The 142,693-nt window shown below is 34.8% G+C and overlaps 7 protein-coding genes and 3 long non-coding RNA genes across 11 annotated transcripts; 8 read left to right on the top strand and 2 right to left on the bottom strand.

Moving 5' to 3' along the window:
• Window positions 1–13,445: 13,445 nt before the first annotated feature.
• LOC115959666 lies at window positions 13,446–16,295 on the bottom strand. Its single transcript, XR_004084952.1, has 4 exons — window positions 16,211–16,295; window positions 15,976–16,019; window positions 14,749–14,808; window positions 13,446–13,597 (listed from the first exon to the last, which is right to left on the bottom strand). It is a non-coding gene; the product is annotated as an uncharacterized LOC115959666 (long non-coding RNA).
• Window positions 16,296–38,826: 22,531 nt separating this feature from the next.
• LOC115961858 (receptor-like protein 7) lies at window positions 38,827–41,641 on the top strand. The gene is made up of 3 exons (XM_031080766.1): window positions 38,827–39,955; window positions 40,045–41,542; window positions 41,599–41,641. The coding sequence occupies exons 1-3, from the start codon at window positions 38,827–38,829 to the stop codon at window positions 41,639–41,641; spliced, it is 2,670 nt and encodes an 889-aa protein (XP_030936626.1).
• Window positions 41,642–43,603: 1,962 nt separating this feature from the next.
• LOC115961857 lies at window positions 43,604–54,674 on the top strand. Its single transcript, XM_031080765.1, has 5 exons — window positions 43,604–43,822; window positions 44,057–44,145; window positions 46,867–48,025; window positions 49,614–49,668; window positions 54,258–54,674. The coding sequence occupies exons 3-5, from the start codon at window positions 46,974–46,976 to the stop codon at window positions 54,672–54,674; spliced, it is 1,524 nt and encodes a 507-aa protein (XP_030936625.1). The 5' UTR covers window positions 43,604–43,822; window positions 44,057–44,145; window positions 46,867–46,973.
• Window positions 54,675–66,535: 11,861 nt separating this feature from the next.
• On the top strand, window positions 66,536–69,259 carry LOC115959887. Its single transcript, XR_004085040.1, has 6 exons — window positions 66,536–66,762; window positions 67,316–67,416; window positions 68,023–68,042; window positions 68,152–68,268; window positions 68,863–68,928; window positions 69,029–69,259. It is a non-coding gene; the product is annotated as an uncharacterized LOC115959887 (long non-coding RNA).
• Window positions 69,260–70,138: 879 nt separating this feature from the next.
• LOC115959886 lies at window positions 70,139–73,789 on the top strand. The gene is made up of 7 exons (XR_004085039.1): window positions 70,139–70,409; window positions 71,136–71,260; window positions 71,823–71,872; window positions 71,967–72,423; window positions 72,578–72,658; window positions 72,892–72,954; window positions 73,481–73,789. It is a non-coding gene; the product is annotated as an uncharacterized LOC115959886 (long non-coding RNA).
• Window positions 73,790–78,810: 5,021 nt separating this feature from the next.
• On the top strand, window positions 78,811–80,513 carry LOC115961856 (abasic site processing protein YMR114C-like). The gene is made up of 4 exons (XM_031080764.1): window positions 78,811–78,960; window positions 79,551–79,636; window positions 79,938–80,050; window positions 80,355–80,513. The coding sequence occupies exons 1-4, from the start codon at window positions 78,811–78,813 to the stop codon at window positions 80,498–80,500; spliced, it is 495 nt and encodes a 164-aa protein (XP_030936624.1). The 3' UTR covers window positions 80,501–80,513.
• A 15,008-nt stretch (window positions 80,514–95,521) lies between these two features.
• LOC115962249 (receptor-like protein 7) lies at window positions 95,522–96,617 on the top strand. Its single transcript, XM_031081153.1, has one exon. It carries the CDS (start codon window positions 95,563–95,565, stop codon window positions 96,559–96,561), a length of 999 nt encoding a protein of 332 aa, XP_030937013.1. The 5' UTR covers window positions 95,522–95,562; the 3' UTR covers window positions 96,562–96,617.
• A 495-nt stretch (window positions 96,618–97,112) lies between these two features.
• LOC115961855 (receptor-like protein 33) lies at window positions 97,113–98,561 on the top strand. Its single transcript, XM_031080763.1, has one exon. It carries the CDS (start codon window positions 97,113–97,115, stop codon window positions 98,559–98,561), a length of 1,449 nt encoding a protein of 482 aa, XP_030936623.1.
• On the top strand, window positions 98,561–120,041 carry LOC115962248 (AUGMIN subunit 6-like). Of its 2 annotated transcripts, XM_031081151.1 has the most exons (28): window positions 98,561–98,993; window positions 99,160–99,190; window positions 99,274–99,348; window positions 101,587–101,643; window positions 102,214–102,316; window positions 102,923–103,168; window positions 105,490–105,601; window positions 105,723–106,486; window positions 106,584–106,674; window positions 106,846–107,240; window positions 107,507–108,349; window positions 108,450–108,537; window positions 109,782–109,847; window positions 110,887–111,031; window positions 111,120–111,338; window positions 111,828–111,992; window positions 112,101–113,146; window positions 113,618–113,701; window positions 113,797–113,889; window positions 114,352–114,566; window positions 114,717–114,773; window positions 115,416–115,566; window positions 116,187–116,312; window positions 116,434–116,590; window positions 117,322–117,382; window positions 117,464–117,785; window positions 118,620–118,745; window positions 119,361–120,041. In XM_031081151.1, exons 18-27 carry the CDS (start codon window positions 113,630–113,632, stop codon window positions 118,698–118,700), a joined length of 1,335 nt encoding a protein of 444 aa, XP_030937011.1. In that variant the 5' UTR covers window positions 98,561–98,993; window positions 99,160–99,190; window positions 99,274–99,348; window positions 101,587–101,643; window positions 102,214–102,316; window positions 102,923–103,168; window positions 105,490–105,601; window positions 105,723–106,486; window positions 106,584–106,674; window positions 106,846–107,240; window positions 107,507–108,349; window positions 108,450–108,537; window positions 109,782–109,847; window positions 110,887–111,031; window positions 111,120–111,338; window positions 111,828–111,992; window positions 112,101–113,146; window positions 113,618–113,629; the 3' UTR covers window positions 118,701–118,745; window positions 119,361–120,041. The 2 variants fall into 2 exon arrangements, with proteins under 2 accessions (XP_030937011.1, XP_030937012.1); XM_031081152.1 differs by lacking the exons at window positions 118,620–118,745; window positions 119,361–120,041 and adding an exon at window positions 118,030–118,518 and having other exon boundaries at window positions 114,417–114,566.
• Window positions 120,042–131,385: 11,344 nt separating this feature from the next.
• On the bottom strand, window positions 131,386–135,802 carry LOC115959056 (ylmG homolog protein 1-2, chloroplastic-like). The gene is made up of 2 exons (XM_031077354.1): window positions 135,069–135,802; window positions 131,386–131,750 (listed from the first exon to the last, which is right to left on the bottom strand). The coding sequence occupies exon 1, from the start codon at window positions 135,709–135,711 to the stop codon at window positions 135,106–135,108; it is 606 nt and encodes a 201-aa protein (XP_030933214.1). The 5' UTR covers window positions 135,712–135,802; the 3' UTR covers window positions 131,386–131,750; window positions 135,069–135,105.
• Window positions 135,803–142,693: the final 6,891 nt, after the last annotated feature.

Below are 142,693 nucleotides of genomic sequence, written 5' to 3'. Positions count from 1 at the left end.
CTTTGTAGTGTTGATTATTGCCAGCTTGCTTGACTGAAAATATAGCTCCAAGTTTAGCTTCAGCATCCATGAAAATAAAACAATTCCCCACGGAATTCAATGGCCGACATTGACGCCCATTGGAAAATGCCTTTATACTTCAATTTTATAACATATCATGCATTCTCACATGCTAGTGCTTTCCATATCACATGTTGGTATTTAGATTTTTATACATTTGTACATATCATTCCCACATTGTATTGTACATGTATATTTAAGTGAATTTGGTAATGTAAATTCAAACATTTTTCTGAAAAGCCAAATTGTCAATTATAAGTTTTATTTTTTTAAAGAATTAAAATTGAGGATTAATCAAAACATGGTACTATCTTCGGATAGGCGTGTGGGGTGCCTAACACTTTTCCCCTCACGTAACGTAACTCCTGAGTTCATGTCTTTGGTTCAAGACCAGTGGTAGCTCCATGATTATTTTCTAGGGAAGTCAATAAGAAACATTAATTATACAAAATCTATAATAAAAGAGAACTTGAATATATAAACATAAAAAAAAAATTATAAAAAAAAAAAAAACTCAAATACATGAAGTTTTACAATTGCCTTCTACAAGGTTTTATTTTTTGAAATTGTTGAATGATATCTTCATTATCAACCCTATGAGTTATATTTCTTTCAATGTACATAGCCAAGTAATCATTTATCCACTGATCTCTTATTTGATTGATTTATTCCAATTTTTTAAAGATATAAGTGGTTTTTTCTAAGGTTTAAGATTAACGAATTTCTACCTTTATTGTTGGTTTGTTATAGCATTCACATCAAAAGTGCAAAAATAGCTAAAATACTATTTTAGCACCAAACACACTGAAAAACTCACTACATCATATGTACCAAACTTATAATTTTTTAACACTTAGAAATAGTAAACTGCCAGAGAACTGCCATCTTTGGTAGTTTACTATAGCTAGATGGTAAACACACAAAAAAAAAATGTTATTTAAATGAAAATTAGAGAGAGAGTCGTAAGCTAAACCCATGCTGACAAATAACCAACCCGCAATGAAAATGGAAGGTATAGTAATGCTAAGAGACTTGAGTGGTAAAAGAAAGAAAAAAGAAAAAAAAATTTAAATGAAGTGGTAAAAGAATAAAATATTTGATGTTAGGTATATTGTAAAGTGAGATGTTAAAATAAATAAAGTAGCTTTTTAAGTTGCTAAAAGCTAAAATTTTTAGCACTTTTGATGTGAATGCTCCTATTAAGATTTTTTTCTATTTAAAAAAACCAAGATATTGTAAAGATGGTCATATTCAAAGCTTATTTCAACCGAGTTTTAAAAAAAAATTCAAAATCACGGTGCTCAAAATTTTATTTTAGGAGGTCAAAACAAAAGGAAAAAAAAAAAAATATATATATATATATATATATATATATTTATATATATATGTTGGCCAATTCAAGGGGTTCTTTTGAACCCACTAGGTTTCAAGGGGAGCCACCCATGTTCAAGATATTTGCCTTACCCTTTAGCTTAGGAAACCTTAGGGATATCCTTAATTAATTAGGCATAAATGGATTAGACATAAGTGATCAATTACACCTAAGAAACCAATGGTTGGTGGTGACTTTAATAAAATGGAAAGATAAAAATGTACTCACTAAAAACACACATGTACACTCAAGTGTCCACACATGTACACCAGCATTTTTTGTAGTGCACACACATTTCATGACGTGTCTCACCAAACGAACTCCACTCCCATTAACAAAAACAATTGGGGGGTCGAAAAGTTTATCACTCGAAAGAAGTAACCTTTGAATATGCTGGAGTTCCTCAAGGATCCAAGACGGTAAGATTTTTTTTTTTTTTTTTTTGAGCGAAAGACAGTAAGATTAAAATGAATAAAATTACCATCTCCTAATAGTTTAAGATTTGAAGACAATTGGTAATTTAACATAGTATTAAAACATGAGGTCATAAATTCAATCTCATGTTACCATCTCACCTCCTATTTAAATTTCATACAAAACCTCAATATTCCTATAATCACTATAAAATTTATTTGGTCCACGGTCCACTAAATGAATGTGATTGCAGTCTTTGTCCATTACTAAAACAAAGAACAAGAGAAGATATTATAGAAATTGAGCAGAAATGTACATGTAAATATTATTCACTAAAGTATTTAGGAGTGCCCTTATCTTTTTCAAGGCCAATCCGCCAATGATTATCTACTACTAGTTTCAGCACAAGGAAAGTGTTTCGCTTTTTGTTGGCAATTCAAATGATTTTTTTCCCCTCCTTTTATGTCATTCCTACTTAGGGTCCGTATGGATACAGTTGAAAACTGAAAACTGAAAACTAAAAATATTGTAGCAAAATAATTTTTAATTGTGTGAATAGTACCGTGAGATCCATTTTTAATGAAAAAGTTACTAAAAAGTGAAGTTTGTGAGTTTTGTGAACAGTAGACGGGACCCACTGATGTGCTGAAAAGTCAAATATTACGGCTACTGTTCATGAACAGTGCATGAATAGTAGTCATAACAGTGAAATTTGTCTCTTGAAACGTGTGCCAAAAAAAAAAAAGAGTAAAATGCTGGAAACGCAGATGTGGGTAGAAATAATTTCTACCCAAACGCACACTTTTAACTTCTTGGAAAGTTGAAAGACGTGAAACTGTTTGATTCGAGTGAAAACTTAGGGTCTGTTTGGTAAGGTAGTTCAAATAACAGTACGTTGAAGATGAATTTATCTACTTTAATAAAGGATCTTTTTCAAATGTGTAATATTTCGTTTCGTTGTTGTAGACCATACGTTTGAAATTGGGTACCTACAAAAAATTTTCTCCTTTCCTTTTACAGTTATTTATTGTAAAAAAGAAAAAGATGTACACTAAATTATTCACTTCTTATCTCCTTGTTTAAGATATTCACAACCTTTTGCTCATAATAAATTATAATAGCTTTCCCTACCAACAAAAGCAATCATTTAACAAATCAAAGAGTTAAAAAAAAGACTCCTACTTACCAAAAGGTGAAGACTTTATAGTCTGAATACAAATTTCAGCCTTCCACCAAATACATGTTTACTTTTAGGCCCACCAAATTTTGGCCCACTTTACTTTTTCGTCAATTACCCAATAATTTAGGTTCTATTTTTCCATTCCTTTTTTTTTGGGTCATGATTCCTCAATTTGGGCTTATTATTATTTTTATTTAAGGAACTCTGGGATTATAATTTATCAAGACCACATTGCTCTTTTTTTTTTAGCATTATCTCATAAAGTTATGGTAAACATAATAAACTCATAAATTTAAGGGGACGGCATCCTCTAGTTTTCAGTATATTTTTAAAAAAATTTCTTTTCTTTTTAATTAAAAAAAGACTAGTGTTATTATTATTATTATTGAATTTAGGCCCACTTTACATTTTGCACAAAATTTTCCCATCCTTTTAAAATTAAAAAAAAAAAAAAATCCCAATTCCTCTTTCATATATTTATGAAGACCACATTTCTTTTATTACATTTGAACCTACAAAAGAAATTGTATACATAATTTAATTTTTGTTTTTAGCTAACCATTAAGCCTGGACCTTCGACAATAGATTGGAAATATAATTACTAGGGATGGCAATTTTGCCCCACCCCGCTTAACCTGTCCCTCCCCGCTTCGCCCCGTGCAGGTTTTCCCCGCCCTGCAAAGGTGGTGGGGCCGGGATGGGGCAAGATTTTAACCCCGCACTACAAGGCGGGGCAGAGATGAGTTTAGACTTTTTAGACCCACCCCCACCCTGCCCCTCCTCGTCCCCGCCCCGCCCCACCTCGCCACACGTTGCTAAGGGTTATAATTGTAAATTTTTCATACCATAAAAACCTACTATTTAAACAAACATATCAATATTAGTTTATTTTATTCTACTTAATGTGGTTCTCTGCTTTTATTTTGTTTTGTGTTATACTATGAAGTTTTTATTTTGTGATTGTCTTGTTAAACACTTGGATATATAATTCAATTTTTTCTAAAAATTGATTTGATTTGATGGGATAAATTTAGTTGTAATTTCAAGTATATTTTTATTAATGAAATAGGTTTCATTAAAAAAATTGTACTAATTGTAAGGCAAATTAACATAAAGTAGAGTTTTGCGGGGTGGGGCGGGGCTTCGCAGGGCCCCAAGGGGCAGGGATGGGGTGAGAAAGTTTTCCCCGTCATGCAGGGCGGGACAGGGCGAGGTTAGGGCAAAACAAAACCATGTGGGACGGGGACAAAGACCCTATCCTTCAGCCCCGCTCCGCCTCATTGCCATCCCTAATAATTACTACCAACTTTCCATGTAATACATTCGAGATGTGCATGCCCATTGGCCATTGCCTTGGCATAATAAGAATTGATGTTCTGTGATATATTGGCTAGACGCGATGAGGTTATTTGGTTTGCTAGCGTGACAATGGCATTGTTGAGGTTATATTCATTATATAGTTTTTATAGGCGACTAAGAACATTCATATCCAGGTTTTTATAAAAGTACTAACATTATACACGTGCAATGCACAACTTAATCAAAATTCATATGTAAATAATTTTTTAATTAATTTACTTAAAATAAAGAATAAAAATAACTAAATATTTTATTTTTAAATTATATAATGAATGCATTTTGTGTGAGACTAAGGTATCATAAAATACATACATACATACATAAAGAACCTTGATCATCCTGCACCATCCTTCATATTTGATGATTCTTTGGGTCCCAAACATCCTCATAAATTATCATCTCATCATATTACACATAAAAGAATTTGCTCCATGACATTTCATGATTTTAACAAATGTGTTTTAAAAAATAACCATTTTGTTAATACATGGCAGGAAAAGCAAATAACTTTTTATACTAGCCCCACTAGTAAGTGGAAAATGGCATCTTCAAGCAGAAAAGGAAAAGCCCCTGTTCAGGGAATTCCTCCTCAAAACATGTACCCCACAGCGGTTACATATTCTAGTAGTTTTATGGCCATTACTCTTCATGAAGTTAAAAACAAGGCCTTGCAATTTAGCAATGGAGTGTATACAGATCTCCCACCCTCCATTAAATTCATCCTTGATAACCTTCAGAGAGCTTTCACCTAAAACTACTACAGCCTTTTCCAAAAAACCCTTAAGGCGCTAGAATTACACCTAGTCGAGCTTGAGGCAGGAAATGCAATTCTCACTAGTCAACTCTTTGGCAAAGAGGATGTCCATTCAAGGGATAAAATGACTATTATGGGCACTAATTATGCTAGGTTAAGTCTTAAGACTCAAAACCTGCTTAGAAGTGCTGTTGCCAACTTGCCTTCTGATATACAAACACGTATATTTAGAAGTAAGGCAATGACTGAATCATGCGACCAATGGTTCAAACATTTTGGAATTATGGTCACCACTCATTTCCCGGTTTTAGGCGAAGAAGCGGATGTCATTGAAACTGACTTCATCCGAGCAACCTGGAATGAATACTTTGGAAGCAGCCACAGGGTTTATGAAAAGCAGCATCCTTTCCCTGGTCTAATAGTCAACTATGAAGACGGGGCTGATGATGAAGACAGAGACCCAAGCTGGCTTTCAAGAATGTTTGAATATGGTTTCCTTAGACTCATCAAATTAACGAACCATGTTCAGATCAGCCAATTCCCTCAGATAATCCAACAGGTTGTAGAAAAAATCAAAAGTCTTTTTGTATCCATCAGATGCTGGAGTACTCTCCCACAATGGGACGGTAACAATTGGATGGCTGTTCAGCCTGCCCACCACCTTGTACTCATTAATGGGTACACCCACAATGGCCCTTGGTATGATGGTGATTCCTACCTTTCTTATACAGACCCTTTTGCCCTCGTAGAATGTTGGAAAAACTACTTCAACAATGAACTTTGAGATGTCACTGGAGAACTATGGGAAAATTACCATTTTGTAGGAAATACTGGCAGAATTACAGTATTCACCACTAGGCCATACTCAGAAGCCTTCACCACCCAAAGGCTTGACTATACAGATCCTCCCCAGTACACGGCTCAGAAAGCAGACTATGAACCTCTCCTCTATTGTGGGTTTTGTAATCTGTTTGACAGGTACCACGAACATGACCATAACGATGGTCCTCCTGCTGTTGATCCATATGAAGGTGTTCCCTCTGGTTATGATACAGATTGAAATTATCTTCAGAAATGGCTCCCCGGACGTTCCAGAACAGCTCCAGGACCCCAGTAGAGCTCATAAACCACCTTTGCAAATCCGGTTACTATTCCATGAACAGTACCCGCACCAGCAAAGTTGCTGACAAAGCACTATTCACTGCACAGTCTAGAACACTATGCAGAGTTACTATTTCAGAAAAGCAAGGGGACAAAACACTGTTCATAAACAGTGACCAGTTACTGTTCACTCAACAGTGCCCTGACAGAATCATTGAAGTTACTATTGCTTTCGGCTGAAAAGATATTCACCTGAAGGTAAAAGCATTTCACCTTCTGTGATTTCAGCAGTCTCCTGATCTGATCCAAGGCTCCCTCCAGCTATAAAAGGGACCCTTCCCTTCAGTCTTCAGCAGGCTAAAATTTGGCTTAGGCTAAAAACACTTAGACCTCCTTCCTTCAGAGCTTTTACTTGGTACTCAGAAATACTTTGTAATCAGCATGGCTCTCTTCTCTTCCCCTCTCCCAGTTTACACTTGTACTAGAACTACACTTGTAACCTATTTAAGCTTCCGCCCCCAGTGCCCTCTGAACGGCACCCCTTTGTTGTAGCTTACCCCCATTTGGTATCAGAGCCATTTGAGCTCGATCGTAAGTGTTTGTAAGTTACTGTAATTATTTTGATTTTCAATCAAGTTGGCCGGTTATACCGCCATAGTTATCCATTATTTTGTGGCTATACATTACTTTGAAGTATGTTATCTTTAACAAACATTATTTTGTTTTACATCTATTTTCTGATAGCACTTCCACTCCCATATGTTGCATTCTTCATCTACTATTTCATCTTAGTCAGTATTTACTGTTCTTTCTTTTGGTGGTAGGCTGAGCCTCCCGTTCATTCAAACTGTTTATTATCTTGTGATTACCTGTTTAAGCTAATCCTTTGCTTCCCAGTTATCTTCTTTTTCCATTCTTTGTTTCTTTCCCACAATTTGTTGCAGATGTGTACTATGCTAAGTCCTGTATCAGAATGTTATCCAGTAAGTCTAGGAGTAAGCCCGGTTTTGTGTTCATTTGCTACCCAGTAAGTCTAGAGTACCGAGGTTGAGTGTGAACCCGCTTCAAACAGTAAAAGTCCCGTGTGAGTCGTTAGCCAGGTGGGCGTTAGGCGTTGAGGGTATGAGCGATAGGGTTCGTATACACTTAGTATTAGGGAAAAGCGGCGGTCAGTAGTAGCAGAAAACACAGAAGGCGTCCGAGCGGCGGTAAGTTGGTAACTAGTTACAGAAGGCGTCCATACACTCCCTGTTTCAGATCTAAGGTTAGATCCAGAAATTGGAGGATAAAGGTAGTCTAGGTTGTAATTGATTTCTTAGGCTTTTAATCCAGAATGATAAATAGGATGTTTAGAAGGAGTGACTCTTCCACTTCCATTAGATCCAGCAGTACAACACTCCCTGAGATTCCACAAGAAGATAGAACAATCAACTCAGAGTCGTACCAGCTTTCAGATCTAGATCAGAAGTTAGGAGATTGGAACATACCCAAAGTTCCCACAACCTAAGTCTATAAGTCTTCGTCATGGTCCTTGAAAAAGTCTTTCAGAACGGACTACCATGTTAGGACTATAGAACAAGTCTACAGCATCAACAAGGAGTATGAAACATGCTACTTGTTATCCCCTGCAGCCGTGAAAGCTCACAGGGAAAATGGTCATAGATTCCTCCACATAGGACTTGTCCAAGTTGGAGTAAAACCATTGATCAGAGAAGGTTTGAACAACTCGATCCTTATGGCCCTTAGGGATACTCGTCTTATCAGATTTAATGACAGTCTCCTAGGAACCATAGAATCCAGTTTGAGTAACGGTCTAGTTCACTTCGACTGTTTCCCAAACCTCACAGTTGCACTTGACGACCCTCACATCTTGAAGGTCCTCACCCTCAACATTAAAACCCATGGAACCCTTGTGTTACATGGCACCAGACAGCTTGCTCTTATATACAGAGTGTATTATAAGTGCATGAGGACGAACATGTCCATCCAAGCTTTAGATAAGAGAAAGGCAGGTGAAACCACTCTTATCCAAACCTCAGATGTTAGATCCACAGTTCAGGTACCCAAAACCCTAAAATGGTCTGAGATCACATTTCCAGCACAATGGACTTTAGAGAATGAAAATTATCCTCTACAGATCCAAAACCCTGTAATAAACCCAGATCTAGATGTTGTCCAGCAGTTAGCCGATGGAACGGTTAGACTTAGCTTTGATCAGTCTAGGTTCAGGTCACCTTTAGAGTATGATGAACCCATGCCCAGATCCTTGTTAGATCTGCACCAGGAAACATACCAAGAACCAAGGTCTAGATCCGTAGATCTACGCCAACCCTTTAGACAGCCAACTATCCTTTTGAAAGATAGACCTGCATCCCAGTGTAGTTCGTCTAGAACACGAGCTCCTTTTCCTACATCTAGAAGAGACTTAGGCGCACAGTTTCAAGGTGTTAAAGACCATTCCCAGGTTAGTACCCCTTGTTACACGGCCAAGCAAGACTCAGTTGCTGATCAAGAAGAAGACAACAACAGTCAGGACAGTCTTAAACCTCCGTCACCATCAGGATCTGATTTTAAAAATCCTATTCAGCAAGAACCTGAATATGACCATCAGCTCCTAATGTTGACAAAAGAGTTCATCCCTGATATGGATATGCTCGAAAAGGAATTTAATTCTGAAGAGAACAGAGTTAAAAGAGAAGCCTATAGAGCCAACCATACCAAGGAACAAAAGATTGAAATTTTGGAAAATTGGAAGTTATTCATGAAAGAGGTAAAAGCTGATTATCCTTTCTTTGAATATTTTGAAAAACACTTCCAATGGCATAAAAAGAACTGTGTCATTTCCAAAACCAACTGGAAGTTACTCCCCAAAAAGGATGCCCCAAGCTCTAGCAAACCAGAAATTGTTAGGTCTAGCCATCCTCCTCAGGAAGCCATCCTTTTTAACCAACGTGGTACCGATGTTATTGCCTCTCCTTTCAAATGTGCTACAACCCCAGAAGAAAAGGTTGTCAGAAAAGTAATAGAGCAAAACAACTATACCAACCAATGTTTAGGAGTCATAGGAAAACAGCTTGATAGGATAGAAGATAGGATTGACAACAAGGTTCTCCTTCAACCAGGAAATCCTACCAAACCAGGCCCAACTCTAGAAAAGCCTTTAGTCAAGCTCCCAACAACCAGACAAGCTAGCCTCAAACTTAAGGACCAAACAGCCTTACGAATAGTGGCTCAAAAGCTTGATGATCTTGTGAAGAGGGAACTAATCACCCCTTCACCAGAACATACCACAACCAGTAGGGACCCCAGACTTGAATCTCGGGTTGAAACTTTACATGCCCATACAGCGTCAAACAGTTCTAGCAGAATCTCCTCAGAAACTGAAAAGGAGATAGAACACATAGAAGACCAATTTCAAGGATTACAGGTGAATAGGCTTTACCAACCTAGGGTAACCCCAACTAGCCTAACCAAGAATTGGTATCCCAGACCAACACCACCTGACCTCCAATTTGAGGAAAGAATCATGCAATTCACAGTGTCCAGTGGTAAACTCTATGAATGGAACATAGATGGTTTATCTGAGCAAGAAATCCAAAACAAAATCCAGCATATAACCATGGTAGCTAATAACTATCTAAATGATGGTATTCCAAATACTGAGGTTGTAGAGCTCATTGTTTTAGGATTCACTGGGAAGTTGTTACATTGGTGGAACAACTGTATGACAGCAGCTTCTAAGGAAGATATTAAACATGCTGTTCAAAAGGATGAGGATGAGAACCCTATCTTTGACGAACGCATAGGAAGAGGTATCCCTGATGGAGTCAATACCCTGATCTATACGATCATGAAACACTTCATAGGCAAACCCAGCAATATCACATCTAGGATTTACGACCAGTTAAGTAACCTTAGATGCAAAAACCTTGGAGAATACCGATGGTACGAAGATGTGTTCACCACTCGCGTCATGCACAGAAGCGATTGTAACTCTCCATTTTGGAAGGAGAAGTTTATCAATGGCTTACCCACACTATTTGGACAGAAGGTAAAAGAAACTCTTGCCAGCTCCCTAGGTGTCATAGACTATGATAACCTAACCTATGGAGACATTTCTAGCACAATCCGAAATGAAGGAATGAAGATGTGTAGAGATCTCAAAATCCAGAGTCAAGCCAACAAGAGCAAAGCCAAGTACGAAATAGGAAATTTCTGTACCCAATATGGCTTACCTTCAATCCTCCCTAAAAGGAAATCCAAACACAGAGGCGAAGAACCCTCTGAAAAACTTCATAGGAAGAAAACTGCCTCCAAACATTATAGAAAACAAAAGTTCAATACTGATGAGTTCTATAAAAAGGGTAGATCCAACTCCACAAGAAAATTCATACCTAAATCATCAGGAACATGCTTTAAGTGTGGGAAGAAAGGTCATTTCCAAAAAGAGTGTAAAGCTAAGGCCAAAACCCTTATTAATACCATCATCAGTGACCAAACCAATAAGGATGAAATCTTCAAACTCTTAGAACTCGATCACCCAAGTAGTGATTCCAGTGACCAAGAGAAACGTCAGTTATTTAGGACATCTTCTGAAACCTCTAGAGTATCTTCTAGTTCCTCTAGCGACACAGACGAAATCCTAGCCTGTCAGGATAGTTGTTGTAGAAACAAAACTGTCCATGTTCTTTCTAAGCAAGAAGAACTTCTCCTAGATCTCATAGAACAGATCAAGGACCCAGAAGAGAAATCTCAAAGACTTAGTGACTTCCACAAAACCCTAGTCAAAGAAGCCAGTACATCCAAGCCTAGGATTCAGGAACCTAAAGTTGACTTGGACAAAATCTACAATAGGTTTACTAAATCCAAGAAAGAGATAACTGTCCAAGATCTCCAGAAAGAGATTAAGGATAACAAAGCAGAAATGAGAAACCTTAAGCAAGAGTTAACCATCCTTAGGGTTGATCATGGTCTCATGGACTTAAGAGTCAAAAATCTAGAGTTTACTTCACAGCAAGGCAATGGGGAAGGAACCTCATTACAAAACCCTTCTGATGAAGATACAGTTAACCCTACTGCAGATATGGAATCAGAACCATCCAATGGATCGTTCTTACAAACCATCAGCAGGATTAACTTCCAGAAATGGCATTCCAAAGTCAGGATTGTCATAAGCAAAGACTTTGAATTTGAGGTTATAGCCCTAATAGATTCGGGTGCTGATCTCAACTGCATTCAAGAAGGAATCATCCCCTCTAAATACTTCCAGAAAACCAAAGAACGGTTAACTTCCGCAAGTGGAGGAAAAATGCAGATTGAATTCAAAATTCCAAAAGCACATGTATGCCAAGACAATGCGTGTTTCAAAACCACCTTTGTTCTTGTCAAGAATATGACAGATAGGGTCATCTTAGGAAACCCATTTAAGTGGAAACCTCAATTCAATAATTAAGAACAATCTACATTACTAAACATTTAAAAATTTGAAGTAAAGAGTGACTCACATGAGAATTTAATTTTTGTCTTTGAAAGCATAGAAAAAGACACTGAAACTTGAGTGAGTTTCACCCTACCTAGTTTAAGTCCTGTGCATTGCACGCTACATGTGTGTGTATATGCATGAAAATAAATCTGAAAATAAAAAAGATGGTGTAGTCTTACCCCTATCTAGCTAATTCTTGTTATAATCCCTTTATTTTGCGGGGAGAGAGAGAAACGCTTCTTTTGAAAGAAGGAAAAAAAAAAAAAAAAAAGTCAACGTATAATATATAATAGCTAAGATATTAATATTTGGAAGCGGTATCTCATACTGATTAGTATTTCAATTGTGGGTGTTGGTAGTTAGAAGTTAGCGCATGGTAGTTAATAATTCGAAAATTACTTTGATGTATGGGAAAATAAAGGTGGATCTCGAGCCAGACGTTGTCATTAGTGTCACACTGCAGAACAACTAGAAAATTACTTTAAAATTTTTTTAAACCAATCCCTTAAAAAAGTTTTAGTAGAGTTTAAATCACGTTAATAAAAAGTTAACTTTCTATTCAATATTTTTAAAAAAAAATTACGTTAATAAAAAGTTACTTATAAAATTAGTAAACGTTTCTTAGGTTTATCTATTTAGTTTTGTTGCCAAATTTATATAAACTCTTTTGTTTTATTTTATTTCTTTTTTTCGAAGGATATAACACAACCAAAAACCTATAAACAACAATTTAAATTTAATATAAAGAATATAATCAAACTTATTCATAATTTAAAATTAAGAAATTAACCCGAATCATAAATTAATATATTAATGTAGAAAAAGAACAAAGAATAAACCTATTTGTTTTCTCTATCATTTTGAGAGATGAAAGTGTGAGTATGTAATTAAAACCTGAACCAATTATTGTAGAAGAGAACAAATGAATACAAAAGTTTAGTATTATGAATTGGGTTAAAACTCATGTGAGAATTTTTTATTAATTTTTTTGAAGTTAAAGAAAAATAGCTTAAACAAAATGAAAAAATAATAATGAAGAAAGAATACTACAAGAAATTTGATCTTTAGCGATAGCATATAGTCATCGCTAATGCTTTAAATATCGTCGCTAATTATATTGGCGACGAAAAATGTTGTCGCTAACTTTTGTTAAACGAAAATGGTAACAAAAAAGCTTTTTAGTGATGATATTAAAGTCGTTGCAAATACAATACTATTAACGACGACAAAGTCGTCGCTAATAGTGACAATTGTCATCATAAATAACTCGATAACCCAAGGCGAAATGTCATCACTACTAGCTCATTAGTAGTGACGAATTTTTTTGTCGTCGCTAGTAGATTATTATTAACGATGACATTTTTGTTGTCACTAATATGTCATTACTAGCGACGACGCTTACTGTCGTCACTGATAATGATATATAAGTGATCACAAACATGTCATCACTAAAAATTGCATATTAGCAATGATATTGTTTGTCATCACTAATGATATGATAAAATATTAGCGATGACATTGTCGTCGCTAATAATATTTTACATTTTTTTCTTTAAAATTTACATTCTGAATTTTACATGGGTACCTGTTGGGAAATAACAAAACACAATCCTATGCACATAATGAGAAATAATAAACCACAATTCCTCACATCACAGATACTCATAGAAGCATAACAACTACTCAATCAATAACTACTAATAAGGAAAAACAATACCCAAGTTCAATATCATATACATAATTTAAATTCAAATCTATTGTCTCAAATACGAATCAAATAATAACACATTTTTCAAGAAGATATACAACCAAGCTTGCAATGAAATGTATCTCCCCTCAACATCATCAGTAGCCCAAGGCATGCAACATTTTAACCTGAAATAAAAAATATATATATACTAATGTAAAAATCAACTAAAGTAGATGACAAAAATGTGTACAAAATACTTTTAACATCCAAGTAAAACTTTAACATTTTTATTTTTCAAAAATACCATAGATGAGAAGATATGAAAGCTTTATGTATTTAAAAAAACTTAACCTGTATCAAAACTCAACTTAATCTTTATCCCCAAGATCTCCAATAGATTCATCATTGCTAGATATATCTTTTTCCTAATTTGAGCTTGAAACATCATTATTACTATATATTACTTCTTCATGGTTGGAGTTTGTATCCCATTCCTCATTAGACAAGTCATCATTGATGAACATACTTTCATCAAGTTGTACATATACATCATCAACAACTATTAAGGCCCTAAATCTGTTGCTGGCACATCATCTCTATGTAACAAATTTTTTCATCATTTTCTTGTGGAAAAAAATGACAACAACTAATATATGTTGACAGAGAAAAATATTGTAAAGAAATTAAAGTAAAAGAATTTAAAGCAAATAAAAAATCATTAAAACATACAAAATATCACATATCTAAAAAAAACATATCATGAATTTAAATGAAGACACAAACAGATGTTAATTAAACAAAAAATAAATAGAAAAAATAAGTCTAATTCTTTCTTCTACTTCCCAAACCAAAAAGACAGCAGTCTAGCATCATAAGAGAATCTTTCTTTTGGAGAATAATAGAAAGGCAATAGACATGTTGAGTCCCAATATCCCAGAGAGAGAGAGAGAGAGAGAGAGAGAGAGAGAGAGAGAGAGAGAGAGAGAGAGAGAGAGAGAGAGAGAGAGAGAGAGAGAGAGAGAGAGAGAGAGAGAGAGAGAGAATTAATGTTTTTTCCCTACAATGTACAATACACAATTCATTATACAATTTATTGTTCATAGTATGCTACAAAAAAAGTGTAATAAATTATTACATGAGTTAGATATGTTTGAAAAAGCAATAAATAATATAAAATTAGATTCTATACCATATTTTTATCCATAAATGGAGAAATTGACAAGAAGCTCAAAGTAATTCTCCATTAGTTCTATGCTACAAAAAAAGTGTAATAAATTATTACATGAGTTAGATATGTTTGAAAAAGCAATAAATAATATAAAATTAGATTCTATACCATATTTTTATCCATAAATGGAGAAATTGACAAGAAGCTCAAAGTAATTCTCCATTAGTTCTATACACTCATACTAAAAAAGATGGAAATTTTGTGAGAGATGAATGACATAGGAAGTGGTTACATTTAGAACTTAAGAGTCAAAGAATAAAACTAATCCACTTTTTTCCAGTGATCTGTGTTTTTTATTTGCTCCCCCCCAAGATATAAGAAATTAAACTACTTCTCTCATCCCCTTGGTACATTTTGGCCACAAAGGAAATTATTGAAATACTCTAATGGAAGTGGTTTACAGTTTTAACGAAGATATACAGATATAGTTAAATGCATGTCTTTTTAGCCTATGAATTCACTTTATTTGTCACTTCAACAGCCTATTGAACTACATCAAATTTAAACATTATTCTAATAGCATATTGAGTAGATTAGCATTAAAGAAAGAGCAATGTTAGAATCACAACTTATTGTCAAATTTTTGTCACAACTCGCCACGAGTTGTGAGTTGTGGTAGTGTGGCCTCACAAATTTTTTCCTACCACATACAACTTGCCATTTGATAAATTGTGGCAAAATTTTTGCAATAAATTGTGGTACTAGAATTTTTCTTTAAAGAACTAGCTGATAAATATTGTGAATTCACTATGGTTATCACTTCAACAACCTACAGCGCCACCATCAAATTTAAACATTATACTATTAGCATATTTAGTAGATCAATATTAAAGAACTAGTTGGTGAATACTGTGAACATGATAATTAAATAAAACATGTAGCATTACCAACTAATAGACACTTACACTTGGAAATTGAATAAATCCATTATGTAATGTGCAGTACACAAATAGTTTTTTTTTTTTTTTTGAAAGCAAACAATTTTTTTGAAAACAAACAATTAATTGTTTCAGTATGGCATTTGGTGCACATAAAAAAACATATAAGTTCAAGTAAACTATATCCTTTAAGAATTTCTTAAGTATTGAGAATCTATTTCAATATATCCTAATTACGAAAATAATATTAAAAAATCAAAAATAAAAAACTATTCAATTTCCATTAGATGTTTAACCTTACTTAAAAGAATCAATGAAAACATATTATGTTGCAACTATGTTTTAACTTTTAAGGGGTTCCGAATCTTAGCAAAAAGAAATGCAGTACCTATAGCTACAGTTTATCATATTACATATTTATTAATTTAATGACAAAAATAGAGAACAAAAGTCATACCTAGGGCCCACTTGTAGGACTTGGAGCAGACCTTAGTATCAAATCTGTAAAAAATTGAAAAACAAATCAACTTAATGAACTAATAAACCCAAAGAAGAAGCAAAGAAAGAAAAAATACAAACCAACTTAATAAACATGAAGAAGTAAAGAAGAAAGAAAGAATTTACATATTTATTAATTTATCATATTATATATCTATTAATTTAATGACAAAAATAAAGAAGAAAAGTCATACCTAGGGTCTAGGGCCAACTAGTAGGACTTCCAGCAAACCTTAATATCAAATTGGTGAAAAATTGAAAAGAAAAACTTGATAAACGTGAAGAAGAATTAAAGAGGAAAGAAAAACTGAAAAGCAAACAAAAGAGATAAGAGTGGTTGAGAAAACAACCAAGTGACTGAGAAAAATATGGGGATGATGCACTTCAGATCCGTTACGTTAGCTTTTTTTTTTCTTTTTTTTTTAAACTACATCTCATGAGTTATTTTGACAGAAACTATATAATAATGCTAGTGATACAAACTATTTTATAAAAAAATTTACAAACTGCTAATGTGGTAAGTGATTATTGGTAAATAAAAAAGTGATATTAATGGCGGGTCTAGATGAAAACCAATAAAAAATTAGCAAAATCAACATTTTGTAAAAATATTATAAAATAGTTTATGACTGTAGCATTACTCAAAACTATATCTATTGTGGCATTCGTTTGTCATAATAGGCCATTTATTATGAAAGATTTACATTGCCTTCGTAGAAACACAATATTGTGACAACTATTATGCTTCATCACAATAATTTTTTTTTTTTTTTTTTTGCTAATAAATTTTATTGGCGGGGATATAATAATTTGTGAATTGAAAAATTTTATTATTTTGGCTCATATATCATGTATTATCACTTCTGGGCTTAATCAATTTGAATATGTATGTTATAAATATATGTTCATTTGATTTATTTAGTTAGTTTTTCTAAATATTACTACATAGTTGATGATTAAATTGGTTATTAGTTGAATATATTATGATTTTATAATGAATACCATTCATATATGTATGTCCATAATTTTATTTATTAAGTTTTTGTGTATCTTACGATACATAATATAGGTACACAACACATTTTCATCACACGTCATACATAGATTTTAGAATCTAACTGTTGGATTTGAAAAGTGTAATGAAATGTTAATTCTGGTGAATTATAGTTACAATCAAATGGTTAGATTTAGAGAAAGGCGTGGTCAAAGTTTAGTTAAAGTTGGTCAAGTTCGGTCAAACTTAATGGATGGCCTCGAGACCACTGGACTTGGTGAAATTCATATTCAAATCTTGGTTATTGGGATTGAAGAGTATGGTGACATATTGGTGTTGATGAAATTTGAGACCAATTAAACAGTCAGATTGAGAGAACATAGCCATATAGGCACACAACACATGTCCATAATACACCATACTTAGATTTGAAATCCAACCATTGGATTTGAAGAGTGCGATGAAAGTTTAATTTCTGTAAATTATGGTCACAATCAAACGGTTGGATTTAGGGAAAGATGCGGTCAAAGTTTAGTTAAAGTTGGTCAAACCCAGCCAAACTTAATAAATAGTCCCGAGATCACTGGACTTGGTGAAATTCATATTCAAATCTGAATCATTGGATTGAAGAGTATGGTAACATATTGGGGTTGGTGAAATTTGAGACCAATTGAATGGTCAGATTGAGATAACACAGTCGTACAGGTACACAACACATGTCCATCACAACCATACATAGATTTGAAATATAACCATTGGATTTGAAGAGTGTAATAAAAGGTTAATTTTTGTGAATTATGGTCACAATCAAATGGTTGGATTTAGAGAAAGGTGCGTTCAAAGTTTAGTTAAAGTTGGTCAAATCTAGTCAAACTTAATAGATGGTCCCGAGACGACTGGACTTGATAAAATTCAAATTCAAATCTTGATCATTGAGATAGAAGAGTATGGTGACACATTAGTGTTGGTGAAATTTAAGACCAAATGGATGGTCAGATTGAGAGAACATAGTCATACAGGTACATAACATATGTCCATCACACGTCATACTTAGATTTGAAATCTAACCATCTGATTTGAAGAGTGTAATAAAAGGTTAATTCTCATAAATTATGGTCACAATCAAATGGTTAGATTTAGAGAAAGGCACGGTCAAAGTTTAGTTAATGTTAGTCAAATCCGGTCAAACTTAATAGATGTTCCTAAGACCACTAGACTTGGTGAAATTCATTTTCAAATCTCGATCATTGGGATTGAAGAGTATGGTGACATATTGGTGTTGGTGAAATTTAAGATCAATTGGATGGTCAGATTGAGAGAACATAGCCATACAAGTACACAATACATGTCCATCACGCATCATACTTAGATTTGAAATCTAACCGTTGGATTTAAAGAGTGTGATGAAAGGTTAATTTTCATAAATTATGGTCGCAATCAAACGGTTGGATTTAGAGAAGGGCGCGGTCAAAGTTTAGTAAAAGTTGGTCAAACCCGGTCAAACTTAATAGATGGTCCTGAGACCACTGGACTTGGTGAAATTAGGTTCATGTGAAGGTTTTCAATGGATTATTGGGTATTGGAATTGTTGATAGAAAATGTCATTGAAGAAATAATTTTGAAATATGATGAACATCATGTTAACATTGACTTAGGTAAAGTTGATTAAGCAAAATGAAGAAAAAATTTATTATTTTGGTTCATATATCATGTATTATCACTTCTGATTTTAATTAATTTGAATATGTATGTTATAAATATATTTTAATTTGATTTATTCAGTTACTTTTGGTAAATATTATTGCATAACTAATGATTGAATTGGTTATTAGTTGAATATATTATGAATTTATAAATTCATAATATTTATAATGAATTTATTAGTTTGGTAAATATTGACTAATACCTTTCTTATGACATATGATACAGAAAAATAAAAAATTGATTCACGATATGATTTACATTTTGATAATTATGGGTATTAGTCAATATTTTGAATGGAATCAGAACCTTCTCGATTTTTGTTATTTTATTGATTTTGAGTTTCAAATGGGTAACATTATGGTTTGAGAGTATTCTGAAGCAACAAGCCCTCCCTTCTCTCTCTCTCTCTCTCTCTCTCTCAATGAATTTGAGAGTTTTAAATTACTTTATAGGTTTCAAGGTTATTTTGATCATTATTTAAGTTTGGGGGTATTTTGGTTATTTTGACAAGGCTAATGGTATTTTAATCATTTCAAATATACTAAAGGAATTTATGTCATTTTAAATATTTTAAGAGGCATTGGGAGGGTTTGATAAATAAAAAATATATCAAAATTATTTTAGCCACATATTAGTGACGAAAATCATTGTCTTCATCAAAAGATCCCGTATAGCGACGACCTGATTCATTGCTAATATATAATCTACTTCCCTCCAATAATTCCCACCACTTTTTGATAGTGAAAATTTTTCCCTCCATTATATTTTGGTAGATATATTTGTGACAACATGTTGTGTCGTTGCTGAAAGGTGATTATCAGAGATGACAAATTATATCGTCGCTAATAACCTTCTAATAGCGACGACCAATGTGTCATCGCTAATAAATAAAGTATATATATAATATATTTACTATATATTTTTGGCCACATCTCTGCGACAATACACAAGGTCGTCACTAAAGATGATTATTAGTGACAATAGATGTTGTCATTAAAATAAACCTTATTTTAGTGACGTAAATGTCATCGCTACAAAATTTATTGTTGTTACTAAAAGTTTCCCTCTATTTTCCAAAAGTAAATAAAATTCCCTCCATGGCGTTAGCAACGACTTATTAGCGACTACCTTTGTGTCATCACTACTATGCACTTATTAGCGATGACCATATATTATCGATACTAATGTGTGCCTAATAGTAACGATTTTTTGGTCGTCGCTAAAACATTGGTCGCAAAAGACCAAAATTCTTGTAGTACCTGTGTTGTCATGGGATTTAGGCATTCACATATTGGAGTAAACTTCACTTCAAAAAGGATATATATATATATATATATATATATATATATATATGTATGTATATATAGAGGTAGAGTTTCATTTGATATAGATTTTAAATCCTATTGGAATTAAGATTTCTAATAAATTTGTTTATTGCTATCTCATAAATCCCATAAAAAGTAGAATAAAAAAAGGTCATATGAATAAAAAGAAAAAGGAAAACCTTTTTTTTTTTAATGGAAAAAAGGAAACCTATTTTTATATATAACCAAAAAAAAAAAAAATTTAGAAGAACCAACGTTTATTATAATAAATACTTTTTTTTTTTTTTTTTTTTTTTTTTTTTTTTCAGAAAAAAGGGAAGGTGTTTACTTTAAACTCAAATGCTTATTACCTTATTTACAATTTTTTTTAACTTTATCCTAGAACATTTTTGGTAAATCGGTATGAACAAAAACTTTTATCTTTTGTTTTTTCAATAATGTTGTTGTTTTTTTTCTTATGACTCTAATATAATTTATTTAATAATAAAAAGATAATTTTTTTAATAATGAAAAGATTAGATAAAGAATTTGGATTGTAATCAAATTGAGACTTTTATCAACTTAGAAATTATAAGAGAAAAAGATAAGAACAAAAAAAAAATCTAAAAAAATTTATTATCAAGTGTCCACAACATGTTAAAATGAAATACGTCATAAACCCATTTCCTTAAACTTCCTTAAAATTTTAATTAAACATTAAATTAAAACAGCTTAGAGTTGGCTTTGATTTGGTATTGTAGACTTGTAGTAGGAAGTAGAATTTTAATCGTATAACTTTTATGATATGGAGCTTTAACCAAAACGTTTCTTAATATTTTGATAATTATAATATTTATTTAAGTAATGCTGATGTGTAAAATTGTGCAAAGGTCAACCAAAAGTCAAAGGCTTTGATTATATATATATATATATATATATATATATATATATATTTTATGTAAGGTTGAATTTAATCAACCATTTTATTGGCTTTATTCCGTGCCAAATTTGCTTGTATTTCAGTATTTTGTAACCCTGTATTTAGGTGGGTTTGTTGTAAGGGTAGTGAGTGAGATAAAGTGAAGTTTGCTCAAGAGTGTGCAAGAAAACAGAGACTCGCGGCTTGGCCTCGCGAGTGACTCGCGGCTGTAAGCCGCCAGACGCAGCACACGTGCTAAGCATGCCAGAAGGTGAACAGTCATGCTAGCTGGAGCACTACAGGACAACTGGCCATACGGTTATCTCGCGACTCAGTCAAGTCGCGAGGTCAAGCCGCGAGCCACCCCTGTTTTGTAAATCCTGACGTTTCACATTCCTCTCTCACTCCAGTATAAATACCCCTTTTACCCACAAATGTAAGAGGGCTTCCAGAGAGAATTTTAAGAGAGAAACCCTAAAGAAAAACAAGATTGATTCACCCACAATCTATACATTAGAGTCTCTTCAAATTCCTCAACTCTCTTCCTTTCCATTGTCAAATCCTTGAGAGGTATTTTACCAAACCCTGTTTTCACCATATTCATCACTGTGAGAGGGCTGTTTGGATTTCTGGGAAGCAGTTAAGAAGGAACCAATCTTCATTGGTTGATGCTACGGTCTAGTAGCGGAATCCGGGAAGTTAGAAAAGAAAAAGGTTCGGCGCAACCTCGTTGGAGCAAGAAGCTTGGAGGGCTTAGGTGCACTGGATAGATTAAGCTTGGAGGGTCTATCGCTGTCCATGTATCCCAACTATATTTTCTAGTGGATTGTTTATCGCTTGGAGGGCAGCGGAGAGGTTTTACGCCGAGGGCTTCAGTTTCCTCTTTGATAACACATTACGTGTTGTCTTTGTGTTTGCATCTTCCTTTCCTTTTATCTTTGCCTTTTTTATCTGCTGTGGGTTGTGATTTTAATTTGGCTTAGATAGTTTTTCCAATTCCATATTATAGCTTATGTTAATTTTCCGCACACTAGTTGTTTGACATAATGCTTGAATTGGTTAAGTTGTAATTTGGGGGTCTAAACGTTCAAGAGTGTTTATACACATATTTGAACTTTCAATTGGTATCAGAGCGGGTACACTTGTTGTGGTTTTATTACCTAAGTGTGATCCTAGACCCCTGTGTTGTGGTAGCTGTCATGGAAAATACCATGCTGAATTGTAGCTTAAGTGTTTGTGAAAATGACTCTATGCATATGTCTGAAGGGTGTTTTACTAATGATCTTGTAGAGTTGTTAAAAACTAAGAAACATGCTAGGATATTTGTTCACATGCTGGAATATTTTGAAAATCAGAATCATGTCTTACACAGTAGCATATCTGAATCTAAATCATTGATTAAGAAATATAAAAGAAAGAATAGAATGTTGTGTGAGATGATTGAGAGTCTGAAAATGAAAAGTCAATCTGAAAGAAGCTTGAAAACTGATAATGAGTTTTTGTTTGAAGGTCAAGAATGTTTGTCTCATGTGAGCTTATTTGTGCATACCTCATTGAAGGTTTTTAATGCATGTTTGTGGTATCTTGACAGTGGGTGTTCTCGCCATATGACAGGGGATAAGTCACTGTTTAAGACACTCAAAGAAAAGGTTGGTGACTATGTGACCTTTGGTGATGGAAGTCATGCTCAAGTCCTAGGTAAAGGAACCATTGAGATATCTGGATTACCGCTGTTGAAAGATGTGTTATACATAAAAAGGCTGAAGGCAAATCTGCTGAGCATCACTCAAATTTATGATGATGATTTCCTGGTACAATTCTCTAAGAAGGGATGCTTGATCATCAATGAAGATGGGATTCAGGTTTTGGAGGGAAATCGGACTACAGATAACTGTTATGGAATAGTTCCTACGACACCCATTTCATGTAGAAGTGCTCGTGTGGATATGTTGGAGCTGTGGCATCACAGATTTGGGCATGCCAATTTCAAACAAGTAGCTAAAGTGTCCAAACTTGAAGCTGTTGAGGGACTTCCTAAGTTTGGAAAGGTGAAGAAGACCGTTTGTGGTGCATGCCAAATGGGAAAGCAAATAAAGGCAAGTCATCACAAGGTGAATGTGATTGCTACTTCTCGGTGTTTGGAGTTACTTCATGTTGATCTAATGGGGCCTACCAGAACTGAAAACCTAGGGGGGAAGAGATACATTATGGTCATTGTGGATGATTACTCAAGATACACTTGGGTTGAATTCCTTAGAGAAAAATCAGAAGCATGTGAGAGGTTGGAGATTCTGTGCAAGAAACTACAAAACGAAAAAGGGGTCCCTATTGCCAAAATTAGAAGTGATCATGGGAGGGAATTTGAGAATGCAAGATTCGAGTCTTTCTGTGAAAAGAATGGAATCAAAAGAGAATTTTCAGCCCCTAGAACTCCACAACAAAATGGAGTGGTAGAGAGGAAAAATCAGGTGATTCAGGAAATGGCAAGAGTCATGTTGCTTAACAAGCAAATACCTCAACAATTTTGGGGAGAAGCTGTCAACACCTCGTGTCACATTGGCAATAGAATATTTTTCCGAGTAGGAACAAAGAAGACCGCCTATGAGATTTGGAATGGAAAGAAGCCTAGAGTGAAGTATTTCCAGGTGTTTGGAAGTAAATGCTATATCCTAAATGATCGGGAGAATCTTGGGAAATTTGATGCGAGAAGTGATGATGGTATTTTTCTTGGGTACTCTACTTCAAGTCGAGCGTATAGAGTTTTTAACAAGAGAACTAAGACAGTGATGGAGTCCATCAATGTCAAGATTGATGATGCCTTATCTAAGATGGAGATGATTGATGATGGAGAAGGGCCGAGCACCAAAGAGCCCGATGTTGAGGTCGAAGCTCTTGATATAGAAGGTGAAGAACCTACACCAGAAGAAGAATCGACTCCCATCAACCCAAGAATGGAAATGAGATCGATGTCTAGAACATCTAGTCCTCTTACTCCTTCGGAAGTTCATCCTCCTATCTCTCGAAGTGATGAAGTCTTCACATCAAAGAAGCCATCTTCAAGAGTAATTAAGAACCATCCGGAAAGCAACATCATAGGGTCTCTAGATGAAGGTCTTCGCCTCAGAAAAGGAAATATTCTGTTAGCCAATCATGTAACATATCACTGCTATCTTGCGCAGTTTGAACCAAAAAGGGTAGAAGATGCCCTTTAAGATAAGAATTTGGTTGAGTCAATGCATGAAGAGCTGAATCAGTTTGTGAGAAATGATGTGTGGGAACTTGCTCCAAGGCCTGAAAACGTTCATGTCATAGGCACAAAATGGATTTTCAAAAACAAAACTGATGAAGATGGAGAGATAATTCGAAACAAATCTTGGTTAGTAGCTCAAGGATACACTCAAGTAGAAGGAGTAGACTTTGATGAATCCTTCGCTCCTGTGGCAAGACTCGAATCCATTCGAATTCTCATGTCCATTGCATGCACTATGAACTTCAAACTCTATCAAATGGATGTAAAGTGTGCATTTCTGAATGGATATCTAAATGAAGAAGTGTTTGTTGAGCAACCAAAAGGATTTGAGGATCCTCACTTTCCAGATCATGTATTGAGACTGAAGAAAGCCCTTTATGGCTTAAAACAAGCGCCTAGAGCCTGGTATGATCGGCTTACACATTACCTTCTAGATAGAGGATTCAAAAGGGGGTATGCAGACCGAACTCTGTTTGTCAAAAATGATGAAGATTATCTCCTTGTGGCACAAGTTTATGTTGATGACATAGTGTTTGGGGCAACCATTGAAGATCGTGTTATTGAATTTTCTGAGGAGATGAAGAAGGAATTTAAGATGAGTATGGTGGGGGAACTCACATTTTTCTTGAGTCTTCAAGTCAAACAACAGAAGGAGGGTATTTTTGTTTCACAAGAGAAGTATGCTAGAAACATTGTCAAGAAGTTTGGACTAGACTCCAAAAAACATGCCTCCACTCCCATGAGCTCATCTACTAAACTGAATGTTGATTCTTCTGGAGTAGAAGTAAATCCTACCTTATATAGGAGTATCATTGGGAGTTTACTCTATCTTACAGCCAGTAGACCGGACATTGCATTCAGTGTTGGTGTTTGTGCCAGATACCAAGCTAATCCGAAGGAATCTCACTTGACTGCTGTTAAGCGAATCATTCGATATGTGAATGGTACTTTAAACTATGGTCTGTGGTATTCAAAAGACTCAAATGCTTGTCTTGTCGGGTATTCAGATGCTGACTGGGCTGGTAGTGTAGACGATCGGAAAAGTACTTCAGGCGGCTGTTTCTACCTTGGTAACAATCTTGTCTCGTGGATGAGCAAGAAACAAAATTCCGTGTCTCTATCTACTGCTGAAGCAGAATACATCGCCGCTGGAAGTTGCTGCACTCAGCTTCTTTGGATGAAGAAATTATTTCATGATTATGGAATTCCTCAAGAGACGATGTGTGTCTTCTATGACAACACCAGTGCCATCAATCTTTCCAAGAATCCTGTCCAACATTCAAAATCTAAACACATAGAGATACGTTATCATTTCATTCGGGATCTGGTAGAAGAAAGAGTTGTGTGTCTTGAGTTCATACACACCGACAATCAAAAGGCGGACATCTTCACCAAGCCTCTCGATGGTCCACGGTTTGAATCACTCCGTAAGACCATTGGTGTTGGTACAATTTCTTGACTCTCTTGTGTGATGTGTGCTTCACATATTTATAATATGATAAGCTTGTTTGTGTTAGGGCACACACTACTTTATTAGCTCTTTGTGCAGCATGATTATTGATTGTTTGTCTATTTGTGCATATTGTTACTTCTTTTTATCTTTGATCAATCTTTTTCTTCTTTTATGTCAAAAATCCAAAAATCACATAAAAAATTAGAAAATCAAAAGTTTGATTGACATTGTTGAGCTTCTGTCTCAAAACTTGTTTTGCCTTGTACCTTTGTGCTAATGGTTTTGTGCATTTTCGAGCATTGCTTGTTTCTTTGCACTAATATCACTGTGGGGGAAATCTTGAAATCTATGTGATTGTTGTAAATAGATCTTCAAACTTGTCATGAATGATTAGTGAATGGTTTTGATGATCTTAAGACATGCATAGACTTGTGTCTATATATCTTCCCACTCTTTATTTTTGTTTTTGCTAAAAAGAGCTCACCAAATGTAAATCTCCAAATAAAAAGAGATATTGAGCTGCAAAAACCTGTCGCACACTCTAGTATTCGACTAGGAAAAAGGGTAAGCGACCTAAAATTAAAGTGATTGTTTATTCAAAAAACCAAAGGCTAGTTCATTAAAGTGAAATATCAAATATCACTCTCACAATGAGAGGTGATTGTCTCAAAAGATCAAAATGATCAAATGTTATGATTGAAAGTGGAGTCAAATGTAAAGCTCCAAGATATGTTATCAAGTTTTGTGGGAGGTCATATATACATATTTCTATAATTGAGATAGAGCACATGATCTAGTGCTAATTGTGTATGCCTTTGTTGAATTGATCATTGAAACTTTACATTAGACTAAGGACTATCTCATTGTTGATATCCACACACAACACATAAGTTTATGTTCAATAAATGTCATAATCATTTGTGTGATTGTACTTGATGAAATGTGTTTTCACATGCTCAATCTTTGTTAATTCAAGCACAAAAATATTTTTGAGTGTTTTAGGTGTTTTTGGAAAGTATTTTGTTAGAAAAATCTGAAAATTTCAAAAATCCAGTTTTGCCCTGTTTTGGTGACTTAGTCGCGGGTAAGTCAAGTCGCGAGCCTCAGTCGCGTCTTCGCGAGTCATTTTTGGCGACTTGTTCGCGAGTGGAAGGTCCAGTCGCGAGGGTTACTCAGAGATTTTGGCGGCTCAGATCACGACTCCCTCGCGGGTAGACCTTCCAGTCGTGAAAAACACTTAGAAAAATTTTTCAATCTTTTGTCCTTGAGTGTTTTGGCGGCTTGAACTGGCGACTTTGTGGCGACTCACTTCAGTCGCGAAAAACGCGTGTTTGGCAAAAATAGGGGCAGTTTTTAAATTTTTTTTAGTTTTCCCTCGATCTTTTTATGACTGTTCATTATCTCTCTCAACTGCTCTTACCTATTCACACCGTGCCTCCATTTTCGATCTCCATTGTTGCTTCTTTTCAGTTCAAAATCCTCAAGTAACAGGTATGGGTTTTCTGTCTTGAACTCTATTTTACTTGTTTTTGTGTTTTTCCCTCTGGATTATTCGCATTTGTTTGTGATTTTGAGATGGGTTTTTAGCTCGGCTATTACTCTTTGTCCATGCTTAGCTTGTGGAAGTTTTTGTTTCAGTTTTGAGTTTTATTAAATTGTTGGTTTTGTTCTTCATCATGTGCTTAGCTAGGGTTTGTTATTTGTTGGTTTCTCATCTTGCCTGATCCGTTGTTGATGTGTTGATTCAAAATGTTCCTATGTTGACTATGTGTTTTTCTAAGTTGATTGTGTGGTTTTAATCTGACCCACTCTACTGTGTAGCTACATTTGGGCCATTTTTGTCCCTCATTGCTATTTTCTGGTCATTTTCATCTAGCTATTAGAGTTTCTTCATTATCCCTAAATTACCATTAACCCACTGCTAATAATGTCTATTGGATTGTGTTCTGTCATTTCCTCTATTCATGATTCAGACTAGACATGTCACCATTCAAGAAAGCAGCTGTGAAAGGAGGCAGTTCCAAAGGGAAGGAACACGTCATTGATGTTGATGATTAGCCACCTCAAACAAAAGAGACTCGTTCTTCATCAAAGAGATTCGATCCCAACAAGTTCAGATCCTATGCAGCCTATCAGTCTCATAAGAATTATTTCCAAAATGCTACACCATTACTAGAAAGAACTGTGGATCAATCATCACTTCATGACACTGACATTCCGAAATGGTTTGCTCACAAGGACTGGAATTACCTTTTCTCTGATCTGGATGACGCGTATGAAGATTTGGTAAAGGAATTTTATGCCAACGCGATTGTGGAAGAAGATGAACTTAAGTGCTGGGTTAGGAAAAAGAGCTTTTCAGTCTTTCCTGCATATCTGGCAGAAATCCTTCACATCAACAGACCAATATTCCGACACTCACCGGTTTATGATGATCTTTGTCCTGATGAGGAGCTTCTCAAAGAAAGTCTTGGACAAGACTTGGAGTTCTCACCCAATGGAAAATCCATCAGTGTTTCCTCTCTTCCTCCAAAATTGAGAGTGCTTACAATTGTGATGTTTCACAATTTGTACCCTTTATCAAGCACTGGGTATATGAACCTCGGACGTGCTTTGTTTCTTCATGATCTAATCTCTGATGTAGAAATTGACATTTGTGCTCATATCTTTCATGTTTTGCGCAAAACGGTTCTACGAACTGAGTCCCGAACGTGCATTCCTTTATGCTGTCTCATTTCAAGGATCTTGAAGCTCAAGGGAATTTATCCAACGGCAGATGAATCTCCTCTCTCGAAACCGAGTCCAATCAACATGCGTACATTCAATGCAAGCATTGGACATAGTCGGAAGAGAGCCAAACCAGAAACTTTCGCATCTCACAGTGGCTCTCATTTCAGCACTCTCTCCCTTGATGAAAAGCTTGATCACATTGTATCCTCTGTACACGAGTTGAATACAAAGATGTCTGGTCTCACATCTACTCTACACCATCACAGAACTCGATGGGATATGAAGTTTACTTCACTTCAAACTCAATTGGATCAAATTCAGAGAAGGCTAGAAGAGGATGTATAGCCTATTCCATGACAAAAAGGGGGAGTGATAGGCCTGATCAGAGGGGGAGGATATTACCTAAGGGGGAGTGTTTTTGCATTCTTCTTCAGTTTAAGTTGTTATATTTTATTCAGTTTAAGTTGATATATTGTGTTTTGTACCTGTTTTGTACCCATGTGCTTATGTAAACTTTTAGGGTTAATGTTTTATGCATATTCTGTAGGCTTTATGGTTTGTACCTTGCTTAATGCAGCCTTTTATGCTATGTTGAAATCAGTACTTCTATCTAAATGTCTTGCATTTTGATTTATGTACTGTCACTCTTGTGCCCTTGTAGGATTGTTTCTAGATGCATATACTTAGTGTATTATGCATTGGTTGAGTGTTGAGCATACAAGTATCTTGCTTTGCTCTTGTTAACTTGTATGTTCATGTGTTCATTCCAAGTGTGAATGAGTACTGTGATCACTACCTTGTGGTGTTCACTTGGTTGATCAAGCCATGATTTGATTTTTCACTTCATCTTTGCTTGATCACCTTTAGCTTGTTTCATATGCATTTCATGCTTTTCTGCATACAATGATTATGGTGTATTGTTGTGTTTCAGGAGTTTCATGTTCTTATGATTCAAGTGCTTCACAGCTTCTAGAGTTAGGTGTGAGTGAGTTTTGTTCAACTGTTCCCAACTCACATGTTAAGTCTAGAGTCTGTTTTAGGGTTTTGTCACGGAATAGCCAAAGGGGGAGATTGTAAGGTTGAATTTAATCAACCATTTTATTGGCTTTATTCCGTGCCAAATTTGCTTGTATTTCAGCATTTTGTAACCCTGTATTTAGGTGGGTTTGTTGTAAGGGTAGTGAGTGAGATAGAGTGAAGTTTGCTCAAGAATGTGCAAGAAAATAGAGACTCACGGCTTGGCCTCGCGGGTGACTCGCGGCTGCAAGCCGCCAGACGCAGCACACGTGCCAAGCATGCCAGAAGGTGAACAGTCATGCTAGCTGGAGCACTACAGGACAACTGGCCATACGGTTATCTTGCGACTAGATCTCGCAACTCAGTCAAGTCGCGAGGTCAAGCTGCGAGCCACCCCTGTTTTGTAAATCCTGACATTTCACATTCCTCTCTCACTTCAGTATAAATACCTCTTTTACCCACAAATGTAAGAGGGCTTCCAGAGAGAATTTTAAGAGAGAAACCCTAAAAAAAAACAAGATTGATTCACCCACAATCTATACATTAGAGTCTCTTCAAATTCCTCAACTCTCTTCCTCTCCATTATCAAATCCTTGAGAGGTATTTTACCAAACCCTGTTCTCATCATATTCATCACTGTGAGAGGGCTATTTGGATTTCTGGGAAGCAGTTAGGAAGGAACCAATCTTCATTGGTTGATGCTACGGTCTAGTAGCGGAATCCGGGAAGCTAGAAAAGAAAAAGGTTCGGCACAACCTCGTTGGAGCAAGAAGCTTGGAGGGCTTAGGTGCACTGGGTAGATTAGGCTTGGAGGGTCTATTGCTGTCCATGTATCCCAACTATATTTTCTAGTAGATTGTTTACCGCTTGGAGGGCGGCGGAGAGGTTTTATGCCGAGGGCTTCGATTTCCTCTTCGATAACACATCGCGTGTTGTCTTTGTGTTTGCATCTTCCTTCCCTTTTATCTTTGCCTTTTTTATCTGCTGTGGGTTGTGATTTTAATTTGGCTTAGATAGTTTTTCCAATTCCATATTATAGCTTATGTTAATTTTCCGCACACTAGTTGTTTGACATAATGCTTGAATTGGTTAAGTTGTAATTTGGGGGTCTAAACGTTCAAGGGTGTTTATACACATATTTGAACTTTCATTTTACAACTTAAAAGACTATTCTATTTATTTTACCAACTCATTTAATAATACACCTTATATCACATTTTCTATACTGCCATACCACCAATTAAAATAATATATATAGAGAGAAAAGGCAAAATGATAGAGAAGAGAGGGAGAGTGAGTGAGAAGTTAATAAAAAAATGGAATTTAAGTTTACAAACATGAACAATAATTTCTAAAAGTACCAGCTTACTGTAGTTAGATTACAAATTTTTTTTTTTACAAATAGCAATTTGGGTTGCTTGGTTCTTTTTTTTTTTTTTTTGGCGGGGGGGGGGGGGTTGATGGTTAAAGTAGCAATTTGGGAGGGGAGGTTAAAATATTGTGATTATTTTGCAAATTTCTGTGCACTAGAGTGCTACATTTAATAGGTATCATAACTTAGGGATTTCCTTAATTAATTAGGCATAAAATGGATTAGTCATAAGTGACCAACTACATCTAATAAACCAATGGTTGGTGACGACTCTAATAAAATAGAAAGATAAAAATTGACTCACTAAAAACACACACCTACACTTAAGTGTCCACACACGTACACCAGCGTTTTTTGTAGTGCACACACATTTAACAACGTGTCTCGCCAAACAAACTCCACTCCCATAACAAAAACAGTTGTGGGTCAAAAAGTTTGTCACTTGAAAGAACTTTTGAATATGCTGGAGTTCCTCAAGGATCCAAAGCACTAAGATTAAAATGAATAAAATTACCATCTCCTAATAGTTTAAGTTTTGAATAAAATTGATAATTTAACATGGCATTAGAACATGAGGTCATAAATTCAATCCCATGTCACCACCTCACCTCCCATTTAAATTTCATAAAAAACTTTAATATTCCTATAATCACTATAAAATTTATCTGGTTCGGCACAATGAAAGTGTTTTGCTTTTTGTTGGCAATTCAAATAATTTTTCCCCCTCATTCCCACTTAACTACTTGGAAAGTTGAAAGACACGTATAATTGTTTGATCCGAGCGGTAACTTTTTTTTTTTTTTTTCTTTTGGAGAAACAAACACATACACACAAGGGAGAAGGAAAGAGGTTATAACACAAAGGCAGACCACAACTCAACTCAAAAGTCATGGTAACTTTTAAGAGATGGTGAGACAAGTTATACTACACACAACACACTCTCTTAAGTAATGTGAGACAATTATCCATTCTTTTTTTTTTCGAGAAACAAACACACACACACACAGGGAAGAGGGAAAGGGCTCTACTTTAATAAATGATCTTTTTAAAAATGCATGTGTAATATTTCCTTGTTGTAGACCATAAGTTTTACCCAAAAAAATTGGGTACCTGCGAAGCATTTTCTCCTTTCCTTTTACAATGTAAAACGAATCACTCAGAACTTTTTAGGTGCTTTCTTACCTACCATTACTATTACCATTTCAACTCATCTTTCTTTTCTTCTTGTCTCCTTGTTAAGATATTCACAACCTTTTGCTTTCGCTCATAGATTATAATAGCTTTCCCTACCAACAAAAAGCAATCTTTTAACAAATCAAAGAGTTAAAAAAAGGATTCCCACTTACCAAGAAGTAAAGACTTTGTAGTCTGAAAGCAAATTTCGGCCTTCCACCAAATAGGCCTTTACTTTTAGGCCCACCAAATTTAGGCCCACTTTACTTTTTAGTCAATTGCCCAAAAATTTAGGTACAATTTTTCCATGACTTTTTTTTTTGGTCACGATTCCTCCTTCTGGGCTTATTATTATTTTTATTTAAGGAACTTATAATTTATCAAGACCCATTGCTCTCTCTCTCTCTCTCTCTTTTAGCATTATCTCATAAATTTATGGTAAACATAATAAACTCATAAAGTTAAGGGGACGGTATCCTCTAGTTTTTAGTATATTTTTACAATTTTTTCTTTTCTTTTTAATTTAATAAAACCGGTGTTATTATTATTATTATTATTTTTTATTTAGGCCCAATTTACATTTTGCACAAAAATTTTCCTTCCTTTTTTTTTTTTTTTTTAATGTCACAATTCCTCCTTCATATATTTATGAAGAACACATTTCTTTTTTTTCTTTTTTTCTTTTTGATAAGAACACATTTCTTTTATTGCATTTGAACCTATAAAAGATATTGTATACATAATTTAATTTTTGTTTTTAGTAGTACCTGTAACCTTTAAGCATGGACCTTCAACAGTAGATTGGAAATTTAATCTGTCAACTTTCCATGTGATACGTTCAAGATGTGCATGCCCATTAGCCATTGCCTTGGCATAACATGTCAAGAATTGATGTTCTTTGATATATTGGCTAGATGCAATATATATGTATATATATATATATATATACATACTAATATAAGGATTCTCCTGTTTCATTTTCAATTTTCAGCGTACCAAAATACCTTCACTCAAATTCTTAACTCTCTAAAATACTCCTATCTTGTAGATAAATAATTTTAAATTTAAAAACAAAAACCAATTAAAAGAGTAATTTACTATTTTTTAAAAAGTTCCTAAGTTTTAGGCTTTCAAGCATTTATCAACTCTCAATAACAAAAATATCCTAAAAATTAGGACACTATCTTTATTTCACTTTTAAACATTATTTCGCTAAACACAAAATAAAAAATACAAAAGAGTCTCATTGCATGCGTGTGATGAGTCTAGTGTGTGTGTACATATATATTGATGGGAAGACGAGGTTATTTGGTTTGCTGGCGTGACAGTGGCATTGTTGAGCTTGTATTCATTATATAGTTTTTATAGGTGACTAGAGCATTCATATCCAAGTGTTTATAAAAGTATTTATTTTACAACTCAAAAGACTATTTTATCTATTTTACCAATTCTCTTAATAATACACCTTATGTCACATTTTCTACATTTCCATACCACCTATTAAAATAATATATAGAGTGAGAAGAGGCAATTTCGGTTGAGAGAGAGAGAGAGAGAGAGAGAGAGAGAGAGAAGTTTACAAGCATGAACAATAATTTCTAAAAGTACCACCTTACTGTAGCTAGATTGCAAATGTTTTTACAAATAGCAATCTGGGTAATGCTTGGTATTGGGGGGTTTGATGGTTAAAGTTAGGGGTGTCAATGTTCGACCCAACCCACGAACACGACACGAACCCGACATGGGTTTTTGCGGGTTAGGGTTGGCCCTTAGCGGGTTTAGGTCATAAATAGGTCGACTTGAAAGCGACACGATAAAAAACGGATCATAAGCAAGTCAACCCACATAACCCATAATAGACACATTTGACACGTCAATTTATTTGTGTCAACCCGAAATGACTCATTTAACACAACCCGTTTAACTCATATAACAAATAAATATTTATTTTATTTTAGATTTGTCAAACACCTTTTATATCCAACCTATATTTTAAAATTAAAAAGAAAAGTAAATAATTACAAAAACTTACGAGGTATATAATTGGAAATTGAAACTTTACAAATCCTAGATCCTAAACCCTACAAACCCTAAATCTCTAAACCTTCTTATATTTTTGTAAAGAACTTATTTCTAGATGGATGTTATATGTTTGTTGAATTATATTATTTTGAATGTGGGTTGAAGACTTGAAGTGTATACACTACTTTTGGGATGTAAAAAAAAATTATTTCTAGATAGATGATGTATTTAATATTAAGAAAGTTAAAATGGGTTGTGTCACATTTGTGTCAACTCAACACGATTTGTTTATTAAGCATGTCAAGTGGGTTAGATTAGGTCAACCTGCCTTATTAATAGGTCGGGTTAAGGTTGAAGAATCATAACACGATTATTAAATGAGTTGGGTTCGGGTTAAGTCATTTAGTTGAATAGCCCTACCTTGACACAACACGAACCCAACATATTAACTCGAATTGACACCCCTGGTTAAAGTAGCAATTTGGGGAGGGGCACCACCAATGCTAATTCTCTAATGCTCTAAGGTGAGGCCCATGATTAAAATTGCAATGTAAAACAAATCACTCAGAACCTTTTAGATGCTTTATTTGCATGTGTTGACTTAACTCATTTCCTTTTTCATATACCTCATTGTCAAGTACACGGTTATGTAAACAACCATGTGGATACTATTCAACGTCAGCTACTGTAACACCCCATAATTTTGATACCAATTAAATTATTATACGTAAATTTTTAAAGGAGGCCTATAATTAAATGAAATAAATTAATATTGGGCCCAAGGTATTAAAAATATGATAAATACTATGGAATATGAAGCCCAAGTGAGGTGACATAGTACATATATGGGCCTTGAAAACCCTATCATTTTTCCTCTTAGGTCACACATGTTTTTCTGATGGGATTTCTTTTTACTTCAGCCGACTATTGAATTCTGCCTTTCTTCATTGTGGCGTTGAGTTGAGTTGGAGTCTTCAGGTATGATGTTTCTCATGCTCAAGATTTAGGAAGTTTGAATAGTCAAATAGCTTGCAATTGATATGAACCTAGACTATCATTATTCTAATAGAAAAAAGGGTTCCTATAATTGTATTATATTGGATAAAAATTTGGTCAATATGTCAGGAAGGAACACAGACGTGAGATTGAGCCAAATAGAGTAATATGTTTGGACTTGGTCACCATGTTAAAGTGAAAAGAATGCTTATGATATTGGATTTACACTTAGCCACAATTGTTGACCGGTTGTTATTGCATTCACACTAAGCCATTGACCGGTTATTATGCATTCACACTAAGCCACAATTGTTGACTGGTTATTTTGCATTCACACTAGTTCAACGTGTAGTAGATTTTGGGTCCTTGGAGTGATGATTTCAATATTATAATAGCAATTGTTTATATTGCTGCAGTGATCTAGTAGTCCTAAGTCCAACATTGAGGCTGAAAAACTAAGAATACTAAATACATTCTGACCGTTTGCCATGCTTTTCACGTATTGCCATGCTACCTCATGTATTGCCATGCTATGCCTTACTAAGCATGGTCCAAGCTTTGATTGATTATGTAGCTTTTACTTTGGTTTAATATATATATGTAATATTAAGGTCAATAGATGCCTAGCGGCATCAAGAGAGCATTCTAGCACTAAATTGATGGATAGATTAAAGCAATCTCGCGTGGCCTTCAATGTTAAGTTGAATATATATAGTTATATATATAATGGTTAGAGTCAATGGACATCCAGTGGCATCAAGAGGGAATGCTAAGCAACAAATTAAGACAATACGTGGCTTCCAATAGTAAATTTGATAGTTAAGTGAATAAATGGAAGATTTTGGATATATTAATATTGTTTAGGATAAACCGTTTAAGTGTGAAAATAAATTTGAAGTGGGAAATTTGTGTATTGATGAACCTATTTTTGGTGTTGCTAGGTTCTAATTCTACTGAATTGTTGTGATTCAAGGGAGGTTGATTTCTTTTATTTTTGCAACTAAGAGGTAAGTGGTGTTTACTAATTTTGGGGGTTTTCCCAAACCTTGTTGGTTATTAAACTATTATATATAAGAGATATATTGTTATTCTTTACATATAAATGGATATTTAATAATTTCTTGATGTGTACATTAATTATTCGTTTTATGAAAAACTTGTGGGACAACCTAAATTTATTTAAATTTGTATGCGCGATATATCCTTATATTTTTTAGAATTATGATTGGATTATTTTTGTGAGCATATTGAATGGATTATTTATGTGAGTATTTTGTATATGTTTTGAAAACCTATGGCAAGTCGTGATTAGAAGCTCAGTATGGTATTTAGTCCTTAGCAAGGGACAATCATGCTGCAGCTAGTTCTTAGCAAGGGACGGTCCCAAAAGGGGACAGTGCACATTTGATAGCTCCTTAGCAAGGGAGCATACTGTTCAGGATCCAAAAGGAAGCTCCTTAGCAAGGGAGTGTACCTTTAGGTTCCAAAGGAGCCATCCTTAAGAAATGGGATGAAAGGAGGTTCCAGTCCCAAAAATGGGACAGCACAACCCTGTCAACAGGGCGTAAACGTTGACCACGAGAAAAGCCTAGGAAATTGTTTATGTGATGGTATCAATATATATATTATGATGGCTCACAATATAAAGATATTATTCTTTTACATGAAATAGTTGATGACAAAATATTGATGAGTTACAAGTTGTGAATTTGTTGAAAGAGTTATTTATTTGAAAGGTTTGTTCCCACACCCCAATGTTAGTAAATTCCACTTATTGAGTTATCTCACCTCCCTTTATTTCCCATTACAGATACATTAGGTGGATTACTAGAGTAGAGATTCTTGGGAGACAGAAGTTACAAACTATTTTTGTGGAATTGAGGATTTTATTATTATTTTATGGCATTAAACTTTGTATTGGAGAATTATTTTGAGGATATTTTGTATTTGGTCAATTAGAGCTCTGACTTTTGTAATCAGATTCAAGGTTGCTAGTTTCTTTTATTTAATATTTTTGTGGATTATTCAGATTAAATAAACTTTTATTGCCTATGATTTTGGGGCGTTACAGCTGCTGTTAGCACATGGAACTCAAGCCTTTTGGGCTTGGGTTTCTTCATTGAACTTGAGTCTAAGAGACTCGAAACACTAATTTCCTTAATAGTTTTAGAAACTTGCCAACTAACGTAATTGTTAAAAAAATGGTGTAAATTGCAAAAAATCCTTTCTTACCAACTAGGAAATACTATTTCTATTTCAACTCATCTTTCTTTCCTTCTTATCTCCTTGTTAAGATATTCAGAACCTTTTGCTCATAGATTATAATAGCTTTCCCTACCAACAAAGAACAATCATTTAACAAATCAGAAAAAAAAAAAAAAAAAAAAAAAAAAACGAACTCCCACTTACCAAAAGGTAAAGATAAGACTTTAGGGAGGAGAAAAAGAAATGGTGCGAGTTTGTAATCAAACTTTATAGTATGAACACAAATTTCGCCCTCCCGCCAAATACACGTTTACTTTTAGGCCCACCAAATTTAGGCCCACTTTTTAGTCAATTGCCCAAAAATTAAGGTACAACTTTTCCATGCCTTTTTTTGGGTCACGATTCCCCATTCTGGGCTTATTATTTTTTTATTAGAGGAACTCTTGGCTTATCATTTATCAAGACCAAGTTGCCTTCTTTTAAATATATATATATATTTTTTATATAGCATTATCTCATAAATTTATGGTAAACATAATAAACTCATAAATTTAAGGGGACAGTATCCTCTAGTTTTTCAATATTTTTTAAAAAATCTTTTTTTTTAGAGAGTTTCTACATATGGCGTCCACTCCTGATAATAGCTCTTTATCAGCAGATCAAGACACCAATCAGTTTTTGGTGTAGGCGGGGATTGAATCTCAGATATCTTATACAACCATCAGAAACTTTACTAGTTGAGCTAACTGGAACCCACAAAAAGCTGTTCTTTTTAATTTAATAAAACTAGTGTTATTATTATTATTATTTTAATTTAGGCCCACTTTACATTTGAACCTATGAAAGAAATTGAATAAAATGTCACAATTCCTCTTTTATATATATATATATATATATATATATATATATATTTATCAAGACCATATTTCTTTTATTGCATTTGAACCTATGAAAGAACTTGTATAAATAATTTAATTTTTGTTTTTAGCAATATCTGTAACCATTAAGCCTGGACCTTCAACAATGGATGGCAAATTTAATTTCTGTCAACTTTCTATGTGATACGTTTGAGATGTGCATGCCCATTGGTCATTGCCCTGACATAACAAGAATTGAGGTTATTTAGCCACACTGCTACAATAATTTTAAATGTAACAACCTAATGTAGCAATTTGCTAAAAAATTTTAGCAATAGCAACCCAGATGTTGCTTCAATTTTGGTAATTGGGGAGTAAAATAACTTATTTGGAGTTTTGCCCAACTTAATGCTAATACTCTAAGGTGAGGCCCCTGATTTATAGCTTTTCGTAAATTTTAACTAATGAATGATTTTTGAAAATACCCCAATTTTAGTGAATGAGAATATTTTATCAAATTCAATTCTATGATCAAGACCACGTACAACACATGGTTGAATAATAAATTTGCAATATTGTTGTAGTTTTCATAACTCAAGGACTTTGAATGACTTAGAAAAGGAAAATTGAAAGAAAGGTAGAAGACTTTTTTTTAGCAAAAAAAGGTAAAGGACTTTGACTGACTTGGCAGCATATATACATATATAAATATATGTTCATCAATTCCATTCCCATCCCACCTTCCCTTAATGATAAGTGATAACATCAGAAATATTTTTTGTATTTAGCTTTGTTATTATAGGCAGGGTATCAAATGGGGTGTTTAACATGGCAGTATCAAGTCTTGTGTCTACTTTCCTTTCTCTTCTTGCATGCTCCATCGTCTTTTTCTTCTTCCTTGTCTTCAAACTCACAATGTTCTGCTCTACTCCAATTTAATAACTCTTTTTCTATCGATAGTTCCCTTTTTCCTCCTCCTAATAATATTTATCCTCATCTCCCTTTATGTTATACATCTTATCCAAAGACAGCCTCTTGGAAGGAGGATAAGCATTGTTGCAGTTGGGATGGGGTTGACTGTGACAAAAACACAGGCCATGTGATTGGCCTTGACCTAAGTTGTAGTTGGCTCAGTGGCACCATTCATTCCAACAGTACCCTCTTCCTTCTTCGTCATCTCAGGACCTTGAGCCTCGCTGGAAATAACTTCTATCCCTCTCTGATTTCATCTGAGTTTGGCCAGTTTAAGAGTTTGACTCATCTTAACCTTTCTTATTCCTACTTTTCTGGCCAAATCCCATCTGAAATCTCCCAGTTGTCTTCGCTGGTTTCACTCGATCTTTCTTCCACCAATAATATGTTAATTGAAACACCAATATGGAATAACCTGACTCTATTAAGGGAACTTCATCTGGATTACACAGATATGTCCTCAATTAGACCTAAATCTTTGATGAACCTATCTTCCTCTTTGACAACTCTTAGTCTCCATGGTTGTAACTTGCAGGGAAAACTCAAAAATAGCATCCTACTCCTTCCGAGTTTACAAACCCTTGATCTAGGGTCTAATCCGAATCTTAATGTTTCTCTTCCAAAGTCTAATTGGAGTAGTAGTTCCTTGAAATTCTTAGATCTCTCTATGATAAGGTTTTCAGGAGAAATACCTGATTTTATTGGCAATCTAAAGTCCTTGAAGTATTTGGATCTATCTTATTGCAATTTTTCAGGGCCAATTCCAACATTGCTTGGAAACCTCACTCAAATTACTGATCTGATTCTATCATGGAACCGTTTTATTGGGTCAATTCCAACATCACTTGGGAACCTCACACAACTTACTCTTTTGGATCTATCAGCAAATAAGTTTTCTGGAATGATTCCAGCATGTCTTGGGAACCTTACAAAACTTACTTCTTTGTTTCTGTCATCTAATAGTTTCAATGGTGAGATTTAATTGTCCCTTATGTATTTTAGGTGTTTTTGGCAAATGCGTGAAACTAACAATTTTAATTATTGGGGAATATTTCAACAGGTTTGGTGCCGTCCTCACTATTGAACTTGCCAAATCTCTCCACATTATACCTTGATTATAATCAACTTGTTGGTCCCCTTCCTAATCACGTAAGTGGTTTGAATCTAACTCATCTCTCTTTAAGTTCAAATTTCCTAAATGGAACATTGCCATCTTGGTTGTTCAATTTGCCATCTTTGGTGCATTTACACATCTCTAGTAATCAATTCATTGGCGAGATTGGTGAATTCAAGTCCAATTCATTGGAGGAGCTTGGCTTGGGCCATAATAAGCTACAAGGCTCCTTACCTAGGTCAATATCTAGACTTGTGAACCTTACTTTACTATCTCTCCCATCAAATAACTTGAGTATTATGTTGGACTTTGAAATATTTTCAGAGTTAAAAAATCTCCAGTATCTTGATTTTTCAAATAACTTAGTTAGTATCAACAATAATGTCGCCTATACCCTACCCAATCTTAAGCAAATCAACTTGTCTTCTTCCAACATTAGTGAATTCCCAATTTTCTTAAGAACGGCAACAAATTTACAAAACTTAGACCTTTCCAATAACAGTATTTATGGTCAAGCTCCAAGATGGTTGGGGGATATGGGGAGGGATTCATTATATTTTCTTGATCTTTCTTACAACTTGCTTCAAGGACCATTTCTCAATCTAAAATTTCTTGGGCTGCTATACATCTTTATCTCCAATAACAAATTAAGTGGAGAAATCCCTTGCTTAATTTGCAAAATTTCCCTTGAAGTTCTAGACTTATCTCATAACGACTTAAGTGGAACGGTTCCTAAGTGTTTGGTACACTCTAATGTCCTCAAAGTGTTGGATTTGCGAATGAATAGCCTTCATGGTACCATCCCTACGACATTTTACAAGAGAAATGATTTTAGGACTATTAACCTTAATGGCAATCAATTGGAAGGGCCATTGCCACGATCTTTGGCATATTGTACAAACTTGGAAGTTCTAGATCTTGGAAACAATAAGATAAATGGAGTCTTCCCTTATTGGTTAGGAAGTCTTCAAAACTTGCGGGTTCTTGTCATACGATCAAATAGATTTCAAGGTCATATAGGCAATCCTAAAACCAAATTTCCTTTCCCAAATTTGCGAATCATAGACATCTCTAACAATCAGTTTAATGGTCCTTTGCCAAGTAAATATTTCAAACATTTGAATGCCATGATGAGTGTGCATAAAAGTGATGTTGCATTGGATTATATGGGAGAGATGTATTATTCGGATTCAGTGAATGTCATGCTTAAAGGGCATGATACTAAGTTGGTGAGAATCCTAACTGTCTTCACAAGCATTGATTTTTCAAACAATAGATTTACAGGGGAGATGCCAAAGATAATTGGAAGGCTTACATCACTCAAGGGGCTCAACTTTTCTCACAATAACCTTACAGGTTATATTCCATCATCATTTGGAAATTTGACTAATCTTGAATCATTAGACCTCTCTTTCAATAAGCTCAGTGGGGAGATTCCCAATCAGTTGGTAAATCTACAGTGGCTTGAAGTTTTAAAGCTATCGCATAACCAACTTATAGGACACATACCTTCAGGAAAGCAGTTCTATACATTCAACAATGATTCGTACACCGAAAACTTGGGATTATGTGGATTTCCGTTGTCAAGAACTTGCAATAACCATGTGTCACAGCAACCACCACCATCGACCTTGCAAGAAGAAGAAAACTCAGAGCCTGAAAATGGGTTTGGTTGGCAAGCTGTATCGATGGGTTATGGATGTGGAGTGATATTTGGAACATTGATGGGATATCTTATGTTTAAAATTGGAAAGCCAAAGTGGATTGTGAGGATGGTCAAACTAGAGCAACATATCATGCTTAGAAGGCTAAAGAATAATACCCACGGGCGTGGTGGAAGAAAATAACAAGTCAAAACAATTTTTGGGTAGATTTGTTAGAGTTTTTAAAGAAAGTTTCATAGGCATGTTGTAATGTTTTGTAATTCATGGAAATCACTTCAATTTCATGAAACGGTTGGGAGTCCAAGTAGAATGCATTTGTTGTGGGTTTTTTCATTTCTAGATCATGGAATTTTTTCAACCGTGGGGGAAATTACGGACATGCTAGAATCTGACTCCAATGGCAAAGAAGAAACAAAGCTCTCCTCGAACTCCTTCCATGTGTCAGAATTGGGATAAAGATGAAGCTTCCCTTTCAACTTGCTATCTTCATCGTCCTTATTTACTCTCATCTTCTTCATTTTTCAAATAATGGAGATAGCACATAATGGTGATTTAGAAGAATATCAGCCTTCTTTCATGGTCCACAAAGACACAGGACACCATTTGTTGCCAAGGTATGCCTTTGTCTTTATTTACATTTGGGGTTGCCTTTGTCACTTTCTTCTTCTCTCTCTCTCTAAATGTAAAGGATCATTCTTAGGGAAATCAAGCTGCTAAACTTTTTAATTAATATTTATAAAATAAGTATTTGATTTGTTTTCTTTATTTATTTTAATGCAGCTGGTTGGTGTTGTTGCTATTGAAATAATCGGTAGGCCCAAGATTCCTTTCCCCCTTGCAATCTGGTTTTTGATTTTTGCTTGGCTTAGCATCAAATGCCCTGTAACATGCAAGGTTGATGCCTCTGATGTTTTAGAACATATCAATAATCTTTGTGCTCTAGAATATCTCAAGACCCCTAAGTTGACAGTAAGGCCTCAGTCTCTCTTTCTTGATTTTCTTGTTGGGTACCACATCCGTCTATATTTAAATTTTGCTTTTGTTTTTCATGTCCATCTTTATATGATTCTTCGGTGAATGAATTTCTTAAATTTTTATGTTGTGGAAATTTATGATGTTTTTTAATTATAAACTTGCTATCTATGTTGAATGTAAGTATTGTCATTTTTCAACTGAAAAAAGAAAAACGTGAATTCAATTTGACTAAAAATTTAGGATAATTTTGAGATTATATATAGAAGTTGGGTGAGCTATAAGTCAACTTGTAGGTGTAGACTTGATATGATTTCTTCTCCTATTTGCAATCTTCAGGTTTTGATATATGGATGTGGAGTGAAGGTATATATCACTTTTCCTTTTTAGCAATAGTTGGTATGCATTTGGTTAGCTTTCTTCCATGTTTGATTTCAAGGTGAAGCCCATTTTCCCTTGTAATTAATGCATAAAAAGATCTATGCCTACGCGTTGAACCATGTTGTGGGTAGGAGGTAGTGAGATTAATCACATTTAGAAGATGGGCACACCCCATCTAAAGGAATAACCTTTTCTTTCACCAGAGTGTGCTCCAAATTGTTGTATCTAGCATGCCAATAATAACTAATGTTCTAGGCATAGTCCACATAGTGCCGAACAAGCAGAGCATAAAAATCAAAGGTCCTTTGCTATATTATCTATATCATATCATATACTATATATAATAACATAAATTGAGAGAAAGTTGATTCCTATAATTAAGGAAGTGCTGAAAAATAGGATAACTACCTATCTAAAATTAGACACGTATACAACTTTTAAGTAAAGCAGCCGCACAATACAACGTTTGGCCTTTCAAAACTCTGCCATGCTTGCAATTAAAAAAAGGATAAATTAAATAACTGGTTAAAAAAAAAATGTTGCAATTGAAAAAACCCTATCGATTTCTTTTCATCGGACTGCTTAACATTTCTCTCTCTAAACAAAAAAAACAAGCGATATTGTGATACAGAGAAAGGGAAGGATAAAAAAAAAAAATAGGCTTGCAATCTAGTGGAGAATCGTGCGATCAAACGTTTGTCCCAAAGGTATTGAGATATGGAGATAGGGATCGGCCGTTAGGGTCGCCGCCCATATGTTCTGTTTTTAGTTTTAGAAAGTGGGGTTTTTGTTAGGAGATTCATTTGGGTATTATTTATGATTCAGGTATTTTGGTTTGATTGGTTATGATTTAGGTTTTTTGGTTAGGAGTAGCTTTGTTTAATTTATGTAAATAGATGGGTTAGCTTTGGTTTAATCTCTTACCCTATTGTCTTCTTTAGGGCTGCTGTCAATTTAGGGATTTGAGGAGATAGAGATCGGCGCAACCCTGTGGCCAACATAATTGGAACTAAACACAGGCCGACAAAAGGTACGTATCAATTCTCTGAGTTCGAATTTGAATTGAAATTCGAATGTTCATTCTCTTTCTTTAGATGCTTTGTCATGGACAAGAATGGCGGAACCCTAGAAGTGCACAATGTCATCAGGGACAACCTAAGCCGTTAGATGACTTTTCAAGCCTTTTGAATTTCTGCCTCTCCTCTCTCTTTACTGTTTTCTCTCCACTAAAAAAAAAAAATGAAAAACCCATTTGTTCTTTGATATTTAAAATTTCAAATACAATTACAAATCATTTTTGAAAGTATTAATAAATTTTTTTTTAACAACTTAAACCGTTTCACACCGCTTAATAAAAGCCCTAAATTGCTACATCCTCAAACAAACGGCACCTCTTTGTTTTGCTTCTTTTCCTGCTGCACCTATTCTCTAGGCCAGCCTTTTGTTACTTGATGTGTTATACTCTTTACTTTGAATCCACTTTTTTTTAGGTGGCATCAAGAGGTTTAGCCCTTGAAAATGTGTAGGAAAAAACATGTTTGCTGTTTAATAATGGTTGATTGCTCAATGTTGCTGCTCTGCGCATCTATTACCTGAAACTGAAAAGTGTAAAACCTTTTTAATGTTTGTGCTAAAAAATCATGTTCCCTGTTTGATTGTATATTTGTTTAAAGGAATGTATATTTGTTTTAAAGAATCAATGAATTTTTTTTGACAGTAAATTATGTTTTTTTCCCCTTATTGAACTTGATTAAATAGCCAACATATTGCTTAAAATTATGTTGTTGAATATTTAGGGATTAACTGTTACTATTCTTCTGTTTTGAACAAAATTTCAGTAACTGTTACATTCAACTCTGTTCTTCACTTCCCACCTGATCATTTTGACCATAGCCTCTTTAGAAGGTAGTTTTCCTTGATTAATACTAGCATTCCTCTTAAACCAAATATGATACGTAGTAGAGCAGAATGCCAATCTAGACACAATTCTCATCCTTGAGCATAATCTCATGCCAACAGAACTTTGGGATTTTTTGAAGGCACCAGCTCATTATGGTTCACCATATATTCATCGAGAATGAACAATCACAAAACAAGTGATGCCTACGTTCAATTAGCTTTTTACAAAGAACACACTGAGTATCAAGATTAGCACACCATCACTACACATTAAATCTGTTGTGGACATTCTGTTGTGAACCGTTAGGCTTAACCAGCCTATAAACACATGCTTTGGAATTACTTTGGGAAACTAGATGATGATCTTCACAATTTAAACTTGGGGAATTTCTTCCTAATACAGTTTCATGCACCTGCATAAGAATATGTCACTGTTTTCTCAGTAATCCAAATTAGCATATTTTCCCTTCAAAATTAGTTTGTAGTTTAGATACCATAGCTATCCAGTAAAAGCTGCAAGCACCATCTAAATGCTTCAGATTTTGTGGTAATTAGAAGCTACTATAACATACAAAATTATTGTGAAAGCCTTGAGAACCCTTTAAAATGCATGAACCTGCCATCATCTGAATGAGGCTTTTTAATTTATTTATTTTTGTATTTATCTGTTTAATGATTTGTTATAGTAAATATATATAAATGCAGTGGGGCAGTTATACATTTGGATTAAAAATGCAGCAGGCCCAATTTTTTTAGGCAATATAGCATTTGTTTTTGCATTTGTCCAAGATTCCTAACTAACCTAAATTAAGTCAAGTGCTTAAATAATTAGACAAATTAAATGGAATCCAGCAAAACCTGAAGGATATAAAGATGAAAAAAAAATAATCTACGTACCTCTATTGATCCACTAATTCACTAATTGTCTTCGATTAATGTTTTTGATTTGTCCATGGATCTTTATTATTATAGTTTGCTTGAATGCTGATTTTCTTTTTACTTATCTCATACTTTGTCTTACATTTTGTTCATTTACTCTATTTCTATTTCAATTGGCTTTGATTTGCATGTTTTAGCCAGCTTCTGTCTTTACAAATTGATTTTTTCAGCCAATTCTCCCTTTTACTTATTTCACATCCTTACCACTACTTTTTGTTATTCGAATTTGAATTAAAATCCAGATGTTTATTCTCTTTCTTTCAATGTTTTGGCCTCAGATTATAATCTTTGTTTTTCCTACTTTACTAACATTATAATCTTTTCCAATTTGGAATTAGTATATTCTTTGATTATTTACTGCCTTCTTTGAAATAGAAAATTAGAGATAATACTAAACAAAGGTGCACCATGTCATCAGGGACAATCTAAGTCATAAGATGGTCTGCATTCATAGGAATAGGCAGTTGGTAAAAGAAAAATGGCCAAATAAAACCTCTCCCTCCTTCCAATTGTTAATTTGACACCCATTCTGTTTCGCTTCTTTTCTGCAGCACCTATACCCAAGGTCTGCATTTTGTTACTTGATGTGTTATTGATGTAGGACACAATTTACTATTTAATTATTGTAATTTATTATTTTTAGTATTTTTATGTAAAAAACGTTATTTTAGGTTTAGGTGATTTATTTCCTTGTTTTTAGGTGCATTTATTGTTTTTTAGGTCAAATTTGATTCCTATTATGGTTAGGTATCAATTAAGAGTTATTTTAGATTATATTTTCTTGTCTGTCAAGTTTTAAGGAGCCCTTAAATAGGCCCCTTCCAGTTTTATTCTCCTTATGGATTTAGGGAAACCCCTCGTGGATTCGAGGTTTACTACCAGGAACTAACAGTTTAGTTTCTATTCCATTAAGAGAGCATCGTGTGTGCTTTCTTTAGGCTTCCGCGACATCAGTTGGTATCAGAGCCTTAACATACCCTGGTCTGCTGGCTAACCGGTGAGACGGTGACCACCACAACAATGACAGCGGTAACGACGTCAACAACCCAGTCCTCACTAGGGCTGAGTTCCTTAATTTTCATGATGAGAATCACAAATTTTGTGAAAAGAGTCAGCAAATTATGGGTGAAATCAAGCAAAAGATTGCTACTCTTCTTGCTAGGAAATCATCTCACAATGACAATGACCAATATATTCAAAGATGCACCCCTAACTGTAAGAAAATTCCATTCTTTGATGGAGATATGTGTAAGTTGGATTTTATCGATTGGCTTCTTGATTTGGAAGAGTATTTTAATTTTTGGAAGATTTGTGATGAAGAAAAAGTGCGGCTTGCATCTAATAAATTGGACAATGAAGCAGAGGAATGGTGGGAAGACATTCAAATTGATAGAAAGCGGCGGCTCTTGGCAAAGAATGAAGAAGGTATTAATTGATTCATGGTTTCCAAATAACTATTATGATATACTAGATTATACAAGTGTTGATTATAAATCTGTATATTCATATGAAAATCAATATGTTCAAAACATGAAAGGTCAAAACCAAAATTATCACAGCCAAGTCCATGTGTTAAATAAAGGAAAGGGTTTAAGGGTTGAGAAGAAGCAGCCTATTACTAAAGAAAAATTTGAAGTGGTTAAAAAAGGTCAAGACTTTCAACAAGTTGATGAATTGAAACTTGAAAAGAAGATTGAGTTGATTGTGGAAGATCACAGAAATCAAGAGATAGTAATTATTGAGAATATTGTGGAAGATCCACTTGAGGTCAAAGGTGAGGACGAGTCAATCACCCACAACCCCCAGGTTTCGGTTGATTTATTGAAGACGACTACACAATATGTTGATTTTCTTGGAGTAGAAAATTTTAATTTTATTATCAACCCATTTTTGATTGATGTTGCAAATAAATTGAAAGTAGATGAGAAGAAATTTTATGCTACACTTTATGAAGGATTTAAGTTTCAGAGCCTAATCAAGTTATTAAAGCATTTGAAGTATTTGTTTATTTGGAGCGGAAGATTTCAGATTTCAAAGGTGAACTCGAGGATGAGTTTGTTTCAAGTGGAGGGGTCTGATGTAGGACACAATTTACTATTTAATTATTGTAATTTATTATTTTTGGTATTTTTATGTAAAAACGTTATTTTAGGTTTAGGTGATTTATTTCCTTGTTTTTAGGTGCATTTATTGTTTTTTAGGTCAAATTTGATTCCTGTTATAGTTAGATATCAATTAAGAGTTATTTTAGATTATATTTTATTGTCTGTCAAGTGTTAAGGAGCCCTTAAATAGGCCCCTAAGTTTGTAAACGTTTTTGATAGTTTCTTATCAATAAACATAGACATTTTGTCAAATTTTCTTCTGGTGGATTCCAGTTTTATTCTCCTTGTGGATTCAGGGAAACCCCTCGTGGATTCGAGGTTTACTACCAGGAACTAACAGTTTAGTTTCTGTTCCATTAAGAGAGCATCGTGTGTGCTTTCTTTAGGCTTCTGCGACATCAGTTATACTCTTTATTTTGATGCTTTCTTCTTGATTTATCGTAATCCTTTTTTTTTTTTTTTTTGGGTGGCATCATGAGGTTTAGCCCTTCAATATGTGTAGAAAAAAACATGTTCGTCGTTCAATAATCGTATATTTTTTAGCATTTTATTTTTTTCAATATTTTTAGGTTTTGGTGTTTTGGGCTGCTCTAAATAAGTATATGATTCATAAAGTGTTTCATGTTCACATAATTTTTCATATGTGCATGCATCCACCCTTTGGTGTTAGTTCTTGAGTTTTTATTGAAAATTTTACTTCGCAACCCAATGAAGAGATAAAAAGAAGGTAGTGGGCTGATTTTCTATTGATGAGTAATGGAATTTTAGAGACGTGCTTTAGCAATACAACATTTTGAATCAAAAGAAGGGATCACATCAGGTTTTACTTTCTCTGCTAACAGAGGTTATATTTACCTTTTCCCCTTATTTCCTTTTTTTTTTTTCCCTAATTTCTTGAGTTCTGTTTTGTTTTTTTTTTCTTGAATGGATTATGTTTTGTCGATGGCTACATGCTAAGGGGAGAGCTTTTGTTTTGTTTTTGATATAATTTGTAGTGTAGTTTTTTGGCCTTTTAGAATCTGAAAGTTACTGAATACTTAAAATGAGGGGTTCGTTTTTGTGATCACATGATTATTACACTTCTTTTTTTTTCTTTTGCATCCTATTGATCTTATGCTACAGGAATTGATATTAACCTTCAAAGAAAAAAAAAATTATTTGTGAGTTTCCTGTCATTTTCTTAAAGATTATGGTGCATTCTAATCTGGGCTCAGTTCAGAAACTGAGGCACCACTTGGTTGATGGCAAAAAATAAATTACGTGAAGAATAAAATTTTTAATATTATTTTCCAGTTAGATACCTACTTGACTCTTTTTTGGTTCTTGATTTAGTTTTGGTTGATTGGATGAGGTTTGATCCTTCAGTAATTTCAGATTTTGTTTGTTCATTTCTCCGGTGCATTTTAATCAATGGTTATTTCTGTGTGCAAAAGAATCCTCTTTTGTAACAGGGGACTTTGTTTTTATCACTTTTCAGAACTATATTGTAATTTCTGACATGTAACTTTCTGAATTCTGAACTAAATTTTGTGGGCTATGTATGCTTGTGGTGCAGTGGGTATTCTTTGCTTAGTGATCCCCAGTACAACAAAGTACTTACCAATGCTTTGGTCATTTAGTTGACTCCTTACTGCCAGTCTGTACTTGCTATCATGCTAGTAAAAACAAGAGTTTCAGCCGGTTTTAACTATTATTGGATTTGAACCAATGACTTACCGCTTACTATTCAAGGGGAGGTGGAACGCTAACAAAGAGAAAGCATTATCACTATTCAAAACTGTTTTCCATCCTACCTGATCTGCTGTTTTTGAAGAGCGATTGAAATTGTAAAACTTTGAAATCTGAAAGTGTAATGTATTTTGTTGTTGTAACTTTATGGTTGCTGGTGGCTGAATTTTCATTTATAAAACAATGAATGTGATTGCTATTAAATTGACAAAAATTGCATGTAATTCATTTAGTAGATCATGTTTGGTTGGAGGACACCTCTTATACTTAGAGTTTCACACTGTAGAATACATTCAAAGATAGTGTGCAACAGCTAATGTGGCATGACCACAAAGCTAAAGCTGCAAAGGGGTATCAAAGATTTGATTGATTTACAGATTCTTCTCAATAATGCTTAAAAATTTGCTAAAAATTCTATTGCACCAATAAAATATGGACATCAAATCATGGTTAAAGACCATTTTAGACCATTTTAAAATCTGTCTGTCAAGTATACACTAACAGCATGTATGGAAATACAATGGTTGACATTCAGATTTATCTAAAACTAAGCAAATGGTATTCTGCAACATTTCGTTTCCAATTATTGTCTGGAACTGTTAAGGTTGTTTTCTTATTAATCAAGGCTAGCTAAGTACACTACAACTCATTACTTATCCCAAAAAAAAGGAAAAAAAAGTATAGTACGACTCATTATAAAAGAACAAAGGAGAGATGCCTTTTAACTAAATTAGAATGTTCAGGTAATTAGCCATGTTAAAAGAACATAGAATCGCTACATAACATGAAGAAAAGTTAGCTTCAGAGATTAGATTCATGTCCCCAGAAATTTTTGCCCCTACACTTCCGATTTGAATCATCCATTATCCCAGTATGGGATCTCATACCTGCATAATGCATGAATGGTCCAATTTATGCGATGTAAACAATACATTGTAAGGGATATGCTACTTCCACTAATGTTATTGAGTGGATTTAAGAAGCAAGTATAAACATGTGCATGTCTTTATGTTTGCGTATTGGAGGACAGAGAGGGGCACAGTTGTATAGAAGGCAACCAGATTTCTGTGAAGCACTAAGTATAATTTTTCTCAAATGGGAATCTATGTAATACAAGTATTTTCCTTTTTTTTATATTTATATTTTTAAATTATTGAAGGATTATCTTTTAAGGACCTTTCCAAACAAACAGATTGAGCATATATGCCGTAAAACCAATTGCTTTGTGGACATTTGCAAGATTTCGATAGTTCAAGACTTAATAATTTATTAACCCTTGATAAGGAGGGTATAATGCTGTCATATTATAAAAAAAATTAAAGTTTTAATCAAGAATTATATTACTCGGCAAGCCAAATTTTTATCTACCATGATAACCATTTGGAATAGTTTTTAACTTTCAACTTTAAGCTTTTTAACTTATTCGCTTACGTACATTCTCATAAAATCCCAAGATTTTTTAGATACAAATATATTACTGCCTTTTTAAAAAAAAATAAAAAATAAAAAATGCAAAGATAATACATATAAGAGAGATACAAATATTTAATTTTTAATTTTGAGTAAAGTGAATTACAGAGTGTAAAAATTGAAGAATCCAAATCCAACTAGATTCTAAATTGGATTTCAATTTTTCACCACGTATCCATTTTTTTATATTTAATTTTTGAGGCAACTGAATTATTGGATGAAAAAATCGAAAAGTCTAAATCCTATTAAATTCTATAAATATATATATATATATATATATATATATAATATGAGAAACCATTACATATTTTAGAATTGTATCGTTTAAAAAAAATATAAGATAATACTACGTATAATTTGAATCTCTTCCAAAAAAAATGTATAATTGTGATTGTTTTTAATTATACCCGTGCATAATGAAAAGGCATGTCTGTTTTATTTCAATGTAATTTGTCAGGATTCTTCGAAAATACCACCAAAGTTTGGGTTGTAATGACTAAGAGTCTTTAGAATGTATAGTAATAATAATTACTTGGTAAATGGAATTATGGAATTTTTTGGATTAATTAAACAAACAAATTGATAACTAACGTATCTTACAAACTTTGCAACAAATTTTTCTTTAAAAATTGATTTTATTAGCCAAATTTCTCTTATACTCATGAGATTTCAAATGATCCCGCGCATTGTGCGGGTTAAACACTAGTATATCTAAAAGCTGAAGCGTAACTGTGGGGACATGTTTTGCAATCCAAGCCCAAAGTGTGTGGGATATTGGCCCAGTGAGCCCAGTACAATAAATTTGTTGAGAGTGGATTAAAGAACTAGGCCCTAATGAATTAGACAACGGTTAATATGGAATTAGATGACAATCAAGCACAAATAAGAGGTACTGATATGAATGAACTTACTGTCTGAGGAGGTCATTTTTCATATAAATCAACTAAACAGAGTACACGTACAATTTTGATTGCTACAATAGTCTTTCTCTATTTTTTCGATCCCCTTCCTCTGGGGTCTCTACTCTCAATTATACTACATCTCTTCCTTCATTTTTACCCTACACGTGGACAGTTGATGGTTTATGCTGATACTTGTCCCGTCAGCCTCCTCTAGAAGTCTTTGGGGATGGTTGTAAGGTTGAAAAAATACTGTTCAGAGATCACTTCCTCATTAATGCGGCCAGAGAGTTAGCTACAGAGCATTCAATGCGGTGGTAGCAGCTTTCCCTTAGATATTTTTGGGTTCCCATCTTTCTTGTATGTTTATGGCGCACGTCCCTATCACTAGAACTTCCTGGAAGGTCACTTTGATCATTAGGATCTATATCTGATATGTGTTTAGCTTATCCGAGGAGATATTCCTCCTCGGACCACTTTCCCATTTGTATCTTGCTCATTAAGTCTTGAGTCTGAACCATTCACTTCCATTCGTTCGTCCTCAGACTACTCACGCTCTCAGCCAAGGCCCAAGGCCCAATATATGATTTGAGCCCTTAACCCTACAATAGCCCCTCAAAACTTCGATTTTTTCCTCTCATCCGAGGAGAAAACTAGGGTTTTGAATTTTTAAGAGTTAATTCTACTTGATCCTTTGATTTACATGCGTGAGAGTGCCGTTTCATGCACCCCATAATTGCCACTGACGCTTCGAAGCCCGCAAGGTGCCATTAATTGCTCCAGGCAGAGCTTTGTTCCCCAAATCTAACGGTGAGGCACAGATCCAACGGTTGATCTTTCTCTTGGAATTTTGAGCGGGATAACTCCCACTCATTTTCACCTTCTATATAAAGCCTTGAGGGAAATCATTTTCCCCTCATTTTACGAATTTTCAAGTTCTCCAGAGATCTCAAGCATTCCAACTCACTAAACTCTCTACACTCCTAAGTTTCCCTAATTCTTTTCCTTAAGAAATCTCCAACAGATTTTTCTATAGGTTCAGGGTTTAATACACTCACTTGCTTTCGTAAGTATCTATCTCTTTAAACTTTCTTTTTCTCCTCGGCCTTCTTTCTTTTTTAGAAAACTTCCTTCGCGTCATCTACGTTTGCTTAGATGGGTAGATTCAAGCACTTAGTAGACTCTCCGGCCGATATGGAGGGTTTTAGGGCCAAATACCTTATCCCACAGGGAGTAGGCCTACAATATTGTGCCCGGGACCAAATACTTACAAATAGAGAGGAGGGTGAAGTTGTCATTCCAATGATCACCTTTATAGAGGGAGGAATGACACTTCCCATGGGTAGGATAACCGAGACTAACTGCTCAATCACAGGTTGTGTCCCCATTAGTGCGCACCTAACCTGTTTAGAGTCCTAGGGAACGTAGATGCTTTGAACGATTAAATGAACTTAGGGCTCACATGGCACGACATTGTTCACATGTATGAGTGTCATTCCCTTGCTAGCATGGGATATTCCCTCAAGTCCCAGTCCGATGTTGTTAGATTGATATCCTACCTTCCTAAGTCCAACAAAGGCTTGAAGGATGACTATCTAGTCGCCTCCAAGGAGTGGCACGACGGTTTTCATTGCCTATTTCGGGTGAGAAAACTAGGTGGGGTACCCTAGGATTAGGTCCCTTAGCAAGGACTTTAGCCTTCATAGTTTTTTTTTTTTTTTTTTTTTTTTTTTTTTTTTTTTTTTTTTTAACTCTGCCTTAACATTTCGTCTTCTTGGATAATAGTTTTTATTGATCTAACCACAATTTCCTCCTCAGATGTTTTTGCAGATAAAAACCACGTTGCTCCGAAACTCAGTTTGGTCAATGTACTGGGTCTTAACAAATTACTGAGATCTGAGATATTCATAAGTGAAGACAGACAGCTACGGGCCGCTCACCTAATTTTGGATTACAAGCCTATGTCTTGCATATTTCAGGACATAGGCCAGACAATAAGGGTTGGTGACCCTAGATTAGCACGCATAGACGTCTCTAAGCCAGGGTTTTTGGCTCGGAAAGACCTTCCACTTGTTGAGCTGCCCATTCAACGTGTCCTTTAGGAAGTAGCCACTCCGAGAGAGGAGACAACTTCTACACACGTATCCCTCGAGGCCGAGATCGACCAATTCCACCTTGAGGAGGAAGGTGAAGTGCCAAAAAGGCCGGTAGAGCTCTCGGACTCTGAGGCCGATTTTGATAGATTTTTTGCTACCCATTCTCCAAGGTTAATAGTTGCTCGAGTTGATACTAGCTCAGAAGATGAAGAAGAAGGTATGGACTTGAAGCAAATGACCAGTTTAAAGGGTTTATTGCCCAACAAGAACAAGGGGTCAGCTTCGAAAGAAGTCCCCAAGACCCAAGTTCCTCTGAATCTCCCCCTTCCTCCTCTCCCTGTGACCGCGGTGGGACTACTCCCTAATCCCGATTTAAAAAAGAAAAGAAAAGAAAAGTACAGGAAGTGGAGGAGGGGGAGGTGATTCCTCCGAAGGGGGTAAAACAGCCCAAAAACGTTAAAGATAAAAGGGCTCCCTCTGTGGAGAGCCGTGAGGAGTCCGGTGGTGCTGAAGTGCGCTAAGGGCCGCGCATTTGGGCCCCTCGGCTAGAGTTGGAGGGTGTTCCCATTCCTTGGGATGCCACGATCTGGGAGTTTCAAAGGACGCACGTCACCCACCTCCCCGAGGCCTTAGAGCAGCCTCTTCTCCTCCCTAGAGATATGGAGGGCCTCAAGCGTACCAGGCAACCGGACCTGTTTATGTCATTGAAAAGGGACCTTGCAATGGTAAGTCAGTCAACATCCTTTTTTGTTAAATACTAAGATGCACATTTATTCATATATGTATATATTTTTTATGACCCCTTTGTTGCTTTTATGTAAGTTACCCAGCAAATTTATGTAGATGAGAAGTGGGTCAGGAATGCCCGTGACAAGGTTAAGGCTGAGGCCCACTCCTGTTTTGAGGTTGAGAAGGCTCTTGGAGCCTTGAGAGAAGAGCATAAAGAGCTGGGCAATAAGCTGACCATCGCCGAAAGGGAATGTTCGAGTGTCCTGGCTGGTCTGAAAAACGCTGAGGCCTAAGCCGTGGACCAGCGTAAACTGCTCTACACAATGAAACTTGATTTGGCCACTCAGAAACAGCTAGTTATAGATCTCAAGGACGAGCTGCAGAAGGTCAAGGATGCAGCTAAAGAGGCAGCTTGGGTGGCTAAAGAAGCTACTGAAGCTGCAGAGAGAGCATCCTACGAACGTGGGGTGGAGGATACAGAGAACAGATTGGCTAAGGAGGTGGCCGAAGTGTGCAGGGATTACTGCACTAAGACTTGGATAAAGGTGCTTAATAGTGCAGGGGTCCCTGCTGACTCCAAACTGAGGAAGGTTGAGAGCATATTCTTTCCTGAACATATCCGAGAAGCTCCAGCGGACCTTCCTTCCACTGCTCTACCCCTCCTTCCTCCTGAGTAGGTCTCTAGTATTCAAGATCCTACTTTTGATGCTGAAGCCTCCACAAGGGTAGGTAAGGGTAAGGAGGCCCTGCCTTCAGCCAAAGATACTCAACCCGAGGATGCCCTTAAAATTAAGGATGTAGTCTCCCAGGCTAAAGAAGCTGAGTCTAAGTCCAAGGTTGGGGATGCTAAGCTTAAGGCAGCTGATTCCAAAGAGGGCCCTCAACCAACAAAGAAATAGTTGTAGGATTTTTCTTTATTATTATTATTATTATTTTTTTGTCATTTTCTTTTCTTGTGGTTTCTGCCACCACTTGTAATGTATCCTCCTTTTGATTAATGAATGGACTTTTCTTTCTACCTCTTGTGCAAATAAACTTGAACTATTGCCACTCTAGCTTTAATAAAAACTAACAACAATGCCCTGCTACCAGTGTAAGTAATTTGACTAAGTACCAACAATAAAGAGATTTACCCCATATTTGTACTGTGAATTGCTCCTTCTACAATGATGGCTGAATCTAATAAAGATAAGTAATAAACTTTGTAAAGAATAAAAGGGGGAGATATTCTTCACTCTGCTCAACACTTAGATAAATAATTAAGGACTTTAACTTACTCAGAGCTACCAATCTAAGGAGTTGGTTATAATCTTGGATCTGTCTTGACACTTAGTGAGAAACAAATAGATATCATAGATTGTTAATTTTTCCAAAGTATGTGGTCCGAGAAACCATGCATAACTAAGGTTCTGTTTGACACTTGGAAGAATGCCAATAAGTATTAATTTAGCCAAAACATGTGGTCTAGGGAGCCAAAGTATGTGGTCCGAGGGACCAGGTATAGCTAAGGTTCTGTTTAATACTTATAAAGATGCCATTGAGTGTTAATTTTACCAAAGTATGTGGTCCGAGGGACCCAGCATGACTAATGTTTTGTTTAACATTTACAAAGATGCCATAGTGTGTTAATTTTATCAAAGTATGTTGTCCGAAGGACCAGGCATGACTAAGGTTCTGTTTAACACTTATAAAGATGCCATAGTGTGTTAATTTTACCAAGGTATGTGGTCCGAGGGACCAGGCATGATTAAGGTTCTATTTAACACTTATAAAGATGCCATAGTGTGTTAATTTTACCAAAGTATATGATTCGAGGTACTAGGCATGATTAAGGTTCTGTTTAACACTCATAAAGATGCCATTGATTTGGAAGTACAATGCCTTTACACAATAAATAAACATATTGACAAAGGAAACTTTCATTAATAGTAATACATTTTCAGGTTGTTTATATTCCAAGGGCGTGGTATTACGTTCATCTAAATTTTCAAGAAAGTATGCTCTTATACCAGCCACCGAGGTGATGCGATATGGCCCTTCCTAATTAGGTCCCAGCTTTCCCCATGCTGGGTTTTTTGTAGTACCTAGAACTTTTCTCACCACCAAGTCACCAGGCACTAATGGCCTTAGCTTTACATTGACATCATAACCTTGCTTGAGTTTGTGTTGGTAGTATGCCAATTGAACCATTACACTTTCTCTTCTTTCTTCAATAAACTCTAAGCGGTAGTATGCCAATTGAACCATTACACTTTCTCTTCTTTCTTCAATAAACTCTAAGCTCTTTTTTAGTGATTCATTGTTAATGCTCGGATTGAATAAGCTGGTCCTCAGCGTTGGGAAGCCAGTTTCTAAAGGAATAACAGTCTCAGCTCCATAAGTCATTGAAAAAGGAGTCTCCCCGACTGACCTGCGAGGAGTGGTTCAATATGCCTTCTACCCACTTTCCCTTTGCATCATCCAACCTCTTTTTGAGTCCATTAACTATGACCTTGTTAACAGCCTCGGCTTGTCCATTCCCTTGGGGATAAGCTGGGGTAGAATATCTATTCGTAATTCCCAAATCACAGCAGTATCTCCTGAAAGATTTGTTATCAAACTGAAGGCCATTGTCCGAGATGAGGGTATGAGGGACCTCGAACTGGGTGACAATGTTTTTCCATAAAAACTTCTTGGTGTCCACATCTCTGATATTCACCAAGGGCTCAACTTCAACCCATTTAGTAAAGTAGTCTGTGCCAACTAGAAAATACCTCTTGTTCCCTGCTGCCTTGGGGAAAGAGTCAACGATATCTAAGCCCCATTAAACAAATGGCCAAGGGCTGGATAGGGGGTTAAGGACTCCTCTTGATTGATGTATATTTGGTGCAAATATTTGGCATTGATCACACTTCTTCACATATTCTTGCGCTTCTTTCTGCATATTTAGCTATCAATAGCCTTGAGTGATGGCTTTGTGAGACAAAGATCTGCCTCCTGTATGGCTTCCACAAATCCCTTCATGTAACTCCTTAAGGAGTAGCTTTGATGCCTCAGGGTGAATGTAGAGTAGATATGGCCTAGAAAAAGAGCGCTTGTACAATTTTTGGTCCTCGGATAGCCATAAACGAGGCGCCTTTCTTCGTACTTTGTCAGCTTCTGATTTATCCTCCGGCAAGATGTCATCTCTTAAGAATAGTACTATGAGATCCATCTAGCTAGGCCTTACTCTAACTTGGTGAACATGGACCACCTCTCCTTTTACCTCCGTGGGTTTGTACAAGTCTTCTATAAGGATAACCCGAGGTAAACTCTGCGCCGAGGAGGTTGCAAGCATGGTTAGGGAATCAGCATGTGTGTTTCCACTTCTAGGGATGTGCAGCAGGTTGAATGATTCAAATCTTGATTGCAAATGCCTAACTTGACTTAAGTACCCTTGCATTCTCTCATCTCTTGCTTCTAGCTCGCCCTTCACTTGGCTAACAACCAATCTTGAGTCCGAGAACATCTTTACTGCTTTTCCCCCCATTATTTGAACTATGGACATTCCTTCCAGCAAAACTTCATATTCAGCCTCATTATTTGTAGCCGAGAAGCCTAGTCTTAGTGACTTTTCAATGGTGATTTGTTCAGGAGAAACTAGAACTAGCCCCACTCTGGAGCCCATTTGATTTGCTGCACCATCCACATATATCTTCCAGAATAAAGGTTCTTGCTGGGAGATTGTGCCAACTGATTTTCCATCCATGCTCTGTGTCACTACCATTTCCTCTAATAAAGGTTCAGCAAACTCGACCACCAGATCCGCGAGGACCTGGTCCTTAACAGAGGTACGAGGCATGTGCTTGATGTCAAAAGCCCCTAGAACTGTGCCCCATTTAGCAATCCTCCTCATGTAATCAGCACTTTGACGTATAGACCTGAGCGGAAGCTAAGTTAGGACAACAACTGTGTGTGCTTGGAAGTAATGGGGAAGCTTTCGTGTAGCATGCACCATCGCCAAAATGGCTTTCTCCAGTGGTAAATAACGAACCTCGGTCTCAAGTAATGACTTGCTCACATAGTAAACTGGCTGTTGTATGCCACTGTCAACTCGTATCAACACCAAACTTACAGCATGAAGGGGCCACAATGATATAAGCAAACAAGACCTCATCCACCTCAAGACTAGACATGATAGGTGGCCGAGATAGATATTCTTTAAGTTTTTGGAAGGCCAAAGCACACTCATCGGTCCACTCAAATCCCTTCCATTTATTCATCAAGAGGAAGAAGGGTCTACACCTATCCATTGATCGAGAAATAAATCGGTTCAAGGCAGTAGTCATTCTAGTAAGCTTCTGGACCTCTTTAGGATTTCGAGGTGGTTGTAAACTGTTAACGGCTTTGATTTGATCCGGATTGACCTCGATTCCCCTGTGAGTTACCATGTAGCCCAAGAACTTGCTTGATCCCACACTAAATGAGCACTTGGAAGTGTTTAGGCACAACTTGTGTTTCCTCAGAATTTCAAAGATGTTTCCGAGGTCTCCCACATGCTTAGACACCACTTTTCTCTTCACCACCATGTCGTCTATATAGACTTCAATACTTTTGCCCAACTATGGTTCAAATATTTTCGTCATCATCCTTTGATATGTAGACCTTGTATTTTTCAAACCAAAGGGCATCACTTTGTAGTGGTAGTTTCCAAATGGGAGTGACAAAAGCTGTCTTTTCCTGATCGTCCAGGGCTAGTGGAATCTGATGATATCCTTGAAAGGCGTCTAAGAAGCTCATCCGAAGATGGCCTACCATTGTATCCACCAACTGATCTATTCGAGGCATAGGGAAGGGATCTTTTGGGCAAGCCTTATTCAGATCTGTGAAGTCCACACACATTCGCCACTTCCCGTTCTTCCTATTCACCACCACAGTATTGGCCAGCCATTCAGGGTAGAAAACTTCCTTGATAGCCCCTGCCTACTTGAGCTTCATCACCTCATTTGAGATAGCATCTAAATGTTCCTTGGATGGGCATTGAGGTGATTGCTTTTTGGGAGTGATGGATGGGTTAACATTTAAATGATGACAGATGAAGTTCGGATCCACCCCCGGGGCTTCATAAGCGTCCCATGCAAACACATCAACATTTCTTCTAAGAAATTCTACTAGCTCTTCCTTCTTTTGAGGAGGCAGCTGAGCCCCGACTTAAAAGAACTTCTCCGGATCATCACCTATAACAACCTTTTCTAAATCTTCACATTTTGCCTCCTCGACTTATTCGTTGATAGGCAACACCATAATTTTTTATTGCTATAAGCCCTTTTCAGTAAAGGCCGACGACTCAATCTCGGGTCGATACAATATGGTAGCTATCATGCATTGCCTAGCCGTGGACTGACTTCCAAGGATCTCTTTAACCTGGCCCTCAGACGGGTATTTCACATTTTAGTGCAAAGTAGAAGAGACGGCTCCCAAGGTATAAAGCCAGGGTCTGGCCACAATGGCCATTTACGGGGAATAAGCGTCCACCACAATAAAATCTACTTTTACCACTTTTGGACCCGTCTGTATAGGTAGTCTGATCTGACCCTTTGAAGTGACGATCTTCCCATCAAAACTCACCAGAGGAGAATCATAGGCTGTTAAGTCTTCAGGTCTCAAATTCAACCCCTTGTATAGGTCGGGGTACATAATCTCAGTACCATTATCTTGGTCCACCAGTACCCTCTTCACGTCATAACCCCCAATCCTGAGTGTGACCACCAAAGCATCATCATGGGGCTTATATCCTCATCCGAAAAACCCAATACCGACTGAATATCTACTCTAGTCCTCTTCGGCCCTGAATTAGCGTCCTCGGCAGGTAGTCGAGCCATAGACATCACTCTGGAGGGATAGGAGCCGGTTCTCTTTAGAGTAGCAAATATGACATTTATTGTTCCTAAGGGAGGTCTTGAGGAATCATCTCTCCGGTGTTCTGAATTTATATGGCCCCTCTAGCCACTAGAGTGACGCAAGAGCTGCTTGATTTTTCCTTCTCGGACTAGTTAGTCTAAATGATCCCACAAATTCCTGCAATCCTCGATGGTGTGTCCCTGGTCCTAGTGGTAATGGCAATAAAGGCTCTGATTGCGTCTCATGGGATTTCTTGCCATCTTATTTGGCAATTTAGAAAACGGCTTATTCTTAATCTTTTCCAGTACCTGGTGCACTGGCTCTCGGAACACAGCATTAACCGTCTGAGTGCTAGTAGACCCTGACTACCCAGAAAAGTCTCTCCGAGGTCGATTATTATTGTATCGGTCCGACTTGAAACCCCTCCTTTCCTGAGGGATAACCTTAGCCTTCCCTTTCTCCTATTGTTGGTCCTTCTCAACCTTCTTATACTTATCAATCTAGTCCATGAGTTGGCACACACTGGTAATAGGTTTGCCAATCAGAGATTTCCTTAAACCGTGCTCGGCTGGGAGGCCGGCCTTAAAAGTACTGATGGCCATGTCATCAAAGTCACCATCTATCTCATTGAACATCTCCCAGTATCTGTCCGAGTACATTTTCAGGGTTTCTCCCTCTCACATGGATAAGGATAGTAGTGAGTCCAAGGGCCGAGGTACCCTATTACACATGATAAAACGAGAGCCAAAGGCCCGGGTGAACTCCTTAAAGGAATCTATGGAATTGGCCCTCAGGCCATCGGATCATCTCATCACCACAGGTCCTAAATTGGATGGAAACACCTTGCACATCAAAGTCTCGTCCTTAGAATGGATAGCTATCCTCTGATTGAACTGGCTCACATGTTCTATGGGGTCCGTTCGACCATTGTAAATGGTGAACGTGAGCTAATGGAATAGTCGAGGAAGTTTTGCCACCTCTATCTTGCGCATGAAAGGTGATTTGAAGATTTGATTCAACGCCTTGCTTATAGCGTCATTTCCCAAGCCTTTAGGAGGCGGGCTCTTGTACCTACATTTGTGGTGGTGCTTTTCATCGTAGGAGAAAGACTCGCTTGGTGGATTTCTTGACCTTTGCCTATAACTATCATCCTCTTCATTATTAGAGGAGATATTGGAACTGGAAGGAGTTTGTTTCCGTTGTGCATGGCGCAACTTCTTCTTTAAATTGTCAATCTCCAGGTGCATGGCTTTAGTGTTGTTTTGCCTTTGAGAGACTTGACTTCTAACTTGAGAATGGCTTCTGCTTGTATGCGTGGTGTGTACACTACCTTCTCGATCCTGTTCATGCTCACGATCTCTTTCACGTTCAAGATTAAGAAAATCATCTTGTCGTTGAGAATCTGCGGGCTCTGCTTGGTGCGAACCTGATCCTACCATAGTCGACCGTTGCACTCACTAATACACAAGTTCTTCCCATAGACAGCGCCAATTGTAGGGACACGTTTTGCAACCCAAGCCCAAAGTGTGTGGGATATTGGCCCAGTGAGCCTAGTACAATAAATTTGTAGAGAGTGGGTTAAAGAACTAGGTTCTAATGAATTGGACAACGGCTAATATGGAATTAGATGACAATCAAGCACAAATAAGAGGTTTTGATATGAATGAACTTACTATTCGAGGAGGTCATTTTTCATATAAATCAACTAAACAGAGTACATGTACAATTTTGATTGCTACAGTAGTCTTTCTCTATTTTTTCGATCCCCTTCCTTTAGGGTCTCTACTCTCATTTATACTACATCTCTTCCTTCATCTTTACCCTACACATGGACAATTGATAGTTTATGTTAATACTTGTCCCATCAGCCTCCTTTAGAAGTCTTTGGGGGTGGTTGTAAGGCTGAAAAAATACTGTTCAGAGATCACTTCCTCATTAATGCGGCCAGAGAGTTAGCTACAGAGCATTCAATGCGGTGGTAGTAGTTTTCCCTTAGATATTTTTGGGTTCCCATCTTTCTTGTACGTTTATGGCGCACGTCCCTATCACTATAGCTTCCTGGAACGTCACTTTGATCATTAGGATCTATATATGATCTGTGTTTAGCTTATCCAAGGATATATTCCTCCTCGGACCACTTTCCTATTTGTAGCTTGCTCATTAAGTCCTGAGTTTAAACCATCCATTACCATTCGTTCGTCCTCAGACTACTCACACTCTCGGCTGAGGCCTAAGACCCATTATATGATTTAGGCCCTTAACCCTATAGTAGCAATTATTGTTGCTACGCTCTTATTGAGCCACCTCATCTGCCATATCATTAGTCGTTTTCATATTTATTTTTTAAATTTAATTTTTTTTACAATATTAACTCTATAAATATATTGACTTTACAAATTCATTTTAGGCGGTTTTAGCTTTACAAATTCATTTTAGGCAGTTTTAACTTTACATATTCATTTACTTTAATTTTGATGTTATAACTAAATAATAAATTAATGGAAAATCAAAACAAAAGTGTTGTCTACATATATTCCTCTTAGGCAGTTTTAAATTTAAATATTATTTTACCCTTTTATCTTCCTTATTTTGGCTCTTCTTATTCTCATCATCTTATTATAAATTTGCCACTTGATCTCTTTCATTCTATGCATATTTTTCCTATACAAAAAAGGCTCTCTCTCTCTCTCTCTCTCTCTCTCAATTTTTTTTTTTCATTTTTTGTTGGATTTTTGTTATTATTTTTCTTGCATTTCTACCTTAGATTGATGAATGTTTGTATTTTTTAGAATTTTACTTTTAATTGCTTATCTATATCTATATTTCTCTAAAAGCTGAAACGTAACAATTATTGTTGCTATGCTCCTGTTGAGCCACCTCATCCGCCACATCATTAGTCTTTTTCATATTTATTTTTAAATTTAATTTTTTTTACAATATTAACTATATAAATATATTGACTTTACAAATTCATTTTAGGCGGTTTTAACTTTACATATTCATTTTCTTTAATTTTGATGTTATAACTAAATAATAAATCAATGAAAAATCAAAACAAAAGTGTTGTCTACATATATTCCTCTTAGGCGGTTTTAAATTTAAATATTATTTTACCCTTTTATCTTCCTTATTTTGGCTCTTCTTATTCTCATCATCTTATTATAAATTTGCCACTTGATCTCTTCCATTCTATTCATATTTTTCCTATACAAAAAAGGCTCTCTCTCTCTCTCTCTCTCTCTCTCTCTCTCTCTTTTTCATTTTTTGTTGGATTTTTATTATTATTTTTCTTGCATTTCTACCTTAGATTGATGAATGTTTGTATTTTTTAGAATTCTACTTTTGATTGCTTATAACTGAAAAATGAAATCAATGAAGAATAAAAAAAAAATTTAAAATTGTCTATTAAAAATGTATTCACAGGTCTTGCTTAATCATTGATGGTAGAAAAAATACAACTTGATAGCTGCCCATAGGAGGATCTCCAACTAGAGGTTTGTATCCTCATTGTCCTGTTTTGACTAATTCATATGTGTTTCTTAATGCAAATATTTTTTTTTATCATTTTATTTACAACACTAAATACTTTTAATGAATGGTGTTTGTTGTTGATTTAATTTGGAAAAAAATTCATATTATAATATGTTATATTTTGTTGTTGTCAGGATTTAACTTATTTGGAAAACTACAAGATAATTTGAACAAGCTGATGAAGAACAATTAGTTCAGTTAAAGACAATGGTCTTTGTGCAATTTCCTTTCATTATTTAAAAATATTTTGTTTAACAAATTAGTAGTAAATTGTTATGTATTTTTTATATGATGTTCTTAGATGCTTGGGTAATTGTTTTAAGTGTTTACAAATATTTTATGTTATTCTTTATCTTCCTTATCTTAGATTTTTAAGAAAACAAATTCAATTTTATGTTTAAAATTATTTATTTATCTATTTATTTTTCACATATTGGATTAGAAGTTAGATTAGATTATGACAGCATTAATACAATACTTCTTTGTTTTTTTTTAAAAGGAAAAATGGTTACAATCTTTTATTTTTCCCTTTCTTTTTTATTTTAAATTGTAGTTTTAATGAGTTTTATTAATTTTTTTTTAGTTACATTTATCGGCGTTTTTGATTGTATGGTAGAAAATTTGGGTTTTAGAAAGTTTATTTAAAACTAAAATAATAATTTCCAAATTTTATATACTTTTTGATGATACACAAAATAATATAAAGAAATTTTATTAAAAAATTAATATTTTCACTAACTTACTTTTTGAATTCTTGAGAAAAATTGTATTATTTTGATTTTGGTACAACAAAAATTATATGTATTACATTTGTGATTGTCGCTATAATAAATGAAATTATGATTATGAATTACATTATTATTTATTAAATTAGTTCAAATTGAAATATATATATATATATATATATTAATAAGACCACTCTAAAAATATTATCACGCGTAACACGTGGGGTTTGCGACTAATTACTATAAATAAGAAGATGGTCTGTTGTCTCCCTGCTAATCTTACAAGTGCAACAACAATCCTTGTTTTTTCCCCATCATTAATTCATCCCCAATGCGGCAGACACCATCTAGAGAGAGAACGATCTTACAGAGGGGAAAGATAGGGCAGAAGAGGGGTAGAGAGCGAGAGATGGTGAGAAAGAGTGAGAGAAGTTAGAGAGAGTGGCATAGTGCAGGCATGAGAAAAGCGATAAAGCAAAGCAAAGAGAAGAAATGAGAGAGAGCTTACTGTGAGATCTAACTTTGTTTCATGCGGAGTGATAGAGTTGTTTTCCGAAAAAATTTAGTCGAAAACAATCTCTAAAAAATAAGTCAATTTTTTTATAGATTTTTCTATTGACCAAAGATTTTTTATGGTACCAAACACTGGAAAAGTTTTCTTCCAAAACAAACGGAGTGTAAATCACCACTCACCATTAGAATTGAGGTACTTGAGCCGTAGTCAGTTCAGAATTGGGTTACTATTTGGTTGGAATGAGTGTATAAGGTGTAAGACCTATGTCATCATTTCACTATCATCTTTGCCAACACCCATTGGCCTACCGGATCGATAGAAACAAAGTGGTGCATAAAGGAATAAGTGTTAAGGATGCTGAAATCTTGATTTCCACATTTTACATGTTCACTATTTGTAGGGATGTAGCAAACACATGGGAAGTGGACACTCTTGTTAAATTTCAACAATTTTGGTTTTGATTGTTATAGTTGACAAGTACTAATTCTGATTGAAGGGAGTAAAAGCAATTGAAATCAATTGAGTGTTGCATTGCATTGTGAAGTTAAAAATTGGGAGACCTTTTTTATTTTTTGTTAGCTGGAATGTGCCCTACAAAACCACAGTTGTTTGTTTGCTTATTAGGGAAGTAGTACTTTTTTTTATAATAGCAAGGTGGAGGGTGAGGTTTTGGGTTTAAGATTATGGGTATGTGTTTAATTACTAATTTAAAAGAAGGGGGGTGGGGGGGGGGGGGTTGTAAAATGGAAGATGAAGCCATGGGTTTCAAGAGAAACCAGGCGCATGTGTAAACTACTATTAAAGAAAAACATCTGCAGATGTAGTAATAGAATTTTTCCCCAAATATTTTTGGTAATGAACCCATTTATGATAGAAGTGCATTTAATGTTGATGCCTTGCTTTCTTCGTGTATCTCCTGCCTATTAAACTGTAGAGTTAAGTTGGTATTCTGTATCAGTACATGTCAGATTTTTAATATAAATTGTAATTTAGGTCATTGGTATCTGTCTTCTTAATCCTTGCAATCCTCATTCTGGACTAGTGGCTATGAATCACTATACAAATTTTTTAAATCTGTCTTTGCTTGGTCTTGCAGGTTTTTCCCTACAGTAGAGAATTTCTTGGCAGTATAACACATGATCAGATGTTGAAGGTGTGGATCCCTTTCTCTATTCTTTCATGATATGTCTACATGATGGTGTCAAACCTGTAGAGAATTTGGTAAATATAATTATCCTTGGATGCTTTATATGGTTGTATGTATGAAGACGACAAGATTAAGTTCTTAAGATATTTCATAATTGGAAACTCATGATTTGGGCAATTTATTTTTTCCCTAAGGTTTATCTTTCTATTCTTTGAGAGCCTCTGTTCCTTACTTTGAATTGATCAACTTCATACTTGATGCACATGGGTACAAATGTAAGTCTTTGTATTAAAATTTGATTTATTTTGGGTACAAAAAGTTGAACACTTTGAAGAAACACATTTTGGAAAGCTGCCACTATTTGTACTTTTACATGTGCATAAATACATATATTTCATGTAATTAATGTGATGCCAAAGGCTATAATTAGTAAGGTAACAAAAATATTCTTTAACTTTGACAAGAGACAAATATACAAGTTCAAAATGGAAAAGTTGACCGTTACAGTGTGGAGTACATGCTTTCTTGGTTCTTAACCTGTTGTTTTTCCTTCAAAGAGGCTAATGTCATGGCTGGTGATAATGCATATCACCAGTGAAGTCGTTGCTTGAAGAGATAATGCAATGTGCGAGCAAAGCATATTGTTGGCATGTATGAAAGGTATGATATAGTCACAGTTGAAATTTGTCTTAGATGCTAGTATCAATGAGGTCACCCCTGATTATGCCTTTCACAACCTCTATTTTAATAATCTAGCGGACTCCAAACATGTGCTTACTTGATCTCATAAACTTAATTGATCGTAGACCACGTGTTGGTACATAAACATTATTAGTGTTATTTAGTAATATTTACACCCATGTATTAGTTTTATCAACAGGATGACACACATACAGAAACGCGAAAACACTAGCACAATTTTATTCATGTTGTGTCTTTGTCTCTCCTAATCTGCCATATTAGTGTGTCTGCAGCTTATATCCATGTCCACTTCTTCTTAGTCATGTTCATAAATTTAAAGTTTAAATTAAGTTTGAGATATTAGGCCAAAAGTTAATTTGATTAAAGATGTCAAATTAAGTTTTAGATAATTTTATTTTTCTTTAGGACCTTACAGATGTCATTATTCTACTATTGTTTGCCTCATTGTAAGTTTATGATTCAGTCTAACTCTTTTTTTCTTGTTCAACAAGGAACTCAAACAAAATTTTTGGTTGGTCTATGAAGGATTCGCTAATAATCCTTATGGTGAATTTTTCATTGCAGGGAACAAATCTCTTCAAAAGGTATATTGCTTTATCTTCAACAAAGAGCTCACCAAATATGTCTTTCAATATACACAATTTTCTGTACTATTTTTTGTAAGAAAACCTCATTCAGGACTATGCTGTGAAGAATTGGAGGAAGCAATTGTACAACCTCAAGGATGGGAATCCAAGCTTCCTTGTAGTTATTCAACGATTTTGACCATTGGAAGATATCTAAATGTCATTAGAGAATGTGGGTAGAATGGTAAGGGTCCGTTTTGATCATGCACTCACAATATAGTCTAATAATTGTTTTTCAAAGAAAAAATAATAGAAGAGACCCTTCTAGTCTTCCATGATTATGTGTTTGATCTTACTTGTAGGTGTTAGAAAATCCAAAATTAACAAGCTTTAGCTCAAACCATCATTAACTTGATTGTATAAAAGCTGCTAAAGATTTTGTGTAGCGAAGTCTGAATTTATATCATCAATTCACTAAATAAATTCCTTGCCTATATACTTCGTATTTTCTAGTTCTACTATGTTACTTGTCAATTATGGCAATTGACCTACCTTAGTAATTAATTTTCTACTGAAAAATTATGCTTTTACTATTGGAGTATCATCTAATTGGAAGGATGTGCTTCTTAAAGCAATATCTTCTTCTCAATTAGGCATATGTTATAATCAGTGAATTTGGAGGTACGAATCAATTATTTATAGTGTGTTGTATATCATACGGCTTCCAAAAATGGAGTTTGCTATCTATTTGATTTAACTAATTCTTAATCCCAACTAAATGGGGTTGTGTAACTCAGCAAATCCATGTGTATATTTTATACTACTTGTTCTTAAACAGGTTATCCACCACCATGATTTTTTCCTTGATAATTTTCTCAAAGAATGCTTCTCTAAACTACTGAAGGTCAGTGCTGTTTTTTTATCAACAAATCTTGTTCCAATTTCTATTTGGATTAACGATCAGGATGGTCAAAATACTATACATCTCTAACTTTGAAAAGTAGGGGGAAGATGTTCGATAGAGAGATCTGATTGAAGAGTGAAAAGAATGAACAAGGAAATTTGAGAAAGCTCCTAATCCGCATGTTGAGCCCAAGAAAAATTGTAAAGATTGGATTCCTTCTTTGGTACACATTCCCTACATATCAAAGTTAATGAAATGTGAAGGTAAAAGAAATCATGTTGCACATTGTCTTAAAATTCAAGCCACAAAAAAATCTTTGGTTCAAGTTATTCTTATTAAAAATAATAACCTACATCTTTGACTTTAGAATTAAGATATCATTTTATTTCGATAAGACAAACTTGGAACTAAAATGATCATATAGAAATGGAGTAATCCAATGATAATTAAGTACCACCAATGAATCTAGTGAAAGAAGGATAAAATTAATATGTTATGCCGATATTCAAAACTTGATTTCTGATTTCCATGGACCCCGTTGGGGTTTATTCTTATTAGCTAGAATTTTCAAATGCAGAGAGTGGAAATGGTTAACTCTCTGTACCAGCGGTATGCAGCAGCAGCAACTCAATGGTTGGTATCATCCTCCGTTGACTTTCCCAAGCAGCAACAGATGAATTGCTTAATGGTTCTGTTAGGAATTCAACAGGTTCATCAAGGGCACTTAACCACCAAAAATTTTATGGTCACTGATCTATTCTGCAAGTAAGGTGACACAGGCAAACCTCTCTTATTTTGAGAGTGTGTTTGTTTGTTCATTGATTTCTCATTCACACTAGTTGCAGAAAATTAAAGAGCGAATTTATTGCAAAGCATCAGAGCTTGGGGTCAAAATTAAGCAATAATTTCTAAGTAGAGCCATGCTTGACTCATTTTGCACGGTGGATAAGGGCCAGTAATTTCTAATATATAAGAGTATTTTTGGATGAACAAAGTGTGAATATGTTCAAAACATCATATATGGTATTGGGTTTGCAATTTCCATACTGTTGACAGTGTCTAGGATTTATCATTGTTTACGTATTGGGTCATGTACCCTAAAGAAAGGGTACAGTACCTATCTAAATTTGAACCATTAATTTAATATTTTTTGATCTTGACCAATCATATAATTTTGAGAGGGCAGGTTATATAAATATAAAATAAAAAAATAAAAAACAAAGAAAAAATAACAAATCATTCATCTAGGCTTTTCACTCTACGGCTCACGCTTTGTCTCATCTTCTTCTCGGTTTGCCTCTCTAGCTTCTTCTCTTCCAATCCAACCACAAGAACCAGACAGCTGCTAAACAAAACCATACCCACAAGAGAAGAAACAAAGTTACAAATTTCAATCCAACTCGACGGCACACCCACAACCTCAAATCAGCGGCGCTTCTTCTCTTCCAATCAAACTTGGCGGCGTCACCCACAATCTTCAGGTTCTCTCTCTACATAGGATTAACGCTGATATGGGTTTATATTATTTCTCTAAACTTTGTGGGTTTATGCTAATGTTGTTTTGTTTGAGTTTCGGTTCTTATATGTGTGACAATTTAATCTATACACTTTTGAGTTTGGGGATGTTCAGACTTGAAACTTGAGTGAGACGTGGGAACCCTTATCCATAAGTTGGGATGAGATTAGATTTGGCTGGGAGTGTGGGGCGGACACGATACTATGAACCTATGGATTTGTTTGAGTTGTTTGTTTTGTTGTGTGATTCTAATTCTGCATACCCTTTTTTTGTGCCTGCTTGAATGATTGACTAGTTTTCGGATTCGGGTTTTGGAGAAGGAACTGTTTTTTTTTTTTTTTTTAATGGTTAAATTGATTTTAACTCATTGAATGTATGAATTGATTGGTGAATTTTCGAACTTGGGTTTGTTTTATAAGTAACTAATTTTGTTGGTTAAGTTGAGCTTAGCTTGTTGGACCATGTGTACTGATTGGTGAGTTTTCAGATACAGGTTTTGGGGAAGTAACTAATTTTGTTGATTAAATTGAGTTTAGTTTTATTGAGTGTGTGAATTGGTGGGCGAATTATTGGATTTGGGTTTTAGAGAAGTAACTTGTTTTGATGATTAGATTGAGTTTAGTGCATTTGTGTCTGCGTGTTGTGTGTTGTTTTGTTGATTCAATGTTTATGTGGTTCAATTTTTTTGCAGGTAGTATAGGGTGAAGGAAATATATCAGGCTATGCCCACACATATCCTACTACTAATGGAAGCAAATTGTCCGGGGAAGAGAGATTTAGGAGTAATGCCAATGGTTTTTGGTCCACGAATAAGCGGTGCGTGTTGTTTAGTTGCTTTGTGAATTTAAACTGATTGAGTATCATTTGCCAGTATTTTATGATGGCCTAGATTGATGGTCTTAGGGATTTCAAGTTACCATTATGCTAGGACCATATAGGCTATTGAGACAATTAAATCCATTTCATGATTGCGGAGGAAAAATAGGAGAAGCTTTATGCTTTATTCCATTGTTGCAAAATTAGAGAGAAAAGATAGGAGTTTAAACCTTGGTTATAGTAGGGGTTGAGTTTAGTGGCATTCTTCCCAGCTTCTTTTCCAAAAGCACCACCAAGGTCAAGGTGGTCTAGGGCAGTGTTTTCTTCGAAATTATAATGAGTTTTAAAGTGATGAAAATTCTTTGAACATTTTGATTCCTATCTTATTCCTACTTTTCTTATCAACCAAAGGTATTATTGTTCATGGAAATCTAATTTAATTAAAAACAGGGGCTCATGGATTGGTTTATGGTATTCAGAGAATTAGTTGTCCATGTTTCTGATTAAGTTGTTACAAAAAAATGTTTTTAGTCTAATATTGATGGGGGTATGTCATTTACAGGCAACAAAGCAATGGTATCAATCAAGGTCACGGTGACATTAAAGTGCATGGTGACTACTTATCTCCTATTTTAAGCTTTTTATATCTTTTCTAGTTCTTTATATGTTTCACTGCCCTAATTCTGATGCCCTGATTCATGTGAAGATTCCCAGATGAGTCCAAATGATTTGCGTTTGAAACTGATAAACAAAAGAAAGATGAAGTGAATTTCAAGGGTTTTTGAAGAGAGAAGGAAGATGGACCAAAGTCAAAAGTTGTCAAAAACTATTCAGGCTGCAAGGCATAACATGCAGCAGCAAAGGTTTGAATTAGAAGGACGTACTTTTTTGTGGCGAATGCGAGACACAGAAAGACCTAGATTCCCAAATAGAAATTTGAAATCTTCTAGGGGATTCTCACCACAAAGAAATTTCAATGAGCTGCACCAAGTACCATCACTAAGGGCAGCTGATAATTCAAGAGCTAGATGGTTTTTAAGCAATGATGGTGCGTCTAGGCCAACAGGACCTTTAACTGTCAAATACTCAAAGGCCCTGATACTTCAAAGCTAGTTATGCAGCTTACACCAATAGGTGGCATTGGGCAGAAAAGTTTTCATTCGGTATGATTTTTTTCCCTTGCTGTCCTGTTTTAGCTTAATTTAAGAGGATTTGGTTTGTATTTGTGAGGTTATCTAGATTAATGGTTGTGTATAATTGTTGTTGGTCATCTAATGTTATGTGTTCATCATGCTCTGTTGAATGGAATTTTAAAAGGTGGAGGAATCTCATACTATCACTAGCCTGTTGCAATTGCTTGGTTTGGGGAAATATAACACTCTTTTCCGAGTTGAAGAGGTAAGTAACCTGCATCTATGCAATCTTTTGAAAGAAAATTTTCTTGAGGATAAGTTTTTCTGTGGTGAATGTTTGACCTTCCCATATTTTGAATGGAAAGTATAAGCCAGTGATGTGATTTCTGAGAGAGCAAGATAGATTTGTTGTGATGGATTAGTCTGTAGTCTGTATAGAGTGGTGACTGGGAAATGCATAAACAAAAATCATTTAATACTTGGTTCATCTGATCATAGGTGGACATGACTACATTGAAGCAGATGGGCGATAAAGACCTCAAAGATATGGGGATACCAATGGTATCGTGCTTTCACTCTCTTAAAATTTGACAACTGTTTAATTTTGTTTTGCTGTGAAAAAGTCACTTTATTGGTACCTTTCAATAATATCAAAGCATCAAATGAGCAACAGGCTTGAACCCCCTTATGTGTTGCTTATTTATGTTATCATGATTTTCTTATTCTACCTTGTGGGTTTTTTTTTTTTTTCTTGGTGGGTTTGGATGTTCACAATTCTTGCAGTCTACTTTGAGCCTAATGATTTGTATGGAAATAAGTTCAGCTTGGTGTAAATACTGAGTGCTGACTGCAGCTAAAAGAAACATTATCACGTAGGGGCTGTTCACAATTCTTTTAGTCTAATGTGAGCCCAATGAATTGTATGGAAATAAGTTCAGCTCAGTGTAAATATTGACAACTGACTACAGTTGAAAGGCCCTTTACTAGCCAATCACCTTTAACTGACTTGTGTATCATCTTCATTTCATGTATAAATGTCCAATGGAAAACAATTAATCTGTTCTCACAAAAGCTGTTTGACAAGCAGGGACTGAGAAAGAAGATTCGTCTTGCTTTGTGGCCTTGTTCCAGACGAAAACAACCATAGCTGCAAACATTTATTGGCTGCACTTTGGAGAGTATTTGTTACATCTGTAACTTATAGCTCGAGTAAAAATTGACAAGCATGGGGAGTGTAAGTATTTTTTAGGTGGAGATATTCGTGTGTTGCTTTTCAAGAACCTGAAATCTATGTCATGGAGAAAAAAATGAAACGGTTTATATATGTAATGGGATATGGACGATTGCGCTAGTGAAACATCTAACTAATTGTTTAATCAAGATTTTTTTTTTTTTTTTTTTTTTCTCATTTTGCATATTGCTTTGGAATGATTTATTTGTGTTTGGATTATCTTTTTATTGAAACTTTGCAAAAATATTCAAAGATTTCTGGAAGAAATTAAGATAATTCTAGTTGATCTTTTTGTGGATTTTATTTTTATAAAGCATTTGGACACAACTTTGAACTGGTTACTTGTGATTAGTAGAGAAAAAGTGATAGATTCATATGAAAGTAATTGTATATCACTCACATTCTTCTACTTTATCAAATTATGGTAAAAGTTGTGGTTTTAGAAGAGCAATTATGTTATGGTGAGAGCCACATATGCTGCTTTGTGTGAAACAAGTTCCTCTACTGGAAGAATGTGATGGTATGGACTTTGGTAGCTTTTGTTTGATTCCTGTTAATGAAGTGAATATTCAAGGGCAAAAAACATTAAAATAATCAAAGTTTGACCAAGACCACCATTTTGAGTCCTTCAAGGCTGTCACACTTTCATATATAAGAATCCTTAAGAGTTTATAAAACAATTTTATCAAGAAATATAAGAGATATATGTCTGGATTGCTTCTTCTCGAGTGGTCATGTACAGCATCATATTATTTATGATACTAATACATATATCAATAGGTCTTGCTTACACTAAGGAGTTAGTGTAGGTTACTATCAGCTGCCCATGTGAATGAACAAAGTAGAGAGAGATGAAAATTGACCTTTTAACAACTAATTATGTTAAAGTTTACCTTTTGTGGCATTGATATGTCTTCAACAAAGAAAATTTTTTATTGCTATTAGACCTCTCTCAGACTTAGCTAATGGAGGCTCTGTTGACTCAAATGAGGCTGACACTTTTCATTATGTTCAAAATGATAAACTATGAAGGACAAAAATATTTTGTTTAACATTTTTAAAAGGGTCGGAATGTTCATTTTTTGGTGAAATTGGTTAATTAAGTTAAATTGTTTTTAACTTTACTATTAGTAATTCCTGTGGTTGGGCTAATTTGTTGGGATGTTTATTTTGTTTTAGATTATAGATCTAATTTTTTTTTAATAGCTTTAAAATGAGGAAAATACTAGAGTTACAAATTTTAAAAAAAATTTATATTGTGATAAACAGTTATTAGTAAGTAAAAAATGACTTTAGTGGTGAGCTCAAATGTAAAAATATGATCAGATATGATATTGGTATTACTCAATGTGACAATGAAACTGTCAAATATGAGAAAAAAAAAGAGTATCACTGAATGTGACAAAAGTATAGTCAAATGTGATGTTGGTACTACCGAATGTGACAATGGAATGATCAAATGTGAGAAAAAAAAAATAAAGGAACCGTCGATTGTGACAAAAATAAAGTCATGTGTGAAGTTAGTACTGTACAATGTGAGGATAGAACTGTCACATGTGAGAAAAACAAATAAGTGAACCACTAAATGTGACAAAAGTACTGTTAGATGTGATGTTTATATTGCCAAATGTGACAATAGGACCATCAAATTTGAGGAAAAAAAAAAAAAAGGAACCGTCAAATGTTAGAACTGTATAATATAAGGATGGAACTGTCAAATGTGGAAAAAAAAAAAAAAAAAAAAAAGCAGCGAACCACCAAATGTTATAAAAATAATGTCAAATGTGATGTTGGAATTGCACAATGTAAGGATGGAACCATCAAATATGAGAAAAAACAAGAGAACCATCGAATATGACAAAAGAGTTGTCACATATGATGTTGGAACTGTGCAATGTGAGCATGAAACTGTCAAATATGAGGGAAAAAAAAAAAAAAAAGAGAACCATTGAATGTGACAAAAAATTGTTACATGTTATGTTGAAACTGCATAATGTGAGAATGAAACCGTCAAATGTGAGAAAAAAAATAAGAGAACCACCGAATGTAACAAAAGAATTATGAAATGTGATGTTAAAATTGCACACTGTGAAAATGAAACCATTAAATGTAAGAAACAAAATAAGGGAACTACCAAATGTGACAAAAGAATTGTTAAATGTGATGTTGAAACTGAACACTGTAAGGATAAAATCGTCAGATGTTGGAAAAAATAAGAGAACACTGAATGTAACAAAAGAACTATCACATATGATGTTAAAATTGCATGTGATGATAAAACCGTCAAATGTAATGTTTGGTAACTTGGTATAGCAAGTTGCCTATTAGTGGGTATCGTACCCTCCAAAAAAAGTGGTTTAGTAGAATTACCCATATCTCTAACATTCTTTTTTTTTTTTATTTAAAAAAATCTCTAACAAATATGAAAATCCTTTGAGTTTAAAAAAGTTTTTATTATTGTTGTGTTAGTAGGTATTTATTGTTATGCTATGGGTATAAATGGACATTTAACTCTTTCAATTGTCTTCTAAAAAAAAATCTTTTAATTAAGTTGATTGAGTTATTATTGAAAGTCTACGCTAGAATAATAAAATATTTTCTATATCTCCACGTTTTCACTCCATACCAAACACCATGAAGGAAAACTAAAATCTATTTTATCCATCTACTTTTCCATCCCCTCCCTATTTTCTCTCCTCCCCCTTTTATTTTGCCTTGGTAATAACCGATAAGTAACTTTGAATAAGAGTACTAAACCTAATTGCTATCTCTTGACACTACAAAAAACAAGGGCTATAGTGGCCAGTTCAAGAAATTTGTGCCTATTATTATATGGGTCTAGTTAATGGGTACTCTTAAAACATTTATTAATCATCCATTTTAAAAAACTTCTTACGGAAAATTAAGAAAAAAAATTTATTGAAAATTGAAATAAATAAAGCTTTAAATATTATTATGCATTAAAACTATCAATACAGCTTGCCAACCAAGATGTCAGTTGGGCTACAGGTCGCCTAAAACCATTTAAGATATCCGCATTAATCATAGCTGACAAAATCGACATTGAAAATAAGGCCAAAAACTCTCTTTGAGACTGTTTTTTTTATTTTATTTGAGAAACACACACATATTCCAACATTTAAAAGTACCAAAAGATGCTCTAAGTCTAATTTTTATAGGACTACTCCATAATTCCAGGATTGTATTTAACCATAATAGCTGGTCATAAAATCAGATCAAACGACCAATTTCAGAGCAACACAATTGAAACCAAAGACATCATATCAAACACACTAGCAAAGAACCTTTTTAAGTTTTATTTAGGCGAAAGTGGCACACCAAATATGTTTGAGCAACCAAAAGACAAGCTTTGGCAGACCAACATTATAGTCCAAGCCAAACCCAATATTAAATACATTTTGCCTATATTTGGTCAAACATCATGGAAGCACTAATTTATAAAAGATAATACGAATACAAAAAACTAAGGCCTATTTGGCTAAGAGAAAAAAGTGGTGTTTTTAGTATTCATTTTTAGTTTTTTTGTGGGACCTACCATAAAAAAACTGGTTAGGGTGTTTTTTTGTAAATATTCATTTTCAGTTTTCAAAAAAAGTGGATTTGAATATAAAAATGAATCCAACTTTTTAGTGTTTTCGTTTTTTTATAAATATGAATATAGTGGCATATTTGTAAATATTGTGAAAACAAAAGGTTACTTTTTTTTAGTGATGTGATATGTGCGAGTGAGAAAAGCTACTTTTTAAAGAAAATAAATAAATAAATACTAACCAAACCTAGGTATAATGTATCTTATATCTAAATTATGTATTCAAAACAATTTACCAAATATTACCAATTGTGAAAATAAATTTTTTTTTCTATATTCAAATTCAGGATTTGAATATAGAATATATATATATAAAAAAAAAAAATGAAATGAGGATACACCACTTTTTGAAACCAAACAGGCCCAAATATCTCCAATCAAACTAAACTAATGCTATTCTAGAGAACTCCTTTCTAATTATATATTTGTGTGAAACTCCTTCCTAAACACTTGAATCTCAGCCCTTACCCCCCACACTTTACAAACACTTATTCTAGTAGAGTGATCATCGCACTAAAGAAACTTCTTTTCCATATAAACATAAACAACCAATTATCTAAAAAAATAATAATAATAACAAGTACTTGGAGATTCTTAAAACGTCCTATAGAAATTGAAAATTTCGCTTAGAATCCAAAGATGTTTTTACTTTCTAAATTGTCAACATTTAAAAAAATATATATATCAATAGTTCTTCATTTGGACATACTTAAATTATATTATAAATTAATAGTAAAACATCCTAATTCTTGGTAGTATTTGTTAGATTTAATAAAATTAGATATAGCCAATCATGAATTTAGATTAATAAATTGAAGTCATAACATCACTTTAAATGAAATCAAATATAAATGAGAATTAAGATTTTTTTTTTTTTTTTTTTTACCTTAAACAAATTAAAATCAATTAAAATTTTAATGATAAGGAGATTAAAAGTTTTTGGGACAAAAATAAATGGAGCAATTAGGAAAGAAAGTTATCTATTCTGGATTATTTTTGAAATTCCACGATGCAAGTGTTTCGCTTGATTATTTTTAATCTTATTTGATCTTGTAAAAAACTCTAACTGAGCTAACCTCAAGTGGATAAAGTATCAAATTTCAAACCACAGGTATACAACTTAAATTTAAACCAAATCATAGGTAAGTTGTAATTTACCATTTTGTGCTAAAATTTTTATTGTAGCAATTTTTGTCCAAATATTTTTGCCTCATTTTCTTCCAAATTTTGAGAGATTGTGTTTTGGTTAGCCCGGTGGGCCGTGGGTCCGGAAAGGAAACTCTTGGGCCCCACTAGAATCTCTCCTCTTTTCCACTAAACAACTTTTCTTCCTACTTTCTATCCTCCTTATAATCACCCCAACCAACGGAGTCTTATATAATTTATTTCTTTCCTATCTAGTACAATTTTGTGCAGATAAAATTAAAGATAGAGGGGAGCAATCCAATCACTAATAAGTTTATCTCAACAAAGGAAATTAAAAGAGAACAACCATCAAACTTAGAGGAGGAAAACTCTTGGGCCGAATCTTTCAAGACTGATCCACCAAAAAGCTTTTAAAAAGAGCCTGGGACTGATGACAATACACCATTTTGCACCCTTCACTAAGAAAGGTGACCAAGGAGCAATACCAAAAAGCTTTGAAAAAGAGCCTGATACAGAGGACAACAACGAAGCACTTTCATTCTTCACTACAAAAGGTGACCAAGACTCAACATTTAGTGTTGTGCATTCTCAAGATGGACGGAATGGCTAAGTGCCAACTGAAGTGGAGACAATGAGGAGTTTAAAGCTGATTCAGAGCAAAATAGTGATGAAATTGGGAAGTTATGCTCCACTCTGGCAAGGAAAAGGGGAAACCTGAAGGGTGGTGGTGATAAACAACATATCCAATTTTCATACTTTGGGAGAAGCTAGTGTTGTGTGCCCTGCTATGGAAATTCCCTGTGCATATGCTGCACCTTGTACATAAATTTTGTAATTCTATCACTTTAGCTGAGAGAGAGAGAGTGTGTGACATTAATTGTGGAGGTTAAGATTGACAGCCTAGGGACTTCATTGATGATCATTGTAATTCTATCACTTTAGCTGAAATGGGGACAGCTTTAGTAAATCATATTATTTACATGCTGGTTGGTAAATAAAATTTCTGAGAGTGTTTACATTGTTAATGATTTTTTCTCTTCATATAATTTGCGTGTTTGATGTGCATTCATTTTGATTTCTATATAAAACTGGTTGTTTAGTTTGAGATGACTTTAAATCATACAACTTCTATAGGAAATTTCTTGTTATTTCATGTGTTGCGAATTGCAGTTTAATGCCCGATTTGAGTCAATAAATGAAAAGGCTTCTTTCTGTCGTTTAATTCCTAAAAACCGGTGCCTTGTTGCAGTAGAAGGGTATGTTTTTTTTCTCAATATTTGGCTCCTGTTTCTTTAATATTGTACTCTAGGAAGAATTTTCTGATAGTAGATTGATTTTATTTTTAACTTTCCTGAATATTGACAATCAATATTAAAATTCTTAAATTTCATTGATTAAAATAGAACCTTTTTGAAAGGATTTCCCGTTATATGGTTTTAGGTCATCTTGCAAGAAAGGTTCATACTGTGTGTGTGTGTATATATATATATTTGCAAATTTATCTGTATATGGCATGAAATGTTCTACGCTATAACTTGTCTTTGTATAATTCCCCAGATTCTACGAGTGGAAAAAGGATGGACAAAAAAAGCAGCCATACTACATCCATTTCAAGGATGGTAGGCCTCTTGTGTTTGCAGCTCTTTATGATGCATGGGAAAATTCAGAAGGTAAACCATTTTCCCCCCATGTATTTTAGATACATTTATTGGAAGATACATCATATTAAATTTTTTATATTTGATTAGCTCTAATAACTGATATATTCTTTCTGAGTTATACCAATTTCAGTGGTAGTGAATAAGATCAGTTTAGTATGTTGTTTATCCTTATAGTTGTAGGCACTCTGCTTATTGCTATATCTACCATTTTACCAAAAATTTGCTGTGGTTGATATAGTTTCCTTCATTCTTTTCCCTCAAAAGAGAAGGCTAATATTTTATTTTAATTATTTTAGTGTATGATTTCCTGCAGGCGAGATCCTCTACACTTTTACAATTCTCACTACTTCTTCTTCTTCAGCATTACAGTGGCTGCATGGTAAGTCATGCTTGTTTCATTTTATTCATATTGCATGTTCTAATCTTGTGATGTCTGCACATTGTAAATTAGTGTGCTAAACCCCAAGAAGAAAGGAAACTCATGTTACTCATCTATTATTTTCGTCATCATATGTCAATGGGATGTACTCTCAGTGTTATGAGCAAATGTTTTCTTTTTATTTTTTGGTAGAAGAGTGCAATTATTGTTAAGATTTATAACCAACTCCAAAGTTTTGGGATTAAGGTTTTGTAGTTGTATTTTTGTACCACTTATGCCGTGAAGTATCACCATCAAAGGATGAGTAATTAGTTGAAAAACATGTTTGGAACTTGTGTAAGAGCATCCACAACCAGAAGTGCCATCCTATCCTATTTTACCATCTCAAAAAGCTACTTTATCATTTATACTATACCATTTTACAACACACCCAACATCCCAACTTTTATTTTATCATACAACACATTAAAATAATATATCTACACAATAAAATAATATATCCCAAAACCATATCTATTCTCTCCCATCTCTCTCCTCTCTCTAATTTTTATCTCTTTTCCTCTGTCTCTCTTCCACTGAAACCACCACCACCTCCACTGTCCAAAAAGGCTACAAAAAAAAAAAAAAAAAACCACTTGCAAAAATCCAATACAAATCAAACCTAGATACCAAAAACCTTTACTTTCTTGGAATTTGGCTGATTTCTCAGTAGCCCAGAATTCAAACAGACCTCCAAAAATAAAAACCACTTGCAGAAACCAAATATCAATCAAACCCACTTCCAAATAACTCTCTCCCTGCATCACCTCTCGCTGCCACCGCCATTGTAGCCACCAACACACCAAACCCACTTCCATCGTCGACCCAACAGCCATAACAACTCCACCAATCTCCAAAGAAATCTAGGAAATTGTGGCCCACCAAGCAAAAAAACCCAGCCACCACCACACAAACCCACAATGGCACCAGCTAGCAACCACCACCATAATCACAATACCGACCACCATGCCACCACAATTCCAATCACCAAAACCCATGCCGACAACCACCAAGAGAAACACACCGCAAGAACCACACAAAAAACCACCACCAATCTTGCTGATAACCATGCCATCATGCCGATCTAAAAACCCATCACTCCGATCTCGCTGACAACCACGCCACCACACCAATCTCTCTGTCCCTCAACCTCTTGCATAGGCCACAATAGATAAGAAAAAAGAAAAAGAAAAAGAAAAATACAACTCCACCCCCGTTAAACCACCATCAAACCAAAACCAAATTAAACCACCATCAAACAATGCCACCACCAACCAATCAACAGATTCAAACCCACCGATCAACCGGTCCAAACCCACCATCAATCGATCCCAGCCCACCGATCCAAACCCAACCTGCCAATCCACATCGATCCAAAATCCAAAGTCCAAAGTCCAAACCCAACACTGGTGCAAGCTTTGAACGAGAGAGATGTGAGAGAGGGAGTGAGGAGGGAGGAGTTGTGAGAGACAGAGAGAGGAAGTGAGAGTCAGAATGAGAGAAATCAAAAGGGAAAATGAATAAAATATAGTATTTTCGTTTACAATTGTGCTACAATACAATTCTACATTTAGAATGACACTATAACACAATTGCAAATTTTTTGCAATTCTAAGCCTTTACAGGTCCAGGTGTTGGGTGGTTTTTGGGCTTTAATGCTAAATCAACCCTACTGGTCTGTTTGGATAGCGCTTATTTTACTGAAAACTGAAAACACTGTAGGAAAATAATTTTTAAATGTGTGAATAGTGTCGTGTGACCCATTTTTAATGAAAAAGTTGCTGAAAAAAGAGATTTGTGGGGTCCGTGAACAGTGCACAGGATCCACTGGAAATGTGTTTTAGCGCTGAAATGCGCTTCAAAAAAAAAAAAAAAAAAACACAAACGTGCGGATAGCACTATCCAAACACACACTACATATCCCATTTGGCAGTCCCAATGGGAATGCTCTAAGCACTTAAAATTGTACGTTTTAAAGGAACAGTAAATTTAAAGTTGAGGTCATGTGCATGGCTACCATGCTTCTGCTTTCTTGCTATTTGGAGTATGTTGTATAGGGTTTGCTTCCTGGGACGCATATAATTTGTTGGTTGGTTATACTTGCCTTCTGCTATTTTGGATGAGTTTTTGTATTTCATACATAACTGGACTATTGTTGTCCTTGTAGATTGCCTATATTTCATTTTTATGCATAGAAAAGGTCTCCAAAAAGGCATAAAAATGCCAAAGCTATAGAATCTTTTGATTGGAATTTAGAAATGGTGACTTGTAGGAATGTTTGAATTTATTGTCTTCACACACAAACAGGATTTAAAAAGAATCCCACATTTTTATGGATAAAAAGCTAATGATTTTCCCGCTTTTGTAAATTCTAACAAAATGAACAAGAATTATTGTGGTATCATTATAGAGTATCATTCCTTAAATTTTGATAAAATTAAAATGGTAGTTATAGATTATGGTATCATCAAAGATCTTAAGCTTGATTTCTAATTGTTCTCCAACCAATCATGTTAGAGTTGGAAGTGAGATCTACACAGATTCTGCTAAATTATTTGTTTACTATGCCAATCTTCACCAAATTAAAGTGGTCATATACTAATTTTTTTCATTGCACCATCATTATAGATAGGATGCCTGTTATTTTGGGTGATAAGGAATCAACTGATACATGGCTAAATGTTTCTTCATCTTCCAAGTTTGATAACATGCTTAAACCATACGAAGATGTGGATTTGGTAAGAGCTATCTGAATATAAGAAATAACAGCTTTTCTATATCTATATTTGCTACTTTGAGTATAAATGGTACACAATATTCCAAATTTAATATTCGTGTCTTCCAATCTCCAGGTGTGGTACCCAGTAACACCTACAATGGGTAAGCCATCTTTTGATGGACCAGAATGCATCAATGAGGTGAGGCTAGTTGCCTTTTTCTTTAACGTAGTGTATCTTGCATAAATGAATGTAGGCAATAATTGATGGAGATCTGATAAATACGGTCAATCAAGTGAAGAAGTATCTTATGAGACGGTTTCATGAGACCTTCTCTCACAAGATATGTGAGTCCCACACGCTGTGAGAGCGTGGGCTCATGAGATACCCTCTCCAATTAAGATTTAGTGCCAAGCTAAATGGCACCTTTACCCCCATATCATAAAAATTATCTCGAGGTTCTAATGATCGTGACTGTATGTTCGATTTCCAAATTGGACCATCGAATTGAAAGATATCACATGATCAAGTTTGCATGGTCTACATGCATTTTGTTTGGGTGGAGCTAATCACGCATGATTAATTTAAATTAATTCTGATTGGTTAGACAATTAAAATTAATTAAATAATTTTGTGATTGGTTGTTGGTTAGTGTCAAAAATAGGCCTGCTTGCATGAGAATAAAGTGGATAATCAGATAATAAAGAAGTTGTGGATAATCAAGTCTTTTTTGGAATATTTATCTATAAGATAATTATCACTTTAAAGAACTGAATATCAAGAAAAATTGATTAATTTTTAGAATACGGATTGAAAATGCGTCTAGGTGCAATTTTCGGCTAAAAAATCCTCAAAAAAGGAGTCCAAATTGGACCACAACTCAAACGCAGGCTTGGCACCCAAGAGGGCTTGTCGGCACTCTTGGAGTACCTTCAGCTCGGCCCAGGGACCTCCTAATTAAGATAAAGCCTATTTTTTTCGACTTTTTAGAGATAAAGATGTGTTCCAATTCATATTTGATCTCATTCAGCATCTCAACCTCTACAAATAGGGGAAACAAATCAGAATAAAGGGCTCTTCTCTTCTGACTTTTCAATTCCCCTTACGTTAAAGATGTTCTAGAGGCTTTTACTTTAGGAATTTCCTTTTTGTAAGTAAAATATTTTAGGCTTCAAAGAGGTGAACAAACTTCTTTGATTTCTAAAATATTCTTTCATTAGAAGAACACGCTCATGCAAAAGGTATTTTGTTCTTTTTCTTTCTTTTCTTTTTCTATTAATTAGTTTGTTTTTGTTTGATGTGTGAATATGTTTAGTATGTTTTATTATGTCTTGTTCTTGATATATAATTGCCATGCTTAGATACCTTAGATGATTGTTTATTCCAATTCTTTCTCTTTTTTGACTTCAAAATCTGCAGTGATTAACAAATTTTTTTATGAAGACTCAAAATTGATTTGTATATTTAGATTTGATTTTTTTTTTTTTGAAACTCAAAATTGATTTGTATATTCAGATATGATTTTTTCTAAAACTAATCTGTATTTTCATTAAATACAGATCTGAATTTTTTTTTTTTTTTTTGGAAAAAGTTTTCTTTGTTATAAAATTGTAGGTTTTGAAATTCAAAAAAGGGATTGAAAGTTAGGGTAAAGTTTTTATTTATTTATTTATTTATTTATTTTTATGTGATGCATGCATAATAAATTTGTCTCATGAATGTGAATCCTCCTTTAAAGGTCCTTTTTATTTGTTTCCAACAACAGATCTAATTTGTCTCATGAATGTGAATCCTCCTTCAAAAGTCCTTCAAATAGATCTGATTCTTTTCAAAATCTCATATTTTTTTTTTCAACAAACAACAGATCTGATTTTTCTTAATAAAATTATTTATTTTAATTCACAAAAACAGATCTAATTTTTTTTTTTTTTTTTAACAAACCAAGTCTTTTTTTTTTTTTTTTTAAATTTTCAAAACAGATCTGAATATTCTTTTAAAAAGAGGACATCATTCATAAGACAAATTTATTTAAATTAATTTTTGTCAAGTGTCTGTCATGTGTGTTCAACATATCATTCAACATCATGCAAAAAGGGTATATTAGTCATTAGAGTCTAGAAAACCAGACTCTGTCTGTGCCAAATGGATGCCTAACACCTTCCCATTCCGTACCCTAGCCCCCAAGCTTAGGAATTTTGGATAGGTAGATCAATGTTTTGTCTTTTAATTTTGGTAAATTGTAACTAGGACCAAAACTTTGGATTCTTTTGCATAGATTGTAACTAAAACCCAAAGCCTTGTAAAGTTAATTTACCAAAGTTGTACTTTTCTTTATTCAATCAATGACAATGAAGTATTTTGAACATATAATTTGTATTTATTTTTTTCTTAATTTTTTTTTTTTGTATATAAAATAAGTGGCGACTCCACACCACTACCCAAAAGAGGTGACCTTAAAAGCACCCAAATCTCTTTTTTGAGAACACCAAATTTTCCCCGGTCTTTCACAGTTGGCTTTATTGACTCTACACCCTACGAAATTGGTTAAAAAATTGGGGGAAAAAAAAAAACTTGAATTTATTAGCATAAAGTTGTTTCTTAATGGGCACCTTGCCTGTTAACACTACCCTTAAGATATTCATAACCTTTTGCTCATAGATTACTTCTCCACCAACAACCGAGCAATCATTTTAAAAAAAGTAAAAAAGAAAAAGGTTTCCCATAGTCCCACATATGAAAAGGTTAAAGACTTTAGAGGTAAAAAAGAAATGGTATGGTTTGTAATTAAACTTTATAGAATGAGCACAAATTTCGTCCTTCTACCAAATACACGTTTACCAAATAAAAAATTGGTATAAATTGATGAAAGGATTGAAAATATTACTGAAGTGACAAGTGAAATTCAAAAAGTTAGCTTTATTGACTCTACACCCTATAAAATTGGTAAAAAATCTAAAAAAAAGTTGACTTTATTGACATAAAGTTATTTCTTAACGGGCACCTTGCCCGTTAACACTACCCTTAAGATATTCACAACCCTTTGCTCATAGATTATTTCACTACCAACAACGAGCAATCATTTGAAAAATCAAAAGTTAAAAAAAGGACTCCCATAGTCCCGGTTATCAAAAGGTTAAAGACTTTAGAGGAGAAAAACAAATGGTACGGTTTGTAATCAAACTTTATAGACTAAGTGCAAATTTCGTCCTTCCACCATATACACGTTTACCTAATAAAAAATTGGTATAAATTGATGAAATGATTGAAAATAATACTGAAATGACAAGTGACATTCGAAAAGTTGGCTTTATTGGCTCTACACCCTATAAAATTGGCAAAAAATCTGACAAAAAGTTGACTTTATGGACATAAAGTTTTTTCTTAACAGGCATCTTACCCACTAACACTATCCTTGAGATATTCACAATATTTCCCTACCAACAAAGAGCAATCATTTGCCAAATCAAAAGTTAAAAAAAGGACCCCCACAGTCCCACTTACCAAAGGGTTAAAGACTCTAGAGGAGAAAAAGAAATGGTATGGTTTGTAATCAAACTTTATAGTCTGAGTGCAAATTTCGACCTTCCACCAAATACACTTTTACCTAATAAAAAATTGGTATAAATTGATGAAAGGATTGAAAATAATACTAATGTGACAAGTGAAACTCAAAAGGTTGGTTTTATTGGCTCTACACCTTATAAAATTGGTAAAAAATCTAACAAAAAGTTGACTTTATTGACATAAAGTTGTTTCTTAATGGGCACCTTGCCCGTTAACACTACCCTTAAGATATTTACAACCTTTGGATCATAGATTACTTCCCTACTAACAAAGAGCAATCATTTGACAAATCAAAAGTTAAAAAAAAGACTCTCATAGTCCCACTTTCAAAAAGGTTAAAGTCTTTAGACGAGAAAAAGAAGTGGTACGGTTTGTAATCAAACTTTATAGTCTAAGTGCAAATTTCGGCCTTATACCAAATACACGTTTACCTAATAAATGTTTTTTATAAATTGATAAAATGATTGAAAATAGTATTGAAGTGACAATTGAAACTCAAAAAAGTTGACTTTATTGGCTCTACACCCTTTAAAATTGGCCAAAAATCTAACAAAAAGTTGACTTTATTGACATAAAGTTGTTTCTTAATGGTCACCTTGCTCGTTAACGCTACCCTTAAGATATTCACAACCTTTTGCTAATAGATTATTTCCCTATCAACAAAGAGCAATCTTTTGACAAATCAAAAGCTAAAAAAAGGACGCCCACAGTCCCACTTACCAAAAGGTTAAAGTCTTTAGAGGAGAAAAAGAAATGGTATGGTTTGTAATCAAAGTTTATAGTATGAGCGCAAATTTCAGCCTTCCACCAAATACACATTTACGTAATAAAAAATTCGTATAAATTGATGAAATGATTAAAAATAATACTTATGTAACAAGTAAAACTAAAAAAGTTAGCTTTATTGGCTTTACACTTTGTGCCCGTTTGTTTCAGCTTTTAGGGGCTGAAACGCGCATTTGTTAAAAAGCTGGACAGAAATCACCGTTTGGTGAAGCAGAAATGCAACTTTTATATAAAAGTTGCGTTTTGGATGAAGGCATAAACGTGCAAAACAATTATGGACCTCTGGAGGTCCATAAACAAAAAGTCGAATGCACGTTTGAATGTATCGGTTGGGCTCTGTCGAAAAATACCAAATTACCCTTGATAAATGGCTTCAGTTCTCAAATGCTCAACACCTAAAGCTCTGAAGCACTGAAGCTCAACGCCTCTCATCTCTTCTCTGCTCTGCCCTCTTCGTGCTGCTACAAGTCTCTCCATGGTAAGTCATCCGTGAATCTTCTTCCTCTTCTTGTTCTTCTTTCTTCGTCTTCTTCAACGCGACTGATTTGTATTTTTTTTTTTTTTTATGTCTAATCTAATCTGAGAAATACATTTTGAAGGTAGAGATTTGATCAACAAAACACCAAGCAACACTGATCCGCTGACTTCACTGCCATTAACGAAGGAAAAGAGCGAAACTTGGATGTGGGTTTGGCCAAAAACACAGACCCAAATGCTCCTTTGCCCAGCAATGGGCCTCTCTCCCACAATCCTGTGTCAAACACACCAAGAACCAACAGACAAAGTGCTAAGAGAGAAAAAAAAAAAAAAAAAAAAAAAAAAAAAAAAAAAAAAAAAGACGAAGAAGGTGAGCTCTGAATGTTCTGGAGTTTGGAGGAATGGCAGGGGAAAAATGGAGGAAAGAAGGATAAAAAAGAAAAGAGAGCGGGTACGTGTGTGGAGGAGAAAAAAAGAGGGAAAAAAAAAAGGAAAAAAAAGAGAGAAAGAAATGCCGTGTGTGAAGGATAAAAAAAGAGGGGGAAAAAAAGGAAAAAAGAAGAATGAAATATTATCACAATTTTTTCACAATAAATTTTAAGGGGTAGGTTATTATTAGCTAATATTGGTGAGAAAAAAATAATTTTAATAGTACGTTAAAATTAAAATCAGTATGAATTTTTATCACAATATTTTCACAATACTTTCACAATAAATCTTAAGTGATAGGTTAATATTAGCTAATATTGGTGAGAAAAAAATAAATTTTTTAGAAAGAGAAAAACATAATTTTAATAGCACGTTAAAACTAAAATCAGTATCAATTTTTATCACAATATTTTTACAATACTTTCACAATAAATCTTAAGTGGTAGGTTATTATTAGCTAATATTGGTGAGAAAAAAATAATTTTTTTAGAAAGAGAAAAATTGATTTAAGTATGATGAAGTAGTTGATTTTTAAGTATGAACCAAACTCACATAAAAAAAAAAAAAATAAAGTATGAAATAAACTCCATTATATATACATTGTCCTTTTTGATAATTTACCCCTCAAACTGTCACTTTTATAAGTGCTAACCAAATACTCAGTTTTTTTCAAAAAACACTTTTTAACAGTTTTTACCAAACACTCAGCTTTTTGAAAATGCACTTTTTCATTATGCACTTTTTAAAAACTCAACTTTTTCATTATGCACTTTTACAAAAAACTAAACCAAACTCACCCTATATGAAATTGGTCAAAATTCTGACAAAAAGTTGACTTTATTGACATAAAGTTGTATCTTAATGGCCACCTTGCCCGTTAACAGTATCCTTAAGATATTCACAACCTTTTGCTAATAGATTATTTTCGAGGAATCTAGGTAACTAACTTAATTTTTCCAACTATTTAGTTAGTAGTTAAGGTTTGAAAATTATTTTTTTTACTAGCATTTCAAGTCTAAAAGACTCGATTTAGGGCCTATAAATCGAGTTTTTGGGACTCGATTTTTATGGCTTGATCATGTCTGATGAGGATTTTTTTTCCAAGTGGCGCCTACCCGGAAATCAAGTCTCTAAGACTCGATTTCTAACCCAAAAATTTTTTTAAAAATTTTAAGTCTCATGGACAAGCTGAAATGCCCAAAAACAAATTTAAGAAATCTCAAATACATCAATCCCAATCCCAATCTCAAAGACTCAGATCAGAGGGAGATAAAGAGCTCAGAGGCAGAGAAAGACTTAGATCAGAGGGAGAGAAAGAGTTGGATCGCGTGGCCTGGGCTTGCGCGGCCTGGGCTCGCGTGGCCTGGGCTCGCGCGCGGCCTGGTCTCGCGCGGCCTGGGTCACGTGCGGCCTGGTCTCGCGCGGCTTAGGTCGCGCGCGGCCTAGGCTCTCGAGGCCTAGGTCGTGTGCGGCCTGGGGCGCGCGCGGCCTGGGCTCGCGTTGCCTGGGTTGCCCGCGGCTTGGGTCTACCGCGCGATCTCGATCTCTCTTTCTGTTTCTGGTTTATTTTTTTTCTCTGCTTTCTTCTCTGATGTTCTGGTGTTCCTCTCTGATTTGTTTTTATTTATAAGGGTTAGAAATCGAGTCTTAGAGACTCGATTTCCATGTAGCCACGTGGAAAAATATGCCACATCGAAACTAATTAGAGCATAGAAATTGAGTTTTTGATGCTCGATTTATAGGTCAAAATCGAGTCTAAAAGACTCGAGATGCTAGTAAATAAAATAGTTTTGTAACTAGAATTACTAACTAAATGGTTGGGAAATTATGGCTAATTACCCATTTCGTCCATTATTTCCCAACCCACAAAGAGCAATCATTTGACAAATCAAAAGTAAAAAAAAGGACTTCCACTGTCCCACTTACCGAAAGGTTAAAGACTTTAGAGGAGAAAACAAAAAGAGAGTACGGTTTGTAACCAAACTTTATAGTCTTAGCACAAATTTCGGCCTTTCACCAAATACATGTGTACTTTTAGGCCCACCAAATTTTGGCCCACTTTAATTTTTAGTCTATTGTCCTAAATTTTAGGCACAATCTTTCCATGCCGTTTTCTGGGGTCACGATTCCTCATTCTGGGCTTATAATTTATTAAGGCCACAATATTTTTTTAAATATTATTTATTTATAGCATTTTTTGTAACCATAATAAAATCATCATAAATTTAGGGTTACGGTAATCTCTAGTTTTCAGTGTTTTATTTTATTTTATTTTTTCTGTTCTTTTTAATAATTTAATAAAACTAGTTTATTATTATTATTTTCTTAACTTAGGCCCACTTTACATTTTGCACAAAATTTTTCCTTCCTTTTTATTTTTTGTCACAGTTCCTCTTTCATATTTTTATCGGGACACATTTCTTTTATTGCATTTGAACCTACGAAAGAAATTTTATACATAAATTAATTTTTGTATTTAGAGGTATCTTTAACCATTAAGCCTGCCCTTCAATAGTAGATGGCAAATTTAATTTTTGTCAACTTTCTATGTGATACGTTCGAGATGTGCATGCCCATTAGCCATTGCCCTGGCATAACAAGAATTGAGGTTATATTAACCACGCTGCTATATTAATTTTAATTGTACCAACCTAATGTAGCAATTTGCTAAAAAAATTTAGCAATAGCAACCAAGTTGATGCTCCAATTTTGGTAATTGGGGAGTAAAATAACTTATTTGGGATTCTCTAAGGTGAGGTCCATGATTAATAGCTTGTATTAATTCGCCGATTTTAATTAATGAATGTTTTTTGGAAATACCATTTTGCCAATTTTAATGAATGTGAATATTTTATAAAATACGATTCTATGATCAAGACCACGTACAACTCATCGTTCAATAATAACTTTGCAATATTATTGTAGTTTTCATAACTTAAGGACTTTGATTAACTTAAAAAAAAAAAAATAAATAAAAATTGAAAGAAAGGGGGAAGACCTTTTTTTTTTTTTTTTTTTTTGAGTAAAGAAAGGTTAGGAGACTTTGACTTGGCAGTCCAGACTTTTTTTTTGGAGCAAAGAATGGTTAGAAGACTTTGATTGACTTGGCAGTCGGCAGCGCTTTAGCTTTCAGTTAAAGACTTTAGAGGAGAAAAAGAAATGGTACGGTTTGTAAACAAACTTTATAGTTTGAGCGCAAATTTCGGCCTTCTACTAAATACACGTTTATCTAATAAAAAATTGTATAAATTGATGAAATGATTGAAAATAGTATTTTAGTGACAAGTGAAACTCAAAAAATTGGTTTTATTGGCTCTACATCCTATAAAATTGGTCAAAATTTTGACAAAAAATTGATTTTATTGACGTAAAGTTGTTTCTTAACGGCTATCTTACCCATTAACAATATCCTTAATATATTCACAACATTTTGCTCATAAATTATTTTCCTACCATCAAAGAGCAATCATTTGACAAATCAAAAGTTATAAAAAGGACTTCCATAGTCCCACTTATCAAAAGGTTAAAGACTTTAGAGCATTTACATTAAAGATGGTATAAATGCTAAAATGTTATATTTGCAACTAGAGCTTTCTCTCTCTTCTTCTCTTTAAAAACATATTTTATTTGTCTCTCTCTTTTTTTTTTTTTTTTTTTCCTTTCCTTCTTCTCTGTTCAGACCTGTTACTTCTCTCTTCTTCTTCTTCTTTTTCTTGGGATAATTACAACTTACCCACCTGTGGTTTGGCCGAAATTTAAGTTGTCTATCCGTGATTTGAAATTTGGCACTTTACCCAAATAAGGTTAGCTCAGTTAGGGTTCCGTTACCCACCTCTATTAAAAATGGGACTAAATATGTATTTTTGCTCTCTTTTATGTCTCTCTCCTCTCAAAACATTAATAATAATAATAATAATAATAATAATAATAATAATAATAATAATAAGAGAAAACAAGATCAAAAAGTGAGGGTTTTGTAAAAATTATGAACAAACATTACTACCACCATAGAAGTTTCTGTCAAGAATCATCTATAGCAAAAACAAATTTCTTCATCCATTTTCAAGCAACCAATGAAGCCATAGCGTCTAAAGCTTAAATCAAACAAAAAAAACCCAAAAAAAAAAAAATTCAAGCTTTAATGGTGGGTAACAAAAGCTAGGGTTTAGAATATATATATATATATATATATATATATATTAATACCGAAAAAAGCCCGTACAACATGTGGCATAAATTCGTAACATGAGAATTGAGATTCGATTAATTCCTTTAATTTGAAGACAAAAGGAAAATGAAGGCAATGAAATTGGTTAGTGCTAAAGTTTATTATTTATTAGTGAAATATATAGATTGAAGTCGTAAAGGACATCATGTTCTGAAAGTGATAAAACCGTTGCATAATTACTCAACCTGAACCGATAACTGGGTCTCCACCACAATACAAAGCTAGAAACCAATGAAAGCAAAGCATACAAAAGCATCTCCTAAGTCCTAATTGAAAAGGTGGGTATGTTATTGGTTCGATAACTTTTAGAATTTGGTTGGAACCTTTGGGTGGGCATCTAGGGTTTTGAAATTTTTTTTTATTATTTTATTATTTTATGGATTTTTTTTGGGTTTGATTTAAGCTTTAGATGCTATGGCTTTGTCAGTTGCTTAGAAATGGATGAAGGAATTTGTTTTTGCTGGAGATGATTCCTGACAAAAGCTTCTATGGTGGTGGTAATGGTTTTTTATAATTTTTACAAAACCCTCACTATTTGATCTTGTTTTCTTTTATTCTTTTGTGTTTTAATAGGAGAGAGATATAAAAGAGAGCAAAAATATATATTTAACTTCATTTTTAATAGAGGTGGGTAATGGAACTCTAACTAAGCTAATATCAGGTGGATAAAGTATCAAATTTTAAACCACAGGCAGACAACTTAAATTTCGGTCAAACCACATGTGGGTAAGTTGTAATTAGCAATTTTTTCTTCTTCTTTCTCCTCTATCTCTGAACTCAATCTCCTTGTGGCTTTCGATCTATTTTAGTAGGTTTCGATGGTGGGTCATGGTGGCAGTGATTTATGGGTTTGATTTGGAGGCACAGTGGTGAGATCGGTGAGTGTGTGGGTTGGATCTTTGGGTTACAATTTTGTTTTGATGGCTAGTCGTTTTTGGTAGATGGTTGTGGTTTTGCTTTGTTTTTTTTTCTTCCTATAGTGGGTTAGATCAGCCATTGGTGAGTGCTTGGCTAAGATTTGTTGGTGGATAGGAATGTTATTGGTGAGTGTGTGGTTGAAATTTGGTGGAAGAGGAAGGTGGTTGAGATTTTTTTTTGCAATGGCCGGTTGTTTTTGTGGTGGTTGGTTGTTATTTTGGTGGATGGTTGGGGTTATGCTTTGATTTTTTTTTCTTTTTATTTTCTTCTTGCAGTGGGTTGTGGTTGCCACAGTGGTGCCTATGGCTTGTGGTGGTGGCAGTTGTGGGGGGTTGTGGTTGCTACAATGGAGGTTATGGCAAGTGGAGTGGTGGTGTAGGAGGTGGTTGCTATAGATTTTTGTGTAGTAGTTTTTATTATTATTATTATTTTAATAAGTAGTTTATATTATTTAAATGAAGTTGTAAAGAATATAGAAGTTTTGATGTTTGATGTATCTTAAAGTAAGATGACATAATAGATAAAGTAGATTTTTGAAATGTTAAAAGTTATAATTTTTAGAATTCTTGATATAAATGCTTAGAGAAGAAAAAATTGATACGGTTTGTAATCAAACTTTATAATCTGAGCGCAAATTTCGGCTTTCAACCAAATACGGTTTACTTTTAGGCCTACCGAATTTTGGCCCACTTTACTTTTTAGTCAATTGACCTAAATTTTGGGTTCAATATTTCCATGCCGTTTTTTTTGGAGCCAAAAATACGGTTTAGTTTTAGGCCTACCAAATTTTGGCCCACTTTACTTTTTAGTCAATTGACCTAAATTTTAGGTTCAATATTTCCATGCCGTTTTTTTTGGGTCACATTTCCTCCTTCTGGGTCCCATCAAGAAAAAAAAAAAAAAAAAATCCTCATTCTGGGCTTATAATTTATTGAGGCCACGTTACTTTTTTTTTTAATTATTATTTTTTTCTAGCATTATCTGTAACCTTAATAAACTCATAAATTTAACGGTACGGTAATCTCTAGTTTTCAGTGTTTTATTTTATTTTATTTTTTCTGTTCTTTTTAATAGTTTAATAAAACTAGTGTTATTATTATTATTTTCTTAATTTAGGCCCACTTTACATTTTGCACAAAATTTTTCCTTCCTTTTTATTTTTTGTCACAGTTCCTCTTTCATATATTTATCAAGACACATTTCTTTTATTGCATTTAAACCTACGAAAGAAATTGTATACATAATTTAATTTTTGTTTTTAGCAGTATCTTTAACCATTAAGCCTGACCTTCAACAGTAGATGGCAAATTTAATTTCTATCAACTTTCTATGTGATATGTTCGAGATGTGCATGCCCATTGGCCATTGCCCTGGCATAACAAGAATTGAGGTTATATTAGCCACACTGCTACAGTAATTTTAAATGTACCAATCTAATGTAGTAATTTGCTATAAAATTTTAGCAATAGCAACCAAGTTGTTGCTTCAATTTTGGTAATTGGGGAGTAAAATAACTTATTTAGGATTCTCTAAGGTGAGGTCCATGATTAATAGCTTGTATTAATTCACCAATTTTAACTGATGAATGCTTTTTGAAATTACCATTTTGCCAATTTTAATAAATGAGAATATTTTATCATATACGATTTTATGATCAAGAGTCAATTTGCAATATTATTGTAGTTTTTATAGGACTTTGATTAACTTAAAAAAAAAAAAAAAAAAATTTGAAAGAAAGGTAGAAGTCTTTTTTTTTTTTTTTTTTTTTGAGTAAAAAAAAAGGTTAGAAGACTTTGATTGAATTGGCAGTCAAGACTTTTTTTTTTTTTTTTCGAGAGCAAAGAAAGGTTAGAAGACTTTGATTGACTTGGCAGTTGGCAGTGTATATATATATATATATAATATTCATTTCATCCCTTACTGACAAGTGATAACATCAGAAATATTTCTGTCTTCAGCTTTGTTATTATATTCAGGGTATCAAATGGGGTGTTTAACGTGGAAGTATCAAGTCTTGTGTGTACTTTCCTTGCTCTTCTTGCATTCTCCATCATCTCTTTCTTCTTTTTTGTCTTCAGACTCACAATGCTCTGCTCTACTCCAATTTAATAACTCTCTATCTCTCGAATGTTCTGCTTTTCGTTCTCCTTATTATAGATCTGGTTCTAATGCCCAATTATGTGAAACATCTTATCCAAAGACAGCCTCTTGGAAGGAGGATAAGCATTGTTGCAGTTGGGATGGGGTTGAGTGTGACAAAAACACAGGCCGTGTGATTGGCCTTGATCTAAGTTATAGTCGGCTCAAGGGCGCCATTGATTCCAACAGTACCCTCTTCCTTCTTCAACATCTCAGGACCTTGAACCTCGCTGGAAATGACTTCTATCCCTCTCTGCTTTCATCTGAGTTTGGCCAGTTTAAGAGTTTGACTTATCTTAACCTTTCTTCCTCCTCCTTTACAGGCCAAATTCCATCTGAAATCTCCCAACTATCTTCGCTGGTTTCACTCGATCTTTCTTACAACCATTGGCTATCAATTGAAACACCAGTATGGAATAACCTAACTCTGTTAAGGGAACTTCTTCTGGATTCCATAGATATGTCCTCAATTAGACCTAAATCTTTGATGAACCTATCTTCCTCTTTGACAACTCTTAGTCTCTCTAACTGTAAATTGCAGGGAAAACTCGAAAATAGCATCCTACTCCTTCCGAGTTTACAAACCCTTGATCTAGGGTCTAATCCGTATCTTAATGGTTCTCTTCCAAAGTCTAACTGGAGTAATAGTTTCCTAAAATTCTTAGATCTCTCTGATATACGTTTTTCAGATGAATTACCTGATTCTATCGGCAGTTTAAAGTCCTTAAAGTATTTGGGTTTATTTTTTTGCAACCTTTCAGGAATAATTCCAATATCGCTTGGAAACCTTACTCAAATTACTCATTTGGACCTATCATATAATAGTTTCAACGGTAAGATTTAATTGCCCCTTGTGTATTTTAGGTGTTTTGGGCAGATGCATGAAACTAACAATTTTTAATTATTGGGGAATATTTAACAGGTTTGTTGCCATCCTCACTATTGAACTTGCCAAATCTCTCCACATTACTCCTTGGTGAGAATCAACTTGTTGGTCCCATTCCTAATCACGTAAGTGGTTTAAATCTAATTCATCTCTCTTTAAGTTCAAATTTCCTAAATGGAATATTGCCATCTTGGTTGTTCAGTTTGCCATCTTTAGTGAGTTTAGACATCTCTAGTAATCAATTCATTGGCGAGATTGGTGAATTCAAGTCCAATTCATTGGAGGAGCTTAACTTGGGCTATAATAAGTTACAGGGCTCCACACCTAAGTCAATATCTAGATTTGTGAACCTTACTTCTCTATCTCTCTCATCAAATAACTTGAGTATTATGTTGGACTTCGAAATATTTTCAAAGTTCAAAAATCTCATGAAACTTGATTTATCAAATAACTTAGTTAGCATCAATAATAATGTCACCTATACCCTGCCTTATCTTGAGTGGCTCAACATGTCTTCGTCCAACATTACTGAATTCCCAATTTTCTTAAGAGCAGCAACAAATTTACTATATTTAGACCTTTCCAATAACAGAATTTATGGTCAAGCTCCAAGATGGTTGGGGGATATGGGGAGGGATTCACTATATTTTCTTGATCTTTCTCACAACTTGCTTCAAGGATCATTTCCCACTCTAAACTTTCTTAGGGTGCAATATATCTTTGTCTCCAATAACAAATTAACTGGAGAAATCCCTTCTTTAATTTGCAATGCAAGTTCCCTTGTAGTTCTAGATTTGTCTCACAATAACTTAAGTGGCATGGTTCCTAAGTGTTTGGTACACTCTAATGTCCTCTCAGTGTTGGATTTGCGAATGAATAGCCTTCATGGTACCATCCCTGAAACATTTTCCAAGGGAAATCATTTTAGTCATATTAACTTTAATGGTAATCAATTGGAAGGGTCATTGCCACGGTCTTTGTTAAATTGTAAAGACTTGGAAGTTCTAGATCTTGGAAACAATAAGATAAATGGAGTCTTCCCTTATTGGTTGGAAAGTCTTCAGAAATTACAAGTTCTTGTCATACAATCAAATAGATTTCAAGGTCATATAGGCAATCCTAAAACCAAATTTCCTTTTCCAAATTTGCAAATCATAGACATCTCTAACAATCAGTTTAATGGTCCTCTGCCAACAAATTATTTCAAATATTTGAAAGCCATGATGAGTGTGGATGAAAGTGAAGTTGCATTGACATATATGGGAGATTCGTATTATCATGATTCATTGAATGTGATAATCAAAGGGCAAGATACTAAGTTGGTGAGAATCCTAACTGTCTTCACAAGCATTGATTTTTCAAACAATAGATTTACAGGGGAGATGCCAAAGATAATTGGAAGGCTTAAATCACTCAAGGGACTCAACTTTTCTCACAATAACCTTACAGGTTATATTCCATCATCGTTTGGAAATTTGACTAATCTTGAATGGTTAGACCTCTCTTTCAACAAGCTCATTGGGGAGATTCCCAATCAATTGGCAGATTTACCGTGGCTTGAAGTTTTAAAGCTATCACATAACCAACTTATAGGACACATACCTACAGGAAATCAGTTCAATACATTCAACAATGATTCGTACATTGAAAACTTGGGATTATGTGGATTTCCGTTGTCAAGAACATGCAACAACCATGAGTCAAAGCAACCACCGCCATCGACCTTGCAAGAAGGAGACAACTTAGAGCCTAAAAATGGGTTTGATTGGCAAACTCTATTGATAGATGGATTATTGATAGGTTATGGATGTGGAGTGATATATGGAACATTAATGGGATATCTTATGTTTAAAATTGGAGAACCTATGTGGATTGTGAGCAGGATGGTCAAACTAGAGCAACATATCATGCCCATAAGGCAGAGGAATAACACCCACATGCGTGGTAGAAGAAAATAACTAGTCAAAACAATTTATGGGTAGATTTGTTAGAGTTTTTGAAGAAAGTTTCAAAGGCATGTTGTAACGTTTTGTAATTCGTGGAAATCACTTCAATTTCATGAAAAGGTTGGGAGTCCAAGTACAATGCATCTGTTGTGGGTTTTTTCATTTCTAGATCATGGAATTTTTTCAACCATGGAGGAAATTATGGACATGCTAGAATCTGATTCCAATGGCAAAGAAGAAACAAAGCTCTACTTCGAACTCCTTCCATATGTCAGAATTGGGATAAAGATAAGGCTTCCCTTTCAACTTGCTGTCTTCATCATCCTTATTTACTCTCATCTTCTTCATTTTTCAAATGATGGAGATAGCACATAATGGTGATTTAGAAGAATATCAGCCTTCTTTCATGGTCCCCAAAGACCCAGGACATCATTTGTTGCTAAGGTATGCCGCTATCTTTATTTACATTTGGGGTTGCCTTTGTCACTTTCTTCTTCTCTCTCTCTCTAAATGTAAAGGATCATTCTTAGGGAAATCAAGCTGCTGAAGTTTTTAATTAATATTTATAAAATAAGTATTTGATTTGTTTTCTTTATTTATTTTAATGCAGCTAGTTGATGTTGTTGCTGTTGAAACAATTGGTAGGCCCAAGATTCCTTTCCCCCTTGCAATCTGGTTTTTGATTTTTGCTTGGCTTAACATCAAATGCCCTGTAACATGCAAGGTTGATGCCTCTAATGTTTCGGAACATTTTAATAATCTTTGTGCTCTAGAATATCTCAAGACCCCTAAGTTGACAGTAAGACCTCAGTCTCTCTTTCTTGATTTTCTTGTTGGGTACCACATCCGTCTATATATAAATTTTGCTTGTGTTTTTCATGTCCATCTTTATATGATTCTTTGGTGAATGAATTTCTTAAATTTTAATGTTGTGGAAATTTATGATGGTTTTTAATTATAAACTTGCTATCTATGTTGAATGTAAGGATTGTCATTTTTCAACTGAAAAAAGAAAAATGTGAATTCAATTTGACTGAAGATTCAGGATAATTTTGAGATTATATAAAGAAGTTGGGTGAGCTATAAGTCAACTTGTAGGTGTAGACTTGATATGATTTCTTCTCCTATTTGCAATCTTCAGATTTTGATATATGAATGTGGAGTGAAGGTATATATCACTGTATGTTTTTTTCCTCTTTCTGGCTGAATAGTTTCACTATATTAAGTTATAGACGAAACTTTCCTAGTTTCATTTGTCTTTTTTATTTTTCTCATTCCTTTTTCCTTTTTAGCAATAGTTGGTATGCATTTGGTTAGCTTTCTTCCATGTTTGATTTCAAGGTGAAGCCCATTTTCCCTTGTAATTAATGCATAAAAAGATCTATGCCTATGCCTTGAACCATGTTGTGGGTAGGAGGTAGTGAGATTAATCACATTTAGAAGATGGGCACATCCCATCTAAAGGAATAACCTTTTCTTTCACTACAGTGTGCTCCAAACTGTTGTATCTAGCATGCCAATAATAACTAATGTTCCAGTCATAGTCCACATAGTGCTGAACAAGCAGCGCATAAAAATCAAAGGTCCTTTGCTATATTACTATAAATAAGGAGATGGTTTGTTGTCTCCCTGCTAATCTTACAAGAGCAACAACAATCCTTGTTTGTTCCCCATCATTAATTCATCCCCAATGCGGCATACACCATCTAGAGAGAGAACGATCTTACAGAGGGGAAAGATAGTGTAGAAGAGAGGGACAAAGAGCGAGAGATGGTGAGAAAGAGTGAGAGAAGTCAGAGAGAGTGACAGTGAAAATGAGAGAATAGATGAAACAAATGGAATAGAAGAGAAGAGAGAGAGTGACACGGTGCAGGCATGAGAAGAGCGATAGAGCAAAGCAATGAGAAGAAATGAGAGAGCTTACTGTGAGATCTAACTCTGTTTCATGCGGAGTGATAGAGTTTATTTTCTGAAAAAATCTAGTGGAAAACAATCTCTAAAAAATAAGTAATTTTTTATAGATTTTTCTATTGACAAAAGATTGTTTTCCTTTGACTAATATTTTTTTATGCTATCAAACAGTGGAAAAGTTTTCCTCCAAAACAAACGGAGTGTAAATCACCACTCACCATTAGAATTGAGGTACTTGAGCCGTAGTCAGTTCAGAATTGGGTTACTATTTGGTTGGAATGAGTGTATAAGGCATAAGACTTATGTCATCATTTCACTATCATCTTTGCCAACACCCTTTGGCCTACTGGATCGATAGAAACAAAGTGGTGCATGAAGGAATAAGTGTTAAGGATGCTGAAATCTTGATTTCCACATTTTACTTGTTCACTATTTGTAGGGATGTAACAAACACATGGGAAGTGGACATTCCTGTTAAATTTCAACAATTTTGGTTTTGATTGTTATAGTTGACAAGTACTAATTCTGATTGAAGGGAGTAAAAGCAATTGAAATCAATTGAGTGTTGCATTCCATTGTGAAGATAAAAATTGGGAGACCTTTTTTATTTTTGGTTAGCTGGAATGTGCCCTACAAAACCACAGTTGTTTGTTTGGTTATTAGGGAAGTAGTACTTTTTTTTATAATAGCAAGGTGGAGGGTGAGGTTGTGGGTTTAAGATTATGGGTATGTGTTTAATTACTAATTTAAAAGGGGGGGGGGGGTTGTAAAATGGAAGATGAAGCCATGGGTTTCAAGAGAGAAACCAGGTGCATGTGTAAACTACTATTAAAGAAAAATATCTGCAGATATAGTAATAGAATTTTTCCCCAAATATTTTTGGTAATGAACCCATTAATGATAGGAGTGCATTTAATGTTGATGCCTTGCTTTCTTGGTGTATCTCCTGCCTATTAAACTGTAGAGTTAAGTTGGTATTCTGTATTAGTACATGTCAAATTTTTAATGTAAGTTGTAATTTAGGTCATTGGTATCTGTCTTCTTAATCCTTGCAATCCTCATTCTGGACTAGTGGCTATGAATCACTATACAAATTTTTTAAATCTGTCTTTGCTTGGTCTTGCAGGTTTTTCCCTACAGTAGAGAATTTCTTGGCAGTATAACATATGATCAAATGTTGAAGGTGTGGATCCCTTTCTCTATTCTTTCATTATATGTCTACATGATGGTGTCAAACCTGTAGAGAATTTGGTAAATATAATTATCCTTGGATGCTTTATATGGTTGTGTGTAGTACATGATGTGTGTATGAAGACGACAAGAGATTAAGTTCTTAAGATATTTCATATTTGGAAGCTCATGATTTGGGCAATTTATTTTTTCCCTAAGGTTTATCTTTCTATTCTTTGAGAGCCTCTGTTCCTTACTTTGAATTGATCAACTTCATACTTGATGCAAATGGGTTCAAATGTAAGTCTTTGTATTAAAATTTGATTTATTTTGGGTACAAAAAGTTGAACACTTTGAAGAAACACATTTTGGAAAGCTGCCACTATTTGTACTTTTACATGTTCATAAATACATATATTTCATGTAATTAATGTGATGCCACAGGCTATAATTAGTAAGGTTATAAAAATATTCTTTAACTTTGACAAGAGACAAATATACAAGTTCAAAAATGGAAATGTTGACCGTTACAGTGTGGTGTACATGCTTTCTTGGTTCTTAACCTGTTGTTTTTCCTTCATAGAGGCTAATGTCATGGCTGGTGATAATGCATATCACCAGTGAAGTCGTTGCTTGAAGAGATAATGCAATGTGCGAGCAAAGCATATTGTTGGCATGTATGAAAGGTATGATTTAAGTCACAGTTGAAATTTGTCTTAGATGCTAGTATCAATGAGGTCACCCCTGATTATGCCTTTCACAACCTCTATTTTAATAATCTAGCGGACTCTAAATATGTGCTTACTTGATCTCATAAACGTAATTGATCGTAGACCACGTGTTGGTACATAAACATTATTAATGTTATTTGGTAATATTTACACCCATGTATTAGTTTTATCAACAGGATGACACACATAAAGAAACGCGAAAACACTAGCACAATTTTATTCATATTGTGTCTTTGTCTCTCCTAATCTGCCATATTAGTGTGTCTGCAGCTTATACCCAGGTCCACTTCTTCTTAGTCATGTTCATAAATTTAAGTTTAAATTAAGTTTGAGATATTAGGCCAAAAGTTAATTTGATTACAAATGTCAAATTAAGTTTTAGATAATTTTATTTTTCTTTAGGACCTTACAGATGTCATTATTCTACTATTGTTTGCCTCATTGTAGGTTTATGATTCAGTCTAACTCTTTTTTTCTTGTTCAACAAGGAACTAAAACAAAATTTTTGGTTGGTCTATGAAGGATTCGCTAATAATCCTTATGGTGAATTTTTCATTGCAGGGAACAAATCTCTTCAAAAGGTATATTGCTTTATCTTCAACAAAGAGCTCATCAAATATGTCTTTCAATATATACAATTTTCTGTACTATTTTTTGTAAGAAAACCTCATTCAGGACTATGATGTGAAGAATTGGAGGAAGCAATTGTACAACCTCAAGGATGGGAATCCAAGCTTCCTTGTAGTTATTCAACGATTTTGACCATTGGAGGATATCTAAATGTCATTAGAGAATGTGGGTAGAATGGTAAGGGTCCGTTTTGATCATGCACTCACAATATAGTCTAATAGTTGTTTTTCAAAGAAAAAATAATAGAAGAGACCCTTCTAGTCTTCCATGATTATGTGTTTGATCTTACTTTTAGGTGCTAGAAAATCCAAAATTAATGAGCTTTAGCTCAAACCATCGTTAACTTGATTGTATAAAAGCTGCTAAAGATTTTGTGTAGCAAACTCTGAATTTATCTCATCAATTCACTAAATAACTTCCTTGCCTATATACTTCGTATTTTCTAGAACACCCTTTCCAAACAACAGTAAGATTCTAACCATTTCGTTAGTTGCCTGGTTTTGAAAGTATGTGTGAAACTAGCATCTCGAGTTTTTAAAACTCGAGAGTTAATTAGAACTCAAGTTTCTAAAGCTCGAGTTCAGTGTTTTTTTGATACCCTTAGCTGGACAAAATTGCCATGTGGAGCCACGTAGAAATCGAGTTTATAAGACTCGAAATCTGCACAATATATCAATCTTACGCTTTTAAACACTCTGTCTCAGTTCAAACACTCTCTCACTTAGTCTCGTTCAAACACTCAACTCTCTCAAACACTCTCTCTCAATCTCTCAAACACTCTCACTCAAACACCCAAATCAGTCATCCTCAACCCGTCGGTGTGCAACAAAAATCACACTCACCATCAAACGCTCTCTGTTTTTTCTCACAATTGGCTTCAGACTTGAAAATCCCATACCTTGAAAATTGGTCATTCTCACAATTGGCTTCACCCTCACCCCTACCCACGGAAGTTCAGATTTTTTCAAGTTTGAAGGTGTGTTTTTCTTATAAAAATTTGGGCTTTTTAAAGAAACATTCCATGTGGGTTTAGCCCAAGTGTTTGTGTTTGATAATTTCCCTTGTTAGTGCTTTAGTTTTTCTTGTTAGACGGATTTGTTTTGTTACTTGTTGTATGATTTGGGTTGCTGGCATGTTCTGTGTTTGTCTCTCATTTTTGTTGGTTTCTGGGTAATAATGCTTGATATTTGTTTCCTTGTTGGGATTTATGTTAGTAAAATCTTTGTTAGGGGGTGGTTGCAAATGTTGCAGAACTCCTTGGATTTGTGCAATATGTCTTTACTTATAGTTTGTGTAGAAATGATGCAAATTTCTTCATTGGCCTCAAAATTAGAGAAATTTGTGCTTTTGTTTGTGCTCTTATTTTTGTTCTTTGTTCTTGGGTTATAATTACAAAAATTTTAAAAAAAAATTGAGGCTTTTGAGTTTTGATACCTTATTTTGTTGTGATTTTTTTACAGTTGACGAATAGATATTTTGTTTATGTTAAGTTAGAATCTTACTACAATGGTCAGATGGTGCAGATTGACCGCAGTGTTGCATAGATTTGTTTAGTATAGATTTCTTTTCAGTATGTTGCAGATTTCTATTAAATAAAAATAACACATTGTCTAATAACATGAGAATATTACAGCCAAGTTCGAAACCTATAATCTATCAGTTAACTTCTAGTTATGTAAACTTTAGAAATTAGATCCAATTCTCATTGTTATATACTGCATTAAATTATCTAAAACAAGTTTATTACTAGTTCATGTTATATGGACTGAGGGATAAAAACATCTGAGGTAACTTAATTTTTTTGGTAAGATTTTTACCTTCCAGCAACAAATGGGACACCCTTGGCAGAGTTACTAGGAATGTCACCTTGTAATCCTGGTACAATCTCAGTCATTGCTTGAACAATCTTGGGGTCTTCACTATAGCTTTCATAGCAACGACCCCATCTAGGATCTCTACAAACCTGCACAGGTAGAGTAGTTAAACAACTCACAACTTCAGTTAAAAAATAGCCTGTTATTCCGACAGCAATCATTACTTTGACCAACTTAGTTACCGCTATACAAGGAGCAAAGACGAACACCCTTTCCAAATAACAAAGGATTTCTAACAATTTTGTTAGTTGCCCGGTTTTGAAAGAATGTGTGAAACTAGAATCTCGAGTTTTTAAAACTCGAGATTTAATTAGAACTCAAGTTTTTAAAGCTCGAGTTCGTTGTTTCGGTAACATCCTTACGTGGACAAATTTTCCACGTGGAGCCACTAAAATCAAGTTTATAAGACTCGAATTCTACCCACCATTAAAACACAAATCCATAGCATATTTATATATATTTATATACAAATGCACTTGTGATGTTTAACTGTCATTTTAATCTTGTATATATATATATATAATTTTGAAGGTGATGGAATGAAAATATATGTAGTCTTATCAGACATTGGCACAGAAAAATTGGGGTTTTCATAACCTTTTTAATTATCTATATTCTTTGCAGTATGGAGCCTCGGATTGATGAGGAGCTAGAGATCGTGCACCCTGGTCCCCAAAATTAGTCATTGTTGACACGACAACCATATCATCGATCAGAGGACATTTGGAATGGCGAGGTGAAATATCTTCTAACAACCGCTTTAATTTTTACGTTGTCTTTGACTTTTAGTTAGCAAGTTCTTTCAAAGTTGTATATCTAGTTCTAACAACAGCGATGATTTTGTATCGATTTTGCAGGACCCGAGCCCATTTACGTGTCGTGGTCGCACTAAGGAGATGGCACACATTCATATTCGAGATAATCGAGTGATTGACATTATCAAGTTGGTAAGGCTGGAAAGATTGTTTAGGGCCCCTTCCAGAAAAATAGATCATTGCCTAATATCGAGCCTAGTTGAGCGTTGGTGGCCGAAGACTCATACGTTCCATCTTCCACATGGTGAGATGTCAATCACCCTACAAGATGTGGAGGTCATTTTCGGACTTCCTATAGACGATGAGGTCTTGGTTGGGCCGACTGCTGTGGTGGATGGGGATTGGAGTCAACTGTGCTTGAAGTTGCTTGATTTTACTCTGGTGAATGACAACAAAACCTTGGTGGTGCAAAGAATTCTTATCAGCCGCCTTGTTGACGCCATTGTAGCGCCACTACCTTATGACGCAACGGAGATTCAGATACACTAGTATGCTCGGTGCTATATTTTAGCGCTACTAGGGGATAAGCTTTTCATGGACAAGTTGGGAGATAGGGTGCATCTGATGTTCTTGGAGTTCCTGCGGAACCTTCATGATCCGCCATAATATAGTTGGGGTAGTGGTTGCCTGGCCTGGTTGTATAGAGAGTTGTGTCGAGCAAGCAAGAAAGGGACATCGCAGATTGGTGGGGTGTGCACCTTGATCTAGTATTGGGCATGGGCAAGGTTGCCATTCTTGTGCCCAAGGATAGAGCCCCCACCTGGATGTGATTATGGCCCATGGCCATGTGCTCCACTTGCATTTAAGTAAGTCTTTTCCTGATATTTAGTGTGTTATGCAATGTATTCTTCTTAGTAACTAAATGGTATTATCATAGCTTATGTTATTCGCTCATAACTGTAGGTGGGTGCGGGTGCCAAGCCCGAAGAGTAGGCCATCTAGCACAGCCTTGATCCACTATCGCGAGCAATTAGTTACAATGCAGCCAGACCAGGTAATAATATTCAAAAATTCTATTTGGTTATGTTAATTTTCTTTAAGAATATGATTGCTTCATCCTTTAACATATCTTCTGTTTTAATTTTTGTTTTTCCTTTTATGTATGTATTCTTCCTTGTTTCACATTTTAAGATAATATGATAATTGTTTTTTGTTTCTATTGTAGATTGTGTGGCAGCCATATGAGGCAGACTTCGGTCACCTTTCTGAGTTCTGCGTTGCAGGGAGGGATACGTGGACAGCAAGGGTGCCGCTTGTGTGTTTTTGCATAGTAGAGAAACACCACCCGAACCGTGTTCTTCGACAGTTTAGGTTGGCGCAGGAGCCGCTTGACAATGTTGTGTACGATGATAGACTGCATAAAATAGACTTACGTGGGAAGGTGGAAAAGAATTGGAGGGAGGAGCATGGACGGTATATCATTTCATGGGATATGAGACGACAACAACTTTGTCATGCACCTCCTCAGATTGGTGACATGCCCTGTGATCATGCCTATTATTGCTGGTACCGTCCGATCACTCGAAAGTATGTCGACCGCACGCTAAATTAGATATAATGGTAATGTGTTCTAATTAAATTTATTGCCTGCTTCGTTTTTCTTAAGTACATGTATGAACGTAGAATCAATTGATTTCTTTTTTCAACAAATCTGGTTTGATTTGACTGACATCCAATTAAAGACTTTTTGTTACATATAGTATTCTAATAAAATTGTTAGTTCTTAATTGAGTATTTGAGTAGATTAATAAGTACTATATTATCCATTCATTAATTGATACATAAATATCTCAAATCTGATTGTATTGGTTCTTTCTCCGTTTCAGATTCAAAGCCATTTAGCGCTGTTGGAGATGCTTCCTGAAGGCAGCTGAGCTCACAACCATGTCCGACGCGTCCTAAATAATGTGGCTAGGCTTGGTGGTGGTCCTGCAGCCGATGGCCAGGCAATCAATGGGCATGACACTAAATTAGTAGCTACTGCAACCCCAAGCACAAGCGCAACACCCGTAAGTACATTGACCTGTGGTCTGTGTGCTACTGCAAGTCCAAGTACAAGCGCCAGTAGGGGCCGTGGTCAACCTGGTACAGCAAGCCCAAGCACAGGTGCACCTAGGGGCTGTGGTCGGCCTGGTACAGCAAGCCCCAGCACAAGTACACCTAGGGGACGTGGTCGGCCTGCTACAGCAAGCCCAAGCACAAGTGCAGCTACAGGCCGTGGTCCACATGCAACAACCCCTCGGGTTGTAACTACTCCTTTACTTGCACCCATCTCGCATGCATCGCCCGAGGTCCATCCACCCATCCCAGATGCATCTCCACCCATGGTAGATGCATCTCCTCAGCCTGAGGTCCCTTCACCCACCCCACCTTCGCAGCCCAGTTTTGATCTCGGTATTAATTTTCATTTGACCCCTCCTATACACCCCGAGACACCCTCATACCCACCCACATGCTCTGGTGCACCCACTATGCCCATAGACCCACCTACCTCATCCTCATTTGACCCTCTAGGACCTCCGGTTGGGACTGACACTGTACAGCCAGCTGTACCGGACGAGCATCCCCCTCCTCAGCCCTCACCATCACAAGGTAGACTGCAACGTGTTAGAAGAACACCCACTTGTGGAACAGGTGGACACAAAATAGGACGTGCAGGCAGCTCTATGGTATGATAACATTAATTACAATGTAATGATATATTTTGTAGTTCACTTTATTCTTATCATTACACCGAATATTGATTCTATGCATCTAATGTCTTTGCAGCCTAAGGATGATGCCCCGCAACCTCCTCCCCCGCCCAAACATTACACATGGGTTAAAAAACGCAAAATTGGTGAACCTTGAAAAAGAGGTTTGTTAAAGATGCATGAAGCAAATTACTTTGTGTTATGGATGGTGCATGTGAGATATATGTCATAGTAAATTTTTTTATGTCATAGTTTTTGTATGTTGAATTCAATTGGCTTTTGAGAAATATGATGGATTTTGAGTTTTGAAAATCTATCTTTTTTGTAATTTTATTAACTATGTGTTTAGTTTGGGTTTATGGATTTCAAAATCTAATTTATATCATACTTTTAAACCCATATAATGTGATTGAAGTTGCAATATTTTGACTTTTTTTGTTGTTGTTGTTGTTGTTGTTGTTGTTGTTGCTCTTGACACCAAATCTTTGGTTTCTACACTCAATTGTCATTTGAACTTGCAATGCGTGTCTTTTGCATGTGTTTCTAAGTAAACGGGGGGGTCTATTATTTCTAGGCTTTTCTATACATGCATCATGCTTCTCAGTTATGTTGGTGGATGGGAGTTTTTCCTTTGTTAGATTATGCAAAATTACTACCAAAGAGCTGATATAAAAGAATTGATATCACCTTGGTTTCCTTCTTTATTAAGGGGTTAAGATTTTCCCTTTGTTGATGACACTAGTTTTCTGATTTGTAGTTTTGAAGCTGTGGTTTTAATATAAATGCAAATTCCAATCTTTTTAGTTAATAAATATTATTGCAGTTCGGTTGGTGTGTGTAGTGAACCTTTATCAAGCCGATAATTTTCGAACACGTTGGATTAAGTACTCATATATAACTCTATGATGAATAAGAAAATCCATTAGAAGGCAGCAAGATGCCACCTTGTTACCTGGCAAATATATAGGAGTGCCTGATGAAATGACAAATAACAAGGCAATTTGAAGATTTGCAAAGCCAATGTTGAGTTCACCCAAATGAAATTTTCCATCTAATCCCACTTGTTGGAAATTTTTTATTTGTGTATTTTTTTTGGTTAATTTTTATTTCTTTGGACAAAAAATTTGGGTAACAATATTACTTTCTTGTCTAGTATTTGTAATATTAATTTCTACATTGGGTAGAAAAGATGAGTTAAGTGAAGAAAATTATTGGGTTGCCAAAATTGGAGTATTGAGAGAAAAGTGTATCTTGTTGTCAATTGAGTGATCCAAGATTACACTTTCACTAGGATTGTAGTGAATATATAAACATCGTGTATATATATATATATGACACTCGGGGCTAATATAAAATTCGAGTTTATATGCTCAATTTTTGTTGCTGAATTTTTGTTTGTGATTTTTAGGATTAATTATGCATTGTATGAAGAGCTTGATGGAAAATATGTGGAGCACACAAGAGATGTGTATGGGTAAGTTTGTGATTGTCAAAAACTTATTTTTGTGGTTGTTAAAGTTGATGTACTGCATAACGTTTATGTTTAGATTTAAAAATGTGGCAGATAGCTTTAATAGATTGTGTTGTTTTCAATGTATGCTTTTGCATGATGTTGTTCATACTTCACTTGTATTTGTTGCTGTGTGTGGCCAAAATAAATTCAAGGTTGTAATTTAGATGTTTACACAAGGCGGTGTTGTGTTTCACATGTTTACTTGGCAGTGGTGTTGGATAATCAGTCTTTGTGGTGGCTGTTGTGATTTGCTATGGGTGGTGTTCTGGGCTTGCTGACGATTGAGAATGAGACATTTTTGGGGGAATTGGTTGTGTAATTTGCAAGTTTTCAGGCTTTGTATATGTATATTACACTTAAGCCTAGTTAAAGCACTTTGATCCAAGTATTGTGCCATTTTGAAATCTCACAAAGATTATCCACAATTTAGGCTTCATCCTCCATTTTATAAGGGCAATGTGGGATTAGGTGAGTAAGGCGAAATAGGACATCTCATCTGTGCTGCCATACGCATAAAACAATGGTGCTTGCATCTGCTGAATGCTGCACACAGGAACATTAACGCACAATTTCTATGTATTAGGTCTTGAGTGAGGGAATACTTATCAAAGAAAATAAAGGTCTTGAGTGAGGGAATGGCTTTTTTGGTTCCTATGACCAATTAATAAGGAATTGTAAGTGTTTACAACTTGGAAATCTCTCTGATGTACATTCATTATAAAAATTACTATATGAAATCTGTTAATGCTCTCTTCTTCTTTGTTCTTAGCGTTCTTCTTCTCTTATGTTTGTACTTCTCTTTCTTTTCTTGTATGTTTGATATGCTAGTGCTTCTTTGCATTTAGCAGTTTATTGAATATACATGTTTCTGACCTATTAAAAAATAAAAAACAGTCATTCACAACAGCACTTGTAACTGGTTTTCCTATGTATGATTCACATGAGTGGACAAACCCAAGTGACTTTGAAGAGATTGCTCACTTACTGTTAATTTTTCCAGGGAGTGTCTGAAGCAAATTCCTCATGAGAGATTCTCTTTTGCAAAATTATGGCTTCTAGCTACTCAATTTGAGATCCGGCAGCTAAATCTCAAGGCTGCACGACAAATCCTGGGAAATGCAATTGGCATAGCTCCTAAAGATAAGGTCATTTATTGATTGAATTTAAATATGTACTATATTTGGCATATTCCACATATTCTCACACTTGTGATTTTGCTTTTTAACCCAATAGATATTCAACAAGTATATTGAGATAGAGCTTTAGCTTGGAAATATAGACCGTGGCTGAAAGCTTTGTGAGAAGTATTTGGAGTGGGCGCCTGAAAACTGTTATGCATGGAGCAAGTATGCGGAGTTAGAGAGATCTTTGTGTGCGACTAAGCGACCTAGGGCAATCTTTGAGCTTGCAATTGCCCAACCAGCACTGGATATGCCGGAGTTATTGTGGAAGGTACATGCAATAGTTTTTCAGTAAATTTTCTGTTACTCATAAAAATGAAAGAAGTTATTGTTTCTTGATTCTTAATCCTGCTATTCCAGAAATAATGAAAAAGGGGCCCTATCTGATAAATAAATGAAGTTCGTTCATTTTTTTTTTTGTTTTCAAAATTGGGTCAATTCTGTCTTATAGTGTGATTTATTTTGCCACTTGATATCCGATAATTCTGCGGATATGATGATCACTTTTTTGGTTACTAGTCTAGCAATTTGACTTAATTGTAAATGCACTTGGCATACTTTTTTAAAGCTTGTTGACTAAATTGATTTTTAGATAATTGGTAATAATACATTTATTTTTTTTGGCAAAATCTTATTGTTTACTTCTTTTAATTTATAATTTGATTGTGTTTAAATTCCATCACAAATAAAACAAGCTCTATCCCTTTTCTTTTGTTTTCTATGAATCGGGGGTTTTTGAGAAAGCCATTAACTACTACAGAACATCTGCACCTGAGTAAAAAGAGGAAAGAGCAATGCTACTGGAATGGTGGCTGAACATGGAGAGCAGTTTTGGGGAGCTTGGTGATATTAGTTTAGTCCAGGCTAAGCTGCCAAAGAAGCTGAAAAAGAGGAGGCAGATGGTGTATGAGGATGGTCCGGCTGGGTATGTTAATTAACTTATAAAAGTCATATTAAGGTTTGATATAATTGTGTTCCTTACATTCTTTAGGCTTTTCCTTATTTGCCAGTACTAACAAGTTTAAATTGGCAGGTATGAGGAATACATCAATTATATGTTCCCTGAGGAAGCTCAGACGACTAATCTTAAAATCTTGGAAGCTGCCTATAAGTGGAAGAAGCAAAAGATTTCTGATGAAGACTAGCATGGTTACCTGTTTTTGTAGAATTTTAGCTTTTGGTGTAAATACACAATTGTTTTTTTTGTATGTTAATTTGGTGAAAATGAAGTAGTTTAGCTGCTAATCATATTTTTCTGGAATGAACGATTGCACCCCCAAAATCAGTTGAGGGAACTTAAGAGTTGTACGGAGTGACTAGATTAGATTCTGAGAATTTATTATCATAGTGATGAATCAAGCATATCCTTCTAGGCTGAAATTTATTTTATCAATTCCTGAAATGCACTTTGAACTGATTGTTGATTATAGATAGTGTCATGTGATATCCACCATGGAGAAATTTTTCATAGACATTTTAATAACTTATGGTGCATTTACTGTGTTATTAGTAACGCCACAGAGATGGTAAGCTCTAGATGAATTTGCCACTGTACATGGCATTGGATGAAAGTTTTATATTGCATGCCTTTTTGATCTTAAGTTTTTCTTTTGTTTGGGTTCAGAGAGACTTCAAAAATGTAGCCAATAATATGGCTAAGTGCTGCTGTCTATAATTCAGTACTGATCTGTAACAGTTTACCATCATGGTAGGACCATATAGGCTGTTAAGACAATTAAATACATTTCATGCTTGTGAATGAAAAATAGGAGAAGCTTTATGCTTTATTCAGTTGCTGCAAAATTAGAGAGAAGAGATAGGAGTTTGATATGACAGATTTGGGTTTTTTTATTTAACAATAATGGGGTTGGAGAATAGGACTAAAAGTTGAAATTTTGGATTCTGACATGGTTATTGCTGAATCACAGAGATTCAGGCTGCTGGTAGTACATATGGAAACTATTTTTGTGTAACAACTTATGGAGAATCTCATGGAGGTGGTGTTGGTTGCATCATTGATGGATGCCCTCCTAGACTTCCCTTATCAGAAGCTGATATGGAAGTTGAACTTGACAGAAGGTATTGGTTGTTGTAGACTTTGCTCTTGCTCTATTCATTGCTGATGATAATGTGTCCTTTACTTATATGAGATGCCTTTATTGCGTGTTGGAAGTAGTTATGGTTACTGGGGTACTGATATCTTTTGATGATGAAAATTTTCTTTTTGAGGATTAAATTGTAGAAGTTGTTGTGTCCAGGAGGCCAGGTTAAGATTTTTTTTTTGGTTATTATTCAGATAAATTTGGTCAGAGTCGTGGTGCTCGGCTAAAATTCTTGTTTTTTTTTGGTTGTACACATGATTTGTCAACTACAGAAGTAACTACTGGCACACCAATATCTGTATTTGTGCCCAATACTGATCAGAGAGGACGTGAGTATTTGATGCTAGATAATTAAGTCATAATGGGTGTGAGGAGGAAATGTTTATGAAGATAAACAACTGCTTTGGAGGGTTAACATATTTTTGGCATTTCCTTATAAAATTTTCAGGATTACAGTGAAATGTCAACGGCTTATAGGCCTTCTCATGCAGATGCTACTTGTGACATGAAATATGGTGCAAGAGCAGTGCAGGTAATGTCTTTTGGCATTGAAGTTTAATGGCGGCGCTAAGCGCATTTTGGTAATTTATTGCACCTAATTTATTTGAATTTAATTTGTAAATGAAGGGTGGTGGTAGATCTTCAGCAAGAGAAACTATTGGAAGAGTTGCTGCTGGGGCTGTTGCCAAGAAAATCCTTGAGACCCTTGCAGGAACCGAGGCGTGTTTATTTTGTTGAGTTGCAGGCTCAAACTCTCTCTTTATCCTGATTCTTTATGATTACAAGGACTTTCTGTGTAATGCAAACATCTTGTTGTTGATTTTTGTGAATCTGTTCGCTCCTTGGTGTGTTTGTCTATTAATGTAGTTCCTTTCATGTGTAATTTTTGAATTAATTGCATACTCACTTTATTGAATACTTGTTCGCATTGAAAGGAAAATCATGATAATAATACGTGATAAATTGTGACTTGTCCCAAAAGTGTAAGCTATTAGGAAATGGTGAATTTAATCACATAACTATAATTCAAAAACACTCCCACATTATATATGGGCCCAAACTTGAACTCTTTACTTTCATATCTGCTATGGACTTAATGGACTTTGTACATAGTTGTAAGGCAATTACTTTCATATCTGCTATGGTTTTCCTAGTTGAATGGATCTAAGAGTGTTTTTGCAGGTAGACACCTTAAGAGAACTTCAGAGACTATATGATGAGCTTGTTGCTTCTGCTGATGCCTGCAGGTTGGATAGGTATTTGGCTTCTGAAAAAGCTGGAAGGCAATGGTCTCGATTCATACCCCAATCTTCATACTCGCCTGTCAAGGGTCTATATCTTTTTGGAGGAGTAGGGACTGGAAAAACTATGTTGATGGACCTATTTTTTGATCAATTGTAAGTTTGATATGCAGATTTGATCTGTTACGGTTTTTGGCTTCCTTGTTGTTAGACATCTGTCATTTAACTGAGATTAGTTACCTGTTATAGATCAGGAATATAATTTAATTGATAACTGTCATAAAAAATGACTCTATTGTTGAATAGGATTTCGACAAGGTGTGGCCAATCTTCGACTCGGCGCAATCGAGGGATTTTTGGAAGGTGAAATTTTATTTTTCATATTGGGAGTTTGGGAATTTTTTGGTTTTTGTTTTTTGGGGGTTTGAAATTTGAAATTTTGTGTGGGATTTTGGTTGGTTAGGTTGTGCAAGGGATTATTAGTGAGCTAAAATCACAAGGGGCTCTTCCCAGAAGCAATTCCAGGATTTCCTCGCTCGCCATGTGTTGTGGACCCAGGTTGCTTGTACTGTATATTGAGGGTTTAGTACAATTGTGTTTGGTTTGTGAGAAAGCTGAGGAAAGTTAAAAATGAAAATGGAAGTTTATCATCTGATCTTGAGTAAAAGCCAAAATGGGCGGTGTTGGATTTGATTAAGTGGGAACTTTTGGTTATTTACATTGGTCCCAGATGGAAACTCTATGATTTTTAAGTTTCTTTCTTTCTTTATTTTTGGGAGTTATGGAAGATAAGTGTATAGGATTTAAGAAATACTGCATTGTGAATAGTATTTGTTAGAAGCCCCAATTTTGTAATTCATGAAACGGGGGAACGAGCACGTAAACATTCGTGCTTCTTTTGTTCTGACAATGCTTGCTAACTTCAAAGTCGCTTAATTTGCATTTTTAGGATGGTGGTTGTCAATGTAACTGAAGTAGATTATAAGCTTTATGTGTTCGCTGCAGATTTGTAGAACTCTTGTGGCAACTTTCTTTGCATGCTTTGCGAGAGGTTCATAGACGGACTTTTGCAGCTGATGTAGCTTCTAATCCACTGCCTGGATCGCTGACCAATGTAGCCTTTTCCCATGCAGCCACATTACTTCCTGTAACAAAGGTAGTATTGTTTTCATGATTTTTTTTTCCCTTTTCACATTTGAATAATAGTAGCAAAGCATAACTATTTGAAGTTAGTGATAGAAGGTGCCAGAAATGTTTACCTCTGAATTTCTGAACAGAAATGTTTACCTCTGAATTTCTGAAGTTCATGATATATCTGTATTCATATAGGGTTTATGTCAAAATGAGGTGTTTGACATTATTGAAAATGAATGACAGTCATAGTTCTCTAGTTTCACCACTTTCTTTCTTTTAGAGAACTAATGTTCTTAATTCTAATATGATGCGGCCTTTGACATTGAATTGTCTTCTTCTGATATAAAAAAGCCTTACATACAAATATTGCTGTTTCAAGGATGTCACATATATTCTGTGTTGGGTGCACCAATGTTAATATGATCTGTATTAACTACTTGGTTTTCTCTAATACTTATTGTTAAAGTGTAATGCTAATAATGGTTGATACCATGATTTAAAAAAATCATGTGTGTGTGTGTTTTGACTTGTCTTACTTCCTCTTCTTTTGGTTTAAGTTTTTAATTGGCTTTCTCATTAGCATCAGTTTTCAAATCTACTTGACATTCAGTAGCAGTGATATGAACCTCATGTCTTAAACAGGCAAGAATAGCATTCAAACGGAGAAGATTTCTTAAGAATGCAGAAACAGCAGTACAACGACAAGCTATGTGGTCAAATTTGGCTCATGAAATGACTGCAGAGTTTCGTGGTCTTTGTGCTGAAGAGGTATGATGCAGACTCATCAACATTCATGGGATGGGCTTTTGGTTAATAACTAGAAGATTTATGTTCTTGCACATGGCTTTGTAATTTTTCTTATGCTTTTTCTTGGAAAACTTGGACTTAGGCTTATTTGCAGCTAGAGCTGGAAAAAATGCATGACTTGAGAAATAAAGTGAAGTCAGAAGGGGAGCTCTGGGATGACCTTGTATCTAGTTCAAGTCAGAATTCCCATTTAGTTTCAAAGGCTACTCGCTTGTGGGAGTCAATATTAGCTCGTAAAAGTAAGTGTTGGAGCACTGCGGTTCATTTCTAATTTTCTTACAGAATCCAAATTATTTCATTTTAGTCTCCTAGATTTATTGAGGTTGGTAATCTATATCATTTAGGGATTAATACCGAGTTTGGAAGGATGAGTGCTTTTGTTTCTAAGATTGTATGCCTTCCATGATTTTGTTCCCTTCTTTCTAGAACAGTGTTAGGCATTTTACACTGGGGAGAGTAGATAATTTAGTTCTTGTCCTTTTATTTAAATCTTGTCTCATGTCTTCTTAAAAAAAAAAAAACATTTGAGTGCAGACTAGTACAATACATCAGTTCTGTGGTTGACGTAGTTTGTGCCTGCTGTTTTGTGAACTTTAGATGCAGATTATAGGTTAAGAAGTGGCCTTGGTCATAAGGCTTTCTCCTCTAATTATTGTAGTCTCCTTCTAAGGCTATTATTGTTTTTAGTTTTGGATGTAACTTTATTTTAAGGTCATATTATGTCAAGGGAAATTCTGAGATTGATTATATCAGTGAGATTTTGCAGTAATTACCGAGGAAATTTTTGAGAAACACTTGAGCTGTCTTTCTCTGTAAACTGACATGTGTCTTGGAAAATAATCCATGTTGCTTTGGTTTCTGAATGAACAAGAATAGCTGAAATTTTTTTTCCTTCTTTGGCTTACTTTTCCTCCTTTCTTTCTTGTGATTATACTCTGATGACTTTAAAGCGGATCATTTTAATGTACAGGTCAACATGAAGTTCTTGCCTCAGGTCCTATTGAGGACTTGATAGCTCACCGTGAACACAGGTAATTTAGCATCCCATGTCTTTCTAGTTTCATAGATGCCATTTTCCAACACACCTACTCATGCATAAATTTCCTTTTTAGGTACCGCATCTCTGGATCATCTTTGCTTGCAGCTATGGATCAGAGTTCTCAGGTTCCTTATTCCGATGTCTTATCCGTCCAGCCTAGTGACCTACCTACAACACATATGGATGGCAAAGAGCAGAGTGATGGATCATATGTCAACGTAAATAGGGAAAAGCTGAAGAAGAACTTAGATTCATCCCATTCACAAGTAAATGATGAAACAGTTTCTCGAGTAGATGATAGAAGTAGAAGAGTCCAGCCCACTGTTGATGTATCTGAAATCATCAGGCGTTGGACACATGCTTTACAGCGTATTCATAAGCAGTCACTTCATCTGGTATGCTCTTTTCTTTAAAGCTGTTTTTTACGATGTAAAATTTTTTATTAGTCATTGTTGCAATGGTGTGTTTGAGATTTTGGTTGCGGTTGAGACATGTTATTTAGTGATTCAAATTACTAGTTCTGGAACTTGATTGAATTTAACACCTCCACTGTTATTCCTGAAATGTTATTGTTCTGCTGTTACTCTAGTTTTTATCTCAAAGTTTGGTTTGATAGGTGATTTTGTGCTCATAAATTAGGTGACAACTGTAGAAGATGTACTTTGGTCACTATTGTATTTCACTCATACCAGCCCCTATATGGCTACTTTCTCTCTCTTTTATGTTAAGGAAATGGCTCTTGGTATTTACTCCAACGAAGTCTTTTGCTGATTTCCTTTTGAAACATGGGCTGACCCTTCTTTTTATTGGTAAGTTACACATTCCCCCTGTGGGCTTTGATCCCACAACTTCACCGTCTGCATGTTCTTGTGGGAGGATGAAATGCCACTTGAGCCACAGCTTGTTGGCACATGGGCATACCCTTGTTAGCCTGCATGCTTGGATAGCCTTAGAAACTTCATTTATGGTGACTCGTAGGTTTTTTGGTTTTTCCAGAATGGACCAACAATTCCCTTGCTTAAAAGTTTAAACACTTCCATTTCATGCTGTACCATACTTAGTGATTTTGTTCTGTGTGTAATATGGATTTGGTATTTAAATCACTTTAAAAACAAAAATTAGAGAACTCCATCCTGTTTAATGTGGTTTTGTTACTGTTTTTGGTTTTGAGATAAGGTATTGATTTGCCCTTCTCAGTGAAGTATTGTTATTTTTATGTTGTTTCATAGGCAAAAGTTAATGATGGAGAAGGTCCAGAAATTTTACGAAACACACAGGATGGTGGTACAAGTGGCCATCCTGAGTCTTAAGCTGCCACTCTTGCTGAGCATCGGCAGCACTTAGCTAGCTTTCAGGTAATATGTAATCACATATTCTTCATGCTATTCTCCTTCTTATGCCATTTAGAGCCTTTGGTGGCTGGGAACCTCCCCTCCCTTGGGTTTACAAATGTAGAAATTCTGTTTTGTAAAGACTCTGAGCCTTACCCATTTAAGGAATCTGGAAGAGGTATGTGTCCACTCATTCCTGTTGAATGCTTTACTTTTAGTGTGTAGTGTATCTGTATTGTACTGTCACAATTTAGACAGTCAAATCATTTAGGATTTACCATGTGGATCTTACTTGGGAGTTGGGACCCTAATTATTTGTTAGCCTCAATCTTGTGTGTCTTATCAAGGCCAAGAGAAAGGTATTTAAAGTTTAAGAACTTGTGTTCCAGATTCTTATCTCTTCAGTGGGCTTTGCTCTCACCGTCTCTCTCCGCAAACAAAATAAGCTGGCATCACATACCTTTGCCCTTTCACAACAAATACATGATTAACATATTCTGCATTCCTTTTCTGTATCACTGCCTAACTTTATTGAGAGCTTTCTTTCACTAAAAACCTTACTGAGAATTTAACTTTTCCATATGTTTTTCACAATTGGTAGATGTAGCATTCTGAAATATTTTGCCCATTGTCTTGCAGCTCCACTGTCCGAAACTGAAGCAGCCTTGATGGAGCATTGAAACAGGTGTTTGGGCAACCTTGCTCGTGTTCTAGAGCCAGATAATTCGGTTGCTGTGATGGTTTTGTTTTCATTCCTCAGTGGGCATACTCTTTCCTCCCCATTATTTTTGTATGACACGGTGTTTGTAGGATATCTCTTTTCCTTCTTCATCTTCTGTATATTCTGCCCACAGATTCGGCACATTTTTTATCCTATTGTGGAGGGAACTATGAGCCATTGGGCAGCACCTTTTTAGATGCTTGACAGATGCCTGGAACTTGAGATGGTCGTAATGTATCAGAATGCTGACCTGGGTGTTGGCCAAAATCTGCAGCCAACCAATAGAGTCCGAATTTGAAAACTTCCCTTGACAGTCGGTTCATAAAATGTTACTGAAATGCGGCATCCCATGGTTAGAAATAGAACGTGAAGGTTGGTTTCTAGCCTGACAAGTTTCTGGCAGCAATACAACATTCACTTAGCATCCTGTTTTTAACTGTCAAGAATGATTGTTGATGGACTGTTTATTATGTGTTTGATAGATGTGTATCACATGAATTTGATAATGTATTTTGCGATTCATCAGGAATGAGAAGTTACAGTCTGTAACGGTTGGATTACTTTTATTTATTTTGTTAAGCAAGGCCATGTTTCGTTAATTCAGCTTAACCATGTAGACTCCACTTGATTCTACTAAATATTAATTCTTCTCAGTTTTCTGGCAGTCACAACCGACTTTACTTTTTCTTTTAATATTTTTTTTTCACAAGAGAAGTCAAGCTCACCTAATACGGGGGAGCTGGAGGGTAGAACTTGACCACACTTCTTTGGGGGAGAACAAACATATTATCTTTATGAGATACGATCTTTTGCAATATGCTTGATCAGAACTTGCATAGACACTAATTTATGATCGGATTACATCACTTACACATGAGGTCATTATCGGTGCCTGGTGAAAAATAATTCAATTACAGTTAACACAGAAGCAAGCCGTCTGTCAAATTGCATGACAAAATGTGTTCCTAGACTTCTTGTTAGCCTCAGAGGCCTGGCCCAATTGAAATTACTTTGTTTTACACTTTAATAATTTTAATAGGTACAATGAAGGAACAGATAAATTTTTGAAGGAAGGAAGCATATCATTGGCTGAGCAAGTGTGATCATGGGCTGGCACCTTCCATCATGGTTTGGTTGACTATAAGCTATGCGAGAGTTGTGCCAGTGTGATTTGATTGAACTACCTTAAACTCTATGCAGGTTTATTTGCATCCCATGATTCATGATGCACATGGGCGTAAAATTGGATCTATAGAAGAATAACAAATAATTTAAAATAAATGGATCTATAGAATTATAAAAATAAGTTTTTTCATGAAAAAGAATAAGCTTTTGCTAATTTTTTAAAAATATTATATAATTATGTTTTGTCTTTTTCTCTCTATACTCTATAGCACATACATATATACTATAAATATAATTAAATCAAAATCAGATTAACTTTTTGTAAGCTACTAAATTTTAAAGGCTAGATAAGCTTCTTTTCTTTTCTTTTCTTTGTTTTTGAGAGAAAAATATGCTTCTTCTTGAACAATTTTAGTAGTTTTTTACAAATAACAAGATCAATAACTTCAGCCAGATGTGATTTAATCCTTGAAACACCTCGATCAAACTTATGTTCACACTTACATTTCTAAAAAAACTGTTCTCATTTGTACAAAAGAAAAAAAAATTATGTGAGATTTAAAAAAAAAATCACAAAAAAAAAAAAGAAAAGAACTCAAGTTTGATATTCAGTGGAACTCGAGTTTTATAGACTCAAGTTCCATTATGAACTCGAGAATTTAATTCTCGAGATCAAATGTGCTGAATACTCTATTTAGTCTGAGAGGTTGCTCTGTTTTGCCCTGTTTTTTCAGTGGAACTCGAGTTTCATAGACTCAAGTTCTACTGGGAAATTTTTTTTTTTTTTTTTTGCTCTGTTTTGCTCTGCTCATTCCTCAAACCATTCACTCAGATTTTTTTTTTTTCCCTGGACATGCAGGGAAACCAGAAACTGAAATGATGCACTTGCTAAGAAATAGAGATAGAGAAGCTAAGAATGTAATCCATAAACACTCATTGAGAGGCAGAGAAGCTGAGAATGTAAATATACTTAAATTACATCAAAACGCGTTCTCAATAGGCAACAAACTATAGAAACTATTACACTCTTTGCATAAACATGATTTTACAATGCAAATGCACTTACATCGTAGCAAAAGGCATTTGCAATATATCAACATTCTAAACATGCCCAACCACGCTTAATTTGCAGTTCTAACCATATTACTCAAATCACAATCTTCATGGAGGTACATTGGATAGAGAATTACAAGTATATTCAACAAAAACCAAAAAGTTAACATAGAGCCAATACAACATAGTCACTTTTCCTAACATCGGCGGTCCGCACGACAAAAACATCATCCATGGAAGCATGCCTGAAAAACGTAGAGTAATCACACCAAGAGACAAGATAGTAAACATTAGGTAAACATCGAATGAACAACAATTATTTAACCGATGCATAACTTTTTGCCATGTACCTACCTAGTGTGGAACATGAACGCTTGTGGAAGCGCCACGGGACTGCAGACATTTTTTGCGGTTATGCTCAGAAGCATGACACAGTCCACATGTCTGCTTGGGTTGACTCTCTATTAAAACATTACGGAATTGTGTCCGTAATGTTTTAGACACTAAGAACATTGTCTGCATCAGGTTCACTACTGTCCAATGTCTCATCGTCATCAATGTCCCTCTCAAAGTCCCTGAAGTCCCTTTGTTCAATCCTATCTTCACTCTCATCTCTATCAACAAAATCTTCACCATCAATGGCAATACTCTCATCAACATAGTCGTCATCATCATCGTCATCGTCATCCTCATCATCATCATCATCATCGTCAGCATGAACATCACCATCATCATCATCGGCATAAACATCACCATGCTCTGCATGTGTAAAATACTCATATTGAGCATCCAGAACTGTAACTTGTAAACTTGTTTGTGTTTGTTGGATTTCCTCGATACCAACTTTTGCACGCAGCTCCAACTGTATGTACAACTCAATGTTAATTACTTCAATTATTCTCTCCAACTTGTCAAACATGATCTTCACATGTTTGTCTGTTTCTATCGCCATATACTTGTAATTAATCCGGTGCTTCAGGATTTCATTTGGCATACAATAAGTAATTTGTATGTTGTGCACAGCAGGATTCTCACACAACTCTTCCATAACCATCATCTTCAATTCATCAAGGTCTTCAACCTACGATCAATTTGGGTATAATAGCTCTTTATACTCGGCCCTTCAAATGGCAATCCCTTGTTCGCATTGGCATTCTTCAACGGACCACCGTGGTATAGGATTATATTAATTTCAGGCATTGTGAACCTGTTAAAGTCAAGTTACTATGTTAGTTAAAAAACATTTTGAAGTTCCCTGATCTAAAAGAAACTTGAAGCAAGTCTTTAACTTTCTAATAAAAAGAAGCGGTCAAGAAATTTTTTTAATTTGATTTTCATGATACAAACTGAATATTTTTTTATAAAATTTTGGCTGTAGTACAACTATATTTAACAATTGGACATATACAAATCCATCTGTCCTTCCTATATACAAGAAGCTAATTACAGTAGGATGGTATGAGAGGCAAAGACATGTAAAGCAAAAGATAATTGCAAACACAATTTTTTGTAACACATACAAAATTGCAAAAGATAATGGGGGATTAAATAATTGCAAAAGATATCATATAATTTTGTAACACATACATAGCCAAAATTTTTTGTAACACATACAACCCCCCCCCCCCCCCCCAACAAAAAAGAATCAAGACCTTTTTAGTATTTCCAACATATTTCATGCTTAAGACATCAGACTAGCTTTAATAACCACATCAGATTGGACCTTTTAGCCTAATGAACACATAGTACACACTTATTAGAAATTAAATCTTCTTCAAGATTATGACTGTTCTCAACAAAAGCCCCTTCGAAAAAGAATAAGAGAACCTCTGCTATTATGTACAGAGCACTTTGGTAATGATTCCGTGAAAAGTCGTTACAAGTTTAAAGTCCATAATATTTTTTTCACACATACACATCTATATTAACTTGTACTAGAAGTAGATAGCTTATTTTCTAACCTTTTATAAAAAAGAAGTAGAGAGCTTGTTATTGAACAAAAGGAAGATACTAGAACCTTGATTACCTTAAAGATTACAATAGACTTTATTTCTATCTACAACCATACATCACCAAAAGAGGCTAGGCTACATCACCTTATTTCTAAGGTTAATTGCAACTTTCTACCCTAGACAACGAGGTCAATTGCAATGTTCATCCTAAACTATAAATTTTTGTAATTTACACTTATTTTGATACTCAAACTCTTTAACTCACACCCATAGACAACTAATACCCAACTACAATAACAATCAAATCAAAAACCCTTACCTGAGATATGAAATTGTTGAGAGGGAAGAGCAATGAGAGAGGCAGTGTGATGAGTGAGAGTGAGAGGCAATGTGGCGTGAGAGTTATAGATGAGTGAGAGTTAGTGAGGCTGAGTGTATGGGTGATAGTTAGTGAGGATGCTCTGTTTTTGGGTGAGAGGCTGTGTCTGTGTTTATAAAATTTTGTAGACTGCGTGTTTATAAAATTTTTCTCAGCAAAACTCGAGTCTATAAGACTCGAGTTCTATTCAAATTTTAATTAAAAACTCTTCTTAAATATTGAGTCTTAAAGACTCGGTTTTTGCTATGTGAAAATCGAGTCTTTAAGACTCGAGATCCACCATTTTAAGTCAACTTAGCAATTCAAAGCAAGTGAAAAGCGAGTTTGTAAAACTCGATTTTTAATTTAGATCTCGAGTTTTAGAAACTCGAGATGTTAGTTTTCTTAAATCTTTGAAACGTTGCATAACTTACTACATAGATGCCCCTCACCAGTCTACTTTGCAAATTCCCTCTATTTTCTAGTTCTACTATGTTACTTGTCAATTATGGCAATTGACCTACCTTTTCTACTGAAAAATTATGCTTTTACTATTGGAGTATCATCTAATTGGAAGGATGTGCTTCTTAAAGCAATATCTTCTTCTCAATTAGGCATATGTTATAATAAGTGAATTCGGAAATACGAATCAATTATTTATAGTGTGTTGTATATCATACGTCTTCAAAAAATGGAGTTTGCTATCTATTTGATTTAACTAATTCTTAATCCCAACTAAATGGGGTTGTATAACTCAGCAAATCCATGTGTATATTTTATACTACTTTTTCTTAAACAGGTTATCCACCACCATGATTTTTTCCTTGATAATTGTCTTAAAGAATGTTTGCTTCTCTAAACTACTGAAGGTCAGTGCTGTTTTTTTTATCAACAAATCTTGTTCCAATTTCTATTTGGATTAACGGTCAGGATGGTCAAAATTTTATACATCTCTAACTTTGAAAAGTAGGGGGAAGATGTTGGATTGAGAGATCTGATTGGAGAGTGAAAAGAATGAACAAGGAAATTTGAGAAAGCTCCTAATCAGCATGTTGAGCCCAAGAAAAATTGCAAAGATTGGATTCCTTCTTTGGTACACATTCCCTACATATCAAAGTTAATGAAATGTGAAGGTAAAAGAAATCATGTTGCACATTGTCTTAAAATTCAAGCCACAAAAAAAATCTTTGGTTCAAGTTATTCTTATTAAAAATAATAACCTACATCTTTGACTTTAGAATTAAGATGTCATTTTATTTCGATAAGACAAACTTGGAACTAAAATGATCATATAGAAATGGAGTAATTGAATGATAATTAAGTACCACCAATGAATCAAGTGTAAGAAGGAAGAAATTAATATGTTATGCCGATATTCAAAACTTGATTTCTGATTTCCGTGGATCCCCATTGGTGTTTATTCTTATTAGCTAGAATTTTCGAATGCAGAAAGTGGAAATGGTTAAATCTCTGTGCCAGTGGTATGCAGCAGCAGCAACTCAATGGTTGGTATCATCCTCCGTTGACTTTCCCAAGCAGCAACAGATGAATTGCTTAATGGTTCGGTTAGGAAGTCAACAGGTTCATCAAGGGCACTTGACCACCAAAAATTTTATGGTCACTGATCTGTTCTGCAAGTAAGGTGACACATGCAAACCTCTCTCTTTTTTTGAGTGTGTGTTTGTTTGTTCGTTGATTTCTCATTCACACTTGTTGCAGCAAATTAAAGAGAGAATTTATTGCATAGCATCAAAGCTTGGGGTCGAAATTGAGAAATAATTTCTAAGTAGAGCCATGCTTGACTCATTTTGCACGGTGTATAGACTAGTAGTTTCTTATATATAGGAGTACTTTTGGATGAACAAAGTGTGAATATCTTCAAAACATCATATATGGTATTGGGTTTGCAATTTCCATATTGTTGATAGTGTCTCGGATTTATCATTGTTTACATATCTCTAACAAATATGAAAATCCTCTGAGTTTATAAAGATTTTTATTATTGTTGTGTTAGTAGGTATTTATTGTTGTGCTATGGGTATAAATATAAATGGATGCTTAACTCTTTTAATTAAGTTGATTGAGTTATTATTGAAAGCCTATACAGGAATAATCTTCTTAGTACTCGGACTTGTAGATATGATACATGTGTATCACATTGCAGGCCAGATTTTATCTATCTAGGTGGTAGTAACATTCCTTACCGTTTTGAAAAAGGAACCACCGGTGGTCACTCCACAAGTATGAATGCTTGTGGGGTGTGGGAGGCAAGGGCCAAGGTTCAAATTTCTAGGAGGGAGTTTCACACACATATACATTTAGATTAAACTAGAGTAGAAATTCTATTTTGTATCAAAAATGAAAAATGAGAAATTTGCCTTTAATTTATTGATCCAAAGATAATTTGCAAACAAGCAGTGGCCAAAGATAGCCTAGATATTTACAATTTCTGAAGAGTTTGCAATACCTACAGCAGGAAAGTGATTTCAGCTAAAGGACTTCCCATTGTTCTTACTTCTAAGTAAGCACAAGAATAAGCGAGTAATTAGGTCATTTTTGGGTGTAGAAAGTAGAAACCTAAACTATCCCTGTTTTTTACCAATCATTTCCTGTTATTCTGGGGCTGTTTGTTAATTGCAGCACTCTGTTCACTCCAATCCTTCATCATTGAACTCCAAATCCAAGCTCTCAAATAAAATAACCCTTCATAAATCCTGCGAATATAGCATAGTTTATCACCATAGAAGGCTGTCCAGCCTTTCTTACTGATTATCCCACATCAAATTTGGGCATTAGTCCCAACTTCAATATGGAGGAAATTACTGCATATTATGGTGCCTGTAACAGTCATTCATTCTAATCATTAGATTAGCTCCATATTTGCTACATTTTGAAAAGGATTCTCAACCCATTGAAGATTTGTTGGGCAATCAAACTGTTTCTACTAAAGATTGTGACATTCAGAAATTTATTGGACAAGAAAATAGATTGTGATGTGACATGGAGCAGAAGAGGGATTGAATTGAGAGCTTGAATAGGATTGGATTTAGAGGAATTTTGTAGTTTTATGGAACAAACGAGACATTTTTTAAAAAGAAATTTCAAGAAATACTTACTGCTTAGTAGCAGCTTGTTACATAGTATGTAGCACGTAATTAGCCCTTTACGTAAGTCACAATGGAGCAATCTGGTATGACTGACTTAAACATGAAGTACTTCAAAATACATAACCTCGTTAGTTATAAGTATGTTGAGCTGTAACTCTCCAATTTTTATATGAAATTTTTTAGAAGAAATTTGTAGCCATGATTGGATTGTGTGTGTGAGATGCGATACTTCTTGACAAGAATGTAGCATCAGAAGTGAGACTGTTCTTGTTCTTGAAATGTTGCACCTTGAACAATCTTTAGCTTTGCATTGTACTTATCTCATAACTCATGTTCCAAAAGATGAAGAGAATTAACTTGTATCTTAATATTCTTAAGGTTTGCCTTAACAGGAATTCAAAGTATGCTAAGACATTGAAATCCAGTGGTAACAGAAAGAACTCAAACAAGGGCGTAAAACATTTCCCAAACTAAATTTTGCAAACCATTGCCTAACTAGGATTGAAAAATAAATAAAACCAAGAGAAAAAGGTCTGAAAAGTTCCCCTATCACAAATCAAATAAATTGAGACAAAAATTGTTTTAATACAACATGAAAAAAATAGAATCAACCCATATAATATCTCCTATTTTTTACCTTAAGATGTCAATTGGGCTACCAGGTCGTCTAACCCATTTAAGATGTCCACATGTCATGAATCATAGCTGACAAAATCGACATTGAAAATGAGGCCAAAAACTCTCTTTGAGAAGTTATTCCAACATTTAAAAGTACCAACAGATGCTCTAATTCTAATTTTCAAATGACTACTCCATAATTCCAGAACTGTATTTAACCATAATAGCTGGTCATAAAATCAGATCAAACGACCAATTTCAGAGCAACACAATTGTAACCAAAGACATCATATCAAACACGCTAGCAAAGAACCTTTTTAAGTTTTATTTGAGGCATAAGTGGCACACCAAACATGTTTGAGCAACCAAAAGACAAGCTTAGACAGACCAACATTATGTTATCAAAAAAAAAGAAAAAAGGCAGACCGACATTATAGTCCAAGTCTACCCCAACTTAATAAATATGTGCAAAATTTATTAAAAAATATTAGATACATTTTATCTATATTTGGTCAATCATCATGGAAACACTAATTTCTAACAGATAATACGAATACAAAAAACTAAGGCTTCTTTGGTTTGAGCAAAAAAATGGTGTATTTTGTATTTATTTTCAGTTTTTTGTGGGACTCACTATTAAAAAGCTTGTTTGGCTTTTTATTTGTATTTAGTTTTCATTTTTAGTATCCAAAAAAATAGGATTTAAATACAAAAGTTGAATACAATTTTTTGATGTTTCCATTTTCTTGAAAATAAATACAATTGCATTTTTATAAAAAAATCATATATGTGGGTCCTACTATCACTGACTTATCACATCAAAGAACACTCTCTCTCTTTATATGGTGGTGGTTGTCATAATAAAAAAATATTAAAAAAAAAAAGTGAAGGGGAAGACAAAGTAGAAAATGATAACAAAAAAAAAAAACAAAAAAAGATGGAAACAAAAAATGAATACAAGATTTGTGTATAGAAAATGAAAACGACCTCAACACAAACCAAACAGGCCCTAAATATCTCCAATCAGATTCAAACTAAACTAATGCTATTCTAGAGAACTCATTTCTATGTCTATATAAATACAATTGCATTTTTATAAAAAAAATCATATATGTGAGTCCTACTATCACTGACTTGTCACATCAAAAAACACACACTCTCTCTCTATATGGTGGTGGTTGTCATAATAAAAAAATATTAAAAAAAAAAATGTGAAGGGGAAGACAAAGTAGAAAATGATAAAAAAAAAAAAAAAAAAAAAAAAAGATGGAAACAAAAATGAATACAAGATTTGTGTATAGAAAATGAAAATAACCTCAACACAAACCAAACAGGCCCTAAAAATCTCCAATCAGATTCAAACTAAACTAATGCTATTCTTGAGAACTCATTTCTATGTCTATATGTATGTGAAATTTCTTTCTAGAGACTTGAACCTTACCCCCCACATCCTACAAATACTTATATTTGTGAAATGACTATCGCATCAAGGAAACCTTTTTTCAATATAAACAACCAATTATCTATAAAATAAAACTTGGAGATTCTTAAAACCTCCTTTGGAGATTGAAATTTTCTCTTAGAATCCAAAGGTGTTTTTACTTTCTAAATTGTCAACATCTTTTTTGAAAAAAATATATCAATAGTTCTTAATTTGAACATACTTAAATTATATTATAAATTAATAGTAAATCATCCTAATTCCTGGTAGTATTTGTTAGATTTAATAAAATTAGATATAACCAATCATGAATTTAGATTAATAAATTGAAGTCATACATCACTTTGAATGAAATCAAATATAAATGAGAATTAAGAATTTTTTTTATACCTTGAACAAATTGAAATCAATTAAAATTTTAATGATAAGGAGATTAAAAGTTTTTGGGACAAAAATAAATGGAGCATTTAGGAAAGAAAGTTATCTATTCTAAATTATTTTTAAAATCTCATGATGCAAGTGTTCCATTGGATTTTTTTTTTTTTTTTTTTAATCTTGTTTGATCTTGTATTTTTTTTTTTTTTTTTTTTTTTTGTGTTTTTGGAGGAGAGAGACATAAAAATGAAGCAAAATTACATATTTAGATATGTTTTTAATAGATGTGTTACATATTTAGATTTGTTTTTAACTTCAAGTTGGTAAAATATTAAATTTCAAACCACATAAAGGCAACTTAAATTTTGACCAAATCACAGGTGAGTAAACTATAACTTACCATTTCGTGTTAAAATTTTTATTGTAGGCATTTTTGTCCAAATATTTTTGCCTCATTTTTTTCCAAGTTTGAGGAGATTGTGTTTTGGTTGGCCCAGTGCGTCCAAAAAGGAAACTCTTGGACGCCACCAGAATCTCTCATCTTTTCAACCAAACAACTTTTCTCTCTACTTTTCTATCCTTCTTATAATCACCCCAACAAAAAACGGAGCCTTATGTAATGTATTTCTTTCCTTTCTAGTACAATTTTTGTACAGATAAAATTAAAGATAGAGGGGAGCCTTAGAGGAGGAAAACTCTTGGGCCGAATCTTTCAAGACTGATCCACCAGAGCCTGGGACTGAGGACAATACACCATTTTCCCCCTTCACCGAAAAAGGTGACCAAGGCGCAAGGAGCAATACCAAAAAGCTTTAAAAAAGAGCCTGATATAGAGGACAACAACGAAGCACTTTCATTCTTCACTGGAAAAGGTGACCAAGACTCAACATTTAGGGTTGTACAGTCTCAAGATGGACGGATCGGCTAAGTGCCAACTGAAGCGGAGACAATGAGGAGTTTAAAGCTGACACAGAGCAAAATAGTGATGAAATTGGCAAGCTATGCTCCACTCCGGCAAGGAAGAAGGGAAACCTGAAGGGTGGTGGTGATAAACAACCCACCCTATTTTCATACTTTGGGAAAAGCTAGTGTTGTGTGCCCTGCTATGTGAATTTCCTGTGCATATGCTGCACCTCGTACATAAATTTTGTTGTCGGTGTTGCAAGCTATAGATGTAGGCTTTTTTTGTAAAGTTGGCCAATAGCTTGCAATCTGTTCTCTTCAAAAAATCCAGCTTCACTCATTTTCTGGAGGATTGTAAAAAGATTCTAAGCCTGGGAATTTATCTAACGAACTCATACGGGATAATGGTCCCATCAACAGTAATGTGAAGTAGAAAACTATGTTATGGATCAACCAAGTGCAACAAAACTGGATTATCATTTGTTCATGCCATTAGTGTGCAAAGCATGATTTTTTTTATGATTTTACACAAGCAGCAAATACTTCTTGACTCATAATTTTAACCTCCCTCTTATTAGCTGGAGTTCATTGACAAGTGCAGCACATAATTTTACATTTAGTTTTGAACACTTTGTTCTTTTATATTTTATAGTTTGTTTCTATATTTGGTTCAAACATGCAAGATGCTTGAAAGGCAATCATACAAATTAAGTTGACAGCCAGACAGGCTTGGTTAGCTAGCACCAGTTAGGGCAGTGCATCTAATTTACGCAGCATTGCATTAACTTAAGTAGAGGTTTGAATTCTACTGGAAATGGACGTTAAGAGGAAAATAAGTGGCAATTCTTTTTTCTTTTAACAATAACGGCATGGAATTTGTCCTAGCAAGATTGTGGAGAGAGATTGGTTGTTTTGATTGATTATATCAATACATGACATAGTATTTATTTTTGTTTATCTAGAGTTAAAAATAGTTAAATGGCGATGAAATAGTTTTGTCAATATGTCAAGTGACAGTAACTGCAAACCTGCAGTTTATTCTAGTACATCATTACTGGAGTTCTAACAGTAACTACAAACAATAAAAGATAAAAAATAATAATTAAAAAAATATAAAAAATTAAAAAAAAGATACATTAGGCAAATCTGATTTTTCTCATGTAAACACACTAGCATACTTTTTCTTGTTCACCAACGCTAACCTAGCCTGGAAAGAGTGGCTGACATTTGAAAATGAAGAACCTGAAGAATCATCTCAAGATATTGCTTGTATAGTTTGACACGTTAGATATTGTCTTCTGACCCTTGAGCATTTGAAGGCCATCTCAAAACTGATCAGCAGCCTGAAAAACTCAATATCCCACATGCATGTTTCCCTGAAAACCAAGTTCAGAAGTTGATTAGGGCCAAAATGGATCATCACGATATTAAAAATCAATAGAGTATCCTTCAATTTCTTCAAGAAAGTGGGCCTTAAACCACCCCCCCCCCCCCCCCCCCCCCCCCCCTCCCAATAAAAAGGCAAAGCAGCAACTTCAACAGAGAACCCAACTTTGAGTATTTTCAGATTGGAAAGTAGCAAGCAAATCCAAGATTATCATTCTAAATTTCTACATTTATATATATGGATGTATAAAACTAATTGCACAATCAATACCAGAATAGTCATTCAAAAAAACAAGATTCCTCTTTAGAATCAAATCTAGTGTGAGAAGATGGCTAATAATGATTTTTTGAACATGTAAAAACTCTCTCTCACACACACATAAACTGCATCCAACTAAAAATTCTGCAGAATGAAATTATTCTTAAAACTCAAATAAAACCCCTCTCCCCTTTTTATTCCCCTCCCTTCAGAAAGTTTTTTGTTTGCCCATTTAGGGCTCACTTCACTTCCCTTCGTTCATCCATCCTCAGGGGGGATTCCATCGCTTGCTCTCCACTCTTCTATCATCCCTCAGATTCTTACTAGAAGGTAGAACTTAACAATCCAAAGCCAAAAATTTCCACCTTGTGTATATGCCCCTTATCATAATTATTCTAGTATATTTTTTTGAGCAAACTATTTACACACATTCAGTTCAAAAGAGTTATCTTATTCCCTAAGGAAAACTGTTAAACATAGTTGAAATGCTTAAGTTTCCAATGTCTTTCACCAAAGCAAATATGAGTGTCTATTAAGTCCTATATATTATCGATACCAAATATCTTTGGGGCATCCTTCAGTGAAAGCTTCTCAAAAAAGGGTATCCATACATCAGGTAAAAGTCAGCTAGTGCTCTACATTTTTCCTGGCTTGGGCCAGTTGTGAACATAATATACGAGCATACGACACTAAGCATTGGCCCAGGTGGAGTTTCAGCTAGTGATCTCAATAATTACTTGAATCAAAATTAAAAGATTCAAGAACTTCTTCCAACACAAAGAAAGACCAAAAATACATTACTTCAGTCATCAATCCATGAGTAATTTTAGTACTTGAAGTATAAAGTCCCTTAGATAAGAAGGGCAAACTAAAAACTAACCTGTCATCACTCCATTAGACACATTTGGGATTAAAAATTCTCAATTTTAAGTTGTTAAGGACTAAAAAATATTACTTTAAGTTATTAAGGACTAAAAATGACCGCTTCCACTTGCACATGCATATTTCCTTGAAAACAAAGTACAGAAGTTGATCAGGGCCATATGGATCATCACCATATTGAAAATAAATATAGAAATAATGGATTCTTGAGGAATTGGTGACACAAATTTTTTTTTTTTTTTTTTTGATAGGTAATAAGACTTTTATTGAAAAAACTGAACATCATGTTCACGATGGTGAACACTCTAAACAGGAAATAAATACAACAAAATCAGGAACTAAAGTGAACAGAATCTAAGAATTCAGAAATTGGAATACAATTCGTAAAACCCCAAATATGAGCCCACTATAACAAAGTACCAAAGAGAAGAGATTTTAAGAGATCTAAGGGTCTCTCATTGTCTTCAAATATGCGGGTATTACGTTCCTACCAAACTAACCACATTAAACATGCCCGGGCCATATTCTAAATGGTTGATAGGAATTAGTGACACAATTAACCTCAAATTATGTTCATTCTGTAACTTTGCCTCCAATCAAATTGTTTTAAACTTAAAACATAAAAATAAAAAAGATGCCTTTTGCACTAGCATGTTCTAGTAGAAAACTTCTGGTCCTAAATAAAAAGATATGTCTCTACAACGAAATGATTGTTAAGTTTCATCAAGAAATCATTCTAAATCTCTACACAAATTTCACAGATGTGTATATACACATATATATTGATGTGTAAGATAATAACATTAAACTTATATAGGAACATCTGAATGCAAGAGCCTTTTTGGAAAAAAAAAGGAAGCAAATGCAAAAATCTCAGCTCCAAGATCACTATTGGCAACGTACAGCGCTAAAAACACTATCAAAAAAGTGCATCAGAGACTCTAATTTGTTGCCTTAGTACACACACACACACACACACACACACACACAAACCAATTGCACAAGCAATAACAGAATAGTCATTCCAAGAAAAAATATACCTCTTTAGAATCAAATTTTGTGTGTGGAGATGGCTGATAATGATTTTTTGAACATGTCAAAACTCTCTATGTAGAGATAACCACATCCAACTAAAACTTCTGCTGAATGAAATTGAACTTTAAACTCAAATTAGACCCCTCTCCCCTAAAACACCCTACCTCCCCCTTTTTTCCCTTCAAAAAGTTATTTGTTTGGGCATTTAGGGTTCGCTTCACTTCCCTTCAGTCGTGCACCCTCCAGGGGAGATTCGGACGCTCACTCTCCGCTCTTCTATCAACCCTCAGATTCTTAATAGAAGGTGGAACTTAACAATACAAAACTTTCTGCCTTGTGTATATGTTCCTTATCACTATAATTCTAGTATTTTTGTGAGCAATCTATATATACACATTCAGTTCAAAAAGAATTATCTTGTTCCCTAAGGAAAACGGTAAAACATAATTGAAATGCTTAAGTTTCCAACGTCTATCACCAGAGCAAATACGAGCATCTATTCAGTCCTATATATTATTGATACCAAAATATCTATGGGGCATCCTTCAGTGAAAACTTCTCAAAGAAGGATATACATCCATCAGCTAAAGAGTCAGTTAGTGCTCTTCATTTTTCTGGGCTTGCGCCAGTTGTGAACATAACACAATAAGCATAGACCAAGGTGGAGTTTCAGCTAGTGATCTCAATAATTAATCGAATCAAAAGATTCAAGAATTATATCCAATACAAAGAGAGACCCAAAATACATTACTTATGCCATCACTCCACGATCGATTTTAGTAATTGAAGTTTAAAGTTATCACTTTTAGTCCTTTAGATAAGGAGGCCAAACTAAAAACTAACCTGTCATCACTCCATTAGACACACTAGGGATTAAAAATGATCACTTTTAAGTTTGTTAAGGACTAAACGTGAACACTTTAAACTTAAGTTAAAGGACTAAAATTGCTAATGGATTAAAATTCAGAGACCAACAATGTATTTTGCCACCAAAAAAAAAAAGAAAAAAAAAAAAGGAGCAAACCCAGATTGAGATTTGAGACAAATAATGCAGAAGGCAAAAAAACCCAGATCGAGAATTGAGACAATAATGCAAAAACCGAAAAGAAAAGCATCGAAACGAATTCCATACCGAATGAATGAATGAATGTTATTGCTGAAAAAGTTGCTCAGTACATTCCTCCCCTGGCGCTATTGAGAATGGAGCCAAGCGTACCCAACACCGCAAAAGCCAAGAGTGGGCTAACATCAAGAGTGTCAAAGATGGGTGGGATGATATTACGAAAGAGATTGAGATAAGGATCGCAGAGGTCACGAATGGCAGACAAAGGCTGACGGTCCCACGGGATGTTAGGGAACCAACTGAGCAAAACCCTGACCATCAAAACCCCACTGTAGATGTCAAGCCATTTGGCGAGGCCAGCAGCTACAACAGTGAGAGGGGTGTTGAGGTAGCCAGGGGGGCGGTCCTTGAGAGAAGCGAAGAAAAGGGTTGTGGTGGCGGCGGTGGAGAGTGAGAGAGGGAGTGGGAGTTTTGGGAGGAGGAGGCGTGTGGAGAAGGAAATGGCTATGGAGGCTATGGTGGATATGGTGGTGAGAGTGGTGTTGGGGTGAGATGGGGTTTGTGGAGAACGGAGAGTAGAGGAAGCGCAGACAAAGGTGGAGGTGGGTTTGCGGAGAGAGAGGGAGAGGGGTTTGTAAGAAAAGGGTTTGGGGTTTGAGGATGGAGGGGTGAAGAGGAGGAGGGCTTGGGAGCTCGTTAGAAGAGAAGCCATTTTTTGGGGGGAGAGGTTTTGGGATTCTGTGACTTTGAGTTGAAACTTTGATGAATGAAGTGACCTAAAATTGGATTCTTTGAGTGTGAAGGTGGTGTGGCAGTTTTTTTGCTTTGCCACTTTTTTTTTTTTTTTTTTTACGGCAAAATCCAATATTTATCCTTTAAATTTTATTATTTATTATTTTAGTTCTTTAAGGGTGTATTTAAATATAGTTTATTGTTAAAAACTGAAAACTAAAAATACTGTAACAAAATAATTTTTAAATATGTAAGTAGTGTCATGGAACTTAGTTTTAATTTCATTGTTAACTACTTCATTATGAACTTTAGTTAATATTTATTTTAGAAAAATGTTAATTGGAAAAAAATAAATAAATAAATAGAAACTAAAGGGACATACGCTACTTTCAGGCCAACTTGCATTTTCTTCAAAGTCTTTTGAGATTCAGGAGGAGTTGATCAGTACGTGATCCGTAGCAACTCTGAGGCCTAGGGTTCTTTTGAGCCCAATATCATTCATACCTGGCAGAAGAAGGAAAAAAAAAAAAAAAAAAAAACCTTTCGCCTTCAAAAGTCAAAACTAAGGAGGAGTCCTGATACCAAGTCCTAGTTCACCAAGCTATCGAAGAAGCGAAAAAAAGGTTTTTGTTCAACAAGATTTCAGGTTTCATCAGAAGCAAAAGATTTGATGTTAGCTCTCGGCAACTCCGCCCCGTTCCTTTAATTTAGTTTTTGTTTTGTTTTTTTTTTTTTTAATTAAGTTTTTCTAAAATTAAGAAAAAAAATATTAAATAAAGTGCAAAATGGCATTTTCGTAGGTTAACTGGGGCAATTAACAGATTATTAACATAAGACTTAATTAGGAATGAATGAAATTTAGAGGACTTAAATGATAAAACCTAAACTTAAAGGACTGAAATAAAATATTGTGAAACTTAGAAGATGAGTTTTATATTTTGACTTTTTTTTAAAAAAAAATATAATTTCAAAGTGAGAGAGGGATTGATTCCAATCCTCTAAAGTATGTCATTGATTTAAGAGACTCTTAAGGCTAATCAAGTGAACCATTTTTCTAAAACTATATGAACAAAGTTTAGCCATAAAATCGGTTATAACCTTAGTTTACAATTTTATTCAATATTATATTTTTTTTTTATTGAAGGTGAATTTTGACAAATTAACTATTGGATTGTATCTTTCTCTTATATCCTCCATGTTTGCAAAATTTTTAAAAAATTAAAGATCAATTACTATGTCAACAATAAATTGTTTAAATTGTAAATTTTTGTAATTTAAAATTATACATAAAATATAGATCTTATAGTAAATAATATTCAATTGACATAGAATTTGACATATGTATTAAGAGTGTAAAGAATGTGAAATTCAATGGTTATATTTTCAAAATATGTAGTAATACTTATTTTACTGATAAGATTGTAGTTTTAGGTTACAACCAATTTTGTAGTTAAATTTTGTCCAAACTATACATACATGTGCCCTCAAAAGAATGTTTTGATGATAATTTCAAGATGCTTTTCAAATTTTATTCTAGATGGAGATGTAGATGTTAGGGAAGATGAGAATCATAGCAAGGACTCTAATAAAATTGGAGAGATTCGCCTTCTTATTTAGTCTTGTAAACCACTTCTACAAAACTTCCTAGTTTAGGCATCAATCATAGTGGGTTAATCTTTCTTCATCCAAATATTAAGTCAAGAAGAGAGTTTCATAGAGGAGAAAATATATAGCAATAATGGTAACAATGTTTTTCATATCTTCCATTGAATATTTTTGGGGTATTTATAGATAATTGTTGGTGAGGTGGGTGGACGGTTCCCATGGTAGAGGGATGTTTTGACTACTTCCCACCCTCTTAGCCCAAGTCAACTTAAGGGTATGTTTGGTTCAAGATGAAATAAGATGAATGGAAAATAAATGAGATAAAATAGAAGTGAGTGTTGTTTGGTAAGGTGAGAATGAGAGGAAATTTTTTGGTGGAGCCCAACCATTTTCCACCTAGGTCCACAAAAATTCATCTCTCCGAACTAGAGAGAAAACAAGCATGAAAAGCTTGTTGCTTACCCAATTACCATATTGCCCCAATTTAATAAGTCTATCTCTCTCCTTGCTTCTCCTTTGTTTCTTTTGCATAGCCACAAGCAACCACATGAAACAATCAAACAACAAAATGTCCAGGTTTGTTCTTTGCCAAGTTTTTTTTTTTTTTTTTTGAGCCACTAATATATCATTTATATTATACTATATGCAATAATAAAGGAAAATAATATAATAAGTAAAAAAATAATTAACATATTATATTTATATATATAATATTAATTTATTAATTTCAATTAATAATAATTAATATTTTCTTTTTATTTAACGAGCACAAAGAAATTATATTTTTTTTCTAACAAAGAAATTATATTTTACATATTATGTACTAAGGACGTTGTGGGAGGCAAGAGAGATTAGACCCCATGGGCCTTATCTGAAGAGTTTAAGAAGCCCAATATGTCTACCCATCAGGTCTTGGATGGGCCCCAGAATTTTTGAGGAGGAGTAGTGGGCTGAGGGGCCTTTGTCCAAAGAAGGCAACCCATGGAAAGGAAGGATCCATATGAGGCAAGAAGTCACTTTTTGAAGAAGGTAGCAGCACCCAGTCTAGACCAATAGTATAGGAAAACTGTCCAGAAAAGTATCTATCACCTCCGCATTGAATGCACTACACCAACCATACCAGCCACATTAATGGCTGAATGACACTTGAATAGTGTTGAGATAGCCCGTAACCCGTTAAGCATGACCTGATAAGGAAGGGTGGGACAAATATCCTAGAGTAGAATCAACAACCCTCCATGTGGAAGGACAGGATGAGATCTAAAACACTATAAAAGAGAGGGAAACCCTAATGATTAAGGGTTGGATCCAAAACGATATCAAGAAGAATACACATTCCCACTTTTAATATCAAGTGTAAAAGGGCTCCTTGACCATTCTGAGGAAGATAAATCAAATGCATATTATTCAGAAAATAGTTCTTACTCAAACATCTTCATTTCTTTTTCTACTTTGTATAAGATTTGCCACTTAGGAGTCATTCTATTGATTTGAAAACCCATCTTTAAAAATTAATTGTCATGGGCCTTAATCAAAGTCCAACCCACTTTTTCCTGGGTCGTTGGCCTCTTTTCTATCCCATACAGATATAATAGTAAATTTATATAAACTATATTTTCTATTCTCCCCCTTTTCTCCACAACTAAAAAAAAAAAAAGTTCATCCTTCCACTTTTCCATCTCTCTAACCAAACACACATCAAAGGAAAACTAAATCTTTTTTATTTTCCTACTTTTCCATCCTCCTAACCAAACAAACCCTGAGGGTGTGTTTGTTTGGAGGTGAAATAGGGTAAATGAAAAAATTTGGAAAGAAAATGGGAAATAAATTTTTTTTGGAGTGTGCTTGGTGGGTGGGGATGAAAGAAAATAAATAATGGGACCCGGGTGTTTTCTTCCTAGGCCTACCAAAAAGATTTCTCTCCAGAATGGAGAGAAAACTGAAGGGAGAAAATGAGGCTGCTTAGTAGACAAAAATGCCCACGTGCACTTATGGGCAATTCATCCAGTTCCTTCTTTTCTTTTTTTTTTCTTTTTTTTTTTTTTTTGGTGCTTTGCTGGGAACATTGCCTCTACCCTTTTTTTTTTTTTTTTTTTGGATTTCCTGATTGTGGGTGTGAGTTTTTTTTTTTTTTTTTTTTTTTTTTTTTTTTTTAAACTAGACATGGATTTATTTTTTGGGAAATGATTTTTTTTTTAATAAATTGGGTGATTGAATTTTTTTTTTCTTTTTTTTGTTTGTCACTTTTTTATTTTAATTGGCCATCAATTTTAACAAAGGTATATGAGTAAATTTATACAAACTCACTTTTTTTATCTCTCTACGTTTTCACTCCCAACCAAACAAAAATGAGAGAAATTAAAATCTTTTCTATCCTCCCACAATTTTCTATCCTCCCACAATTTTCTATCCTCCCACTTTTTCACTCCTCCAACCAAACAAACCTTAAGAGATGTGGTGATAAAGCATGCCTCCCAAAGAGGTGAAGTGGAATCCTTTTATGTCTTATTACATTTAATGATAATTCAATTGTAGATGGGATGTTAAATGTTGGATTGAAAAAGATGTTCTTAAAACTTCTCTAGGAAACTTCCTTTTCTATGAAATGTCCTCAACTCACTACAAAAAAATTGTACTATTGCGGCGGGCCAAAACCGCTACAAAAGCCCAAAAAGGGCTGCTAAAGGTCCATTTGACCTTTAGCGGCGGGGGCTATTGCAACGGTTCTACTCGCCACTGTTTGCAGTGCCACTATAGATCTATTGTGGCGGTCACAAAAAGCGCCGCAATAGATCGGCCATTTAGTGGTGCTTTTGGCCTATTGTGGTAAGTAGAAAACCGCCGCCATATGAGGTTACCATTCGGGTCAAGTGACCTTTTAGCGACGGGCATTAAGCGCCGCTATAGGGTTTATTAAACAACAGACTCTACGCACCTTTTAACAACGGTTATGCCTGCTGCTATATGTGTGAGGCTTTAGCAGCGGGCTAAAAATGCCACTATAGGTCTCCAATTATTTCATACTTTTAGTCCTTCAGCGGCGGGTTTTTTTTTTTTTTTTTTTTTTTTTTTTCTCTCTCTATCTTCAAACTGGTATTATTGCCCCTCCCCCCTCCTTCCCAAAAGATAGTAGAATGAAGCAATTGCCATATGAATATGGAGATGAACATTGTCACCAAAATGATTACACAGTTATGACTTAATCCATTGCTTGGATGCATATGAAACTTTCTGAACAATGATACGAAAGAACATGGTAGCCAAGAACATTGGCATGCTTAGAAGGGTTTTTTAAATGAAAAAAAAAATACAAAATTTTACTTAGAAAGGCTAACTAGAGGTTGCAAATAATGATTTCAAAATGCATGTGATTGTGCCATATTTGATGCGGATGTCAAATGCCTACCAATAAAGATATGACATCAAAACATTACCTAGTCAAGTAATAGTGACTGACACCACTACTTTATGGAAATTTTAGTGAATGTACTGGGACAGAGCTTGAGACAATTGATAGCGTTAAAAATACTTAGAAGTACTAGTACCAATGACTTCAAACTTCATTCAATTCAACAAAGCCTAGATCTTAACTACTTAGATGTAACTTAGTATTGAAACATTTTATATTCTCTACTTGTCAATTACAAATTATGCAGTTAGAAAATGTTATAATCACAAGATATAATAAAAGGAGGGTGTCAGTGGACACAAGCAATCCAATAAATTTTGACTTTCTAGTCATTACGCAAGATTGTTAGTAGTTCTACATGTACAAACAGAAAATTCCCAAGCTCTAAGGATATCACATCTCAAATCCCACCAACATGAAACTGAGTGTCCATGCCACTATGAAATGCCTTACAATTGTTGGTGTGGGTGTGTGTTCCAAACACTTTTATTCTTATTTATTTTCTAGCTGTTGGAAATTTATGAGTAAAATAGCCGTTGGGCAATTATGAGAAAAATAGCCGTTAGGCAATAATTGATAATATAGCCATTGGGCTTTTAAGGGTTATTAGTAACCAATAACTATAGACTATTATCTTCATAAGTAGCCTATATAATACTCATCATAACACACTTTCTAAAGGGGTCTTTTTTACTACTCTATATTTTAGAAATACACAAGTCTACTATCTTTCTCTCCCACATATTTTTTCTACAAGAATATTTGTTCTAAAGAAAGGCAATAGAGAGTTGTTCTTAAACCTTTTGTGAGTGGAAGTGCGTACATCACAAAGGTCAACGCTATAGTTTAATCCTGGGGGGTTGTTTGGCCAAGAAAAACAATCGCACCAAGTTTTACTTTGGGTGGCACGAATCAACCTTTAAGGACAACGCTTTCGCAGCGTGATTCTATAGCATTGTGAGATTGTTCTAAACTCCTTTTTATTTTATGTTCTTGCTAATTATTTGGGATATTATTTTTTGTATCAAAACTTGTTTATTCACTAAAATATTTCCAACAACAATCATGTTGATAAGAAAGAATATGCTACTACAAGTTTAAAGACGTGTGTTAGGACATATGTGATTTACTTGTTAGGAACATATGTCACTATTTTATGTAATTGGCTTATCCTTTGACAAAACGCACTTTACTTGTATTTGGGTAGATCTAGGATGTGTTTAATACTTCAAGAAACTATGTTTCAAGATCAAGTGTTGAAGACATGCAAGTCTGTCAAAGATTCAAGCTAAAGAAGTGTTGTTCATTAAATCTCGACAGCTAGTTCGACAGCTAATTATCCATCGAGCTTAAGAAGCTGTTCCAGCCCCGTGGCTCGACAGCTTCTCGACAGCTTCTCGACATCTGTCGAGCTTTATGAAAAACAAAATTACAGTTCTGTTTTGACTCTAATCCGTAACAAAATTCCAGTTTTGTTTTGACTCTAATCCGTGATTATATGTTTGAGCTTTCTTTTCTTCTAACCCTAGACATATAAAATGATTATTTTAAGGGCCGTCAAAATGTACACTAGTTGCACAAGTGTTGAGCAAAGTTTGTTTAAGCAATTTGTAACCGGAGACAAAGTTTTACCCTAGTTCATCATTCTTGTGAAGAAGTTGCTGTGTATATGCACCGTAAGGTTTTGTGACCAAGCATCTTTTTTATCTTCATCGTTGGGATGAACTGAAGAACTTTGCAGCCAACAATCTTTACTAGTTGGTGATTGAAGTCGCGTACTGGGATCTGCGCATTGGTTAGTCACGTACTTGGGAGCCGTGCATCAATAGAAGAAATTGTCACTAAAAAACAAGTCCAATTGGGTATTGAGGTAAGGGTTCAACTGTAAGTTGGTATGAGGTACTGGGATTCCTTTACTTGTAACTGCTTGTTGTGATAATAGTGGAAT

This window comes from Quercus lobata, chromosome 9 (genome assembly GCF_001633185.2).
Source record: "Quercus lobata isolate SW786 chromosome 9, ValleyOak3.0 Primary Assembly, whole genome shotgun sequence".
In the NCBI taxonomy this organism is placed as follows: domain Eukaryota; kingdom Viridiplantae; phylum Streptophyta; class Magnoliopsida; order Fagales; family Fagaceae; genus Quercus; species Quercus lobata.
This window is presented reverse-complemented; position numbering and strand designations above follow the sequence as displayed.

What these genes read in the sequence shown, in the direction of transcription:
- LOC115961857 (XM_031080765.1), top strand. Translation starts at nt 46,974, where the DNA reads ATGACAGCGGTAACGACGTCAACAACCCAGTCCTCACTAGGGCTGAGT. An exon ending in AGTTTGTTTCAAGTGGAGGG is followed by an intron (nt 48,026 to 49,613) that starts GTCTGATGTAGG and finishes CTTGTGGTGCAG; the next exon opens with TGGGTATTCTTTGCTTAGTG. An exon ending in AAGTACTTACCAATGCTTTG is followed by an intron (nt 49,669 to 54,257) that starts GTCATTTAGTTG and finishes CGTGTCCTTTAG; the next exon opens with GAAGTAGCCACTCCGAGAGA.
- LOC115959056 (XM_031077354.1), bottom strand. Translation starts at nt 135,711, where the DNA reads ATGGCTTCTCTTCTAACGAGCTCCCAAGCCCTCCTCCTCTTCACCCCT.
- LOC115961858 (XM_031080766.1), top strand. Translation starts at nt 38,827, where the DNA reads ATGGGGTGTTTAACATGGCAGTATCAAGTCTTGTGTCTACTTTCCTTT. An exon ending in GTCATCTAATAGTTTCAATG is followed by an intron (nt 39,956 to 40,044) that starts GTGAGATTTAAT and finishes ATATTTCAACAG; the next exon opens with GTTTGGTGCCGTCCTCACTA. An exon ending in AGTGGGGAGATTCCCAATCA is followed by an intron (nt 41,543 to 41,598) that starts GTTGGTAAATCT and finishes ACCAACTTATAG; the next exon opens with GACACATACCTTCAGGAAAG.
- LOC115961856 (XM_031080764.1), top strand. Translation starts at nt 78,811, where the DNA reads ATGACAATACACCATTTTGCACCCTTCACTAAGAAAGGTGACCAAGGA. An exon ending in AAGACTCAACATTTAGTGTT is followed by an intron (nt 78,961 to 79,550) that starts GTGCATTCTCAA and finishes TGCGAATTGCAG; the next exon opens with TTTAATGCCCGATTTGAGTC. An exon ending in TGCCTTGTTGCAGTAGAAGG is followed by an intron (nt 79,637 to 79,937) that starts GTATGTTTTTTT and finishes ATAATTCCCCAG; the next exon opens with ATTCTACGAGTGGAAAAAGG.
- LOC115961855 (XM_031080763.1), top strand. Translation starts at nt 97,113, where the DNA reads ATGTCTTCGTCCAACATTACTGAATTCCCAATTTTCTTAAGAGCAGCA.
- LOC115962249 (XM_031081153.1), top strand. Translation starts at nt 95,563, where the DNA reads ATGGGGTGTTTAACGTGGAAGTATCAAGTCTTGTGTGTACTTTCCTTG.
- LOC115962248 (XM_031081151.1), top strand. Translation starts at nt 113,630, where the DNA reads ATGTCAACGGCTTATAGGCCTTCTCATGCAGATGCTACTTGTGACATG. An exon ending in AATCGAGGGATTTTTGGAAG is followed by an intron (nt 114,774 to 115,415) that starts GTGAAATTTTAT and finishes TGTTCGCTGCAG; the next exon opens with ATTTGTAGAACTCTTGTGGC. An exon ending in ATAGCTCACCGTGAACACAG is followed by an intron (nt 117,383 to 117,463) that starts GTAATTTAGCAT and finishes TTTCCTTTTTAG; the next exon opens with GTACCGCATCTCTGGATCAT.